The sequence below is a fragment of the Enhydra lutris genome, unplaced genomic scaffold, assembly GCF_002288905.1.
Source record: "Enhydra lutris kenyoni isolate GAN:26980312 unplaced genomic scaffold, ASM228890v2 scaffoldscaffold9, whole genome shotgun sequence".
Classification (NCBI taxonomy): Eukaryota; Metazoa; Chordata; class Mammalia; order Carnivora; family Mustelidae; genus Enhydra; species Enhydra lutris.
In genome coordinates, this window is record NW_019154093.1 from 23,321,667 (window position 1) to 23,464,171 (window position 142,505).

A 142,505-nucleotide genomic window follows, 5' to 3' on the forward strand; every position below is an offset into this window, starting at 1 on the left:
TAAGTTTAGTAAAATCAAAGGCCTCTTTTCTCCCCAGTTATTCCTTTCGTTCTCTCCCCAGAGTCAACCAGTTTCCTAAATATGCCGTGTGTGCTTCAGGAGCTGCTGCTGTCTCTAGACACGCAGACACGCAGACGCACAGACACATGGTAGGGGCACCTCGATTGTAGCACAATTGGCCACGCCGCTCTTCCAGGGGGCCATACGACTCTGCACTCCCATTAGCAGCGTGTGAGAGTTTCCAACTTCCATCTCCCCAGCCTCAAAAACGGTCATTCTCAGACACCTAGTGGGTACAGAATGGTGTCTTCGGGTGCCGGTGGTTTCATTTGTACACCTCTAGTAATTACTATTGCTACGACTAATCACTATTACTGAACACTCACTTTTACCACACACTGTACCAAATGCTGTGTGTATGTGAACTCATTTAGTCCTCCCAGCCACAGGGTATGGGGACCATGATCTCCATTTTACAGATGAAAACACTGAGGCACAGACACATTTAGTTGCCCAAGGTTCACAGCTGAAAAGAGGCAGAGCCGGGATACAGGTCTGGCTCCTGTACCCACACCTTTACTTCTGTAAAGCGTTCCTCAGACCCTCATCTGCATCATCTGAGAGCTGGTTAGAAGTAGGGTCTCACTGCAGCGCTGTCGAAGAAACTGCATCTTAACAAGGTCCTCAGGAGATTCAAACGGAGAGCCTTGCCTGACTCCATGTATTGTGCTGCCCATTTTTGTATATTGGTCATAAGGATTTCCTCCCTGGCATGTTGCTTTTTCGTATCTGTTGTTCATTTTTCTACAGGCGGTTTGTCTTTCTCTTGATTTGTGGATTTCTTTATGCTGGACTGTAGCCTGTCACTTGCTTAGAGTAGCTTCTGAGGGCTCCCTCTGCCTTTCTAAATCCATCTTTTGTGCCCAGAACCAACTAAAAATCTCACTTCATGAAGCCTTCTTTGACTCTTCCTCCTTCCCTGGATTTACCTATCCCTCTATGCCTTCCTGTCTGAGGCTTGTCTTGGCCCGGTGGTGGCTAGGAGGGACTGGACACGAAACCAGCCAACCTCAGCTTGGCAGACAGACCTGGGTCTTCATCCCAACTCTGCCCAACTAATTTAAGGTGTGAAGTCACAGCTTCTTGAAACTCATGTCCTCACCTGGAGAATGAGGACAAGAACACTTGCCTCAGAGCATGGCTGTTAGAATGAAGTCAGTGCACGTATGTGAAAATGTTCTGTTCCCTTTGGGGGCACAGTATTGTTTCTGGAGGCCTCGGTTTGTGGACAATTACGGAGAGCTGCAAGGAACTGCTTTTTAGTCCAGGGCCCATCTCTGGGTTAGAGAATCCTAATGGGCACCACCATTAGATGGACCCAGGGACTTCCTCCCAGACCTGCCTAGAGGTGAGGCCTGTCCCTGGCTCAGCATTTATCACTCCTCCCCAAGGCCTCCTATAACTTGCGGAGCCCTGACTGGTTCCTCTCCTCTCTCAGACTGTCTATTCAACTCTGGAATGGAAATGGTGGGCCCCAGCCTGCTTTCCTAAGAGAATGTGGTCAGCACCCATCGAAGGGGATGGTGAGACTGGTCTAAAGGACTTGGAGGAGGGTGCGGACAAACACCGTCATGACAGAGCTGAGCAGACCCTGTTACAAGACAGCATCACAATATTGTTTAATGCAGATGATCCAGATTTTATTGAAGTTTACAGACATATGTGTCATGAACCGACAGACGCAGGGCCCCAGCAATGACTGTGTGACAGTGTATCTTGAGGTAACATTACCAAGCTTTTTTTGTCTAACCAGTTGCTGAATTCTTTCCACCCAAACCTTTAATTATTGCTGTCCCAAGGCTGTAGAACAATTCAAGTATGAAAAGCACACAAGAAACAGTAAAAAAAAAAAAAAAAAGGAAAAAAAGGCCCAAATAATTTAGAATTGAACAGGCAAACAAACATATTTTGCTCCTAAAATGACAAAGTAAAACTGTGTGTGAACTAACTGCAATTTAAATAAAAACTTAAAAAAAAATGACAAAAGTTAGACAACCTCTAACCCAGCGGTTTTAGTGCACTTGGATGGGAAAAAAAAAATAAATCTTTATTCTCACTAACTTCTAGCTGAAATGTAGCATTTCCTTCAACTATGACTATAGGCCACAATCGACAGTCTACGAGCAGCACCTGCGACTTTGTCACCAACAGAAACCACAGAGATTCAGGTATCACATTACAATGGTTGCAGGTATTTAGAAATAATAACCTGAAATTACTTTGGAATCACAGAGGCTCTAGAACTACCACTAGACCTTAATTTGAGTTAATAAAGAAGTACATATATACACAACCACAAAATTTTAAAAATATCTTAATAACTATAGTTTAACATCCTTTGCAGTCCTTCATATTTAGTGTTTGGCATCTAAAAACACGATTCTGAAGAGTCCACAGGCTTCACCAGATCACTGGAACGGTCCATGGTATGAAAAAGGTTATAAACACCTGCTCTCAACGAGTTAAGCCATCAACATCACAGGAAGAGAACACAATTGGGAAGTACATGGAGCTTCGGCAAGCACAAATATGAGAAAAGGTATATAAACTGTGCTTCGCAATCTAATTATTGCAAGGAGTCGGAAAATCCACAGATTGTACAAGCTAGCTTCTCCCAGAAGGCCACATTTTCCACTATTTCACTCTTTTATCTCTATTACTGTACATACTTCCACCCCCGGACTCAAGTTTAAAACAAGTAGTCAAGGAAAGAAAGGTTAAAAAGGTAGCTCGGATGTTGATGATACACAAATGTAAACACGACAGTCTTAGCAACTGGCCACCTGGTGGGAGGGGCTCAGGATCACACTGGGTTCACAGAGGCTGGGTTAGCAAACCTAGAATTTAAGCGTGGTGGTAAGTTGACCTAGCATTGTGCTTTTTAAAAATTTAGCCCAGCGCTCGTCTGGTAAAAAGCTTGGGCTCCACAGAACAGCCTTCCCAGTCTGCTTGGCAACACTCAGATTGTGATCAGGACCCCGAGACCAGTCCTAGGATTTATCATCCAAAAATAGAGTGGGGGATAGAGAGACTTACAGATAAGGGCTCAAAAATATATGTGAAGTAAAATGAAATAGTATTGGGCATTAAAAAAAAAAGAGAACTCTGGGAAGGGAGCGGAATTTCCCATTTCAGTATGGCTGGGTAAGTATATAATTTAGTAAATCTTATTGGTTACTACAGAAATGATATCTTCGACTTCTGAACTTGCCCATCTATTCTATCCTCCCCATCATTGGCAAGTATATGGTTCTAAAACAATGTAACTCTCCTGCTTAAAACCTTCCTATGGCTCCCACTGTGCTCAGGATCAAGTCCAGGTTTTATAAGGTCCTTTATGATCTTGCCTGCCCAGCTGCATCTATAGCTGTGCTTGTGCACGTTTTATCACAACCTGGGAACCCATTTGCTGTCCCCAGCCTTCAGTGTCTAGGTCTTTGAGTGCACTGCTCCCACTGCCTGGAGTACTTTTTTGTTTGACTTTACCTCCTCCTCCAGATTTAAGCTCGGATACCACTTCCTCCCATAGGCCCTCCTATGTCCTCCTACTATACTCTATGTTTATCTTGTCATAGACCTTCTCACATTGACAGTCTGTGAGCAACCAGTCTTGTTTGTTGTTGAAGTCCTATTGCCCAGCACAGGGCATGACACTCAGGCTCTCACAGGGTTGTTGGATAAACTGGGAATCTGAAACAGGATACCTGCACAAAATCCCCGCTATGGTGTGGTGGTATGGGGACTCAGATCAGACATATTTTATAGTCTGCTCCAAAAGTGGGATGTGGAGCGGGACCTGGTTAATTTTATCAGGAAAGGTCTAAAGCCTCTAGATCAATAATTCCCAATATGCATCCTAAGATGCTTGCGGGCCCATAAAAATCTTAACAGCTAATTTATAAATTTCAAAAATAATGGAAATGACACATATATCTAAGATAAAGCCAGGCCAATAACAAAGGATAAAGTTGTTTTGCTTTTGGCTGGACTATCAAAGTAAAAATAGTAGGTTTCATGGGGTGATCAGCAGCTCAGGTTGGCTGATAACGCATCGCAGAAATCTCTGAGACAAGACTGATAGGCCAAATAACCTAGTAATTTCTGGTTTACTGGGAAAATAGATCATAAATAAAGGGGTCTGTAAAGTTTTGTTAAGAGACTGGCAATCTTGGGCCTAAAACATCCATTATGGTGGTTACTACCGTGTCTGCAACTGCCTGAATTAGTATGTCTCTTAGACCAGGGACCTCAGACAAGGACCTTAGGAATATGGGAGGTTTGAACCAGAGACTCAAGGGTCTTGACAATTTGCCTAGGACCAAGCTAAGATTCTCAAGATGCTGTGTGGCAGGAAAGCAGGGCTGCCTGTCTCATGGAAGCAGGTAAAGAGGGACCCATCCAAGAAGGGCTAAACTTTAAAAAAGGGACTGGTTTTGTTGACTGTGTTGGAATTTCAAGTCAAACATGCTTGTGCGTTTCTAGAGGGGTGGTGAGTTTTTTGTTTAAAGTAAAACTCTTTTCAAAAACGTCAGTCTGATTTAATGCTAAGCTAAAAAAGGCACAACACGAATATTTGAGCGCCTACTAAATAACAGGAATGACTGGGTATTTCCACATATATGGAATTGTTTCTTAAACAAGGGGAAAGTTTATCTAAACTTGAATCAGGACTTTCAAGAGAAATGAGAGTGTTGTAGGGGCACTTCATTCAAGAAGCAAAGAGAAAAAAAAAAAAAAAGAAGAAGAAGCAAAGAGAAACAAGACCAAAGGAAGGGGGGCGAATCTGGGAAAATTACTCACTTGCTCTTTCTTACCTAGGCTTCACTTTGCGCTTCACTTCCCTCGGAGGGAAGGCCTTTCCTAACAGCAACCTCTCAGGCTGCTACACACACGCAGCACTTGGCAGAGCTTCCCCTCCGCTTGCTTCATGCACTGCATTACTAGGAAGCCTGTGCCCAACCAAGGGACATAAGCATGTATCACGGTGGGGGGGTGGTTTTAGCTGACTCCAATCTTTTCCTCATATTTTCAACTGTTTTCTCACAAAAAAATAAGAAAGAGACAACGACCACTTGATGACTGCCTTGTAATTCCTTCCCTCCTCTCCATCTGGATGTGTGCACAGAATTTCAAACCCTCCTGTCTTCCAAATCTAGACCTATCATTTGGTGACCAAAGTGTTAGTTGTGTAGTTAACTGTGTGTCCTCCTGACTCCAAGAGAGCTGGTGGCCTGGCTGGCAGGTAAGGTGTGACTCCCTGCGGTCCAGTGGCCCTACGGCCCGTGCCAGCAATGCCCTGTGTGCCCTGGGCATCGGGAAGGCACTGCTCTGCAAAGTTCTGTAACACTTCGTGCTGAGACTGTGGTGTTCTGTGTCACTCTTCCTTTTAAATCTGCATCACTGTATGTTAAAAGAATTATAATAACAAGTCTTTGCCAAGTAAAACCTATACTTAATACTGCATCGCAAGAGTCTAATTCTCACAGGCAACATGAGAAATTTTCTCTGAAAATATCTTTAACTTACATATGCTATGCTTCCTAACAAAGAAAAATAGTTCTTTGGAAAGACTCATCCAAAAAAAGTCCGATAGCCTACACAAAATAACATACAACGCACTTTTTATAGGGTCATCTTAGCTTCAGTTTGTTCTCTGACCATCCTGTTACATAGCAATAGACAGAACATTTCAAAATTCTTTTCTGGTTGGGTAGGGGTGAAAGGAACGATCTGGAAAATCGGGAGTATATTAACTCAAATTTCAGCACATAATTATTCAAATAAAATTTTAATGATTTCAGTCAATACAACTGAAAGTGTAGTGTCATTAAAGGGCATTTCCTGCTAAATTTCAAAATATACATTGTGGGCCATTTCTGAGCAAAAGCATCAAATCCTACCGAGTATTGAGTTTATTAACTAAGGTGACAGACAGTATTATGGCAGGAGGTGGGGAAGAGCAATGATCAGCTCACAGAATTTGGCTAAGAAAGAAAACAAACAAAAACAATGTAAATAATAAAACAGCTACAGGTATTAGTAAAATAAAAATGCAATCCCAATTATCCGTCTCTTAAATTACTAGAAAAGAAATTACAGATAAAGTTACAGCAAATACAGTCTTCACAGATTTGGGTAACTTTATTTGCATTTTATAGTGATTTTTAAGACCTATCCAATGAAACCGTCTTTAGAAGCTCTAAGAGGAATGAAAATTTAGATGTCTATTACCCTTACTTTAAAAAAGAAAAAAAAAAAAGCTTAAATTTCTGAATGAGCAAGATTCACTTTTGTAGGTAGAGGCCCTGCTTCTTCATGGTCTTCAGCTTTAGATCTAACAACCACAAGAGAAGAAGACGGGTATCTGTTTAGCTTTTGTTCATTCACAAATTCCAAGTCACCATAAATACTCAGCTTCTGCAAAAGAAAATCAATGCACATTAACGATTTGAATAGTTAAGAACCTCTCTGAGTACGTCTTCAAATAACAATTTAATCTACAGGTATTTGGTAAAACAAAAACAAAAACTCTATACAGACATTTCAAGAATGAAGAACACTTTTACTCAGTGTTACTGATACATGATTCAGCTTCCAATGGATGGCCAAAGAAAACTTTTCCACATGTCCCAACTTAAAATACTTAGAAATATAACAACTAAGTATCAAGAAATATTGCTCAGGTTTAAATGGAGTTAGTGTGGGCCAACCAAGAACACTGATGCTGGATGTTTGATGTGTTAGGTGATCAATTCCTTTAAGATCCTTAGCTCTCTGAACACGTGATCAAATGATTTGGGCTAAGTTTTGACTTTACACACTGGAAAAAGATATTTCAAAAGGCTATGAGTAGAACAAAAAATATACATGAAACACTTCAACAACAGATACAAGTCTCTTCATAAATACATAAAAGCTCCTCAAATTATTTCTATTGTATCTAAGAAAATACTACAACAGAAGGATGAAAACATAAAACAGAATCAAGGTAAATAGCATAAAACTTCCTCGAGTATAACAGTAATGTCTAACATCTTTTGAAAGTAAGTCTACTTGGATTAGGTCTATCTCTTAAAGGCCAAAAAGCAAAGTGAAAAGTTTTTACTAGGGAATGGGTAGATTTCATTAACTCATAAAGCAACAAATCTCTGAATCTATCAATTAAAAACTGAAGTGCTGACATGATTGACAGGGGCAAAAACCACCTAGAAGTACTTGATATTGGAAAAGTATTTTTTCAAAGATGCCAAATAAAGAGCACTTTCAAGAGATTAAGTATCTACCAATACCGCTACATGCTACAACACGGATGAACCCTCACCACATCATACGAAGTGCAAAGGGTCATGAGAGACCAAGTTTGGGTGTCTGTGGCTCAGGGTGGTAGTGACTACTAATGAGTAAGTATGAGCTTTCTTTTTGGTGTAATGAAAATGTTCTAAAAGTGCTTGTCGTGGTGGTTGCTGACTCGAACATGTTTCAGATGGGTCTGCAGCCAATTTTTCAAGCCAACAAATATTCTGCAACAAAGAGGCAGCCCAGTACCTTATATTTTCCCAGTAAGGGAATATCTTTCAGACAAATTCAGCAGTTGAAGGATTGGACATAAATCTGATATAACGTGGCCTCCTTAAAACTCAGAATTAGCATGCGATCATTTGCTCTGGAACACCGGGCAAGAAAAACTTTCAGAAATTTACCTAACAGCATTTAAAGACCTTTGAACGGCAACCGGGAACTGTTGTAATGATTTCAAACACTGACATGGAAGAAGCTATCTAGAGCAGGAAGAAAGTGTAAAATGTGTGCAGAGAAATGAATGGGAGCATTTGGATAATCTGTAGTATGTACACCGATTTTGTGTCTATCCTGCATTCTCAAATTACCAATTAAATACAAGGGTACAACAGAGATTTTCAATAATATTAACTTCGTAAGTTACCACCCAAGCATCCTTTATGAAAAAATTACTTAAGAAAGTGCTCCAGCAAAAGTAGTTCAAGAAAGCAAAACACACAGAATACAAGAAACAGAAGCAGCTGAGATGACTTAGAAAATGGGAAGAAGGCTAGAACAAAAGAAAAAAGATTCCATTAAGCAGAGATAGTTGCAAGATTCTCTTGAGAAAATTTTAAGTAATTCAGGATCTATTTGCTTGAATGTGACTCTATTCATCACTGTATCTGGTTCTGTTTTGAATATTTACATAATCATAATGCTGTAAATGCTGGTTATTGGATTTTAATTTTTCAAGTCAACCTGTAGCAAAGCACTGAATTATATATATAGAAGAACTAACATCTGCATTTTATTGTCAAGGGTCATAATATCTAATGAAAATTGAGATCAAGAGTGTGAGAAGAGGGAAGGAAAGGAAGTAATGAGGAGTCGACTGAAATTTATAAAGTGATCACTAAAAGTCTACAAAATTTACATTACAAAAACCAGAATGTGCAGAGATGAAGGTGATGTGAGAAACAGTATGAGCGAACCAGGCTCCTCATCCTTCAGTAGGAAGACCTTAGATAATGTCTAAAGTTGATAAAACAAAAAACAGAAGATAAAATTAAAATGTGGTAATTAGAAAAATTGCTTAAACTACTAACTGGTTTACCTGAGAAGTGAAGAAAAAGAAGACAATTTAGGAACACGTATTACTTTTATTTTTTAAAGATTATTTATTTGACAGAGAGAGAGAGAGAGAGAGAGACAGCAAGAGAGGGAACACAAGCAGGGGGAGTGGGAGAGGGAGAAGCAGGCTTCCCGCTGAGCAGGGAGCCCGATGTGGGGCTTGATCCCAGGATCCTGGGATTGTGGCCTGAGCCGAAGGCAGATGCTTAATGACTGAGCCACCCAGGCACCCCACACGTATTACTTTTAAAAGTTAAAAAATTAGTAAATATGTATTTGGGCTTTAGGCCTAGCTCTGCCACTAACCAGTTAAATGATCTTAGATAAGCTGCTTAAATCTCTAAAACTCAGTTACTTAACAGAATTTGGATTTGAAAACCGTGGAACGTATGCTGTTTTCTGATTTTCTGACGCTTTTAGCAGACTTAACACTTCTGAACAGCAAGGTTCTTGGTCTTTTTTTTTTAAGACAAAGAAAATAATGCTTATTACAATTTAAGACATATTCACCCTACTTCCTGAGTCTTGGGAGCCTTCGTCATTTCACTTTGTTCCACCTTGATCATCATATTCTCAATTGTATCTCTTGTCCCTGAACACAGCCTGGCACATAGTAAGTTATTCCCATATGTGACCATCAGTTATTCAACATATGGGATTTACTAATGTAAATGTTATTAGGAACCTTCCAAAACCCTTCTTCTTTTTTATTTGTATAAAACTGCATCTTCTTTATTTCACATACTTTGAGGTCCGAACAAAATAAATAAAAACCCCACAATACACATCCAAAATCCAATGTCAGATGTTCGAGGCCCTTGTATCCTGACTTAGAAAGACAGGAGGAAAAAGCCCACTTGGAATCAGCAGAGGGAACCAGGTGGGCCAGGGCCACCGAAGGCCACTGGGTAAGCCATGGGGACACTATATAGAGGGCACAAGGTCTGCAGGTAGAAACTCCTAATCTACTTGTTCCACAAGAAAGGCATCCTCATCATCCTCAAGGGGGAGGATCTCATCAGGAAGAGCAGCGCTGGGTTTCTGTGCTGTCACTTCATCTGTATCAATGCCCAAGGCCTAACTTGACTATGAGGCAGATGCCGCTGGAGTGGGTCTGGGGATCCTCAAGTGAGAAGCCAGAAGAGAGAAGTGTAGTTTCAAACACCAGCATCACCAGGTCCTTGACAACCTCATCATTCTTGTTGACCTCTGCCTTCTGCTGCCGTGTCTCCACAATGGGGTGGGCAGGGCTGAGCTCCAGGGGCTTTTTGGCCATCCTGCAGCTCATTGTCGAGTTATTCCAAAGTGCCTGGGCTTTTCCGATCTCCTCTGTGTTAGCTGTCCAGGGTTAGGTGCTAGTCAGTGCGGCAGGGTGAAGACCTAAGTCCACTGGAAACTGTCACCTTTTTTTTTTTTTTTTTAAGATTTATTTATTTAATAGAGACAGAGAGAGAGAGAGAGAGAGAGAGAGAGAGAGAGAGAGAAAATCCTCAAGCAGACTCCCCTGAGTACAGAACCTTATGCAGGCTCAATCCCAGGGCCCTGAGGCCATGACCTGAGCCAAAATCAAGAGTTGGATGCTTAACTGACTGAGCCACCCAGGTGCCCAGAAATTGTCACCTTCTTATCTAAGATTTCCTTCATGAATTTGCAGATGTTTTCATACTTGGCATCACTCTCCTCCATTTTCTTCTTTTCGTCTTTATTCTCAGGCAGCTCCACGCCCTCCTGTGTAACAGAGACCAGACTCTTCACATTGAACTCCTTGAGATGCTACATGCAGTATCCGTCAATAGGCTCGGTCCTCTAAACTACCTTGAAGCCCTGCTTCTGCATCTGGTCGTCAAGAACAGAGGTGACAACGTGCTCCTTGCTCCCACCAGTGACGTTAACATATGGACTTCTGGGTCTCCTTCATGTGAGAGACATATTCTGAAAGAGAAATCCTCTCCTCTCTGACTGGGAGGTGTGACAGTGGAGCAACTCAGAGAGGAGTTGCCAGTTAGTCAAGTCCTCATGGGTTCCAAGCTTTTAAATTTTTAGAGATTGCCTCATATAATTTTTTATATAGTTCTTGTCTTCTGCCAGCTCAAAGAGCTCAAGGCACATGCTCACAGTATTTTTGCAGATGACCTCAGAGATTCTGCTCTGTTGCAGTGTTTCTCAGGCAATGTCCAGGGGCAGATCCTCAGAGTCAACCACAGCCATGGAAGAAGCTGAGATACTTTCATGTCAGCTCATCACAGCTGTCCATGATGAACACACAGCAAACTGAGTTTGATACTGTTTTTATTCTTGTTCTCAGAAATCAAAAGGAGCCCAAGAAGGAATGAATAGCAATGCTCTAAATTCCAACTCACCTTCTAGAGATAAGTGCTTGACTACCAAGTGGTCTTCCCAGTTATTGGTAAGACTCTTATAGAACTCTCCATATTATTCCTGGGTGATGTCATCGGAGTCTCTGGTCCAAATGGGCCTAATCTTGTTCAGTTCTTCCTGATAAATACATTTCTCCTTAATCTTCTTTCTTCTCTTTTTGTTGTCCTTCCTGCTATCATCCTCCTCATCTGAGCCCACATCTGTCTTGGGCTTCTCATTATCTTTATCTTCTTCTTTCTCACCTTTCTCTTGCTCTGCCTTATCAATGATTTCTTTCTCTTATTCCTTCTCCAAATAAAGGGTGATGGGATAACCTATGAACTGTGAGTGCTTCTTGACCACTTCTTTGACCAGCCTCTCCCAAGTACTCTTGAAGATGGAGGACCACTTGGGCAGCCCAGCCAATGGGCTCACCATGGCCCACATGCATAGTGCAGGAGCCCCCAGCAGAAGACTCCCAGGCATACTGCTCATCATCACCATGCTTTGTGATCACAGTCACTTTCTCTGCCACCAGGGAGGTAGAATAACAGCCAACACCAAACTGTCCCGTCACGGAGAGGTCTGCACCAGCCTAAAGAGACTCCATAAATGTTTTAATACCTGACTTGGCAATGGTTCCCAAATTATTTTCATCCCAAATTTGCATCCCAAATTACTTATGAGGTCAGCTTTGGTTATGTAAAGGACTGTGTCTACCAGAGTCAGGGTGTACTCCTAGGGGTTGGGAATGTCAGTGTTCAGTTTTTGACACTGTCCAACTTGGAAGGGTCTGTCAGGCTCTGATAGAGAATCTTATCTAAGACATCAGAAGCATTACTGATCAATTCCCAAAGGAAAACTTCCTTGCTGGAACAGAAGGCATTGGTGACAAGAAACATGAACTGGGCAATTTCTGCCTGGAAGGTAAGTCTCCACTTCCAGCTCTCCATGGTGCACTTGCTCGGGCACTGCGAGGGAGAGGAGCTGCAAGCACTAGAGACCAGGGTGGGCAGGGACTATGTCCGGCTCACGCTGAAACCAGGCTGCACGGGAGTTGCTCAAGAGAACTAAAACCCTTTTTAACTGACCACATAAAATCAGAGGATCACGATCTTGACAAATAAGAAAAAAGGAAGCACAGATGATGAGATAACACTGAGGAAGCATCTATATCATCACCTGTTACAACAGCATATTTCTGCCTCATCTTCAGGAAGAAATATCCAATACAGCTGCATCCTGTTCTCACATGTCAAGTCTGAGCTGCCGGATGAGGACTATTACTAATGACAACTCTATCCTAAATAGATAGCTCAACAAGACCAAGTGTCATCCCATAAAGTTTCAAAAATTACATCTAAAGTCATTTTGATGAAAAAGTACAGAAAAGAGAATAAGCCTTTATAAGTCAAGTCACTCGAAAATGACACTGCTTTAAAATCAGCCAAAGAGGGGCGCCTGGGTGGCTCAGTGGGTTAAAGCTGCCTTCGGCTCGGGTCACGATTCCGGAGTCCTGGGATCGATCCCCGCATAGGGCTCTCTGCTAGGCAGGGAGCCTGCTTCCTCCTCTCTCTCTGCCTGCCTCTCTGCCTACTTGTGATCTCTATCTGTCAGGTGAGTAAATAAAATCTTAAAAAAAAAAAAAAGAAAGAATAAAAGACTATAAAATCAGCCAAAGAGATGAAATTCTTTGCCACCTTTTCCTGGTCATTACAATCAAATGATATTTGATTTGTAGGTGAGTACCTACCATGTGCAAAAAGCAGGCTAAAAGGAATTATTACCGAGCTTTCCTAAATAAGAAAAACAAAGCCGCTCATATGTTTCTAGGATCAAACTCCGGATCTTTATCACCACCATTTTAAACTTTGTAGTGACTAGAAAGGAAACTTATTCTATTTCATGTTTGAGCTCCCAAATACGAGGTCAGTACTGAGGAGACACACATTCTCTCAGCAGGCTCATGATTTCCTACAAACACACAGGATCATATATGTAAGTAATGTAACAAAATATAAATAACATTGCTCACACCTGAATCATACTTGTAAAACTTAAAATGAAGTCTCAATTTACTAAGGAAAGGGGTAAAAAATAATTTATGTTTCAATGATAAAATCAATGAAAATGTTTTATGAAAGTGAAAAATAGGTGGATTTTAGCCAAGAAAACTGCATAACTTTTGTAATGCTAAGTTTTCAGCTATTTTTACAGTAAACAGAGGAAAAAAGTATCAGGGACAGAGTATTTACACTGCAATATATTTTTAAACAAAAAACAAAATATTAGTATGTATTAAAATTATTTATGCTGAAAAAAAATCCACTAAAATGGAAACACTACTCAGTTGGTTAAGCATCCAAGACTCTTGGTTTTGGCTCAGGTCATGATCTCTTGGTTGTGGGATCGAGCCCCATGTCGGGCTCTGCACTCAACATGGAGTCTACCTCAGCTTCTCTCTCCCTCTCTCTCCCTTCATTCTCTCTCTCTCTCAAATAAATAAAATCTTAAAAAAAACAATGGAAATACTATAATAGTTCTGGATGATGAGTGATTTTTTTTCTGCTTCTTTATATGTACTTTATGTGTACTTCTACAGTAAGTACACAGAATTTTTATAATTAAAAAACAACAGCTGAAACAACATTATTACCCAGCAAGAGGGGGTTTCACATAGAAAATAAAGCCTAAAAGTAGTGAATCTAAGGGGCTGTTTTCCATACATTTTCCCAGAAAACATATCTCCTTAGAAAAGTACAGGCCTTTTGAGGGTACAGCCATAATTTTGATTATTAAGGATATATAGTAGAGTTCTAGAGAGGGGCAAGAAACATCCATATGGCAGATATCAAGGGGAAATATAACAGCTGCCATTAGGACACCGTGTGTAATGCTGATGCCTTAAGTTGTATGATCACAGGCTCTAAGCCATATGTGGGAACAGTGAGGTGTTTCCCCAAAGAACTTACAAAATAGGAGATAATTTCTCACAGAAGTAAATCTATACAATCAAAACAAAATTTAGAGCAGTGACAACATCTGAAAGAAAGAGAAGATCAAGAATCATCTGAAAGGGAGGGAAAGATCCCCAGGTCTGTAAGATATAACCAAAACCACAATGAGAAGATGTCATTTCCGGGGCGCCTGGGTGGCTCAGTGGGTTAAGCCTCTGCCTTCAGCTCAGGTCATGATCTTAAGGTTCTGGGATTGAGTCCCGCGTAGGGCTCTCTGCTCAGCGGGGAGCCTGCTTCCTCCTCTCTCTCTTTCTCTCTCTCTCTCTCTGCTTGCCTCTCTGCCTACTTGTGATCTCTCTCTCTCAAATAAATTAAATCTTTAAAAAAAAAAAAAAGAAGATGTCATTTCCATTAAGTCGAGTAAGGAGATAAGAGAGGAGAAACCATGAAATGCCCATCTGAGAACTGTTTGGGTAAGAGAGAATTTGAGGATCCTGGCTCAAAAACATGAACCACGTGGTCCAGCTGGTATCTATCTTTCTAGTGTCAAAGAGGGCACATAAGAGATCAGCTCCTGAATGAAATACATAATCAACTCTCCTATTTAGGATTTCAGGCTAATTAAAGAGATTTCAGCATACTACTGGCTTTGGAGTGAGAATACCTGGGTAAGTGATACTGGGGCAATTGTACACCCTCTTTTGTAGATTTCATATCTGGAAAATGGGGATAATAACAGCAGCCATCTCACAAGTTACCCAAAGGACTGAATATGCTAATTCAGGTAAAACACTTGGAACAGTGCCTGGGAGAAAGTGCTTGACATCAATCAGTTGGCCTGGGGACCAGGATTCAGGTTGTGGTGGATCGAGGTAAATTCCACCTGAGGCCAGCCAGCCAGTCTTTCCTGACAATAACTGGACCAATCTCTATAGAGTCGTTCTTTGACAAGAGGGTACCTGGGGTGTAAGGAAAAGGAACTGTGCTGATACAAAAAGGAAGGAATGAAGTACCACAGGATGGGTGGGGGTCAATAAGGCTTTATTAATATGAGGATATAGAGAGCACAGGGCAGCTCTCTATAAAAGGAAGTAACAGGCAAAGACATTCCCATGTAAGGTAAGTAATTTCAGTTTTATCAGGAACAACAAAAAATATAGATATCAAAACTAAACAAGAACACAAGTAGGTAATGCAGCAAGAGGATGTTATCTGTATATTCATTTCATAAATAGATGAATTCTATAGAAATTTACCTATTCTCTAATACTTGCACAATTCAAAGTTCTTCCCAATCCTGTCTAACTTTATCCATTTGATTTCCTAATGAAGTTCTTCTCATCAATTCATTACAGTCCTTCCTTGATAGCTTCTTCTTTTTTTTTTTTCCAAGAAGAGAGCAAAAGAGAGCACAAGCATGGAGGGGAGTCAGGAAGAACAGAGGGAGAGAATCTTTTTTTTTTTAAATTTGTATTTTTTTAAAAATTTTTTATAAACATATAATGTATTTTTATCCCCAGGGGTACAGGTCTGTGAATCGCCAGGTTTACACACTTCACAGCACTCACCATAGCACATACCCTCCCCAATGTCCATAACCCCATCCCCCTCTCCCAAACCCCCTCCCCCCAGCAACCCTCAGTTTGTTTTGTGAGATTAAGAGTCACTTATGGTTTGTCTCCCTCCCAATCCCATCTTGTTTCATTCATTCTTCTCCTACCCCCTTAACTCCCCATGTTGCATCTCCACTTCCTCATATCAGGGAGATCATATGATAGTTGTCTTTCTCCGATTGACTTATTTAGCTAAGCATGATACTAGAGGGAGAGAATCTTAAGCAGGCTCCACATCCAGCATGGAGTCTGAATTGGGGCTCGATCTCATGACCCCAAGATCATGACCTGAGCTGAAATCAAGAGTTGGAAGCTTAACCGACTGAGCCACCCAGGCGCCCCACCTGATAGCTTATTCTTGTCTGTAATTGGGAAAATTATCCACTCTCCTCTCTCTCTGCTATTCCATGCCTTACTACCCGTTTTTCAAAATTCAGAGCAAGACCCTCATTATCCAAAAGCCCTTCCTGACAGTCTCAGCACACAGACTCTACTTTCCTTAACACTTTATGCATTTATTATTTGTGCCACCTTATCAGCCACAGGAAATAGTATAGAGGAAAAGGACAGGAGTTGCAAGTCAAAAGACAAGAGCTGAATTCCAGTCTCAATACTTTCACAGCTGTGTAAAACCAGGAAAGTTACCTGGATGAAGTAAGCCTATTTACTCATCTCTAAAGTGAATGACAAAACCTGCTCTAGAGTATTGCTGGATATGGAAGATACATGAAAATATCTTATAAAGTTTAAAGAACTCTATAAATGTTAGTGACCAACGTTATCCTGTTCCAGTTTCTAGCTGCTTATATCACATAGCATCTTAATAAAAAACATGAAATATATTATCATAATCATTACCCATATGTAAACCTTATTTTAAAAAGCTATCTTTAAACTCTATGAAGATAAGACTATCATTCAAGCACCATGCTAGGCACATGCTAACTATCTGTTATTAGATTCTATTTTAATTTCTTTCCTTTCTTCTTTTAAATATTTTCCCATTACACTTTGGAGGCACAAGAAAACCAAAGTTTATTTCAGTTGGATTTGATGTCCAGACACATTATTATCCTCTGTTTAGTTACACAAATAACTTTCTTTTCTTGAAAGCTAAGCTGAGTCACCAAATTATATCCTTTTCCCCACATAAAAATCCTTTACATGGTTAGGTTTCTTGGGCCAGTTAAATTTTAATTACCAAAGAAGTCACAAGAGTTTTCCATCTCTCTTGGAGTTAGATATCAGCACATATCAACTCAAAAATCAAATACTCCAGCCTTGCTGCTCCTAAAGCAGCAATTACTCCTTGACATTTGTGGCAATTAATTTAAAATTCCAAGTAGTTTTACAAGTCTTTCTTCTCACAGATCACTTTAGAAACTGGTGTCAACAGGTTCTTTTCAGGCTCAGAAAACCAGGAAGAGAGAAACACCTTACTCAAACCAGCCAACATATTCGGCACTCCGGTAGTTAGTGTCACAGAAAACTTGGGACAGTCATTCTCGTTCTGCAAACCTGCCATTTCCATGTGTGATTAAAACCACCTAATTTTCTCTCATTCCATTAGTAGAGAGGCCTTGTTTTTCCAGTTAACAAATTAGGCATTTAAAATGGCAAATCACATGGTTCAGTGTTCAAATGGCCAAAGGGCTTGGGTTAAATTTACCTCAGAGGGAACATATTGCTCCACAGCCGTAGCGACAGTCGCACAACAGATCCAGAGCAATACCATCACCGAGAGGACGAGAGTCGTGGTTAAAATCCATCCAGAGTTACTGAAAAACAAGGTAGTCATGTTAAAATTTCATAATATAAAACAACAGATTCTTAATAATGAAAGGCATCAACCTTATGCACTTGGCTTAATAACACAAATAAACCTTCACGTGTACTACCTTTAAAGCTATTTTAAAAACTTACCCAGAGAAGGAAATATCATAATAGCTTTTATACTAGGGTCCTCTATTTCTCAAGTTTCTGTAACACGGCTATCATTCTATAATTTAAAAAAATCAGATATACTGGCTTTTTGCTAAATATATAAAAGTAAAGCAAATTATTGTCAAAGTTATTTTTTAATTACTAAATGAGATAATGTAAATCAAAATGTCCTACAAATTGTATGCTGCTATTCATATGTCATACATATTTTGCAAGGCACTATAGTAAAACTTGCTTTAAGAAAACCCAGTATCTCAAAAAAAAAAAAAAAAAGAAAAGAAAAGAAAACCCAGTATCTCAAAAGATTTAAGGTATAGAACAGGTACATTATGAAATGATCATTTATTTTATAAAAGGATTCACAACAGGCTTCTAGAAGTTAGCTTCCCCAGAATACTTCAAATAACTAATTTGCTAAAATTTACTTATATTTCAATTTATAAGAGCACATCTAGTATGAGGCATTCTGTACCCATTCTAGCATATCTTAGTAAAGAGATAGTTATATTTTTCTTACATTTAAAACATCATAAAGTCGGCCAGTTACAAGGATTAGCAACTAGAGTTTTTCCCATAATCTCCCATAAACCTATTTTTTGCCTAACTATAGGTTAAGATTTAAAGAATAGGAAAAAGTCAAGCTATTTTTAAATCTTTAATAGTCCAGTTCTGAAAAACTGTGGCAATTACTGCAGGTAGTCTGATTTTCACATCTACGCTCATCCAATACTACCTCATAGAAGGTCTATACTTACCACCATAACCCACTCACTTGCTGGTTTGCCAACATTTGAACATGCTAAGGAAAAGGTATGCACGGTCATTATTTGTCTCCCAGCAAAAGAGGTGGACATTGGAAAATGCACTGCATCTAAAAGCAGGGAATGCCTATATGATGCTTTAAGTATTCCAATTCAGAAAGATAATAGAGTAAAAAAATATTTTTAATGAAAAAAACACCCACTTTACATATTCCAGCCCTTACCCAAATCCTAAGGAATTTCCTTCCATGAAATGAGAAGGATATATTTGACATTTGGATTCCAGTAACAACTAGTTAAGCCAGAAAACTGGGGCTCACTTTAGAGTCCATCTGCTTCTTCCACTTCCACAACAAAACAATCCTACAATTCTCAACTGTCTCCGTTACCTCTTGTTCCCTTTGTCCCTCACCCTGATTCATGGCTGCTTGCAAGATTCACCAAACTCTCCAACCTGATCTATCCTTCGCATGGTCCCAATAATTAAATATGATTACTTTCCTGCTATCTAGCTCCTGTCCACCCAGTTTGGTCTCTGATTCTCCTGACCCTCCATACACATTACATACCTCATATATTTAGTAGGAAGCCAGCATAGCTGAAAAAAAATTTAAAGAAATCTGCTACAACTGACAAAAATCTCTGGTCATTATTTAAGACTTCCGTCTATGCCCTCTGTCAATCCTCCCTTTGAAGGAATACTCTGTACTATGTGTATGAGAGGAATGTATGATATAGAGCAATCATCTCTGTTTGTTCATGTTTTCCATGTTTATCTCTACCATGCTAGACCTGAGAACTCCAGAGAGGCAGACACTGAACATCTTTCTTCAGGTTCCAAGTCCCTGAAGCAGTTCCTGGCATGTAACAGACTCTCTGAAAAGAAGTGCAAGTGAAAAAATGAGTTGACCTCAAATTCCACTGTGGAAGTTAAGGGTATCTCCGTAACAGCTATGTACACAATAAAAAGCACTGCAGTTAAGAGTCAAAAGACCAGATTCCACTGATTGGCTAGGTGATCTCGCATGTCACCATGAAAAACTCATGACCCTACAGGAAACAGACACCTATGGCAGAACAGGATAAGCAGAAGATGCAGCATTTAAAAAGCTAGGTTTGAACTTTGATGTAGCGGATCTATAATCTTAGGGGTGGGCAATTCACTTCTGACCCACCTACTTATCACAGGGTACTGTTCTAAGAGTCAAATGAGCTCAATGAAGGGAAAAAGCATTTTTTTTTTAGCATTTTTTGCTAAAATGTAAAATACTATTATAATTCCTGTTTGTACATAGAAACTTCTAGGTGTTAAAGCTCTAGTTAAAAAGTTAGCTATTTCCTAAAGTAACCATTTACAAAATTACTTTTAAAATCTTAGATTTAAAAGAACGTAAAATATAATGACAAAATGCTAAAGGATATAAGTCAACAATAAGCTGCCCGGTAGTACAGCACTGAGAATGAGCTGGAACTTAAGATTAAGTGATTACTTAGGTTTCATGAGACCCTCAAACTGCCCAAAATCCTAAATACCACAGAGAGAAAGATTATGCTGCCAAGGTTTAGAAATGAAAGGAAGGGAAGATTTAAAGTTAAACCCTCATTTTCTTACCCAGTCTTTAAAGCCTTTGTTTGGTAAAAAGAATTAATTTTGCCAAAATAATGCTGCTGATACCTGACAAAACCTGTCAAGAAACTCTTCCTTTCTTCCTTCTTTTTTTTTTTAAAGACTTTTAGTTATTTGAGAGAGAGAAGGAGCGCACAAGTAGACGGAGCAGCAGTCAGAGAGAGAGAGGGAGAAGCAGACTCCCCGGAAACTATTTCTAGTGTAAGAACGTACAGGAGGCAGGTGGTCTGGACGACTGCAGCATCACACCTGCGACAATGGGCCACTAGAGCACACACACTGTGAGGGCATTTGTTCACCATCCCTACTCAAACTCTCCGCCTGGTATCTGATGCAGTAGGAAATTATCAGTAAGTACTGTGGGCCACTGTCTTTCTCTTCTTTTTTTTTGGAGGGGTGAGTGGGGGTCTATAGGAGGAGAGCTCATATCAGAACTCTTTGGAGGAGGAGAAGCATACGTATTTTAATAAACCCCCCCACACTCTCAGAAGGCTTGATATTCCTTCCTAGGAGGGTATAACGTACCCATTACCGCTGTCATCTTCAAGGATCCCTGATATAGAGCTGACATTCCTTAGGACAGAACACAAAGCTCTCCTTAATCTATACCCCTTACCTACCCTCCCTACTCTCCCTACCCTCCCACGAAGATTAAAAACAAAAATCCAACCCCAAACTATTCAGACATACTTTAAAGCTTAATTTAAACATCTGAAGAAGCACATTTCTTAACATAAATCAGGGCATCTTAACAAGAATGCTTCTGTACTGTGAAAGAAACTATCTACTTGGGTTTTATTATAGTAGTATGTACTACCTTTTAAGCAAACTAAAATGTCCAAAAGTACAAGTTGGTAGGAAAAACGTAAACAATTTTTTTAATTTTTGAGCAGCTAATATAATTTTAAAACAATAAAAAGGAATGCTTCTGTCTGATACAAGCCAGATTTTATCACCTATACTTATAAATAAACAGGAATACATACAGAGACAGACATCTTAAAAAGCCATCACTTTCTCCATCTTCAAGATAGTTCCTATGTGTTTGTGAACTTCTCATTTGCAGATCTGCTGAAATAACAAGGTACAATTTATGATATCCTGTATCCCAAAAACTGGTCTCAAAACTACCCCTAGATAGACAGGCTCTACAGATACCCAGTTGCTTTTATAAGTGTAATCTGATACCCTGATAAGGAATGCAAGTTCCTCTGGCATGTTAACAACCAAATCGATATTCTACCACATTATGGATTTCCTATTTTATTTTCAAATTCTTGTTGACATTGCTGCTTTCTGCTTAATAATGTTCTGTTTAATTTCAATCTAATCACAAAATAATTAGAAAGTTAATGAAATCAGTATCTAAAATAAGGTATGAACTAGCACATTTTCAAAGGTAAGCTCAGCTTTAGATTGATGTTTTACATTCCTACAAGTTAAAATTTATTTCTAACATGGAAGTAAAAATAGAACAAGAACTCACACTTTTGGGGTAGTTTCACTATTTGGTTAGCATATCGGAAATGTCAGAATACCTCATTAGTTCATAGTGAAATATCCTTCAAAGCAAGCTGCGTGTTTTTAGAATATTGATTCTCAAAGCATTGTCCCCTAACCAGTAGTATCAACAAAATCTGGAAATTGTTAGAAATTCAAATTCTCAGGTCCTATCTCAGATCCAGTAAACTGGAAACTTTGGAAGTATGGATCAGAAATCTGTTTTAACAAGCTCTCCAGATCCTAATGCACTCTAAAGTTTGAGAGCCACTGTTTAGAAATAATTTGTTCGCTTTCTATTAGTGTAAGAACAATCACACAACCAATCCCAGACCACAACCAGATTTGCTCATGTTGTTATCCCAAGCTACTTGAAATAAAACTTACAGGACATTTTGCTTAGCGATGATTCTTTCAAATTTGTAGGCTCCGGCTCCAACTGTGGTGCATACTGGATTTCTGGCTTAGACTAAAATGATAATGAAAGCAATTAAGCCATTTGTACTTCTTATGCTTTTCTCAGTAACAAGTTCTATAACACATCATCTGTATAAACATTCAAATTGAGAAAAAGTAACAGAAGTCTGGTATAAAAAAATAAAACACATTAGCCACAATATATTTTAATTGCACTTCCTAAACATCAGATCCAGTGCCTTGCAAAGAAACAGACAGATTTCTGGCATCGTCAAGTATTTAGTCAGTTTAACTTTCTGACAACATTAAAAAAAAATTAAAAAGCAGGGACAAATTACAACATACTGCATTAAATAGCATACCCTGCAAAAATGAATTCTAATTCTAGCAGACTGCCAAAATCTGGGGCTAAACACCTATTATCTCTATTTTTCTCATCTGAAACATTCCATTCTTCCCTAAGTATGAGTAATTCACACACTATAGCTAAATACTCCGTACTTCACATCCTCCATATAGCACAGACCCTCTGGAGCAGGGGTTTCTCCAGTCTAGTTGCACTCAAGTTAATACAAAGAGAGAAACAAAGCTAATCTCATATCTAATTAGGAATAAATGAGGGGTCCACCCTGAGATCGAACTTAAGCTTTAGGCTAGTTAGCTTTAGGACACAGAAATTATGAATTTAAAGAGAAAATCCTTCTGTGTGTTACTTATTACCAAGGTATGTATAGACGACCTAAGACTCAGGATAGTATTAAGAATCACATACTAGCCTTACAGTGAGCCATTCTATTAGCAATAATAATTAAAAGGTTTACTTTAATTATTACTTGAGAGAAAGTGCCACAACATAGTTTGTGGTACATTTGAGGAATTTAACTACCAAATTAAAAGGAAAATAGCATGATAGGGTGGGATATGAGCCTGGGAATGAAAGTAACCTGAGTCTGAAGTCTAATTCTGTTACTTACTGGCAGGGTGACCTCAAAAAGTTAGACTCTTGGTTTCCTTATCAATTAAAGAGGGATAATACAACCTCACGAAGGTGTTTAAAGATTTGAGACAAGATATGTAAATGCCTAGTGCCTAAGAACCTTTAAGAAAAGAAGTTATTATCATCACATCACATGGTCAATAATGAGGTAGGAAAAAAGTTACTTCTCTAGGGGGGCAATATGCTTTCTCAACAAGCTTTTATAAGTGTTACAAAGAAAAGCACTGCAAAAAACTAAAAATTATGTCATAGAGCTCTTCCATATGTGATTTATATGTTCATGTCATTATTTATAGTCAAAGTACATTCATTACTTTTATCTTTCATATCTAGAGGTTTCATTTTATCAATTCAACCACTATAAAATTTAGAAGACTCAGAGTTCTTATTAGATAAGGAAAAACAGGCTTGAGATAGGCTTCCGATGGGCAGAAGGAAGTCACACTGTGTCTTGATGCCCAATGTTTTAATGTAGGCCAGATCAGTAATTATTATTTGATAATGTATATCACTCTATGCCAAGACATTCATTTAAGACATTTAAGACATTATTGTCAGCATTTACATGAATCTATGAAGTACAGTTATTACCTGGAATATAACTATTTTTCCATCATCAGCCTGAAGATAAAAAGTCCATGAAGAGGTTATGAAGCTCTGAGCAGAGTCCATCATGTCACTCCAGAATGACCTTACCAGAGTTAAAGGGAAGAGTAGATGCATTTTTGGCATCAAGGACATGAGCTTTAAAAAAAAAAAAAAGTTAAGTCATGAGAAATCTATTATTTTTATAGATTTATATTCAAGAGAACAAACTTAATGAGCATTCCCCAAATCTTGGGACAGGGAATAAAAAGTTAAGTGATTCTACCATAATAACTAGCATTAAACTCTTAGTTTCCTATGCAAATAAACTGTGATAAAGCTGAAGATCCAGGCTACTTTAATTTGCCACCAAACACATTTATAAACTACCTGTCACCTCTATCAGAATACCAACTTTTGAATCAGATTTTGAATCTTCAAATTTGTGAAGACTCTTAAGATTTGATTAATTTAGGATTAGTAAGGCCTCAAGAGGTTGAAGGGGGAGGGACAAATTATACTCTCCTCATCTTTAATGCTTTTATGTAAATATATCATGCTATAATGAACATCAGTGGAAAAGGAGAAGGAGAAAAACTCAACCAAAAGAATATATACATCAAATGTGAGACATCTGATAGCAAGGCAGGGTGAGGGGAGTACTTATGGGCTGAATATATATAGTAAGCTACTGATTTTAACATTAATGGGTATCATGTCCCCCCAATTCTGACCTTTTCATTTACTTAGCAGCAGTGGGCCCCTCTAGAGCACAAGTATGGGATACCATTTGCTGCACTCTAGTGATGGCTTTGGTTCTGCTATATTTCAAAAGAGAGGCATTATGGAATAAGAGATCAGACTATAGAATCAAAAGATCTATATTCATGATTCAATTTTCCCACTAACAGCTGTGAGATTTTTCATTGATTAATTCACCAAACAGGTATTCACTGAGATTATAAATTTCAGGAGATCAGGGACCACATGTATTTTATTCATCAACATATACCTGTGTTTAATCGTGTAATCTATATAGGACAGAGGTTAAAAATAGGGTAATACGTGTGTATGAAGAAAGGCACCTAACCCAAACCAGGATGAAAAGGGGTTAAGAAGGCTTCACAAAAGAAATGACACCTGCCCTGAATCAAGGGGATTCAACAGAACGATGGGGAGTAGAAGGAACAAAACCATGAAATAATTCATCATATAAAAATTAAGAACTAAGAACTACCCTATGACCCAGCAATTGCACTACTGGGTATTTACCCTAAAGATACAAACGTAGTGATCTGAAGGGGCACGTGCACCCGAATGTTTATAGCAGCAATGTCTACAATAGCCAAACTATGGAAAGAACCTAGATGTCCATCAACATATGAATGGATAAAGAAGATGTGGTATATATACACAATGGAATACTATGCAGCCATCAAAAGAAATGAAATCTTGCCATTTGCGACGACGTGGATGGAACTAGAGGGTATCATGCTTAGCGAAATAAGTCAATCAGAGAAAGACAACTATCATATGATCTCCCTGATATGAGAAAGTGGAGATGCAACATGGGGAGTTAAGGGGGTAGGAGAAGAATGAATGAAACAAGATGGGATTGGGAGGGAGACAAACCATAAGTGACTCTTAATCTCACAAAACAAACTGAGGGTTGCTGGGGGAGGGGGTTTGGGAGAGGGGGGTGGGGTTATGGACATTGGGGAGGGTATGTGCTATGGTGAGTGCTGTGAAGTGTATAAACCTGGCGATTCACAGACCTGTACCCCTGGGGATAAAAATATATTATATGTTTATAAAAAAAATTTTTTTTAAAAAATTAAGAACTACTCAGTAAGTATACAACTAAGAGAAAAAAATGGTTCTTAAAAATTAGAAAACATGTTTAACATTCCTCATAATAAGAAAACACAAATTTAAAATATATTAAAAGTGGAACATTGTCGGGAGCTGGCGAAGAAGGAAAGTGGGTATGGGTTTCTTTTTGGGGTAATAAAAATGCTTGGAATTAGACAGTGATGATGGTTGCACAGCTTTGTGAACATACTAACAACTACTGAATTGAATACTTCACAAGGATGAATTTTATACAATGTGAATTACATCTCAATTTTAAAAATTGGTACAAATTCCACAGAGGACAATTTTGCTCTACTTCTCAAAATTAAAATACAGATACCTCTTGCTCAGCAATTCTACTGTGATTCTATTCTATAGATATAAATGTGCAAAGTATGCAACATCACTTATAAATGAAAAAGATCAGAAACAACCAACATCTCCAAATAAGAGACTGCTGAAGTAAATTATGATTCATCCACACAATGGATTGTACAATGAAAAACAGAATGGACATTATTTATGTATACTTGTATTTTAAAAAAGAAGGAGTACATACATCCTTGTATATGCATAAAATACGTCTGTCTTGGTAACCCTGGGTACATTAAGAGGAAAACTGAATGGCCAGAAGATACAGGGGTAGGAGATTTTTCACTATATACTCTTTTTATCTTTTGAGTTCTATACCATGTAGCTGTACTTCCTCTGCAAAAGTTAATAAATTAACAAACTTTATCCAGAATGTCTAGAGTATAGAGTATGGGGGGTGGGGAAAAGAGATGGCCTAAGAGAGGTAATCAGGAGCCAGGCCATGATAGGTGGTTTGCACTTAGCCCTGTATGTAATGGCGGGGCGGGGGGGCAACTCCTGAAGTATATAAGAGAGGAGAATGACATGATGAGATTTCCATTTAGAAAATAAATATCTGAACACATACTGAAGGATGGACTAGAAGGGGGTGAAGTGGAAAAATAGTTTGCAAGTTTAGTAATACAGATGAGAAAAGATGATGATCTAGGTTAAGGCAACAGCAGCTGGGATGAAAAAAAATGACTGTCAACTACTGATTCTATGAGCCTGTTTTTTCATATGCAAAATGGGGATAACATCATCACTGGACCGAGAGAAAATATGAAAGAGAGTATGGATATGAACGTAACTTTCAACAGCAAAGCATTATACAAAAGTAATTATGCAACTGACTTTTCTATCTGCAAACATTTAATTTGTTTGCTGAAAACTAATTATGAAATATAACACTAAAACAGTATCTAGTGGGCGATAAACATTTCAATACAAATCAGTGCAATTTAAGCAGGCAATTCTGAAAGGCAGTATTGTTTCGTACTTGTTCTTGTCTCAGTTCAGCGAATGGCAGCTGATTCTGGCAACCAAGATGGCAAGCATATTGCTCATCAGATTGGGAATATGCTTCTGTGCATGCTGTAAGAGAAAAACAGTCAAATTACAAGGAAAAAGAGAGAGAGAGAGACGGAGGAGAAAGAGGGAAGGAAAGAAAAAGGGAAAGGACAGAAAAGAAGGGATTTGGCATTTTGTAAAAAAAAATTTCTTATACTTAAAAAGCATTTCAGAGATATGAATTTTCAAATTCAATAATAGTAGCAAATATATTATTATTGTTTTTTAAAGATTTTATTTATTTATTTGACAGACAGAGATCACAAGAAGGCAGAGAGGCAGGCAGAGAGAGAGGAAGGGAAGCAGGCTCCCTGCTGAGCAGGGAGCCCAATGCGGGGCTCAATCCCAGGACCCTGGGATCATGACCCGAGCCGAAGGCAGAGGCTCAACTCCCTGAGCCACCCAGGCGCCCGCAAATATATTATTTTAATAAGCCTCGCATCTTCTACCTCCCACACGTCAGATGTTTCAGTATAAATCTACTGATTACACACTCAGGCTCAGGCTAGATGATGACAGTCATAATAAGGGGATCCTCATCACTAAGGTTTGCAAAGTGGAAAAAACACTGGTCTGGCATCCTGAAGTTTTGGCTTCATACACATTTGATTGTGTATGTGACCTGGGCTGTGCTGTTTAACCTCTTCAACTGTTTTTTTCTATATGTTTAAAATGGGAATACCATACTTCATGGAGTTGAACAAAACAATATATTTTAGGGATTTACACCGATCTGTGACATTACCGTTAAGATTTGGATGACTTTCCTGAGAATCAAGGGTATTTGCATGGCAAAGAAAAATCCAACAAAGCAATCAGTTTAACACCCTAAATTCTGAGAACCTGAACTTAGAAAATGTCCTACAGCAGGATTCTGAAGTTGAAATGGGTACACACTTTCTTCATTTAGTTCAGCAGAGCCAGTTCCTTCTTATGATATAGAACACTTAACCACTGTAACAATTTTTTCTTTTTTCTTTCCGACCCAGTCACGTATTTGTAATCTACTTCTCCAAGGTGCTAGATAATAAACTGAACAGCATTATGCACATATAAAGATGGCCAGTTACGAGACTGAGCCCTTAAAAAATAACGTCATGATATCAAGGAGACTAGATAGGAGTCATGGCATAGTGGTGGGGAAAAAGGTACCTCCTGCTATACTGAATAAGCAGCATAATGTAATGAATGGAGAAAATTCCACTATAGTTTCTTTAAAAAGTTAAATGTCAATTTTGTCTTGATTACAGGTTTCTTTTATTAAACACATCTTTCACCAAAAGGTAAGAACAGTGTTTTAAGAGATGACAGACTCTGGTTACTTCTTTTATCGGCATGACCCACAAAGAATACACCATTAAATAGTGAGTCAAATGCCTGATTCAGTAAAAAAAAACAACAAAAAAAACACGTTGAGCTAAATCAACTGGCCTATGATTGAAGGGCTTAAGAAAATTATACTATCCACTGAAAAGGTAGTGATGAATTATGAGAAGGGTAATTACTACTGCATTTAAACTGAATGCCTGGTTATACAAAGGTGTCCTACCCACAGTACCAAGTAAACATTGGCTCAACAAATAGAAGCAGCCCCCACTTTTCAGAAGTTCATACCTATTTTTGCTAACCAAAAGAAATCCAAAGAGGATTCATGCTTTTATGAAAAAGAAAGCGAAAACTTTAAAGTTCAGCATTTGCTCTGCAGTGAGCCATTATAGAGGCAGCCCGCGCTCCTCAGCAGCAAAGGCAGCACCGCCAAGCTCCTTCCCTGGGAAGTGAGCTGGGCAGGCAAGCTACCATAGCTTTGACAGTGTCTGTGAGCATGTGTTTTATCTTGATTTACTTTGTGCCTCTTAGCAAGATGTTACCTAAAGTACCAGAAAAGCCTAAGAGAGGTTATTTTTTGGGTCTGAGAACACTCAAAAAATTTTCCATGTAAAGTAATGGTAATTGCTTCTTTATGCTATGCCATTTTGGCTTAGGAAAGGTTTCACAAGAATGCTCTACTTTCATATAGCAGGGAAACCTATAGATGAAATTTAAAGTTCATGAAATTTGGGGTGCCTGGGTGGCTCAGTGGGTTAAAACTTCTGCCTTCAGCTCACATCATGATTTCAGGGTCCTGGGATTGAGCCCCGCATTGGGCTCTCTGCTCAGCAGGGAGTCTGCGTTCCCAGCCCCGTCTCTGCCTGCCTCTTTGCCTAAATGTGATTTGTGTCTGTCAAATAAATAAAATCTTAAAAAAAAAAAAAAAAGTCCATGAAATTTCTAGCAACAGCTGATAAAACTGTAACCTCATAATAACTAGAGATTAGTTTAAACTAGAAATTAGTTTAAACAATATGCTTGTCATCTTATGAGGAAAATACATAAGGAGTGTAACACAACCCAAAAAACTGCAATGCTATATACTGTTAGCATAGGATCTTACCAGATTCACATTCCATTTTGGTCCGATTTAAATCAATTCCATCATCCACAAATTGACAAATTGAAAACAGCCTGCAACCTCTCTGACATGCGTACAACTCCTCTTCCTAGGGAGTTCAAGAAGAAGGAGGATTACCAAAAAAATAATATTTTTCCCTTGGGGGAAAAAGAGGTCAAAAAGAAAACAAAGTTAGTAGGGTTTATTATAAAATGTCCAATAAAAGTTTATAACTGAAAGCAAGAAATACGATAGGAGCCAGGTAATACCCAAGACCTTTGCCATATAAAGAGGTTTTAGTTTCTTATTTTAAAAGTGATACCCAAGAAAGAAGCTTAGTGGGAAAAGACAAAACAAAACAAAAAAGCCCATACCCTTTTCCCATATTCCAAGGTTACATGTTGTGGGAAAAATTTGAAAATAAAAGTAACAGCGACATAATTAGAACTTTAACAGAAGTAGAAATGAGTAAGCAAGGACCTCAGGATGAATGGCATCCCTCTGCCACATAAGTATTTATACAATTCATCTGGCTTCTCAGGAAAAAGTATCCTAACTAGCTTCACATGGCAAATAGTGCCATAAAGGCCCCACAAAGTGAGGCATACATCTATAAAAATGCTTTCATGAAAGGCATTTTTAAACTTGGCTTACTTTAACTGAACACACAAACAAGAGCAACAGTGCGGTGTATGGGAAAGTCCTCTGGAATCAGCCAGACCTGGATTAAAACTGTTCCGGTGAGTGACGCTGCACAAGTGGCTCTACCTATCTAAATCTCAGTTTTCTCATGGTGTAGGAGGTAATAGCTATAAAGTATCTCCAAAGCCCTCAATAATGCTGGAACATAGCTACTCCTCATATAGTGCCTGGGACACAGATGGTGCTCAATAAATGGTAGTAGTGTTAATCACGATAATAGATTTTTTTTAAAAACAGTAAACAACAGTTACAGGCGTCATTGTCTATTTATGGGAGCTCAGGATAGGGTCGATTCTTCATTATGGGAAAATGTTAACTGCTTAATAAGACTAATAACCATGTTTTCAACAGGCTTTTGTTAGATGAAATACACACAGTATTCGACACAAACCAGTACATGCGGGGGAGCCCCCTCAACTTACTGTGTGATCCACTGTGTACAAATTGGCAGGCACCTAATAAGGAGGGAAACAGCATGTGCATACACCAGTTAGCAATCAATGGAAGAGAAAGGTATGCATTTCTTTCCAGCGGAAGGATCAGTGAGATGTATGCAGCAGCAACAACTGATTCAGAAGAGATGGCTGCAGTCTGACATTAAACAAGTGTTATCATGTAATTCTGAATCTAGAGTGTTTTTGGACCTCAGTTCTAGCTGCATTTATTGTATCTGGAGCATCACATATCTCCTTATACTGCACAGAGGAAGCTTGAGCTCATTAGTATGAGCTCTATTGCACGCCATTTCATTTTCAGGTAGGTTTTCTTTTTTTTTCTTTTCTTTTTTTTTTAAGATTTTATTTATTTATTTTGACAGACAGAGATCACAAGTAGGCAGAGAAGCAGAGAGAGAGAGAGAGAGAGGAGGAAGCAGGCTCCCTGATGAGCAGAGAGCCCGCTGCGGGGCTCGATCCCAGGACCCTGGAATCATGACCTGAGCCGAAGGCAGAGGCTTTAACCCACTGAGCCACCCAGGCGCCCCAGGTTTTCTTTTTTTAAACCAAGCCAATAAGCCCTCCAATCCCATTTCCGAAAGACAGTATGGGATGCTGCAAAGAGCCTAGGTCCAGGAATCAGTCCTGCTTTGAAGCTCAGCCGCACAACTTGTCCTGTACAATCTTGGCAAAGTGACAATCTCTCTCAGCCTCAGTTTCCTTGGTTGTAAGATGGGGACAATACTCTCTTATGTCAATCTTGATTATGATAAGGATTATACATTTTACATCCACAAATGAATATTATGCTATACTATCTAATAAATAAGCATAATAATAATGTATTTAATGAGCACCCACAATGTGCCAGACAGCATGGTAACATTTGAGGTATTATACAATGTCCAACCCAGAGTAGGGGCTCAACTGGTAGCTATTAAGAATCATATCCTTGGGGCGCCTGGGTGGCTCAGTGGGTTGGGCCGCTGCCTTCGGCTCGGGTCATGATCTCGGAGTCCTGGGATCCGGCCCCGCATCGGGCTCTCTGCTCTCTCGGGGAGCCTGCTTCCTCCTCTCTCTCTGCCTGCCTCTCTGCCTGCTTGTGATCTCTCTGTCAAATAAATAAATAAAATCTTTAAAAAAAAAAAAAAATCATATCCTTATTCCAACTAAGTGTTTCATGTACTAGATAATATTATTATTTTAAGTATTTCATGCTCTATGTATCTCAAATGATTGGCAAGCTTATCTTAAATGTATCTCCTCTGATTTAGAGCACAAGGAAATGGTGCTCCCCACCAAAATGAATGCCAGCTAAATAATCAGAAGGGACCTCAATGATACCATTTATAGAATATATGCATTTGCTTTCCCAGAACTGGTTTTATGTGCTAAGAGTGCCACATACTTTATCTTTAATACTCACAAAAGCTCTGTAAGGTGTGAGGTGTTGTTGTTGTTGTTTTTTATTATAGTTGACAAAATGAAGTCTTGAGAAGTTAAGTGATCAGCAAAGATATACAGAGAGTAAAAGTGGAGCTGGGAATGGAACCCAGGCTTTTATGGTTCCAGAGCCCACACTCTTTAAAAATGACCAGGTTGGTTCTAATTAGCTTTGTTGTTAAAATAACACACGTTAAAATAACACACGTCTCTTGTATTTGAATCCAGACAAATTATGCAATTGTGCTTTTGAGGAAAGCTAAATGGTAACTATAGTGGAATTTTGAAATAGCTACTTACAAACAGCTATTCTACTTTCTTGCAACAAATAATTCATTCTGAAAAAGAGCCATTAAAATGAGATTTCTATCTTCCAGTTGCAAATACCAGATGAAAGGTTACGTGAGCTTCTAAATTCATCTAATTTCTTATAACACGCACTGCTTTTTCCTGAACTGCAAAGTACAGTAACTTGGAGGGCCAAAAGAAATCAGTGAAATAAGTAAATTAAATCTTTTCAACACAACTTTATTAATAGAAGGCAGCACAGTATAGCCAGTTTTAGGACTGCCATTCCTACCACTCCACTACTTCTTAGTTATGTGACCTTAGGCAAGTCACTTAACCTTTCAGAGTCTCCATTGTAAAATCCTACTTTTCATAGTAGTGACCATAAGGGATAATGGGTATAAATCTCTCATCAAACTGGAGAACAGAGAGTAGACAGTTAATAAATTTTAAGTCCATCTAACATACAGGAAGCCAAATGACTTCCAAGTTCCTGGTGAGAACAGCTTTAATGAATAAGCAAAGATGACTTACAGATAGCATATCAATTGTTAAAAATTGTTAAATAGTGGATGTTTAAAAAGTGCCTGAAGTTTCCAGAAACGTTTATATTATTTAGTTATTCTCCCAGCATTCCGAGTCATACTACAAGTTTGCTAGGAAAATCTCAAAAAAGGAAAAAAAAAAAAAAAACACAACCAAACACTAGAAGGAAACAAAACATGCCTCCACTCAATGCCAGGCCAAATAAATCTTAATGAATTTCCTCATACAATCTTCTTAATGATGACAGATTTATAAGTAGAGAACACAGTAATGTGTTTAGGGCAGTACACATTGATTGAAATCTGGATGTCAGAATCTCTCATTTCTTTCTCCTGTTATAATTTGTGTCTAACTGAAAATTTTAGGATAATCAATATCCCATACTTTTTCCTGAAAATTGATAAACCCCGTGCAATGTAAAATCCTGCAGTAAACAGGCATATGGGAAGTGAGAGCATTTAGAGCTTTTCATTTCAAAGACCTGAAAGCATTTGCCAATAAGGAACATCCTAGAGTTCATTGGCCTTTTCCTCGTGGTTCCATTGTAGTCTGAGAGCACAAAGAGGGCTAGTCACACGGTTAAGCCAACAGCACAGAGGAGATGAAGGGAATACAAGGAGGAAAAGACCAGTAACAACAGCAAAAGCTCTTACAAAAAAAGCCAGTGGGGGGAAGGAAGCATATATCCAAATTACATATGGGAAAGGGTGGGGAGTCACCACACAATTTAGAATGTGGAGTAAACAGAGTTCCTAATCTGGAAAAAAAAAAAAAACAACCCCAAAAACTTGAGAAGCGGAATGGAATTAAAGGAAAGGCATCAACCGCAGGCGAATGAGAAGTGAAAGCAGGGTCACTCCCTTCGGTAAACTGGGACCCCGACCTCCCACGGGCAGTCTCATTTCTATACCCGCGCCACGAATTCCTTCTGTCTTCTGCACTGAACGGTTAAGTTCCTTGAACGCAGAAACCTAACTGCTTCTTCTCTAAGCCACCCCAAGCCCTAGTGGCAGCGTCTCGCACACAGTAATTCAACAAAGGCGGAAAGCCCTTCCTGTGCGTCTCACAACTACTAGGTCTGACTTAATATATTTCATACCACGGTGTAATTGTCTGCTTCTCTGACTCCCACAACAGAGTGTGCGCTCCCGGCCCAGAGAGGCGCTCGGTAAACACGGGTTATAAACTAACCTTTTGTGGGCTTGCATATCCGCTCCTACCCCCCACCATCCCTTACACCCCTCGAACGTGAAGACCCTGCATTAATCATCTATATCCTCTTCCCCATCGGAGTGCTCGTCTTCCCTGCCACCCCGCAAGCTGCCCGAGGAAATGGGTCATGTCTTGCTCATCTCTGCGTCCCCAGTCTATTATAGGGTCGATGCAGCACAAACTTCCGGTAATTACAGCACGAGAGGGGTGCGGGTAGAATTAGGGAGGAAAACAGGAGCTACACAGGTGGGAGACAGCGGTTGAAGGGTGTGGATTCGACACCCAGGTTCCCAAGCCGACACAAGTGCGAGAGAGCGGAGAGATGGGCTGCCAGGGGAGGGTCGTAGCCCGGTTCAGACGGGACCTACCTTGGGGTAGGTATGCAAGGGGAAGGTCAACTGACAGGCCCGGTGACAAGACGCCGTATCACCCAAGATCGAGTCAAACGCTTCAGCCGAAGCGGTCCCCGAGCCTCCGGCCAGGGCCATGGTCAGCAGCAGCAGCGGCGGGAGCCCCAGCTGGGCCCTGACCCAGAGGCTCCCCTTCGCTGCCGCCATTTTGTTTCCCTCTGTCACAGCAGCTCAGCTTGTTGCTGTTTTCTTTTCAGGGTTTCCTCTGCCTTCCGGGGCCAGCCCCTTCCCCGCCCCTCAGGCCGCAGCTTCCGCCTCTGCCGTCTCCTCAGCTCCGCCCCGATCCGCCCAAAACTGCCGCCTCTCGCCCCACCTCCAGGTCTAAGAACCTCTCCTAGGACGGCAGGAAGAGGTGGATCCAATCATCGCGAGTATCAGGGCGAACCGGCCTCCCCGACGCTTCCCTCCGCGGGGCACGCTGGGGCATGTAGTTCTCTGGGGCGGGCGAAACATGGTGGGATGGGGAAAGTCGGCCTCGGAGAACTACAGTCGCCGTGAGCGCGCCTCACCCGCTCCTTTGTAGTGCATTCTGGGGAATGTGGTTTGCGGAGGTTCAGAGGCGCTCTGAGGTCGGAGAAACCACGGTCCAGGAAGGAAGCGTCATTTTAATTCTGATCGCCGAGGTGCCGACAGGAGTGGATCCTCAAAGGGTGCACTCTGGAAGGGTCCAGCTACTGGCAGGGCTGCTTTTCCTGGTGGGTCTCACGTCAGACCTTCGTTAGGTTCCCCTTCCTGGACTCCTGAGTGCTGAGGGTAGAGGAGCATGGTGTTTCCTTTTGCTCAGGGATCTGGGGCACGACAGTCGCGGTTAGGGTCCTTGCACCACCGAGCAGTTCCTGGAGATGGTTGCTGCTTGTTGTGAGGACCCTGCTGAGATCTGGAGGTGGTTAGTGATTGCTCGTTACTAGGCGAACCTTTAGGATTGTGGTGATGGTGGGGTAGCTGTTGATATTGAGCCTCATGGAGTTCAGTGAAACTCTTAACCTTGTCTCAACCTCATCCAAGTTGAAAAAGGCTTTTAGAATCACCGGGTTCAATGCCTGGCCCAGTATTGGAATCCCCTGCACAGCGTGCACTTCTGAAAGCTAGGCACGTCTTAACTCGGGAATTACACCGATCATTGTATACAGTTTCAGTTCTTAGGAAGATAATTCTTTTCCGAGACAAAATTTTCTTTCCTGTAAATTCCACCCAAGAGTCGTCATAATTCAGGAATGCTTCTAGAATAGGAGTCCATTATGTCACTTTAGAGAGAACACGTCATAGCAGTTTTGATGACGTTTTAGAATCTTACCTCTTTCTTGAGCAGAAAGCGCTGCAAGCACGTGAAGGTAGTTGGCAGTCCTCTAGCAATGGATAAATTCGTCATTCGAACGCCTAGAATCCAAAATAGTCCTCAGAAGAAAGCTCCTGGTGGAAAGATTTACAAGCAGGCCACGATTGAATCTCTGAAGGTGAGAGGGGATCTGGGGCTAGAGGAAATGTGGAAAGGACTGTCTAGCAAGGCGGTGTGGAGTTCTATGGAAGACCTGTGAATTCTTTCTTCCTATACTTTCTCCCCAAAGTGTTCCTGATCACTCCTAATTTGTTTCTTCCCTACTCTGTACAGACTCCTATTTACCAATCCCTGCATCCACTTCTATTACTCTTCTGATTACTTTGGCTATATCATATGTTTTGCTGGTTGAGAGAACGAGCCCCTTAAGTGTTTTTGTGTTTTTGCAACATTTTCTTTTCTTTTAGGAATGTGAAACTAGGAATATGATTCTGTGTACTCTGTACAAACTCAGTAAGCCTGGGTGATGATATTCTACTCTCCTGTCTTATTGACCAGAACTGTATCACATGGCCTGCAGCTGTAGCTGAGACTGGGGAACAGACTGTGTTAATGGACTCTTTGCAACTTCTTCATGTCTGAATTCTTTTCGCAAAGAAGAGGCAAGGAATAAGTACAGGATAGGCAACAAGGAATCAATGGACATGGGTACCCAATTAATGATAAAGTAAGAATTATTTCCCTAAAAACAAACATTTGTAATTGGTTCCCTTTGCCTTCTTGACCTCTTATTTTATTTTCTTTCTTTCTTTTTTTTTTTTTAGAATTTTATTTATTTATTTGTCAGAGAAATAGATTGAGAGAGAGAACACAAACAGGGGGAGCAGCAGGCAGAGGGAGAAGCAGGCTCCCCACTGAGCAAGGAGCCTGATGAGGGACTCGATCCCAGGATCCTGGGATCATGACCTGAGCCGAGGCAGATGCTTAGCTGACTGAGCCACTCAGGCATCCCAACTTCTTACATTTTCTTTTCAATTTCCTTTATTGGTTCCTCCTCCTCTACCAGTCTCCTAATATTTATGCTCCCCGAGCTTTGTCACGTTTTATGTATTTGGCCAGGGTAACCTTATTTATTGTGACGCTTCCCATATGGATGACTGCCGGACTTGTACTTCCAGCCTTGGATCTCTGATGGTGAGAGTGGGATCTGGGGCTAGAGAAGATGCGCACAGGGCTGTGATAGCAAGGTGGTGTTCTGAGTACTTGATTTATGTACTCAGTTGGACTCCTCTTCCAGATGTGCCACAGGCTTACCAGACCCATATTAGAAAGCAGTACAGGAGTATATAAACAGATGCCCCGAGTTCTAGGCCTTCTAGTACAACTGGGTGATCTTTGGCAAGTCATTTCCTTACCTAGAATCTCCCTTTGTCCTCATCTGTAAAGTGTGGGGGGTCAAACTTTATCAGTATTTTTTTTAAGATTTTATTTATTTATTTGAGAAAGAGAGAGAGCATGAGCCGGTGTGGATGGGCAGAGGGAGAGAAAAAGTAGACTCCCTGCTGAGCAGGGAGCCTGCCATGGCGTTCCAGTCCAGGACCCTGGGATCACAACCTGAGCCAGAGGCAGACACTTAACCTACTGAGGTCCCCGGGCACCCCTATTGGTAGTTCTTCAAAGGAACATTGTTGTCATGTAGGGCAAGGTAATTCTTCATTATTTGGAGCTGTCCTGCGAGTTATTGGACATTTACCATCCCTGGCCTTCAGACACTAAAGGCCAACAGTACCTCCCACTGTGATAAGCAAAACTGCCCTCACATATTTCCAGGTAGCCCTTGGTTGAGAGCTACTGAATTCTAGATGGTCTTTAAAAATCTCTCCCTGTCTTAGAGTTCTGTGCATAACCAAAATTTTCAACTGTCTCTGTTTTGTCTGAGTACTCACGGAGTTATATACAACAGTGACTCTCAGTGACTGAAGGTGGCAGGCAGGATTGTGATACCAAGCTGGGGGAAAAAGCGAAGGGCATTAATTGAACTACTTGTACACTCATATGCAAACATCTAGATTCTAGTATACTTCCACCTGCCTCTTCTCCCCTCTGTGTCCCTGCTTACGCCCCAGTTGAGAGTCCTTGTGTGAAGATGAGAATATACCATGTAAAGATTATGGAAGCAGAATAAGCATTAGGTGTAGAGAAAATAACATTCCCTTTAAATGCAGTAGCTTTTCTCCCAAACCTATTCTTTATTCTTCTGTATTTATTTTTATTTATTTATTTATTTATTCATTCATTCATTCATTTATTTATTTTGAGAGAGAGCACGTGAGTGTGAGCAGGGGAGGGGCAGAGGGAGAGAGAGAGAGAGAGACTGACTCTTAGGCAGGCTCCTTGCTCAGTGCAGAGATCATGACCTGAGCTGAAATCAAGAGTTGGACACTTAACTGACTGAGCCACCCAGGCGCCTCCTCCTGTGTATTTACTTTTAAATCCATATACCAAGTAACTGGGACTAGAAACTTAGAAACCATCCTTAACTCTTTTCTCTCATATCCAGTTTTCAGTTTTGTTTCCTAAAAATCATTCTTGTCCTTAACATCTCCCACTTTAAATTTAAAAATCTTAGCAGTGCCATGGTCTGGTAAATTGTCTCCCTGCCTTTGGCATCCTGTCTCATTCCCCTTCCACACTTAAGCCAGAGGAATAGAAGAAAAGGAGATCTACTCAGGTCACTTCCCTGCCTAGTCCTGCAGTGGTTTCTCATTACCTACCGATGAAGACATTTCTTTTAATGGCACCCAAGGCCCTCTGTGACCTGGCACCTGCCTGCTTCACCCCTGCTGCTCTTCCTGTTGACATTCCTTTTTTTTTAAGATTTTTTTATTTATTTGAGAGAGAGCGTGAGAGAAGAGAAGGTCAGAGGGAGAAGCAGACTCTGTGGAGCTGGGAGACCGATGCGGGACTTGATCCTGGTACTCCGGGATCGTGACCTGAGCCAAAGGCAGTTGCTTAACCATCCTATCCATTCTATCAGTGGCAGCCGCTCACAATTTCCCCAACATGGTGTGCTGTTTCATATCTCCGTACCCTTTGCATATGCTGTCCTCTTTGCCTGGAATGGCCTTACTCTCTTGTCTTGGTGGCAGTATAGTGTGGTAATTAAGAACACAGACTCTGGAGCCAAACTGCCTATGTTTAAATCCCAGCCGTGCCACTTATTATTTGACCTTGGGCAAGTTATTTAACCTCTCTGTGTCTTTATCTATAAAATGGGATTAATGATAATATCTGTTTTCTAAGGTGGTTATGAAGGATGAGTGAGTCAGTATATGATAAGTGCTTGGAATAGAACTAAGTAATATGCAAGTGTTTGCTGTTATCATCAATTTATCACCTCCTGTTTGTCCCCCATGACCTAGTTCAAGGGTCTCCTCTACTATGTGGCCTTTCCTAATCATCCTTCTGTCTCCCAGATAGAAAGCCAATCTAATCATTCCCTTTTCTAAGCTACCCCTATATCTTTTCTTTTTTTTTTTTTTTTAAGATTTTATTTACTTACTTGTCAGAAAGAGAGAGAGAACATGTACAGGCAGAAGGTGAAGTAGGCTCCTTGCTGACCATGGAGCCTGATGTGGGACTTGATCCCAGGACTCTGGGCTCATGACCTGAGCTGAAGGCAGATGCTTAACCAGCTGAGCCACCCAGGCATCCCATCCATCCCTGTATCTTTTTTTTTTTTTTTAAGATTTTATTTATTTATTTATTTGAGAGCAAGACAGTGAGAGAGAGCATGAGGGAGGAGAAGGTCAGAGGGAGAAGCAGACTCCCCATAGAGCTGGGAGCCCGATGTGGGACTCGATCCCGGGACCCCGGGATCATGACCCGAGCCGAAGGCAGTCGTCCAACCAACTGAGCCACCCAGGCGTCCCCCATCCCTGTATCTTAAACATGCCCCTGTCATTGCCCTTATTTGTGCTATACTGTGTTTTGGTTTTTTTTTTTTTTAATGCTGTACTCCACCATACTCTGAGCTTCTTCTTCTTCTTCTTTTTTTTTTTTTTTTTTTTTTTAAAGATTTTGTTTATTTGACAGACAAAGATCACAAGTAGGCAGAGAGGCAGGCAGAGAGAGAGGAGGAAGCAGACTCCCTGCTGAGGAGAGAGCCCGATGCGGGGCTTGATCCCAGGACCCTGGAATCATGACCTGAGCCGAAGGCAGAGGCTTAACCCACTGAGCCACGCAGGTGCCCCTACTCTGAGCTTTTTGAAAGACTATATCTTACTGATTTTTGTGTCCCCAGTACTTGGCACAGGGCTTGGTATATAGAAGACCACAGTGCATTTTTCTGAATGACCAAATGAACTAAAACCCTAAAAGCCTTGGCATGGCATATGAGTCTCTTCCTTATGCTCCCCAGGGAGCCTTCTCATTCCATGCTTCATAGCTCCCCTTTCCCAGGAATGAATTCCAGCCACACCCCATATTTTGCTGGTCTCTGTATAAACTATTCTCTTTCATGTCTCCAGGAATTTGACTTGATGCTGGTCCTTTTCCTAGAAAACCTTTCTCTTTTCTTTTTGTGAGGACTGCTGTGCTCATTTGTGAACCCACTCAAGTGTGACTTTCCCTGTGAATCCTAGATTGTACATTTTATGAGTATAGGAGCCTTTGGAATTTATTTACTTCTGTATCCTTGGACCTATCACAGTGCTTGGCACATATCAAGTGGTCAATAAGTATTTGTTAAATAAGTGAATGTTGAAATGCTTTCTGGGTCCTTTGGGGGGAATTAATCCTTCCCTCTTCAATACTGTCTTAGTACTTGGTTCAGATATCTTTCATAGCACTTAACCTCACTGTATTTTAATTATCAGATTAACTGTACTTTTCCGCAGTCTACTATAAACTCCTGATGACCGAGTGTCATATTAGGTTCCGATTCTGCTCCAAGGCCTAACCCAGTGCCTGCTACATTGTAGGTAAAAATTTATTGAATAAACAATAATTATTCTTATCTGGGGATGCCCTTGCGGGATCTGGGTAGTAAACTTTAACAGATATTACTGCAAAACAACTTTATGCCCAGCAGTCAGTTAGATACTCCAGGGAACATAAAAGAAATTTAAGATGAAAGTATGAGCCCTCGTGGGACTTCCTATTGGGAGATCATATTATAAGAAATTAGTAAGTAATGGTAGAAAATCGTATGTGGTCCATTACAAAATTGTTGTTTAGGCAGTAAGGGTTAAGAGTTCAGAGGAAAGAGCTCAGTGTCTGTTTAAGTGCTCAGAGCACCTTAAAGGGTTGAAAAGATTTGGCTAGGTGGAGGGAAGTAGTAACACAGAACTGCTCAATAAGCAGTTCTGGCTTTTCTTTGCTATGTGCACGCAAACGTGCTTACTTGATGTGTACACAATGACGACTTAAAAATAAGTTGAGTTAAATGTGAGTTCTAGAGAGTTAGGTCTACTCTACTGAGTAACTTATTCCCACACACCAGCATCATACTTAAATGCCAAGGATCTGCTGAATGTTCAAGCCTCAATTTCCTCGTCAGTAATATCAGAAAGTTGTACATATATATTTATATACACATAAGTTATACATATATATAACATCAGAAATATATCTAACCTGCAGGGTTATCATGAGACCTAAATAGATAAATGCTTATCGAAAGGGCTAAGTATTGGCCTGGCATGCAGTAAAACTGACCAATATTTTCCTCTTTTCATGTGTGGAAAAGGAGAGGCTTGTGTAGGAAAACTAGAGCTGGGACTGGTGATGATGGGAGGGATAGTAGTGATTACTGCCGGTGTTTATTAAGCCCATGTCTATGGGCCAGGAATTGTGCTAAGTGCTTTACATATATTAACTCTTTAAATTCTGATAACAGCTCTGTGAAATGGATGCTTTTATCATTCATATTTTAGAGTTGAAGAATCTAAGGCACAGAGAGATCAAGTAGCTTGCCCAAGGTCATGCAGCTGTAAGTGGCAGAGCTGGGATTTGAACTAGACAGTCTGGTTTCGCTATCTGCCCCCTATAGGGTGAACTAAGAAAGTGGAGGCATCTGAATGTCCAGCAGAGGAGGTATAAAAATCTTGGAATATTAGGAACATTGGACTTCTGTTATCAGTTTGTTAGAAGTAATTTTGCTGTAGCCGTATCACATGGAATAAAAGTGAGACCCAGTAGAGCTCGGTAGTATACATTAGAATCGTAAAGGTTAATTTGGTTAATCTCTTCTTACTCTCTTAAGGGAAAGTGATTTGTTCTCTTAGTTGTAATAGGAGATTTTTTTTTTTTAATTTTTAAAGATTTTATTTATTTATTTGACAGACAGAGATCACAGGTAGGCAGAGAAGCAGGCAGAGAGAGAGAGGAAGGGAAGCAGGCTCCCTGCTGAGCAGAGAGCCCGATGTAGGGCTCGATCCCAGGACCCTGAGATCATGACCTGAGCCGAAGGCAGAGGCTTAACCCACTGAGCCATCCAGGCGCCCTGGAGATTTTTTTTTTTTTTTTTATTAAAAGATTCTAGGATATGCTAATTCTTTTAGATTTAATACTTTAGAGTGCTCTGTAAACCTTTGCTCCTTTTGTAGGATTGATCAGCCAGTAGATTGTCCCCTGCCCCCTCTGGTGGGATGGTTTCCATCTTGTCAAAAATTGATGTTTCAGCCAGCCACAACTGTAAGACCAGATGGTATAGGAGACAGCACATATTCTTTCTGGTGATGAGCTTCCCACTACTCATGTAGCTTCCCCTTTGATACCCTGTGTCCGCTTCCCTTGTCCCTCTAACTAATTCAGAGAACAACTTGAAATACCTATTTTGGGGCCCATATTTGGACAGAAATAAGGAAAGATTCTCAGATATATATGGAATTCTTCTGTTCTGGAATTGACTGTAGATTTTTCTATTTCTGACCTAAAATTTCAGATCTGAAAACTATACTGGACTTCAGTCCTTATGGGTAGAGATGGCTTTCTTCAATTATACCTACTGTGCATTGGGGCTAGCGAGACAGATAAATTGTACCAACCCTCAAATGGCTCCTAGTCAGAGGGGAAGACAGCCTTTAAAAAGTATGTGCATAAAAGGCAGATACGGTAATAGAAGTATGTCCACATTACAGAGGACCCAAAAGGGGGTGTGGTCAAGTTTGGTATGAGAGAGTCAAGAAAGGCCTCAGAAGGGATGTTTGAAAAGAGTCTTCAAATATAAACAGTTGTTTATCATATGGTTGAGGCAAAAAAAGAGCATCCCAGGCAGAGGGTGTGAAATACTGCAGTTCATTTAGGCAGCTTCAAATAGTTTGCTATAGTTGGACCAAATGTAAGGCTGAAAAAGATGTCAGGAGCCAAGTCAGGTAAGGCCTTTTATGCCATGCTAGAGTGTGGGTTTCTATAGTTCCCTATACTGGAATGGTCTGATGTGGAATCCCTAACCTCTTTCCAACCATGTGGAAATGCTGGATAAAAGGTCTCTAATACAGAGCTGAGCTTGAAAGCAAGAAAGAGAAATCCTCAGATGCCAGGAAGAGAGAGGAAATTCAAACCCTGAGCTTTAAGTGGGAGCAGAAGCTAAACAGTTTTATGAAGCCAGATATAATGCTTGGGGTGTGAGATTTAGGGCCAGTATGGGAACTGCTGATAAGGGCTCAGGCTAATAATTTCCACCTGCAGCTGGGAGCTGAAACAGGTCTACCAAGTTTGTGAAAAATGAACTAGAAACATGCCATCCACTAGTCCAAGGAAACAGCATGAGACTGTATTCTGCTCAGGGGTTTTGGAAGGGAAAAGAATTGACTACAATAAATTAGAACCCCACTCTTATGACTATGCATAGTTTTAAATTTACACTCTGGGCAAAACTGAAAAAAAAAAAAAAGCATAAAAACTGGTATAGAAACAGAAATCCAGAGGCTTTGGCCAAGGCAAATGTGAGATTTCCCTGTTAAAACACCTCACAACCTGGGGCACCAGATTCCCATAGAGAACAGTCTCCATTAAAGATGAACTCATGGTGGGGCGCCTGAGTGGCTGTGGATTAAGCCTCTGCCTTCGGCTCAGGTCATGATCTCAGGGTCCTGGGATTGAGCCCCACGTCAGGCTCTCTGCTTAGCGGGGAGCCTACTTGCCCCCCATCTCTCTCTGTCTACCTGTGATCTCTGTCAAATAAATAAATAAACTCTTAAAAAAAAAAAAAAGATAAAAACTTGAAGATTTAAAAAAAAAAAAAAGATGAACTCATGGTCAAAATTACAAACTCTCCAAGAAAACTGATTTCCCGGAGGGAGGATGCGCAGACAGAGATAAATAATAGCATTTCTATGCCAAGAATTGGCGATAAGAGTATAATCTCAAAGAGATCTCTATGTGAATTTTCACAGAGATAAAAGACTAGAAATTAAAAGAACAGGATAGTATGAAAAGGAAGTGGGCAGATTTTTGAGGGAAATGTTAAGCCAGCTGATGAAAAAATTATGTGCTGATGCAGAAACGTTGAATGGATTAAAAGTAGACTAGCTGGAGCTACAGAGAGAAATGGTGGATTGGAAGCTTGATGTGAGGAAATCGCTTAGAATGCATCACAGAGAAATGGAGAAAAATATGAAAGAAAAGGTACACGAAGGACAGACAAGTTGTTTATATTTCTAATAGGGGTTTCCACAGTAGAAGCTTATGAGGAGTACACTAATAGATTTCACTGAGCTTACATCTTAAAACTTGTAAGGGTAAACACTAAAATGATAGCAATAGGATATATCATTTCCAACCCGTAAAGAAAAACAAGACCAAAGAAACCTAAACTTAAAAGCAAAGATAAGAAAGGAAAAGAAAAAGAAGCAAAGAGAATGTGTTTCCAGTTATATCTGTGCCTATAATAAGTGCAAATGGATTACCCTTGCCTGTTAAAAAGATAGAGATGCTCGGATTGGGTGGCAGATGGGTACAAAATAAAGCCACCATAGGCTATTTAAAGCGTAATGACCCAGAAAAGTTGAAAGTCAAGAGATGGAAGACAGTATTGAATACGTCACAGGCGGGAGTTCATCCAAGCAGTGTTTATAACTGGAAAAATATGGGGTAGGGAGACCCTAGATAACCATTAGGGGAATACATTTTAGAATTCTAAGACATGTGTATATAAAAATAATGGAATATTATTCATTACTATTACATGGATCAGCTGGGTTTACGTATATCAGTATGAATGAATCGAGAAAATATAATGAGTGAAAAAGCCTTTTGCAGAATGTTATGTTTATACTTTACACCTTCTTCCTATGGAATATAACCCCTTACCTGGTTTTGTTTATTTATTTTACATACCATTTAGCACTAATGATACTGCTTTATACTGTAGCAAATCATAACAAAGGACTTTTCTCATTTTTGGCTAAAGCACCTAAAGGCTGAGAACAAAGGAGAGTGTGTTCCCAAACGAGATTCTAGACTGTAGACTGTAGAACTTGTGAAGGCAGTACATGAAGACCAGTTTTGGAATCCTGAACGCATCGCCTACTCTAGGCTATGAAGAAGGTTGACGTTAAAGGAAGAGAGGAGGAAAAAAAAAAGCAGGAGAGGAGAGAGAGTTCATTTGGGTAAAGTGGGAGGGCTGTGGTATTTTCCCTTGGAGAACTGGACCTCTATTCCTGGAGCTGGTGCACACAGAGACCAGACCCGTGCCTGGGAAAGTCTAAAAAGAGGGAGTGGCTGTATGGGAAGGCTGTTAACCCTTAGAATTCTTCAGGGCAAAGATGTGGGTACAACAGAGAAAATGCTGGCTGGCCTGGAGTAGAATTAAAGGGGTTAGCTTCAAAAGGATCCTTGGAAGGACAGTGACACCCCTACAGAGAGAGTCTGTAAAGTGGTTTGTCAAAAACCAGGGACGTGTCATCGGCTGGCTGAACGAGGAGGCATGGCCAACATTCCCAGAACTGCAGGTGCCATCTCAAAACAATGGGAGGTCTCCAGGGAACCACAGAAGCATCCCATACGAGAAATACAGTCGGAACAGTCCGCTTTACATGGCTGCCGAGTCTAGAGAGCACACCTGAGGGAGTATCACAAAAGAAGTGAAGGCTTTCCCTTACTGCTCCTTTTCCCAGCTTGTAACTTGGAAGGGTCAGAGGTCAAAGCAAACAAGGAGATGAGGGGAGGAGGGGAAGCGCAGATGGGGCCAGGAGTCCAACATCTCCCTATGCTAGGCTGGAAGCAGACCCTAGCCAGGGAAGGGAATTGACACATTTTTTTTTAGTTGCTTTTTATTGAACTATAGTCTGCATATAGAAAAGTGGACAAATCGTGAGTGGACATTTTGACAGATTTTTCACAAAGTGAGCACATCTGTGTCACCAGTATCCAGAGCCAAGAAACAGAACGTTACCAGAATCCCAGAACCCTCTGTGCCCCCTTCCTTTCCCTAACTGGACCCACCTCCCCCAGCGTAGTAACCATGCAAGATAAGATTTTTTTTTTCTGTAATTATAAAAACAACTTTACTCTTTGGTCTTCCAGTTTAATTTTTCTTTAAATTTGTAGTCAAAATAATTTCACAATTACAGAACAGTTGCAAAGATCACAACCCCATCCCCTTCACCCAGATTCCTTAATTGTTTCTATTCTACACTTAGTGCAAAGATGCATGTCAACTTTAAGGTGGCGATTTCTTTTAGAAACAGGAGAAGATATAAGGAGACAAACTTTAGAATGTTTTGTTATTTTATGCAAAATGGCAAAATGTTAACTTTTTTCAATTACTGTTACTCTTTTTATGCGTTTGAAGTTTTTAAGTTTTTTTTTTTTTTCAAATAAGAGAGTTTGAATTTTATCATGTAGGAAGTGGGGAGCTGTTGAGGCATGCTTTTTATTGTTGAAATAAATATGCCTTTATGACTTCCTCACTCTCCATCCTTGCGTGTGAATTAAGACACTTAAGTGAGCTATAGGGTTGGTTCACCTTAGTATCGTTTTTCTTTTGTTCTCATCCTTATTGCCTCTCTCTGCTAAGTGCCCAGCGGTGTCTGACATGGTTAGATTAAAACTTGCACTTTTCCTAATAGATGTAACTCTCTTCCTGATTTGCAGTAAGCGGGACCTGCTTTTAAGCAATTACCCATCATTTGGGGCCATCATACACACTGTGCTTTGGTTCAGGTCATAATCAATAATTCATATGTCAATAGGAGCCCCATTAGTTCAGGTGAAGGCAGATGTTTTTCTAATGAAAATGTTCCATTTTCCAAATGACTTTTCTTTTTCCCAGAGAGTTGTGGTTATAGAAGACATAAAAAGATGGAAAACTACGTTGGAGCTTCCTGATCAGACCAGAGAGAATCTAGTGGAAGCTTTACGAGAATTAAAGAAGAAAATACCCTCCAGGGAAGTGTTAAAATCAACAAGGATAGGTATGTTCCTTCTGAATTTTAGGAAAAGTGCTCGTATTTTGTCTCCTTCCTTTCCTCCCTCCCTCAAACATTAAGTTATTTATCATATCAGTACTTCCCAAATTATCTGTGGTGAAGGACCATTATTTAAAAAATTCTCCATTGGTTGCAGACCAGTATATTTATAATATATAATAAAAATTGCCAGAAAAAGAAAATATACAAAATACATGCCCTACTTTTTTTTTTTCTTTTTCATTAGATTCAGCAGATACAGAATTACTTGGTTAAATTGCTATTAAAGTTTCTAAATGCTTACATCAGTTTCTGTACTTAACTCATGGACTGGTAACCATCAGTGATCTAAGGATAACTTTTTCTTTTTTTTAATTTATTTATTTGACAGAGAGAGAGATCACAGGTAGGCAGAGAGGCAGGCGGGGGGCGGGGTAGCAGGCTCCCTGCTGAGCAGAGAATCCGATATGAGGCTTGATCACAGGACCCTGAGATCATGACCTGAGCCGAAGGCAGAGGCTTAACCCACTGAGCCACCCAGGCGCCCCTAAGGATAACTTTTTAAGTGTGTTTGATGCTGGTTGTGCAGAGATGTCTGAGACAGGACCTCAAGGAACTTAGGGTTTGGTGGGAGAAACAAGCACGTAGACATCAGGAGCAGAAAATATTGTAGGTTATGAACAGAAACCTATAAATAATATCCTGGCTATCCTTCTGATCTGTGCAAGGCACATGCTGGCACAAAGGACAGAGTAGTCACTTACATCTGGGGAATTCAGAAAAGGCTTCATAGAAGAGATGACATTTCAGCTAAATCTTGATGTTTAATCTCGGCTTTTCTGTCTTGAGTCGAAATAACTCGCAGAGTGTGGTTTGTAAAAACAAAATGATAGCAACATTTGCCACTACATCATTTATTACAGCATTGAGATATTTAAAAGGTAAGTTGGGGACTTGGTTGAATTGCCATTTTAGTAGAGTACACAACTGTGAATAATATGCGAGGGAGGACCACCATGTGTTCCTCAAGCTGCTCCCAACTCCCTAGGGAGTCCAAGGTAGTCATTCACAGCTGCTGTTCTTGCCCTCGCTAGTGCAGCCATTGCCTTCTCTGCCTCCCCTTGACCTCTTGTTCATGAGAAGGAAAAGAGAGAGCAGCTTCAGACTGGCGCTAACAGCTGGCAAGAGCTCTGTGAAATCCCCCAGAGGGCCCCCCAAGAGTCCTGAGAGTTGCACCCCTGTAATATAAACCAGAACCTGAGAAAATTAGATGCTTAAAGAATGTAAAACCCTATCATGATGGCCAAGGAGACTCTCCCATCTGCTGCTAGATTTTCTCTTTATAGGTTGTGGTCACTAGAGGGCAATAAGACCATTCATATGGGCTGATAAGGTGTCTTCACCAGTAGAGGGTACTCGTGATTAATATTTCATGACGTGTGTGTGTGTGTGTGTGTGTGTGTGTGTGTGTGTGTGTATAGGCAGACACCACAAACACCATTTCTGATCAGATCTTAAATATCGATGGAATAGGCTGGAATTGTCCTACAAATACAGAACAGGTGATCATTTAAAAAAATATATATATTTCTGTTTGTGGGGGACCTGGCTGGCTAAGTCAGTAGAGCATATGACTCATAACCTTAGGGTTGTGAGTTCAAGCCCCACTTTGGGCATAGAGATTACTTTTAAAAATATTATTTCCGTTTGTCCTTTGAATACAGTTGTGAGTGTGCTTTTAAGAATGGGTGTGTCTGGGGTGCCTGGATGGCTCACTTGGTTAAACGACTGCTTTTGATTTGTGTCATGATCCTGTGGTCCTGGGATTGAGCCCCACATTGGGCTCCCTGCTCAGCGGGGAGCCCGCTTCTCCCTCTCCCTCTGCTGCTTTGCCTGCTTGTGCTCTCTCGTTCTTTCTGTCAAACAAATTAAAAAAAAAAAAAGAATGGGCATGTCTAATGTTCATAGATTTCAATTCAAGGATCATAATGAAACCATAATACAGGGGCTTAACTTCGGAGGAGCTGGAAAGTATCCAACTTTTGAGTCCTAACCCTTCCCCAAGTCCTCCCTAAACCTGAGGTTATATGGAATATAGGGATTTCTCGGTTCCGCTGTAGTTATTTCAGTTGCTAGGCTGAAAATTGATTTGGATCATTGCCTAAGAATGTTTATATTCTTCTACCTTTAGACTCCTGCCTGTCTCTATCCTGTGGGCTATAAGGGACACATATTTACCGAATACTTTCTTTGTGCTAGGAACTGTGTTGGCGTAATAATGAAGGAGACAGATATTGTCCCCCTTTTTGAATCCTGCAGTCTAATGGAAGGGCAGACAGTTTAAGACTTTATCATAGTGTGATGAGTGTTCTGATGACGGGTAGAAGCTAGCCAACAGAGTATACACGTTGGAAGTAGAGGAGAAGGTGTTGAAGAACATGTTAGGAAGTGGGGAACATCATGTGAGCTGTACAGAGGGCCGGAGGTGGGGGAGAACATGATGCATTCTGGAAACTAAAAGCTTGGTGTGTTTGAAATGTAATAAGCTGGAAAGAGTGTGGCAAGAAGTGAAATGGGAGACAGTCTGGACCAGATGGAGAAGGTTCTTTGTAAGTCTGTTTGGGTTTAGTGTGTGTATTAGTTACCCATCCCTGGGTAAAAGGTCCCCCCAAATTTAGCAGCTTAAGTATTTGTTACCTCATATAGTTTTTTGGAGGGTTGGGAATCTGGAAGCTGCTTATTTGGGTGGTTCTGATTCATGGTCTCTTAAGAGGTTACTGTCAAGCTATTGGCTGGGGCTGTGGTCATCTGAAAGCTTCACCAGGGCATGAGCATCTTAAAATGTCTCATTCAAAGGAATGCCGGGGGTGCCTGGGTGGCTCAGTCATTAAGCATCTGCCTTTGGCTCAGGTCATGATCCCAGGATCCTGGGATCGAGTCCCACATCAGGCTTCCTGCTCAGCTGGAAGCCTGCTTCTCCCTCTCCCTCTCCCCTTGCTTGTGTTCCCTCTCTCACAGTCTCTCTCTCTCTCTGTTAAGTAAATAAATAAAATTAAAAAAAAAAAAAAAAAGGAATGCTGGTGGGAGGCCTCACTTTCTCATCACGTGGGCTTCTCCTTATGGCTGCTCATGACATGGCAGCTGACGTTACCCAGAGCAAGCCATCTGAGAGAGAGCAACCAAGATGGATGCCACAGCGTCTTTCATGGAAATCTTGAAATTGGAAGTGGCATGCTATCACTTCTGTCATATTCTGTTGGTCACACAGACCAACACAGGTAAAATCTCGCCCCAGGGGCAACCGCATACAGGTTATGAATACCAAGAGCTAAGGATCGTTGGAGGTTATTAGTAGACTGGCTACCATAGCACGTATTTCTTATGTATTTTGCTTCCTGGATCTGCAGATTTATGTTCATTTGTAGAAATTTTATAGCCATTATCTCATCAAAAATGCCTCCTTCATTTTTGCTATTCCTTCATTTGGGAATTCAACAGTTAGCTTATCAGTCATCCTATCTCCTTATCTCACAGAATTCCAGGAAATTTCTTCAGATATAGATCTTCCAAGTCATTAATTCCCTCTTCAGCTCACTCTCATCTGCTGTTTAGCCCATTCATGGAGTTCTTTGTTTCAAAGCCATTTTACATTCTTACAAGTTTCCCCCCCCAATCTGTCTCTTTTCAATAGTATTTGTATATCCTTTTCACTGTGCCTTTTATTTCTTTATTTTTTTTTAAGATTTATTTATTTATTTGAGAGAGAATGAGAGCCTGCATGTATAAGTAGCGGGGGAGGGGAGGGAGAAGGAGAGAGAATCCACAAGCAGACGCCCCACTGAGCGTGGAGCCCAACTTGGGTCTTGATCCCTGGCCCTGAGGTCATGACCTGAGCCAAAGTCAGACACTTAACCCTCTGGCCATCCAGGCACCCCTATGCCTTTTGTTTCTTTAAATATTAATGTATGGTTCTTCTGTATTCTTCATCTATTTTAGTACTTGTAGTCCTTGAGGATTTAAATCTTTGTTTCTTCTGACTCCTGTGGTGCTTGCCTTTCCGAGTGCTTGTTGATTTTTAATTGTGAGCTCATTTTTTTCCCCCTTTTAATCCATGGGAATTCTGTGGGGTTAGGTTGGAGCTTCCCTCTAGAGAATTAACTCTTTTTGTTTGTTTGTTTCTGCCAGTAGTCAAAGACCACTTCTGACCTGGAATATTTAGCACATCCTGCAAGGATCCCAGCCCAGTATCAGAGTCCCACAGTTAGCTCTCCCACTTTACCACTGGCCCAAAGTTCAGAGTTTCAGCAGCATTGCTGTTAACATCACTCCTTAGGATAACCCCACTCCTTTAGCCTCTGCTTACTTTCTTGGAGGAGGGAATGAGGTGACTTTTATCCAGAATCTATTGCGGTGGGTAGCTTTAGTCCACCATAAAGCCCGAGATCTTAAGGATAATAAGTGGTTGTTATTGAAGGGTTTTGAGTAGAGGAGTGACATATTCAGATTTGCATCTTAGAAAAATCTGTCCACCACATGGTAAGAGTGTTGGAGAGAAGCAGACCTAGAGGAAAACCAGTTAAAAAGCAATTAAAATGTCTAGGTGAGAAATGAGAGTGGCCTGGATGGGATAGTCATCATGGGGATGGAGCCATGTGCTTGGAATCAAGAGATATAAATGGAATAAAATCCAAAGGACACAGCCTTTGATTGGATGTTGGGAATGAAGATAAAGAAATGAAGGTTGAGGCCCATATTTCTAATATGGGCAAATTGGTGGATGGCAGTACCACTTATTACTATAGAGATGGGGGGAATAAAGTTCAATTTTAGACTTACTGTATTTGACATACTGTGGGACAGCCAAGAGGAAATGTCCAACAAAACGTTGGATGGATGTACAAGACTGCAGCTAAGGAGAGACCATATACATCTATTTGAGAGACGTTATCAGCATATAAACAGACATTGAGGCAATAGAAAGAAGTAACCTTGTCCAGGGAGAATATATAAGAAAAGCTAAGAGCCAAGTCCCAAATCCTACAGCATACCAATATTGAAGAGACTTACAAAAGGAAATTGAGAAGGTGTGACCAGAGAAACAGAAAGGAAAAAGGAGGGCATGCTGTCATAGAGTGGGAAGGAGTCGGGTGTTTGCTGGGGATGGAGGGGTGGTGGCCGAGATCAGCATGCCCATTGTTGTCAAAGGGCCAAATAAATGAGATCTAGAAATTGAATGTTGGATTTTGCAAAGTAGGGTCTTTAATGATTTTGGTAAGGACAGTTTCAAAGGCAAGGTTGGGAGCAGAAGCTTGAAGAGAGAGGAGGAGATAAGGAAATGAAACTGGTAGTAGACAACTCTTTCAGGAAATTTTGTTTTGAGGGGCACCTGGGTGGCTCAGTCAGTTAAGTGTCTGCCTTTGGCTCAGGTCATGATCCTAGGGTCCTGGGATGGAGCCCTGCATCAGGCTCACTGCTCAGCAGAGAGCCTGCTTCTCCCCTTCCCTCTGCCTGACTCTCTGCCTGTGCTCTCTATCTCTGTGTCAAATAAATAAATAAAATCTTTAAAAAAAAAAAAAAAAGTTTGTGTTGAAAGAAAAGAGAGAGGCAGCAGTATCAGAAAGGGAATGTGAGATGGAAGAAAGTTCTGATTTTTGGAACAGAGGAGACACTAACCTGATGAGTGACAGGCTCACAGAGGGACCTTGTCTGGGAGAAGGGACCAGCCTAAGCAAGGTCTGACTGTGGAAGTGAGAGGGAATGAGGACACCAATATGCCTTTCTCTGTGTTGTCCTCTCCTCCGGCTCTTTCTGTCTTTTATAGCCACATTCCTTTAAAAATGATTGATACAACTCCCATTTCTGCCCCTCCTCACTCCTTCATTAGAACCCTTTCTGTCCTGGCTTCTCCCATACCACTGTTCTTTCCTCGCAGGACACAAGTGATTTCTTTCTATCCAAATCCAGTAGTCTTGTCTCATTTCTCATCTTCCCAGAACTGTGAACTTGAGACCATTGATTACTCTCTTTTCTGTTGACGTTAATGGCACTGAACTTCTTCCGAATTCTGTGTCTATTTTTTTATATGTTAATTTCTTTTTTTATATGTTTATTTCTTTCATACCCCCTATCTGAGTTTATAATGACTCATTTATCTGCTTCTTTGTTATTTCATAACTAGCAGCTCTGTGTTCGCAGGACATTGCTCTTTTATTCACCAGCATGTTTCAGCTGTTAGTGCGGCATATAGCAGCAGCTCAGGATATATTGATCAAATCAGTGAAAATGACAAGGACAAAGATGTTCTCCATGGCTCGCTCTAGCTTTATATATCCCACTTCCTGCCATTCTCTGTTTCTTTGTTCTCATCCCTTTCCCTTAACAGACAGTGCTGTTCCCAAATCTCAGACCTCAGTCCACTGCTTTAGAAGTACTTAACCAGAAGGGCCTCTGGGTAGCTCAGTCAGTTGAGCATCTGCCTTCGGCTCAGGTCATGATCTCAGGATCCTGGATTCAAGCCCCTCATTGGGCTCCCTGCTCAGCCGGGAATCTGATTCTCCTTCTCCCTCTGCCTCCTCCCCGCCCAGCTCGTGCTCGTGCTGATGCTCATGTTCTGTCTCTCTCTCTCTCAAATAAAGAAGTAAATCTTTAAAGAAAGAAAGAACTTAACCGGAGAGCTTGTCCACTTCTCCAGTTTAACTGAGGTCACTTAATTCAGGTGACTCTTGGGTATGTATCCCCTGTCCTCACTAATTTTTGAAACTTAAGACTTTTAGAAATGTTCCAATTTATATTCCTGCTGCTTTCTTAAAATCTTACTAATTTAATAGGTAAAAATAGCATCTTGTTTTCATTTGCTGCACAGAATAAATTGTCTGTTTTTTGGCCCTTTGTCCTTTTTTGTGAATTGTTTTTATTATTTGCCTGTTAACTGTTGAGATCTGACCATTTTTGTTTTCTTTTTCTGAATTCTCTAAAGTCAATGTCATAACACTTTCAAATCCATTTAGCTCCTTCAATTTATAAACAAAGAAGCTCAGACCCAGAGAGATGAAGTGACTTATCCAGGGCCACTTAGTGAGGTTGGCAACAGAAATGTAATGAGAGCTCATGTCTCTTGGGGCAGGGTTCTTTCCTGGTTAGCAGACAGACTGCCATCGTGCCCTGGACCCCAGCCATATGGGCCTTTATTTTATCAGAGCATTTCTTTGGGTTCTGCCATCTGCTCAAACATACCTCCTTAAGTCAGAATTTAATACCTTTTCTTATGTACCCCAAATGGGAGTTTTCTCTTGGTATTCCCATTTTAGTCAACATGCCTAGGATTTTGCTGGGACATAAACTCTTTAGGTAGAAAGGTCCAACAGGCAGCTGGAACAGTGGATTGAAATCAGATAAGAGATTTAAGATGGACAATATGTATTTGGAAGTCATCTGCCCAGAAGCATTTGCTTACAATCACCTAAGTGGTTGAATTCTCTGAATAAAAGTAAAAGAAAAGGCTAAAGGATTGAACCTGAGAGAATGTCTGTGGTGGGGAAGTAGGAGGAAGAAGAGGAGCCAGTAAAGAGACAGAGGGAATATAATTAAAAAGGAAGAGGGAGAGAGGCAGGGCAGAAAAATGGCATGCAGACCCTAACACGCAGAAGAAATGTGTGACCTCACTTTTCTCAAGTGGTCTGGAAAGTCAGGGGCTGGCTGGGCAAAAGCCTTTGGACCTGGCACTGAATTAAGGGTTCTGTGACTAGATACCTTGGTTATAGAGGAAATAAGTGGGCAAGGGGTATGGGGTAAATGTCTGGTAAGGCGGTGGGGTCAAGCCTTGCCCTCTTAACTGGGGGAGCAAGCATGGCCCCTTTTGCAATACTGCACATATGACTATTATGGGAAAATTATATGTCTGTCCTATTGATCTGATTTCAGAGATGTCTTATTTTCATTTATGATTGGTCAACAACACCGAAAAACCCTGTACCCACAAAGTACTTTCCCATCTATGATCTCATTTGATCCAGATAACAGTCGTATGAGGGGAATGTTACAATTTTCTGCATTTTACAAATGGGAAAACTGAGGCTTAGAGAGTTTGAAGTAATTTGCCCTTGGTCAGAAAACCAAATAATAAGTGACAAAGCTATGATGTATTTATATCATGTCATGTCATCTCTTGAAACCTAAAAGTACACCTTTGTCCATGGTAAATTCTTGCTTGCCCCTCAAGACCCAGGTGAAACCCAGTCTTCTGTGTGAAGCCAAAAATGTTTGTTGAATGAATAAATGAGTTAGTGAGTGGGTGAATGAATGGGTGTGTGATTTAACTTGCTCAAGGTTATAGAATAAGTTCGTGGCAAGGACCTTTCAGATGGCCTGTTCTTTTCAAGTTGTCCAGTAGATTGTGTCATTGCTTCAGCAATCTTGAACTTCTTATAGATTCTTGTATTCCTTTTCTATTGAATAATGCCCTGACAAATTGCCACAAAATTAGTGGTTTAAACCTTGAAATGCAGATTTATTATCTTACAGTTTCATAGGTCAGAAGACAGTTCTCATTGGACTAAAATCAAGGTGTTGGCAAGGCTACATTCCTTCCTGGATTCTTTAGGGAAGAATCGGTTTCTTTGCCTTTTCCTGTTTCTAGAAGCACCTGCATTCCGTGGTTTATGGTTCCCTCCCTTCATCTGCAGAGCTGGCAATGGTAGAATTCTCATATCTTATCTCTCTGACACAAGCCTTCTGTCTCTTCTACTTTTAAAAAGACCTGTGTGATTAGATTGGGCCCACTTAGATAATTCAGGCTGATCTTCCCATCTCAGGGTCCTTAACCTTAATCTTGTCAAAGTTCAATTTTCCACATAAGGTAACATGTTCACAGGTTCTGAGGATTGGGGCATGGACATCCTTGACGATCATTACTTTGCTTCCCACAGTCCTTAAATTATACCATGCTAGTTCAGGTTCCGTTTTCTCCTTCACTGTGCTCCTTCTCTTCTTGAATCATTATCAAGACTCAAGATAAGAATTGCCTCTTTTCATGGTGTTCCCTGGCCTTTTTGTCAGCTGAATCAACTATCTGTCCTTCTGACCCTCCCTGGAGTTCCCCTTCAATACTGTCTTAGGATCTTGGACCTACCAGTAACACTTTTGTGTATTTTGTTTTGTTTAGGTGTCTTCTCCTATGCTAAGAACTACCTGGGGCTCCTTGGGTACAGGATTGTCTTGTTCAACATTCTGTCCCAGTGTCTAGCACAAAGCCTGGTACATACTTCGTATTTGGTAATGTTTGTCAAATGAGCAAAAGACTGCTTCCTGCAGGGAATTTGTCTTACCAGTGTTCTGGCATGCAGAAACCCCTTGCCCTTAAACCTAGGGGACTTGACTTAGATCATGAGACCAGCCAGTGCACTGCCTGCTTTCAAACATAAACTTCATGGAGCAAATAATGACTTTGCAGATCATTAACTTCCTTGATGTAGCCACTGACCAACTTGTGACCTTGGGGAAAGGTCACAGAGCCTCACATTTTTTCATCTTGATTGGGAAGAGGTAGGACTGTATCATCACCAGGGGCATGAGTATAGGGTTAAAGCATGAGGTCTAGAGCCACACTGCCTACATTTGAAAACTGGTCCCACTTCTTACTTGCCATATCCCACAAGCCACTGAATTTCTAGGTCCTTGGGTTCTTTATCAAGGTAAAGATTCCAAAATGGGGAATCATAACATCACCTACCTGTTCTGAGGCTTAAACGAGGTGAAGTAGGTACAGCATTTAGCACAGTAGCACAATAACTGTTGTTATTGTTACCATGAAATTCCCTCTCTGATCTAAAATTTATTATTTTGTCTTGTTTTGTTTTTTCTTGAGAAAAGGGTTTCCTAGATGCCCTCTCTTCTCTTTTCCTGCCCCAGACTGACGGCCTTTCCTGCTGTCACCCGCTTGCTGGCAAATCTTGCATCCTTCTGGGCTCCCTTATGGTACTGTCCTTTCTGGGAGGGCTTCACTGGTTTGGCAGCACGTCCTGACCAGTCTGGGCGGGGACCCTGTGGGGCATCTGTGAGGTGACCCCATTGCCCTGATTGAGAGGTGAAGCCTTCTGTCCTTCGGCCAGTGCTCTGTGCTCTCAAGGCCTGTGCTCTTTTCTGATTTGGGAACAGCAAGAAGTTGAAGAGCAGTATGTCAACAGAGCTTCGTTGAACACTCCCTATGTGCCAGTCCCTAATGACAGAGAGGTACAAGGAATTCCGGGTTTAGGGTGCAGGCTCTGTCGTCAGGCCATGTGTGTTCAGATCCTGGCTTAACACTTAGTAGATGCGAAACCCTGGGCAGGTTACTTTGCCGAGCTTCATTTTCTCATTGGTAAAAGGTGATATAATACTAGTATTTAATTCATTGTTTAGTTATAAAAATTAAATGGGATAATTCACATACAATCTGGAATGGTAAGCAGGAAGAATTCTTCACAATGGGTAAGAATTAGAAACTTTTCATTTTCCCAGCGCCTTTGGATTCAGTTCTTTGTAGTATAGTTCCATTATTTTGTTTGCAGTTGTGTGATTTTTCCAATCAATTGCATCCATATTCAAATGTGAGTACATAAGCAATTTGAAAGCCAAATGTTAATGGTTTTTATTTAACTGTTTGATTCAGTTCAGCAAACATTTATTGATTGTGCTCTGCTAGGGCCCATGCCAGGAGCTGGGACTATAACTTGAAGTAAGGTATGGCGTTCTGCCCTCAAGATGTTTACAGTTTAGAGGGGAAGGTGGGCATTTAAACATTCTAGGCAGAGGGAACAGTGTGAGCTAAGGCATAGAAATGGAAGAAGGCCAGAAGGCCTGACCTGAAACAAGGACCTGCAAGTTGCTCTCCACAACTGGAACTTACTGCATGAAAGCCAAGGGGCAGAAGGGCTGGGGGTGACCGGAAGGAGGAAGCGGGGTGACAAGGTGAAAGGTAAGGCCAAAGAGCTTCCAGGTCATTGAGAGCTTGAATGTTATACTTAGGAATTAATTTAAGGGCAGTGGAGAGAGCCGTTGAAGGGCTTTTGGTAAGGGCGTAATGAGATCAAATTGTGTTTTGTTTTGTTTTAAAGATTTATTTATTTATTTGACAGTGAGAGGGGAACAGAAAGAGCATAAGCAGGGGGAGCAGCAGGCAGAGGGAGAGAGAGAAGCAGGCTCCCAGCTGAGCAGAGAGCCTGATATGGGACTCTATCCCAGGACCCTGGGATCATGACCTGAGCTGAAGGCAGCCACTTAACGGACTGAGCCTCCCAGGCGCCCCTCAAATTGTGTTTTTAAAAATTTATGTTTTGAGAAAGAGTATGTGTGTGTGCGTGTGTGTGTGTGTGTGTGTGTGTGTGTGTGTGTGTGTGTGTGTGTTGCGGCAGAGGCAGAGGGAGATAATTCAGGCAGTCTCCCCACTGAGCACAGAGCCTGATGCCAGCTCAGTCTCAGGACCCTGGGATCATGACCTGAGCCAAAACCAAGAGGCAGATGCTTAACTGACCGAGCCACCCAGGTGCCCCTCAAATTGTGTTTCTCAAAAGTTATTTTGACTTGAGTAATGAGGATGAGTTGGAGAAGGCCACACTGGTGACAGAGTTTGGTTAGTATGTCTCTGCAGTAAACTTGCAGAAAGGTGGTGAGGACGTGAATTAGGGTAGCAGTGAGGAAGAAGAGGGGGTGAGGAGGAAAGGGAAAGATAAAAAATGTTAAGGAGCCTGAAATGATGGGTGAATGGTGGTGCCAAGTACAGGAAGTACAGGAAGAGGGACTGAGGGGGATAATAATGCATTCCATTCTCTGTTTTAGAAATGTTGAGTTACTTAATCATAGGAAACAAACTGAGGATTGCTTCCGATCAGGGGATGGGGTAACTGGGTGATGGGCATTCAGGAAGGCACTGGGAATTATATACAACTGATGAATCATTGAACTCTACCTCTAAAACGAATAATACACTATATGTTAATTAACTGAATTTAAATAAATTTTTTAAAAGTATCGAGTTGAGGCACTTGTGAAAGAAGCAGATGGAGGTGTCCAGAGACTAGACATTTGGGTCTTGTGCCCAGTGAGAGCCTCTGGGCTAGAGATACATATTTGGGAGTCATCTGCTTGCGGATGGCAGTTGGACCACAGGAGTGGGTAAGATTACTCAGGGAGAGCAGGTGGAGAAAGAAGAGAAGAGACCAAGGACAATTGCCCAGCTCGGGTTCACCAATAATTAAAGGTTAGGTAAGACATACGTAGCCAGCAGAAGAGAGAGAAGGAACAGTCACAGGTGGTGTCTCAAAAAGCAGTGGAAGAGAGTATTTCAGAAGACAGCAGCGTCGGAGGCCACAGCAGGAGCATGTGACATCGGGGTGGAGAAGATCCATCGGATTTGACCAGCAGAAGGACTCTCGGTTTGGGAGACTTGTGCACCTTCATTTCTCACATATAAAGCTGGATCAACAGTGTCTTGGAGAGAGAAAAGGACAAGAAGGGGAACACATGGAAGTGAAGGATCTGTGTTCGGAGAAATCTGAGTGTACCTCTGTTACAGCACAGCCTGTACTGTTAGGATTGCTTATAGGTTGAGCCTGTCCGCGCGACGGAGCTGAACTGTGCAGACGCGTGCAGTCCTACTGCTCAGAGGAGACCCCGGTTAATGATTTTGTTATAAATTCTTTAGACTTATTTCTCTGCCTATAAACAAATCTATGTGCTTATATGTATACACAAATATAATTTTAAAAGTAAATATTGGCTCATACTGTGCGTGCTCTTCAGAGAACCTGAATAAAGTAATCATCTTTCCATGTTACTACATGTAGAGCTCTTCCAGCCCTTTATGGCTGAAAGGTATTCGTGTTCGAATGAACTGTAGTTTATTTAACAGATTGGACCCTTAATGATGGATTTCTAATTGTTTCTTGCTTTTCACTATCACATACAGTATTGTAAGGGTATTTTTGTACACATTTCTGTGCACACTTGGGCAAGGTGAGTTTAGGTCAAATTCCAGGAACTGTGTCTTACTCGTATCTCTTTGAACTAACCTTTCTATCTTATAATATGGTGCATTTTCCCCCTTCATTGCATTTCCTCCTATATTTTAGTAAAAGATGTTATTCTTCATATGGGTCTTTCATTCCACCAACATTTACTTCACACTCACTCTCCCGACCCCTCCCTCCTGTACTATTTTCTGCTGGAGAGACAAAAATGAACAGGTCACAGCTCTTGCCTTCCGGCTCTCTTTGGTGGGCTAGAGAGGTAGCTGATCAGCTAATTACAACTAATTACCACAATTATTGTGAGGAACAGAAGCACAAGGTGCTAAGGAAGCACAGAGGAGGAGAGGTACCGACCCAAGACGGGGGGTATTACAGAGGACTTGCTAGAGGAGGGGACTCCTGAACTGAGTCTTTTTTTTTTTTTTTTTTTTTTTTTAGATTTTATTTATTTGACAGACAGAGATCCCAAGTAGGCAGAGAGGCAGGCAGAGAGAGGGGCGGGAAAGCAGGCTCCCTGCCAAGCAGAGAGCCTGATGTGGGGCTCCATCCCAGGACCTTGAGATCATGACCTGAGCCGAAGGCAGAGGCTTTAACCCACTGAGCCACCCAGGCACCCCTCCTGAACTGAGTCTTAAAGGCAGAATGGAAACTAACCAGATAAAGGGGGAAGCAAGGGTATTCTAGGCAGATAGGATGTTCACTGGAAAGTAGGTGGGAGGGAACAGATTGTGAAGGAACTTGTGTGACAAGATACAAGTTTGTGTGCAGCACTGAAAGATTTATGTGGAGGAGTGAAATGGTCACATTTATGTTTTAGAAAAAATATCTCTTAAACAGGAAATAATGAAGTTTTAAAAAGGCCACCCTGGCTGCATGTGGGAGATGCCATTAAGGGGTTCGAAACTGGGCGCCTGGGTGGCTCAGTGGGTTAAGCCTCTGCCTTCGGCTCAGGTCATGATCTCAGGGTCCTGGGATCAAGCCCCACATGGGGCTCTCTGCTCGGCAGGGAGCCTGCTTCCTCCTCTCTCTCTCTCTCTCTGCCTGCCTCTCTGCCTACTTGTGATCTCTCTGTCAAATAAATAAATAAATTCTTAAAAAAAGGGGGGGTGTTCGAAACTTAGGCAGAGAGGCCTGTCAGGGCTGTTGGGAGTCAACTGGAGGCAACATTTTCCAATGTTAATTAACATTAACATACATGTTAATATATTGTTAAGTGCTTTATCACTTTTACTTATGTAAGCAGGATTTTTCCCTACTGTATTTATACTAGCTATTACAGACGTAAGGAAGCTATTGGTTTTTAAAAAAATATATCTAATATTTCTCTGTAAGTTTTTTTTTTTTTTAAGATTTTATTTATTTGACAGAAAGAGAGATCACAAGTAGGCAGAGAGGCAGGCAGAGAGAGAGGGGGAAGCAGGCTCCCCGCTGAGCAGAGAGCCCGATGTGGGGCTCAATCCCAGGACCCTGAGATCATGACCTGAGCCGAAGGCAGAGGCTTAACCCACTGAGCCACCCAGGTGCCCCTTTCTGTAAGTTTTTAATTCCAAGTGTTTAGTTGATTTCTTTGGCTTTTCTCTGTAATTGTTTTTGTCTTAAGTACTTTTGTAGATCCTTTGCCTCTTTTTCCATTTTTATTATGCAAATCTCAAACACACATAAAAATAAAGAAAATAATAGAACACACCCCCATATGCCTTTCACCCAAATTCAGTAACTTAAGATTTGGTCCCACTTACTTCATCTTTCCCATTTTTGTGTTTTTGTGCTGTTGCTTAAGTATTTTAAAGCAGAATCCCAGAACTCTTTCTTTTTTTTTTTTTTTTTAAGATTTTATTTATTTATTTGTTAGAGAGAGAGAGATAGAGCATGAGCACAGGCAGACAGAGTGGTAGGCAGAGGCAGAGGGAGAAGCAGGCTCCCCACTGAGCAAGGAGCCCGATGTGGGACACGATCCCAGGACGCTGGGATCATGACCTGAGCCGAAGGCAGCCGCCTAACCAACTGAGCCACCCAGGCGTCCCTCTTTCTTTCTTTTTTTTTTTTTTAAAGATTTTATTTATTTTTTTGACAGACAGAGATCACAAATAGGCAGAGAGAGAGGAGGAAGCAGGCTCCCTGCTGAGCAGAGAGCCCAGTGCAGGGCTTGATCCCAGGACCCTGAGATCATGATCTGAGCTGAAGACAGAGGCTTTAACCCACTGAGCTACCCAGGTGCCCCTCCGAGACTTCTTTCAATTTCAGCTCTACATACTTACGTACTCTACATACTCCATCTAAAAATACAGATATTTTCTTACATAACAACAGTGCCATTATCACTCTTAACAAACAGTAATTTCATGGTATAATTTAATATCTAGTGTAAATTCATATTCCTTGTGTATCTCAAAATCTCTTTTTAATAGTTGGTTGATTTGTTGCAGTGAGGACTGGAATCACACATTGAATTTGGTAGTTTGAACTCGAAAGACTCTTTTAATCTATAGCAGTCCATAACCTTACCCCCTTTAAGAAAAAAAAAGCCATCAACAAATGAATAAATAAACAAAAAATAGAATCAGAACCTATAAACACAGGAGTATAAACAGAGCTGCCAAAGGGAAGGGGAGTGGGGACTGGGCAAAAAGGGTGAAGGGAAGGGGGAGATACAAGCTTCCGTTATGGGAGGAATAAGTCATGGAAATAAAAGACTCAGCAGAAGGAGTATAGTCAATGGGATTGTCCTAGTGTTCTATGGTGACAGATGATTGCCGCACTTGTGAGCATAGCATAGTGGAAAAACTTACCGAATCGCTATGTTATACACCTGAAGCTGATGTAACACTGTGCGTCAACTACACTCAAATAAAAAACTTGATTATAATTTTTTTTTTTAAATGCCAGTGACTATTGAAGAAATCAGGTCTGCGGTCCTATGGAGTGTCTCACATTCTGGATGTATCTTTTTCCTCATACTATAATTTAACTCATTCCTCTGTCTCTTATTTTCTGCAAACCAGAGGTTAGCTTTGAAAGACTGGTTGGATTCTGGTTCCTCGTTTTCTTTGGGAGGAAGGTTGCAAGACTATTAATAGGTAGGGCTGTGAAGTGCCACCTCTGTCTGAGAGTCCCACTCTTGGGTGCTAAGATTGATTAGTGGTTCCGGTGCTGACAGCTCATCCCTCCATTATAAATTTCTCCATCAACCTTTCATTGAATGAGTTCATCCACTGATGCTTGTCACCCAAATGAATTACTTCATCACGGGCTATGAAATGTTTAAAAATTCTGTCAATCTTTTCACACTTATTAGCTTAATAAAGAACATTCCCTCAATAAGTAGGGCTATTTGGTTGTTCTGAAATATAATATGTACCAGGAAGACAAGATAAATGCTTAATTCATTTTCTTTTCTTGCAATTTTTGAATGAAGGAGTTGATACTTTTAATTGTTCCATTTTAAGTATCTATTGATCATGCTTCCATTGTTTGACTTATTGCATTGGCTAGTCCAACGATTCTCCCTCTGTGATTATCTGGTTATCTCAGCCTTTGAGAAATGGGTCTTCATTTGCACAAGAGCTTTTACAGCTTTAGGTATGTGAATGACTTTCTACGTGCCGTACATCAGCTCATCTGTTCCTGTCCTTTTTAAAAGACACCAGAGCCACCTTTCCCTTGGTTTCTCCTTTCTTGTTCCAGGTCACACCGTGAATAAGATGCGTCAGCACTCAGATCCAGAAGTGGCTTGTCTTGCCGGAGAAGTTTACACTGAGTGGAGAACTTTCATGGAAAAACATTTAGACAGACCTTCTATTGAAGTGCGTAGCGACCCCAAAACGGAGACATTCAGGAAAAATGCCCAGAAGTTACTCTCAGAAGCCTTGGAATTAGAGGTAATGTCCTGGTTGGAACATGATTCTCATAGTTAAATGAGCCTCACATTTTCATAAATCTTTCGTGGTCTTAGTGCTATAGCTTTATTCTAACTAATTTTTTCTTTAAGGATTCTGGATTTGTAAGTGTTCTGGGAGATAGTATGCTAGAAAGATTGCAGGCTTTGGAGCAAGACCTGGATTAAAATGCTGGCTCTAGTACGTACTGGTTGTGTCATTTTAGGCAAACCCCTGAACATTTCCAAGACTTGATTTTTTTTTATCTGTAAAATGAGTGTTCTAATTCCTACTACCTGTTATTATTGGAAAGATTAAATGAAACATTTATACAACAAAATAGTAGAGTGTATGGTGATTAGAAGTTACTCAATGGATATTGGTTCCTTCCTATTTAAAATTCTTCCCCTTCCCAGCAAAACAAAAATTCTGGTGTGGACTGTGCTGTGGAATTTTGTTGGCAAAATAAATGGTGTCTGTTGGAAAGACTCTACTCCCCCATTTTTTGTCAATGCTCATACTTTTAGTTCCAAGGCATATAATCAGTTGGCTAGACATAATCTCTGTCGTCCTCACAGTTCACAATTCAGACGTTAGTGGTTTGAGGTACAGGTGCTAGAAGAAAGATTTCTGCTCATTAACAGTGATATTAATCATCATAAACAAATTTTACAGGTCAGTTAATATTCCAGAAAAATCAGACATAACATCCATATTTTTTCCTCTTCTTCAGGTATCCCTATTAAAGTGTCCTTGAAGAATAATTTAATATTATTAACAAAAGAAACAGTTTCAAAAGTCTAGGTCTAAATGCTAGAACTGTCACTGCATTCTCTGAAAAAATATTTTAACCTTTCTGTCTCAATTAGGAATCTATAAAAGAAAGGTAAATGGACGTGTGGTATGTTAATTACTTTTTAAAACTGGAGTTTTGGGTCTTATGCTAGAAAATGAGAAAATATAGAAAGGAAAAGCAAGGGGCACCTGGGTGGCTCAGTGGGTTAAAGCCTCTGCTTTTAGCTCAGGTCATGATCCCAGGGTCCTGGGATGGAGTCCCACATCAGGTTCTCCACTTGGCAGGGAGCTTGCTTCCCGCTCTCTCTCCACCTGCCTCTCTGCCTACTTGTGATCTCTGTCTGTCAAATAAATAAATAAAATCTTAAAAAAAAAAAAAAAAGAAAGGAAAAGCAAAATCACCATTGAACCTATTGCCAGACATAATCTTGTTAACATTTTGGTACATTTCCTGTTCGTTAAAACAGGAGTATAGTAATAGCTCTTTAAATGAATATTGGGCAAGTTAATGATTATACCATGTTTATTAAGCGCTACTCATATGCCAAATGTTCCATAAGATGCTTTTATTGGTTATTTAAATAACTGCAGAAAATTGACAATTATTTACATTTGTGTTTTATTTTACATCTCAATCAATATCAGGGTCATTTTGTATATCCTTTTCTATATATATTTATTTTTCGTATTTATAATTTTAATGTCTATTTGATATTTACAGTGAATTAATATTGCTGTAAGTTTGCCTAACTTTTCCTATAGGAAGCTTTAATATGACTATTAAACCCTTGGAAGAAAGAAAAAAAATGTAAAGATTATAAGCCTTATTTTGCAGAGTGTTGATTAGCCAACAAGATTTGCTATTTAATATTTTACATAAAGTTTATTTTTAAAATAAGCCAGAATTATTGCAGAAACATAGATTGTGGGTATATAATATGTAGTTAATGTGGTGGTAAATACCAGCTCCCTGTGGTATCTTTTTAAGTAAATGATAATAACGAAGCTATGCTTGTAAGGATTAATGAGCAGTTTGTCTGCTATATTAAACTCCATAATAATTATCCTTTTAGTTTATCCATTAATTATCCTTTAAATGGCACATCAAGTGGTAAGCACTCAAGTGTTACAAAGCAAAGTTAAAAAAGTGATACATTCGTTAGTGCTTTCCAATGTAATTGGAAAAAATATCAGATTAAGCATAGTTGAATGGTTTTGTTCCCAAAGAATAATTTTTTTAAATTAAAAACTGTGCATCTTACCATCTTCTTTGACAAAAAAAAAAAAAAAAATCAATCTGTTTTCCTTGCATAAACAGCATTTGATAGTACTTTTATCGGTTTGATATGTCAGGGAATATAAATATAAACACTTTTATATAACGTAAACTCCTAGCACCTATCATCATCTGAAACATTTCCATGTTAGGGTAAATCAGTGAACCATCTCATCTGGTATCTGGTCTTTACAGTAACCAATGTTGAGTGTATTCAAGTCAGACATCAGATCTCTAGAAATGTACTTTATCAGGCAGGAGTAAACCACTGGGTAAGTTACTGGCCCAATGACTTAAAAGCCTTTACAATTTAATCCTAGCATGTGTTTTTGCAAAATCACGCGTTATATTTTTGTGGAAAAAAAAATGTTTCCATGGTGTTTGTTTTAGTCATATCCTTTAGTAATAAAAGCCACAGATGAAGAATATACACATACAGCCAAAAGGTACGTCTCTTTATTACTCTGTACAGGTCTTGCTTTCCAGATGTATGGATTGTTTCCTTGTTCTTAGAATAATGGGATAGATGAATAAAAACTCCACTTTTGAGACCCATGCCCCATTCCCCTTTACTTTCTCTCCCTTCCGGATCTTCTTTGTTCTTCCCTGTCTTTTAGATCTTTCCTCATATGAACGTCCCCTGTGGTGTCATTCTCTTACTTCCCCTTCCTCATTATCCACTCTCCTTCCTACCTCACGGCCTGTGATCATTTTCCTATTATGTCATTAAAAAAAATGAACCTGATTCTCAAAGTGAGCCTGTATCATTAAGAGTTATGAAACACTGGCTGGTTGGCCCAGTTGGTTGTCAGATGGTGCTAATGAGATCCAGGTCAGGGGTACGTCCCCATATGGGACTGTTAGTTTTCTCTTTGTTTAATGGCCTCAGACTGCACCTCTGGCTTTGACCAGCTCTCTCAAAAATGTATTCAAGTGGTCAAAGAGGAGTGCGGGTAGATGTGTACAAATCCAATCATGCTGTTGGAAAACTCATACAAAGTTTGCTTCCAGTGGATATTCAATTCAACAGATGTTTAGTACTACTACTGCTGGTGCCGGGAAGAATATAAACATAAATGAGTCTCATTCCCTGGGCTTAAGAAAGCTTACTGTCTCCTGGCTGAGAGTCTGTGAACGACTAACTAAATATAAGGCAGGATGAAAATATGTCTGAAATAGTGGTACTAGCAAATGGTACAGACACACAAAGGACAGAACAGTGAGATCTGATGAGAGAATCTGGGAAGGTTTCATGGAAGAGATGACAGTTGAATTGGCCTTTGTTAATGGGTAGGATTTTCCAAGCCAGAAAATACATATTAAAGTAGAAACATTATATTTCATATCTTATCTGTTGGGTCTAGAATATCACCAAAAGAACAGGAAAGCAGGAAGGTATACGCACGGAAGAAGGATATTTGTTTACTCGCTTAACTCGCTTAACAAATAACTTCCGGAGCACTTGCTGTGTGCCCATACCAGTGCTAGGGATAGAGCAGGAATTCAGAAATGAACCAACATGGTAACAGCTCTCGAGGGAGATCGACAAATAAATAGTCACTGGACAATGTGGGAAGCTCTGCACTTGAGGTAAACACGTGAAGACCACCTCACCTTGCTTTTAAAGAGCTTACCGAGGTGGCAGACATCACTAATCGATTACGGCACCATTTCCCACTGGGTCCAGAATCCTTGAGGAAAGACAGCGCTGGGTGGTCATGTCTTAGATCTTGCCCAGCTAAAGCCAGTTCGTCTGTGACGGGACAACTGAATAACACACAGTTAACTTACAGCTACAAATAGATAAGCTAGCTAGGCACATCAGGTGCTCTGTCTCTGAGAAGTGCGAACTAGGAAATAGCAAGGACAACAATGGTGGGAGCGTTGAAGCAGAACGGATGTTGGGGGAGTTGTGAGGGAGTAGAAGCTGGCTAGAGATGTGTAGCACAGGGGGAGAGAATAAGGCGCTTAAAATTGGTAGTGAGTAGGGGCGCCTGGGTGGCTCAGTGGGCTAAAGCCTCTGCCTTCCGCTCGGGTTGTGATCTCAGGGTCCTGGGATCGAGCCCCGCATTGGGCTCCCTGCTCAACGGGGAGCCTGCCTCCCCCTCTCTCTGCTTGCCTCTCTGCCTACTTGTGATCTCTGTCTGTCAAATAAATAAATAAAATCTTAAAAAAAAAAATTGGTAGTGAGTAAGGCAAAAGGAGAGGGGCAAGAAGATGTGAGAAAGAGACCAGGTAGATCTCGAGACCCACAAGAGAAAGGATGTGATTCCTGACTAAATCCTTAGGTTTCTTGTTCCTATTCCCCTTTGTTCAGATGTATCCCATTCCTGCTCCCATTCCCACTCATATGGATGTATCTCACAGCAAAACCTCTCTTTCTCAAGGTCTCAGTGAGACTCTGGTCCTTTCACCCAAAACTTAACCTGAATCACCAGATTAGGACCCTCTGGGAAGGACTCAAGAACTCTCAATAACTTGGGTAGGCTTGAAATATCCCAAGGCAGTTACAAGATAGACGTTCTTCACTTTGTGCATTGAACTTGTACGGGTGGTTGTGTGATGACTTATCTTCCCTTATGATTTACATTTTAATACCACTGATGTTTTTCCTCATTGTGATTGGCCTTCATTTAACAAGAGGCATGCATGAGAATTGTTAGCTGCTTGCTTGCTTTTCCCATCACAGCGCTGGTACAGAACCCACCCTTTTCCCCCTCCACTATCTGTATCCAGGGCCTCCTCTCTCCACTGTGCATTTCCGGAGGGCAGGGGTCAGGTCTTTCTGCTCAGTGTCTCCAATACCCAGATCTGGCCAGACTCAGAGTGGTGATTCAGTAGCTGTTTGGTGAATAAAGCATGGATGATATCCAGTTATGTGAATTCCAAGGCTTTCTCAAAGTTCTTTTTTTTACATAGACTTTAGTGTAATGGAATGGCCATGATGTATTTTTGCAAATGCACACAAACCCTTCTTCCCCCACAACCACTGTCCTCAAAAAGAAAAAAGAAAAGAAGAAAAAAAGGAAAATGAAGACTTCCTCTTGCCTGTCACATTAAGTGAGTCTGAACAGTGACTGATCATCCTCCCCCCCGGATGAGGGGCTTCTCTGGCAATGTTGCTGGGCGGTGGGCCGACAGCCACCCTTCCTGCCTCCTACTAAAGTAGTCTGGTACCAGGGCTGCCTCAGGCAAGGGGCGACTTTGGTGCCTAACCAGGAGTCCATGAAAAGCCCAAGGAATCTGGGTTCTGGAGAACCGTGGTGCCAAGTGCTCTCACTCCAGCACAAGCCTCGGAGATAGTCATCAGGATCACAGACTTCCCTGAACATCTTTGATCTTTTGTCTGCTACATGTAGGCACATGTCTGGGCCTAGATAGTCCTTTGCCCTGTCTCTGTCTTTCTCTCTCAGTCCTGTTCTACATTCTGCCCAGTCCTTTCTTCCAAGTTCCTTTTTTCTATTTGTTTTGGTCTGTTGGTCTCTCTCTTATGTGAGGACTTTATCAAATATCGGGCGTTCCTTTTTTATTTTTGGTACAATTTTTTCTTAAACTTTTCTTTTAAACAGAAGTATAGGACATACGTAGGAAAGTGCCCAGAGGATATACGCAGAGCTCAGTGATTTCTCATGAGGCAGACGCCCTTCACCTGGCCAGAGAGTTCTCGGATCAAACATCATTCCTCCCGAAGCCAGGTGCTGCCTTCCTGGGATGGGGCCCTGTGTCGTAGCTCTGCAGCCCAGCACTTAACTCCTGTCCCCTTTCCTAGTACTCGGTATACTCAGAATCCTGTTCTCTAACTTTCTCCAACGGGGCTGTGTTCTCCATGGAGTCAAGGACTGTCGTCCTTGTTCACTGCTTTTTCCTCAGCCCATCCATGCACAGTGCCTGGAACATAGTAAGTGCTGACTAAGTATTTGAATGTAGACTGTATATAGTCTACATATAGTCTACATATAGTCTCTTGCTTGCTTTTTTCCCTTCCCTCCTTACCACGCGTGGTAAGGAGGGAAGGGGAAAAAGCAAGAAAGAGAAATTTGTTTCCTCTTATCAAGGAACCAAAAAAATAGATCATTATATTACGAAAATGTCTATTGTGGCCACCCAAGGAAGACTTTCCAGTCCTTTAGGCTCGGATTTGCTTTTCTAGCTTTTTGATTTTTAGCTCGGCTTTGACATGCAAATAGGCATGTTTCCTGGGAAAAGTGGACCTTGCTGAGGGAGCCTATACGTGGGCAGAGGCCCAGCAGTACGTCAGAGCACTTTGCTTGCTCAGGCTGGGCTGTGGTCAGGACTGGCAAGACGAGTAGTGGGAGATGGGCCTGGAAAGGAGGGTAGTGAGGGGAACGCCAGACCAGCACCTCAGTCTGGCCTGGATCCTGACCGTGGACAGAGACCCAGACCTGTGCTGCTCTGATGAGGTTTGTGACTTGAGGAGGGCTTGGGCCAGAGCTGGACCACCCTGGAACTGCTGCAGGTCCCATCCCCCAGGCCTATTCTGCTCAGCTGGCCCCGCAGAGCTCTCTTCAGACTCAGCTGGTCCCTCTGAATGTAAGGAGCCAGTTAGTACGGTGAAAGAAGAGGAACACGAACTTTGGGGTCAGGGCGCCAGGTCAGAGTCCTGGCTCTGCCTCTTAGTTATGAGACCTTGAACCTTTCTTCACCCTTGAACCTATTTCCTTATTGAGAAAATGAGGTAACAAGGAGCTGTGAGCATTAAATGTGAAAAGTGATTTATAAGCTGCTCTACACACATATCAAGACCCAGACCCCGTGTTTCTGAAATGCTGTAAGGGGTTAAAAGGCACTTTAAAAACAAACCAAAAAAAGCATAAACTGTTACAATGATTTATTATCCTTGGTCTTGGTTTCCTGGTTGGTAAAGTACAGGGCCCAGTACCCGTTGCTTCGTGCCGGCCAGTTTCCTGTTATAATGGCAAATATTACCACCCGGCAGGGGCTGTGACTGAGGTCCCTGTCACTAAGCACATGGCCTTGTTCCTTAATTGCTAGGGTGGAATTAATTTGCTCTTCCTGTTTCTCTTGTGACAGGAAGTAGATGTCCTTGAATCTCAGTTGATTAATGGAGGCCTCTGAGCAGAGTGCTCCAGCCTCTCTCGCTTTTAATCCGTATGCAACGCAAGGCCCTAATTTGATAATTTTGCTGTTTTTTAGATGGATCACCTACTGGTTGAAAATATCGAGCAGGAAGCGTTTCATCTCTGCTCCCGCCTCATTAACGGGCCATACCGGCGGACCGTGAGAGCCCTGGTCTTCACATTAAAGCACCAAGCTGAAATCCGGGCTCAGGTGAAGAATGGCTCGCTGCCAGTCGGCACGTTTGTACAGAACCACAAAAAATGACCCGAGGATGGTTCCAGCGCCGGGCTGGGCAGAAAGCAAAATGGGCCCCTCTTGCTGCCATTCAGAGATGTTTTGCCACAACGGCTGCTGCGGGTGGCGCTGAATTTTCCCCTGGTGCCATTCCTCCAGGCAGGCTGCTGAGACCCCCACGGGCCAGGCAGCAGGAGGGGTTTCATTAGCTCTAGTGTGCTTGTGCCGCCTCGAGGGATGTAGCCGGCTGTCACTGGGGAGCTCAGTAGGGTCGCCGTCACCCAGCCCTGTGAGAGGGGGATGGATTTCACTGCGAGTGTGCCACGGACACCTCTAAACTCCCCCGTGTCAGGCAGACGAAGTGACTACTTGATTTCACCACCCTGCAGGTAACTGAAACTCAATTACCACGGCGGCTCGCTCAGTCCCGTCCCCCTGAGTTTAGACAGCTCCCGTGCCTCTCAGAACTCCCCTGTCTGTTCTCTTTGCTCTACCCCAGGGGTGAGCCTGCTGGAGCCAGCCAACTACCCCTTCTCTCCAGAACTCACTTATCTGAACATTGCAGCTCTCCCTGGAAGACCTTCTGCATTGGTCTCCGGAGCCCCCATGCTGAGGCTTCTAATGAGGAGCTGGCCTGAAGCCTCCCCACACCTTGGGGTTTATTTGAATACACGGCCTCTTGGTTTAGGGCTCCGCAGAAGATACATAATGAAATTTCTCTTGAAACGGATACCATAGTAGGAAAAAAAAAATACATCTATATCCTAAAATGAAATGCCGCTGTATAGGGCTGCTTGAACAGTTATGTAAATGGCATTTGCTCTTTTAAAGTAATAATAAACTGGGGCTTTTTTTTTTTTTTTTTTTTTGCCTAAAACAAAAGTTGTATCCTGTTCATTGGAAAGTGTTCGGGGGATGAGAAAGGGGACAGCTGGTGAAAGAAGGGTCCAGCAGAATGGGGGAGATTAAAATAAAAAAAAAAAAAATAGAGGAGCTAAGTTAAAAAGCAAGGACAAAAGGAAGGGGCCTAATGTCATCTGCCTTCTAAGTGCTAGATACCTTTCCTAAGATAATTTATTAGCATTGATGTTGATCTTTATGTCGTGGTTTAATAATCCTGTTTAACCCTCTCATCTGTTGTATTTCCGTTTTTTAGACTTCTTCATTTGTTTAGCACCTACTCACTGACCACCCATTCCTCGGAGCCCCGGGGATCCCTAGCAGTAGCTGCAAGTGGGACCTCGAGGCTCACCAAGCAGAGTATCTTGTTTGGCTCCCCACTGCTCATAACTCTTAGAGCTGGAATAATAACTGAGCACTTAACCATGTGCTCAGCACTGTGGGAGACACTTAGAAAATTAATAATACTAGTACCTAATTAAAGATGAGGAAAGTGAGGCTCAGAAGGTTTAGTAACCTACTCAGGGTGACACAGATGGTGAGTGGCAGATTTACAATTCAAAACTCAAGTCAATTTTGACGTGTACAGTCTTCCTGGTCGATTTCCCCCATTCATGTTCTTAGGCACTGTGTGCATGCCGGGGACGCTCCAGTTTGTATCTTCAGCCCATACCTGTCTCCCGAGTTTTCAGACACTATCTCCCAGATGTCTCGTGGGCATCTCAAATGTGACCTGTCTTCTTTCACTTGGCAGTATGGCACTTCAGCTAGACACCTGGGGGTCAGCCTAGGCTCTTCATTGCTGCCCCCAACCCAGTCAGGTCTTTATGGTTTCACTTCTCACCTCGATCTAGACTCTCTTGTCTCTTCTCTATCTCTAGTACGACTTCAGGGCTTTATCCTCTCTTGTCCAGATGACCACATGGCCTCCTAACTGGTCCTTCTGCCTCCAGTCTTAATGTCTTCCAACTGACTTCTCTGTGCTAGAGACAAAGTGACATATCGAAACGGGAAAGCCCATCGTGTCACCCCCCCACTCCGAGCATTTTCTCACGTTGTTCTCTTTCTCTGGAATGCTACTGTCTACCTAATCCTCTCCCCTGTCCCTACTGTAATACCCTGTATGCTGTTCTATACATACCCAAATGTTCTATGGTTATGCTCTTGATCCTGTCTGCACTCCATTGTAACTTCCTTCAGAAATCCTGCCAGAATTCGGAATTCCTGTTTCTTGTCTGGGTATCTTCAGTCCTTAGATGAGTTCTTGTCCCATAGTAGTACCCAGTACATAACTGTGGAATTAATGGATGTGCAGGTGTCTGTGCCCTTTCTGCCTCCACCCTCGTTCCCTTTATTGTCTAGAATCCACACAGTAGCTAAAATGAACCTTTGAAAATGTAAAACAGATCCTAGCTTTTCAAAACCTTCTAGTGCCTTCTCTCAGAGCAAAATCCCAAGCCCTTACCATGTCCTGCAAGGCTCAACTTAATCTGGCTCCTGGCTGCCTCTTTGACCTCATTTCCTAAAATTCTCTCCCTTTCTCACCCCTGTGTGGTCCCACTGGCTCCCTTACTGTTCCAGATACACACACCAGACACTTTCCTGCTTTGTGGACTTTGCACTTACCTCTTCCCGCGATCACAGTGCTCTTTCCGTGGATATCTGCATGTTCCTGTCTCCGCTCAATTCAGGTCTCTGTTTGCCTTAATACCCTAACCTGTTTTATTTTCTTCAGACTATTTACCCCCCATTTGAAACAGTTATTTCTTCATTGCCCATCACCTACACCTCCTTTAAGAATTTAAGCTTGAGAGCAGAGTCTTTGTTTTGTTCCTGCTGTACGTCCAACACCTAGAACAGAGCCCTGGCACAAACTAGATCTTCATAACCATTTACCGAATAGTTGAATGACTAGTTGTAGGCATACAGAGAAGGCATTTGATCCAGTCAAATGGTCAGGGAATGCTTCCTGGAGGTGTTACCTGTGTGGAGTCTGAAAGGACAGAAATAGGTAATTGGGTGGTTGAGGTATATGGAAAACCTCAGAACTGTGGTACGTGGGAGGTGATTGGGATGGCTAGAGTGGAAGGTAGTTTCCTGCAGGAAAGTACCTGGAGATGAGGCTGGAGAGAAAGGCAAGGACCAGGACACATTTGAAGGGTCTTGAGCACAAAGTGAAGGAGTCTGGACTGATTGCAAGTAGGAATTGGTTAGTTTCTTATTATTGGGCTGTGTGGAAGAGAAGCTGGAGCAGGAAGAGGGACAGGAAGGAGGAAGCTTCATTTATAAACATCCAAAGAGTTCTGCTAACTTAGGAACCCGGAGTAAGTTGAGAACAAATTGCTGTCCTGCTGAAAGGCTTCAGTGGTGATAGTTAGAAAGTGGAATGATTGCAGAGATGTGCTTTGGAGATTTGGAAAGCAGGCTGTGTTATTTGTGGCTGTTTTCTCCTTGATGCATGTGCAGAATTTCCATGAACGTTAATGGAGCTATTCTGAGTGCTTGGCAAAGGGAAGGAGGCTCGCAGACACTCACGTAAGCTTGCCCGGCCACTAAGAAGCGCCTCTTAGCTCCAACCTGTCCACAGTGAAAGGGTCAGATCCTAATCCTGAACTGGGGTCAGAGAGGTTCCTAAGACCTCTGAGTTACCTGTAAGTCTAGGCATCCATATGTCTTCCTGGTGTGTTCAGTTGCTAGAGGAAATTGGGAAATTAAGTGCCATTAAAGTCCACTCCAGTAGCTTTTTGGTCCTTTCCTTGTGGTTAAATTGGAGGTTCTGGGCCTCAGGGTAGGGACTGGGTCTTTTCATTCATTCAATCAGCAAACATGTGTCGCCTGTCGGCTGCGTTTCTGGGACTGGACTGGCCCTGGGGAAACTAATATATGGTATATAATTTCTACCTTTGGGGAGCTCTTAGTCTGGTGGGGAGACAGACACATAGGTAAATAATTATAAGATAGGAGATATTTACTGTAGATTTTAATTTAAAATGTTGAGAGAGTGGGAAAAGGAACAATTAACACCGCTCTAAGGGAAGGAAAGTCTTCACAGAGAGTTAATGTTTGAACTAACTCTCAAAAGGCAGGGGTTCTTCGCAGGGGGAGCAGAGTGTGTGCAAAAGCGCAGGTAGAAAGGGCGTGGCTTGTTTCAGTAGAGGCGAGTAATGTGTGGTGGGAGCGTAAAGTTCTTAGGAATGGTGGAGAGAAATGGGACAAAAAAAAAATGTAGCCAGGACCTCAGAGGTCTTGTGCAGGAGTTGGATGTTGGCCTTCAGATAACAGGAGGCATGAGAAGTTTTTGAGGAGGTGAGGAACCTAATAAGGTGTGTATTTTACAAAGAGAAAAATGTTCCTATGTAAACCTATTTAAGAAAAATTTTTAAAAATTTAAGGCCTAAAACTTAAAGGCAAAGGAAAGACACACTTGAGATTCAGTCGATGAGAGATTTTTTTTTTTTTTTTAACAAATGAAGTTTAGAGTTGACCAAACAGATATCATTAGAGAGTCCCAGGTTTGAAAAATGGCAGGAAGCTCAGATAATGCAGTTACTTTGTTCAGTAGTGAAGAACAGGCAGCTGGCCTTTTTTCATTTATAGAATATCAGGTTCTTAAACTTGTGCTTGTCAACCCTGGTTTTCTTTTGCTGCAGCCTCAGGCCCCAGAGCCTCATTTTGAGATTTGTAATGTGTTTTGGGTGCGTTTATCACAGCCAGATGGGGAGGGGGCTCAGCTTGTTACTGCCCATTATTGCTATCAAAGGGAGTCCATCCAGAAAACAAGGCTTCGGGAGCTCTGATTAGGTCGGTGACACTGCCTTGGTTTCAAAAGAGAGATGGTTTGATTGGATGACATTGTGTTTTCTTTTAAATCAACCAAAATGATAAAATTGCTGTCAGGGACAGCCTTACCCATAAGCTAAGGAGCTTAGTTTCAAGATCAAGGAACCCAGGATGTCCAATCGAATGCTGCTTGTTCATCCTGTTCAAATTGTTCATTCAGTGCATATTTGTTGAGCTCTTACCAGCCAGGTCCAAGGGTCACGGGGATAAATGAGACATCGTCTCTGGCCCCAAGAAGCTCACAGTCTAATGAGAGAAACAGACAAATGATTATGAATTATGGGAATGCAAAGAAAAGGAAATAAGCCGATAAACATATTAGAAGATGCTCAACCTTACTAATAAGCGGGGAAGGGCAAGGATTAATGCCATCCTTGAAGACCTAAAGGATGCGGGGACGGTGATCTCATTATCTCTGTTCCACTCACCCGTCTGGTCCCTGCACAAATGAGGGGGATCCTGGAAGATAACCGTGAACTACAGTGAAATCAATCATCGGTAGTTCTGTTTGCAGCCTCTGTGCCGCACGTGGCATCTTTCCTAGAGCACGTTAACCCATCCTCAGGTACTCGCTGTGTGGCTATCAGCCTGGGGACCATTTTTCATGTCCTTCCCTAATATAAAGAGTTCCTATTCGCTTGCAACAGCCTTGCCCCAGGGCTGCTAACCTTCCTGTCCTCTCTCAACCCAGTCTGAGAAGACCTATCCTGCCTAGACATCTTGCAGAACATCAAACTGGGCCAGATGGGCGATGAACGACACGTATACTGGAAGCCTTCATGGGACACAGCCATTGCAGGGAGCAGAAGACACTATGAAGAGTCAGAGGCCTCACGGCTAAGGGTTCTGGTAGAGGCAGATCATCTGACCGCAGCTCATCACGTCGACCATACAGCGAAAGGTGTTCATCATAAGCTGGATTCGATCAGATCCACCATATCCGAAGGTCACACAAGGCCAACAGCAATTCATCATGATAGACATGGTACAATCAGGATGGGGCACAGCAGGGCCAAAGGGCAAAAGACAGCTGCATGAGCAGGTGGCCCAGCCATTTAGGTCAGCCTCCATCTTTGCACCAGCGCCTCTCCCGGAGGTCCCCTATGGCCGCCTGAGGAGCTGCTTTCCTCTGGCTGGAGGAGGAGGAGAAAAAAAAAAAAGCCAAGCTTTGTTGATGGGTGGGTCAGCTCAGTACGTGTGAACAAGCCAAAAATAGACTGTTGTTAAACTGCAGGGCCCGCTGCCGTGTCCTTGAAAGACGGTGGAGGAGGAAATCCTTCCAGTGGACAAGTTCTGAGTCGTACACTCAGTCATCCACCTTTTGTGAAGGAAAGGGGGCCCACGGTTAGACTAGACATGGATCTGATGGGCAGTGGAGAATGGCTTGGCAGGTTGGTTAGGGGTCTGGAAGGATAAGATCGGAAAATCAGGGACAAAGAGATCTGGGGTACAGGCATGTGGATGGACTATGAGAGCGGACACCAACTGTGAAGTTCACTGTAGTCCATGTTCACACCCACCAGGGAAGAAGCACTAAACAAGTACAAGTGGCCATGCTGTGTGAACCATATGATCGGCAGAACCCATGGCTTTGGACCGTGCAGCCACAGCTGCTCACCGTAAGCTGGAGCCCATCAAATCCACGACATCATAAGGCCGCACAATACCTAACAAACTTCCTGTCTGCTAATCTCCATCTCATGGTCTCCTCTCCGGGGAATTGGACTTGCAGCATAGCCTCCAAATTGCTGGTTAACAACTCTTAGATCAAGTGTGAGCAAACTTTTCTATAAAGGGAGAGTTGGTAAATATTTTAGGCTTGGCAGGCCATATGGCCTCTCACAACTACTCAGCTCCTGTGCTGGAGTGCAAAAGCAGCCATAGACAATATGGAAATGAACGAGTGGGGCTGTGTTCCAGTAAAACTTGATGGAAGCAGGTGGCAGGTGGCATTTGGTCCATGGCTTTGGTTGGCCAGCCCTACTCTAGAGGAAGATTCTTATGAGCACACAAAGTAGGCATTGCAAAGGTTTAATTGCAGCGTGGTCAGTAATAAAATTTTAGGAGTTTTCTCAATTTCCATTAGAAGAGGAATGGTTGAATCAAGTGTGGTACTTACAGATTGGGGGACCCTATGCAGCTGAGAAAAAGAATGAGTTTATCTATATAGCAGGACTGTCCAATAGAAATATAACACGAGCCAGCCACATATGTGGTTTTAAATTTCCCAGGAGCCACGTGAAAAACTGTCAAGGGAAACATGGAATTAGTGATATATTTGAGCTTTATACACTGAAGATGGGATCACTTTAACATGTAATCAGCATAACAATTGAGATATTTTACTCACTTTTTTTGTACTAAGTTTTCACCATCTGATGTGTATTTCACACTGCAAGGCACATCTCAGTTTGGACTAACTGCATTTCCGAACGTTCAATAGTCACTTGCGGCTAGTGGCTACTATATTGGACAGCGTAGATCTGTACCGAAAATCTACTGACACAGACATACCACTGATACATATTGTCCACGGAGAAAGGGAAGTTACTGAACAACAGGGACTGGCTGAACCACTTATATAAGGGGGAGAAACCTGCAGGAACATATGGAAGAAGAAGATGTGTATGTGTGTGTACCCAGTTCAGAAGGAGGCTTTGGGTAAAGTGGTGGAGGAGGGACTCTCCCTCTCCTTACCTGAGTTTTTAAAATAGAGTTTTTATTTGGAGATAATTTTAGACTTAACAGAAGAGTGACAGAGATCACACAGGGAGCTCCTATATGACCCTCACCTGATTTCCCCTGTTGTTACATGGTGCAGTAGTGGGGTACGTTTGTCAAAACAAGAACTCCGCTATTGCTATGTTACTATGAACTACACTCCGGACCTCATTCAGCCTTCACCAGCTTCACCAGAAAATTCACTAACGTTCCTTTTCTGTTCCAGGATTCAATCTGGGATTGAACTGCCTTTACTCGTTTTGCCTATCCAGTCTTCTTTGCTCTGTGACCAGTTTCCCTGTCTTCCTTTTTTCCTCTGACCTTGACAGTCTTGAGCAGTGCTGACCAGGTATTTTGTAGAAGGTACCTAAGTCTGGGGTTGTCTGAAGAAGTCCTGCTGACTGAGCTGGGGTTATGGGTCATAGGGGAGGAGTACCCCAGGAGTGAGCTGCCCTTCCCATCACAGCACGACAGGGGCCCATGGCATCCACCGACGTTATTGCTGGGAATGTTACCTGCCGTGGCTGGGTTAAGGTACTGTCTGCCCAGTTTCTCCACTGTAATGTTACTCTCTTTCCCTTTCCATACTCTGTTCCTTGGGGGAAGTCACCAGACCCTACTCAAAGGTGGTCATGGTTAAACTCCCCTTCCTGGGTGGAGTATCTACTTATATTATTTGGAATTCTTCCTTAAGGAATATTTGTCCATTCTCTCCCATCCGTCCATCTGTCTGTCTGTCTGTCTGTCTACCTATCCTTTCAGTATGGACTCAAATGTATCTATTTTAAACTTTGGGTTATAATCCAATCAGATTGTTGTTTCTCCGTGAGTATAAATTCACGTATTGTAGTGTTTTTGATGCAGAAAATATACAGACATGCTATGTGAGACACACATTCTGTGATTGGCAAAACTTTTTCCTCCACAGCTCTTCACGACTGCCTTTGAGTAGGATCATCATTGGCTCATTGCTATTCAGCTGGCAACCTTAGACAAGCTATTTCAACCCTCCAGGCCTCAATCCCCACATCTGAATAAGAGAGTATCACGAAACGGTCTCGAGGTAAAGAAGGGGAGGATGTTTGTATGTACAGGTATTTTGTTCCCTATTAATAGACCTTAAGTCCTTAATGGCAAGGGTTATCTTCTCTTATTTATGTTGGAAAATGAGCCCAGAGCTAATAGCCCTTGAGGGCATCACGTAAACATAATCAATATTTATATCCCCTATCAAAACCCCAAATAGTTCTCCTGTCCTACTTTTTCACCTCTCTGAGTGGGATCTGGTTTTTGTCTTCTCCATCAGCTTTTTCTCCAGTGGCTGAAATCTGTCTGGAGACCTGATGAGCTCTCTGCGCTCACGCTTATGCCTCTCGTCTATCTCTTCTACGGCCACGCTCCTGCCGTTTTCACCCCCATGAACGAAAATGCTTATTGCATATCTCACTCCTCTATGCCAGACCCTGACATGAGAGGAGCTGACGGGGGCTCTGTATCCTTGCTCATCTTCCAGTGGGGGGACACTGAGGCATCAGTCCATAGCAGTCTGCCCTAGAGAGGAGTGGGGTGGAGGGCTATGGGAGCCTCATGGAGGGACGACCTGACCATGCCTGTGGTGGGGCCTGGTCTGGAGAGAATCAGAAAGGCTTTGCAAAAACGCTAACTCTGGAACTGGGCTTTGCCAGGTATCTCGGAGCTTACCAGGAAGTAAGTGGGACGAGTGGTACTCCAGGTACAAGGAAGGTATATGCATGCCAGAGGAATGCCAGAGACCAGGGATCAATCACATGCATCACATGGCTGGAGCCCACGTGCAGGCAGAGGAGGAATGGCCCGAAGGGAGAGTGGGAGAACCAGGTGCAGGACCGTCTCTGAGGGCCCGAAGTGTGGGCTGGAAATTTCTACTTGGGAAGCTTTTTGCGATTTTTGAGATGAGGAAAAGACTTAAGTAAAAGCAGAGGAACGTTCTCAGGGGCTGACTACTCAGGTCACGGTTACTCAGCAAATCCTGAGCACCTGTGGCATGTCGGGCACTGTTTGTTTCCCCCTCCACCTTCCTGAGTTTCAGGGCAGGGATGTGTCTGATTCAGTCCCGTGTCCCTGGCACAGAGTCTAGTACAGAGCAGGAGCTCAGTGCGCACGCACCGAATGAGGGCATTGGAAGACCAGGCGAGGTCCTGCCTGGGATCTCACCATGCTGGACAGGGACTGAGACTGCCATCGGCCCTGAGTTTCCTGTGGTTCTGGTCAGCGCGTCTCCGTACACGCCCGAGGCCCATCCTCTCCTGTCTGATGCAGACAGCAGAGCTCCCTGAGGAAGCACTCGGGATTGGATTCTCTCAGAGCCAGAAAACGCATGGCCGTTGGGAGGAGGTTCCCTTCAGAGGCAAGCAGCCCCTGTGGCCATGGGGGACATGATTTGAGGACAGCCCATGAGGGGAAATGCATCGAGCATTATCATGGGGCCCCCCGGGCCAGTCCTCGAGCTGATCAGATACTCTTCTGGAGAGGCCGTGTGGTAGAGAATCAAATCATCACAATCCCAGCTACCACACAGCTCACTCCTGTTACCCACCAGAGACTGTGCTGGGCACTCAACATTCCCTCTCTTTCTCTCATTGTTGCCTCCAAAATGGAACCTCCACCCTTACTCTTCTCCATACCCCAGTGCCAGAGCCTCTGTCTTGTCTCCTCGGGTGTGCTCTTGTCCCTCCTGTAATCGGTTCTCCACCCAGCAGCCAGAGCAAGCATCTAGAACAGACTAGGTGACAGGTCCTGTCACTCCTCTGTGTAAAGCCTTCAGTGGCTCCCATCACACACCCCATACAGAGGCCTACGAGGTCCCCGGGTCCTGACCTTTCTGGCCCCGTTGCCATCTTGTCTTCTACCCCTGGCTCCAGCTGCTCTGGCCTTCTGTCCCTCAAACTCATCAACTCCAGCCCTTTGCTGGGGTGTTGGCGTTCACTGTTCCCTCTAGCTGGCACACTCGGACTGCCCTGTGGTGACTTCTTGTCATGCAGGTCTCACCTTAGAGAGCTCTTCCCTCACCAACTTCTCTAATTAGGCCCTCACGCCCAAGCCATTCTCTGACACATCTTCACAGCATTGAACCCCATCTCAACTTATTTGCTTACTATACTCAGTTATTATTTCTTTTTCTGGCGTACTCCCACCACAGCACACACTTCGTGGGATAGGTGAACTTGTCTGTCCCTCCTCTGGGTCTCCAGTGCCTGGCACAGGGCTCGGCCCCTAGCAGGGCTCCGTACATGGGTGCTGAATGAGTGGCTCCCCTCCACACCTTCGAGCTGGCCCATGAGTCCCCACACAGCCAAGCAGCCCTGTCTGTGCTACACAGGAAACCCTAATCCAGAGCGTGTGGGCTGACAGATGGTGTAGAACCCAGAGCTGAGGTCTGAGTTGCTTTTGCTTGGAATAGGATTAGCATGAATACCATCCCAGGCTAGTGGATAAGGTAAAGCTCTGTTAGTTACATTCAGATTTTGTTTCCCTGTTGCAATCCAGAACAATCCTTTTGCTGGGTGAGTTCAATTCATGGCTAAAGGTGTTGTCCAGAGAGGCCAAATGGGGTAGGCATGGGAGGTTCACACACACAGTCCTTCTTAGTCCCCATCTCGCCCTTCCCTTCCGGTCCCCGCTCCACACTGGCCTCGAGAGTGACCTCTCTAACCGCTAAAATCCAAACTTTGCACAGCAGGCAGAAAGCCTTGTCCTGGTCCACATTGTCCCCAATGAAGCCCAGATGCCTTCTAACGATGAAGATGAAGATGTGATCATGGTAGCTTCCACAGAACTCTCTCAGAGCCTCCTGGCAGCCCTACAAGGCCTAAGAGTATCATTGTCCCCATTAGGCAAGTGAAAATCTGATGGCTTGGGAAGGTTTGATGACTGGACCAGGATTGCCCAGCCAGCAAACCACAAAGACAAGTGCCAAGGCCTGGGCTGTGGACGGATAGACGGGCATTCAAGGCCCTTCCTGAGTGGGCCAGCCTTTCTCTCTGCGAAGCTGCCGTGTTCCTCCCGGTCTTCGGGTGTCCGCTTTGCCTGACTCAGTGAGGAGCCAAGCCAAAGGCAGGTGGTGGCCCCATGAAATTCCTGTATTCTGACTAAGAAGCGTCACTTGCTTTAGCCACTTACGTTTCGCTCCATCAAGAAGCATTTTGTTTTGGGGGGTGGGGAAGGAGTCATTTTCCACAAAGAAACAGAGTTCTTAAAAACCAATTTATAATAATATGTGTATAATAACAATAAAAGCTAACATTTACAGAGTATTCTGTCAAGACTGTGCTAAGAGCTTTACATGCATTATTTTGAACAACCTCCCTCCCCCACTGTGGTTGAAAACGAGAGCTTACGAAAAGGTGCCTGGTGTAAGGGAAGGCTCTTGTCTCCCCTTCCCCCTTCCAGAGCCCACGCTCTGACCTGTTCCCCGGGCTTCCTGTAGGGGCCGAGAACCACTGTGAGCTCTTTAATCCTCAACAGCACTTTGAGGCAGGCATTATCATCCTCATGCTACAAATCAGGAAACTGGAGTTCAGACACAGGAGGCCACTTACTCAAGGTCACACAGCTTTGGGTGGCAGAGCTGGGATTGCGCCCCAGAGGGACTGCCTCCTTGTCCCGGACCACCCTGCCTCTCCCAAGGGGAGAAGACCATAGGTTGAGCTGAGATGCAGAGGCCAGGCGGGGCTTTGCCTCCACAGACCAGTCTTGGAACAAAGAATTCAAGTTGGGGCCTCCGTTAAATGACAAGTGATGACCTGTCACAGACCTCCCAAGTTATTGACCAAAAGTCAGGACCTCAAGTAGTCCAATCCCGAATGCCTCTGTCAAGAGTTCTTGCTGTGTCTGGCCGTCTGGCACCTTCGTGCCCTTGGTTTGCCCTCTGGAGGTGTTGGCCTCTGACAGGCAGCTCAGTGTCAGTCAGGTTTTGTGAGACCAAAAAGAAAGAACACGACTGGGCAGGGGCGCCTGTGTGGCTCAGTTGGTTAAGTGTCCGACTCTTGATTTCGGCTCAGGTCGTGATCTCAGGGTCCTGGGATGGGCCCTGCACTGGGCTCCAGGTTCAGTGGGGAGTCTGCTTGGGGGATTTTTCTTCCTCTCCCTCCACCACCCCCAACTCATGGTCTTGCTTTCTCTCAAATAAAAAGATAAGTCTTTTTTATTTTTATTTAAAAATTTTTTTTTTGAAGATTTTTATTTATTTATTTGACAGAGAGAAAGAGAGAGGGCACCATCAGGGGGAGCAGCAGGCAGAGGGAGAGGGAGAAGCAGGCTTCCCGCTGAGCAGGGAACTCCATGCGGGGCTTGATCCTAGGATGCTGGAATCATGACCTGAGCTGAAGGCAGGTGCTTAGTGACTGAGCCACCCAGGTGCCCCTAGGTAAGTCTTTTTTAAAAATTAAAAAAAAGAGAGAGAAAGAACACAACAGCACAGCTGTAAACTTAGACCATGCATCAACTCCCTTCCGGCTTATACAGCTAGTGTGGGTTAGGCCGCCTCTCCATGCCCCGGTGTCTTCCCTTGTAAGGCAGGAATAATTACATCTCACTTCAAGGTTTGAGGATCCTCAAGTGAGGCCATAAAGGCCAAATGGCAAGTAGCAGCACCGTGTGCAAATGGCATTACTTTTCATAACAGGAAGAGCTGGCATAAAGTTACAGGCTCTCTGTGAAAAGCAGCTGACTACATCCACAACTACTGTCCCTTCACTTCTTTCTGTCCCAGCCCCCCAACCTGCATGTGTGAAATCTTTTACAGTCTACAAAATCCTTTCCGTCTGTGGCCTCGTTAATCCTTGCCCAAGCCCTGTGAGGCAGAGTGTGGGATTATCACCCCCAGTTGACAGATGAGAAAGCTGAGGCTCCAGGGGGGGATTTGCCTTGTCCAAGGTCTCAGAACTAGTGGGAGCTGGTGCGGTCCTAACACCTGGCCCGTCACTCCCTGTCCTCGCCCATGTGACTGAGCCTGTGCTCCTTAGCCTGGCACCTCGAGGCTCGTGGGGACCTGGCCCCTGCCTCCCTCCCCAAATTCATCTTTCTCCTTGCCCCTTTACGCTCCCGTCTTTCCAAGTGTCTCCTCATTCCTCAGACAGGCGGTGACCTTTCTCAGCCCTCATCCTTTGCTTCCCTCTGCCAGGCTGCCTGGTGGACGCCTGCCCATCCTTCATCCATTCCTCCCACAGTCGCCGTGACAGATGCCGACACAATGAATTTTCATTGTTGTTGTTGTCACTACTGTATTGATCATTTTGCAGAATGGATCGGGGCCCAGGCTCTGGGGCCAAGCTACCTGGGTTTAACTCCTGGCTCAGTCACTTACTAGCTGAGCGTTCCTGGACAAGTTACTTAACATCTCTGTGTCATGGAGACATGCCTTCTGGGATTACATGCAGAACAGGAGGCCCAGGACCTGGCGCCGACAGGCGTTAGCTATTAGTAGCAATCAGCATTCTCATTAGTGATCATGATTGTTCTCTATTATTTATACTCACTGATGCCTACCCTCTCCCAGTCCTGGTGCTGGGCACACTGAGCTGACTCAGACAGTGTCTGGGCTCAGAGCCCGAGGGACAGGGAGGGCATGTAAATCCTCCGTGTCAGTCCATCTATGACACATCACTGTGTTGCTTAAATCCTTTTGCGTCCATGTTCATGGGCTCCTAGGAACAAAGACCCCTCTACAACCACTCCTTCCCTGCAGGGGTGGCCTGGGTCCTCGTACCCACCCCCACCCCTGTTGAGCGTCTTATCCGTGGGGAATAGCTTTATCTGTTCTCCCTTCTCTCCCCGTTAACCCCAGAGGTGGGCTGCTCCCAGAGTGCAAGGAGAGTCAGCTGCAGAACCATTTATCTCCCTGGGCTGCCTCCCCAGCTGAGATTTACAGGCTGTGCCGGTCATAGGGACCCCACAGGCTCAATTACAGATCTGCTTCCAGGCTAGACTGGGCCAGCAACCTGCCTGCATTTACTAAGTGGCCCTGGGGGAGAGCCACGGGCCCTGCCAGACCTGGGACCTCAGAGCTTGGGGCCCATTCAGCCGCCTCGCTTGGGACACATGAAGAAACTGAGGCCAGAAACGAGGAGACACACTCCAAGCTCCCACCAGGGAAAATGGGCCCAGTGTGAAGTCTACTGCAGGCCGGCGAGTATCATCTAGGGAGCATATTTTACTGTATATGAGCCCATGGGTTTATCATTACCCAAATAGCTGTCTTTTTATATAATAAAAATATTTACTATGGCGCACACTGGCGTTGAACCTTAAGTCTAAAGCAAGACATTGCACTTCCAGGAACAAAGACCATATTCCGTCCACACAAACACTAGGAAGCGTTTCCCAGCTTCACCCACCTGGGATTACAAAATGGAGTCCTGTTTTTGTCCAGAGATAACAGCCCCGAATCCCCTTCTACACAGGCAGGACCTTATCCTTCTCCATGTGTCCTCCAGGTACTCCTGGGGATTTCCAGGAGTGGTCACAAACCAGTCTGTCGATTGCAGTCACCGTAAGGTAGTTGCCTGTTCTTCCTCTCCAGCTGTCTCCTCCTTCATCAATATCCGCAGCTAACGAGGCCCTTAGAAGGAGTCTCACTGCTGCCACCGTGAATAGGGCCTACTGTGCGGACATTGTCAGGGCTTAAAAGTGCCCCAGACTGCCTTTTCTCTGGGCATGACCACCCAGTGGGGGCTGGGCCTCCTGGGAGGGAGCCCAGGTCCCTTGGCACCCTGTCCTACTGAAAGCTTACCAGCCAGCAGGCCTTGACCAGGCCTCTGAACCCGAACCGTCTCAGCAGTTACCTAGAAGTGATAAGAGTCCTGTCATGAGGATCACATGAGGTCATATGTGTGTGTGTACCTGATATATATAGTAGGTGCTCAATAAATGAAAGTTACCATTATTATTATACTGTCTGAGACTGGTTCTCCCAGGAACAGACCCTAAAACAAGCATTTGAAACAAATAGTTTATTTGAGAGGTCTAGCCTCTGTAGAGGTGTTGTTAGAAAGTGAGACAAGGAAGGGAAAGAAGCAAAGCAGGTTATTAGCAAGCAAGTTTCTGCTGTAACCAGCTAGCACTCGATTCCACTGAGGAATCCTGGGTGATGGTGTAGAGTGTGCCTCAACATTGTCCCAATGGAGGGGCGAGGGAGCTGGGGTATGTATCCCCCCATCATTGGCTGAGAGCTGCTCGGGGTAAGTAGGTGTAGAGTCTTTGGCAACTTTCCTGCGTGCATGCAGTCCAGGCGGAGAGGGCTCCGAGGCCAGAGAAAGTCCTCAGGGAGAGTCGCTGGGGCTGGCACTTGGAAGCTATTGGGTTGGCACGTGCAGAAATGGTGGTGACCAAAGAACACAGGTGAGATTCTCAGAGCACCTGCTACAAACACCATGTAGTGTCACATCATCTTAAAGGAAAGAGGCTGGGGCGCCTGGGTGGCTCAGTTGTTAAGCATCTGCCTTCAGCTCAAGTCATGATCCCAGGGTCCTAGGTTTAAGCCCCGCCTTGGGTTCCCTGCTCAGCAGAAGCCTGCTTCTCCCTCTCCCACTGTCCCTGCTTGTATTCCTTCTCTCGCTGTGTCTCTCTTTCTGTCAAATAAATAATATATAAGAAAGAAAGAAAAAGGAAGGTAGGAAGGAAGGAAAGGAAGGTGCATACTAAAACATCTCCTTCAGGCAGGGGGACCCCAGGAGAATGGTGGAGTCTATAGGGGCTCTCATTCCAGCTTTGTCCCCTTCAAATCGACTGTGACCTTGGTCTGTGCCATCTCTGCTCCTCAGTTTCTTCTCTTGTCAAGTTGGGAGTTCAAAGCAGGTGGATCTTGAGGTCCCAGTCAGCTCTGAGAAGTTCCACAATTCACCCGGCTTTCGGACTTGCACCTCACAGCATCCTTCGGCAGGGGTAGACAGGGCTGGTATGATTCTCCCTGTCACTGGCCAAGGAAATTCAGACTCAGACAAGGGGAAAGTCTAGACTGGCAGGTCTCAAAGAGCATTCCCTCCACCTTCAACCTCAGTGTCACCCTCACATTTGTTAGAATTGTAAATTCTGGGGACCCAGGCTAGACCTACTAAACGAGAAACTCAGGGTGTAGGGCCAGCGATCTGTGCTGCTTCCCCATGACTCTCTTTCCGAGCATGGTCGTTTTTGAGGCCGGGCCATCCAGGGAGTTAAAGGCAAAAGTGGGACTAGAACCTGAGTTCCTACCTCCTAGGCTGCACATCTGTCATTAGCACAGCGCCCTGTGCTTAGTAGACCCTCAGTAAACAGCAAGGAAATCTTTGATCCCCACACCCATTTCTGGCCACTCCATCTCTAGGGGATCTTTGATGCTGTTCTGTGTCTGTTGTGGGTCTCTGCATGGCAGCTTGGAGCCCTAGAACATCAGGGCATTAAGGCAGTCAGGTGCCTCCGTGGTTGATGAGAAATTGTCCTGGAGGAGAAGAGCCCTTGGCCTGAGGCCAGCCAGCAAGGAAGTGAGCAAGCTGAGCCCGAAGTCCTGGTGTCCCTCCTCTTACCTCAGAGCCCCCCCACCACTGAGGAGTGTCCCCGCTGGGCTAGCAGTGAGGGAGGGATGGGGGGTCTTCTGAGCCATCTGGATGCAAGGCCAATATTCCCTCTGACGCTAGGTATCTAATGTCTGTCAGTTCTCCCTAGATGCTTCTCCCACCCCATCTGCTGTGCCTGGGGCTTATGGAAAAGCTCAGCTTTGGAGAGAAGAAAGGAGACTCTTTTGGAGTCTTGGAAACTCCGGCGCAGCATCCAGAAACTTCTAGTTATGCCTTCCCAACCTAACTACTTCCCAAGGCCTCTTAGAAAGTTTCCCTAAGGTGGGACGCCTGAGTGGCTTAATCTGTTAAGCGTCTGCCTTCGGCTCAGGTCATGATCCCAGGGTCCTGGGATCGAGCCCCACATTGGGCTCTCTGCTCAATGGGGAGCCTGCTTCTCCCTCTGCCTCTGCCCCTCTCACCCACCCCACTGCGTCTGCGCTCTCTCACTCTCTCAGATAAATAAAAAAATCTTGAAAAAAAAAAAGGAAGAAAGGAAGGAAGGAAGGAAGAAGAAAGGAAAGTTTCCCTGAGGTAAGGAGCCCTTCCCTCTGCAGAACCAAAGGGCCTGGGTCACAGCACCAAGTCGGGGCTGGTCCTGGGGAGGGTCATCGAGGGTAGCAGCTAGTGAAGGAGGCAGCTGAGTCACGGAGACCCCTCAAGAGCAGCCGTTCGAATACCAGAGAGGGGAGGTACTCAGCCAAGGTCACTCAGTTGGCTTCCTGAGGCTGACCAGATGAGGCCTTCTGGTCTCCAGAGCCTGCATCTCTCCTGCAGGGGCTCTCGGGCTTACCCTGATCTGGCACCACTCTGCAAACCTGACCTCGTGCTCACTGGGCACTGTCCCTGGCTTCCCCTTTCACACGTCACTGGCCTGGGCCACCAGGGCTCTCTCCATTCCCACATATAAATCGGGGCTGTCGGTTGTCACCCAGACTGATGGCTGCAAGAGCTGCCATCCACTTCATCCTTGAAACTCATTCCTCTCGGTTTTTCCAGCATCATATTTTTCTGGTTTCTCCTCTTGGGTCCTAGGCTTTTGCGGACTCCTCCCTTCATCCCACCAGATATGAGTGGCTGTTTTTAAAGCGTTGGTCATGGGTCATTGTGGTTGGGTCTGGCAATCGGTGGTGAGCAAGACGGTCAGGACCTGACTTATAGAGTATATAGTGTACAAGGACCCTCGGGGTCCTGTTCTGAGCCCCTCCCATGCCCTTCCTTCCTGCTCTCTCCTGATCATATCAGCTACACGCTGATGACCGCCAAGTCCCATGCTCTGCCCAGAAAGAACTTCCTCTGAAGCTCCAGACCTGCATCTCTAACTGCATGGAGGGCATTTCCATCTGGATGGTCCACAAACACGTCAAGCTTGCAAGGTCCCCACTGAACTCAGGATCGTCTTCTCCAACCTCTCGTTCCTATAGCTTGTCTCATAAAACCTGGGAGACATTTTTCACTCCTCCTTCTAGCACTTCACAACCATCTGCCCCCTGGAGAACGCACTGCTCTGTCCTTCACACGGCCAGTACCCTATGCCCGCATCATGGACACGGTCCCAGCCCTCCTTCCATGTCCAGGCTTGTTCCCTCCAAGCCATTGCACGAACGCATCCAGAGGGATCAAAAGGAAGCCTGAACAGCGCCGTGTGTGTGAACGGATAAATGCATCGGTGATCTGTGGTTTATCCACACAGTGGAATATTATCACTAATCCGTAAAAAGCACTAAAGTCCTGGTACTTGCCACAGCGCTGGTGAACCTTGAAAACACGAAGCCGAGGGAAGGCAGCCAGGCACGAAGGGTCACGTGGTGCACGCTTTCATTTCTGTGAAACGCCCAGAATAGATGGATCCAGAGAGGCAGAAATAGGGGCTGCCAGGAGCTATGGGGAGGGGCCCTGGGGACAAACTACCCCGCGGGGAAGGGGTTTCACTTTGAGCAACAACAATGTTTTGTCACTACATAAAGGTGATGGTTGCCCAGTACTGGGAGGGTACTAAAGCCCACTGAATTGTTCATTTTAAAATGGTTTGTTTTGGGGCATCTGAGTGGCTCAGTCGTTAAGCGTCTGCCTTTGGCTCACGTCATGATCCCAGGGTCCTGGGATCCAGCCCCACATCAGGCTCCCTGCTTAGCAGGGAGTTGCCTTTCCCCCTCCCACTCCCCCTGCTTGTGTTGCCTCTCTCGCTGTCTCTCTCTCTGTATCAAATAAATAAATAAATAAATCTATCTTTTTTTTTTTTTAAAGATTTTATTTATTTATTTCACAGAGAGAGAGATCACAAGTAGGCAGAGAGGCAGGCAGAGAGAGAGGGAGGGAGTAGGCTCCCTGCTGAGCAGACAGCCCAATGTAGGGCTCAATCCCAGGACCCTGAGATCATGACCTGAGCCGAAGGCAGAGGCTTTAACCCAATGAGCCACCCAAGCGTCCCTAAATCTTTTTTAAAAAAAGGTTTGTTTTAGTAATTTCACCTCAGTGGATTAGTTTTTTTTTGTTTTTTTTTTTTTTTTAAATACTACCTCATTCCCATTGGGATAGCTCCTACCAAGAACAAGCAAACACACAAACAAAAGACCAAATGGAGGAAAAGGAGCCCCAGCAAGAATGCAGAGAAACCGGAAGTCTCAGGCCCCTCTGGTGGGAATATTAATGAGGACGGCAACGGGGGTCAACTCCTCAGAAAGTTAAAAATAGAACTATCCCATGACCCAGCAATCCCACTTTTGGGTATACTCCCCCAAAGACTCGAAAAGCAGCATCTCCAAGAGCTACTTGGTTGACCACGTTCCCAGCAGCATTATTCACAAGAGCTAAAACGTGTCCACCGACTGGTGAATGGATAGACGGCAGCGGTGTGAACACACACGCCAGAATATGACTCAGCCTTAAAAAAGAAAGATACTGCGATAGGCTACAACCTGGGTGAACCTTGAGGACACCAGGCCGAGTGAAATCAGCCAGGCCCCCAAAGGACAAATGCTGCGTGATCCCCCTTGAATGAGGTCCTTGGAGGGGTCAGGTTCACAGAGACAGGACTATCGTGGGGGTTGGCAAGGGCTTGGGGGAGGGGAGTCAGTGTTGCCATTTTACAGGGTGAAAAGCGCTCTGGGGGTGGGTGGTGCTGATGGTGCATGACAGTGTGAGGGCATCGAATACCCCAGAACTTGTTTACAAGGGTAAATTTTATTCTAGTGTATTTACTTTCCTTTCTTCAAGATTTTATCTATCTATCTATCTATCTATCTATCTATCTATCTATTTATTGAGAGAGGGAGAGCATGAGCGGGGGATGGGGCCAAATTTATTTACTGTGGGAGAGAGAATCACAAGCAGACTCTGTGCTCAGCATGGAGCCCCACAAAGGACTAGGTCTCACGACCCTGAGGTCACAATCTGAGCCAAAATCGAGTCAGATGCTTAACTGACTGAGCCATCCAGACACCACTCAGGTGTATTTTACCACAAAAAAAAAAAAAAAGGAAAGAAAAAAAGAAAAAAAAAGATTCAGAGTAAATCTGACCTTGTCAGTATCTCTTCAGTTCCCTGTCATGGTTCTGCTCTTAGAATGAGGTTCCAGCTCCACAGGTTGGCACCCACAGCCCCCGGAACCCGACTCCCTCAGCTGTCAGGCTCTCTACACTGCTGCTCCCCCCACACAGTCTTCACTCCGCAGTCTCAGCTACTGACAGTTTGTCACACAACCCAACCACTTTTTGTAATGCTGTGGGCCTTCGCACATGCTGTTCCTTCTGCCCGGGACACTTTTCCCCATCTCCTCTCCAGGTGCACGCTTCCTCTTTAAAACTATGCTTAGGGATTATTTTCTCTAGGAAGCCTCTTTCTGCCTCCCTGCTCCCAGGTCAGGGATCTCTGGGCTCCCCTCCATTATGGCACTGATGTCACAGTGCTGTGTGTCTGTCTTTCCCACCAGCCTGTGCGCTGCCCAAAACTGCTGACAAGGCTTCATTTTCTTCCGTGCATGAATCAGCAGAGAAGGGAAGAGTGTTAGCTTGGTGATTACTGAGTTTACTGAGCTCTTCATCTAGGCATGTAAGACAGGAGCACAGAGGAGGTAGAGATGAAGGGCAGTGGTGTGTAGGGGAGGGGATGGTCCTGTCCATGCCACTAAGCCCCAGAAGCTTCTTGGAGGTGGGGCATTTGAGAGAGCAATGTTTCTCTAGACTGGGATGGCAGTCATTGGGAAAGTACAGAGGTATGGAGTTGCTTGGCATGGAGAAGGAACAAAAAACAACTGGTCATCCTCAAGCAATGACTTTGCAAACCTTCCGAAGCCACACGTGCCTTCTTAGAAGTCACAAGGAACCCCAATCCATAAAACATACACATGTGGAATGGCTCTGGTCGAACAAGATGTGAGGGATCTGAAAGCTCTATTCTGCACCCCCAACACTCACACCATCCCAACCTCACACACCACCCCAGCCTCATACATCATCCCAACCTCATCACATCATCCCAACCTCACACACCATCCCAACCCCCACACACCATCCCAACCCCCCACACCATCCCAACCCCCACACAGCATCCCAACCTCACACACCATCCCAACCTCACACACCATCCCAACCTCATACACCATCCCAACCTCACACACCATCCCAACCTCACACACCATCCCAACCTCACACACCATCCCAACCTCACACACCATCTCAACCACTCACACCATCCCAACCTCACGCACCATCCCAACCTCACGCACCATCCCAACCTCACACACCATCCCAACCACTCACACCATCCCAACCTCACACACCATCCCAACCACTCACACCATCCCACCACTCACACCATCCCAACCACACAGCATCCCAACAACACACACATCATCCCAACCACACACACACCATCTCAACCATCACAGATAGCATTATAACTATTATATACACCATCTCAACCACCACATACACACTATTCTAACCACCACACACCACCACACACCATCACAGTCACACACATACATACTGTCACAACCACCATACACACACCAACCACCACCACATGGTATGTGTACACCATCACAACTGTCACATACACACCAATACACCCACATACACACCATTCACACACACACACACATACACACACCATTCCACACATACCATCATCATTCTCACCAGAACATGGGAAACCAACCGACAGTGGGTACAGGTAGAGCAATGGTTAGAGGTGTAACTCTAAGAGCAGTAGGGACTAGTCACGTGTCTGTTATCCCAAGTCAATGGGAATAGCACTTAAGAAGAGTCAGGGAAGGAGAAGGATGCCAGGAGCAGCTAAGGGACTGGTTTGGAAGGCAGGGGGAAAACCTCAGGGAAGCATTTTGGATCTTTTTCATCCCAGGAAATCGGTGCACCCCAGATTTCATGGCTCAGGATCTGGGAGTGGTGTGGCCTTCCAGGTCCCCTACGCCACTGGTCCCCATCCCCATCCCGCTTTCTTCCACAGAGGCCTTCAGCTTCCTTGAGACACCAAAGATCCCTCCTTGTGGCCCCACAAGGTGGCGCTGCGCCCAACGCCAGCCCCAGGCTCTGCCAGCTGGGCAGAGGGACCCGGTGAGCCTCTGGCCAGCCCTCTGAGCTGGCTCCCACATCCATCTGGGCAGCCTTGGGCGCTCAGGAGCGGTCTGGTGGAAGAAGAAACCAAGATGCACGCACAGCGCACACAGGCTTTCTCACCAGGCACACCTATACTCGGATATGCCCTCCTGCCACACAGACCCCAAATACTCTTGACCCTGACATCCTGCAGGAACATGTTTGGCAGAGCTGAGGAGTCATCGCTTCTGGTCCCTTCTAGACACAGCGCCCACCCAGGCACAAGCAGTAACCTCTGTCCACGAACACACACGCAGAGCTACGTCCTTAAGTCAGACTCCCTTCCTCTCATGCTGAGCAGAGGCCCTCGCCTCCCCCAGCCTCCCTTTCCCTGCCACCTCTGCCGGCCTCCCTCCCTGCCCTACTGTGGGGATCAAATAAGACACTGGAAAAGATGGGGTTTCGTGAGAGTGCAACGAGGGTAACATTAGACACACACACGTATGTTCACAATCACACCTGCATGCGTACGAACACACATCCCCTTTGCACAGGCCCCAGTTCCACGCAAGAGAGGTCACATGCAGCTGTGCCTGTGAACGGTGCACAAGGACACATGGCAGCCGCCCCCACCCTGATGCTCACACCTGCACGCCTCGTCCAGACACCTGACGCCAGCGGGCTCCTCCTTCCCTTTTGCTATTAAACGGAGCTGGTGAAGAGGCTCAGTGTCCAGGCAGGGGTTCCCCAAACCTCCAGGCTGCCCCCAGCCAGCCCCAAGTTCAGCTCTGGCTGGAAATGTGCTCCTGCCTTTCTCCCCCACCCCCTGCCCTGGTTCCAGCTCCTGCTCCCCCAGCTGTGTGACCTCAGGCAAGTCTTCCTGCTCTCTGGTCCCTCCCTGGCTCCCTGAGGCTGTATTGTCCTCTATCAGACCTTAAGGGGTCCTGGGGGTCCTGGGGAGAGACTTGGGCAGTGTAAGACTCGCTGTCCTGCAGGGTCTGGCCCATCTAGATTGTAGCTCCCTTTCTACCTCTGAGTCTGGGGGACCTTAGCCACCATCAACCTTTCTAGGAGTTTGTAAGGAGCCCAGCATGGGGCATGGTACATCAGAGGCATATGGGAAATCTTTGCTTCCTTTATGACAAGGAATCATCACTCTTTCCTTTCCCCAGAAACCACCCCCTCCCAAGATCTGCCTCCTCACCGCTGTGCATTTTTGAAAGACTCAGTTTCAGTGGCTCCTCTGTTCCACTCTCACTGTCTACACTCATCAGAGGCGGGGGCGGGGGCATTTATTGATGTGTGGCGGCACGTGCCGCCTCCGGGCTACTTTTTTCTGATCCTAGAATGCCATTGTTCTGTGACCACCACAACCCTTCACCTCTCGGGCCTTAGTCTCCCCCTATGTAAAATGGGCAGTCCTTTTTTCTCAGGACAGGTGTGAGGATCAAAGACAGAATGGGGAAAGCACTTCGCCAAACTGTAAATTGCTGGGCACCTGTCCAGGAGAGTTTTTATTCAAACAGCTTCCTTTCCTCTCCTGGGTGTGAGCCAAGAAGTGTGCACTGCCCACTGGCTCAACCTGCATTTTCCTGGAGCTCAGGTGTGGGGCAGCTTCTGTTTGGGGTTTGTGTTTGAGTTCAAAGACAGGGAAACTCCCTGGCCCAGGTGTTGGGGGCAGGGCTTGGTCAACAGAATTGCCAGGGGAATCCCAGGGTTTGTGGCCCTGATTGCCCCCACAGTGATCAGGCGGGAACTCAGACCTCAGGAAGGAGGAAGGGCGTGGAGATTGTGGTGCGGGGACAGAGTGTCCCATGGAGTCAGGTGACCCAGGTGTGATTCTGGCTCCTCTAGGGGCCCTTAGGCTAATCACCTGCTCTCCAGGCTTTAGCTATAAAGCCAGTGTACAGGATTTATGATTTGGGGAGCCCCTTATGCACCAGGGGGTCCTGAGGTAACCAAATGGGGACCAAGAGCTGACATAGCCACTGTACGGGAAGTCTCTCAAAGTCAGCCTCTCTCCCCACCTACCTTCCCGGACTTGTCCCCTCCACGTTCTTGTTTACTCTGTGCTGTGCACAACTGGTGAACTTGGGGTTCCCCTGATTCTCCCAAATCTCTCATCTCCAGCCGTTGCCTGACTGACAGGCCCTCCTCTGTGTCCAGAGATTCCCAGCCTCTCTCCTCTGTGTCCTGTTTCACATCTCTTCATCCCCCAGGACCCTGCCTGGGCTTCACCGTCTCCAGGGCCCCTGGCTGCTTCCAGGCAGTGTGGGCTCCTCTTCTACTCACCTGCTCTGTGTTACTGGTGGTTTATGGGCAGGTCTCCCCACGCCGCTTCCACTGACACGGTTTCCCCAACTCCTACCAGTTCAGGGCCAGGCACTCAAAGTCTTGAATAAGTACTCTGAAGGTCCACAGCACAAAGACCAGGGGCCATCTGGAAGAGTCTGTGTGGTTCTGATTTTGCGGAAAGAGCCCCCAGAAAGAACTGGGCTCAAGTCCCCGTTCCACAAGTTCCAGGTTGGGTGGTTTCCGGCAAGCCTGTGAGGGTTCTCATTTGTAAAGTGGGGTGGTCCTGAGGGCGAGAATGTTCAGAGGGCTCAGGGACTGGGAGCCCCTGCTGCTCTATCTCCCTCAGGGCTCTTGGCGGAGGAGCCCCCCACCCCACGGCTACAGCCAGGGGTGCTCTGGGCATGGGTGGGGTGCTAGCCTGGCTTGGGCTGGGGCACGGAGATAACCAGAGCAGCCTTCCGCAAAGTGCCGGCAGCTCCCGGAGTCTGGGTGGGCTTGGACGAAGCCAGCAGAGGGCAGTGAGCCCCACTGATTCTCCAGGAGGGAAGCCAGCCAGGATGGCGTTGACTTTGGAGGGGAATGTGGACCGGCGCTGGGAGGCGGTGAGGCTGGGTGTCCAGAGCAGCTGGGCCTGGCTGGGGCGCCGTGTGCTCTGGCAAACGCGTGAGCAGGACAGGCAGGCCGAGGATGCCACAGGCCCCTGGTACCAACATTGGGAGCAGCCTGGAGCACTGACAAAGCACCTGTGAGGGGCTGCAGTTCGTCAGGGCCTGTCGGACCTTGGGAGCCCGAGGCCCATTTTGCAGCTTCACACTGAGACTGGTCACTACTTAACCAAGCTGCTGTGCATGAGGCATTGTGCCAAGAAGAGTGGGGGCCACTGCTGAAGAGCGGGGACTCTGAAGTCAGGCCACCTCTTCAGAGGCTTGATGGCATCACTAAGCAGCCATAGGACCATGGGTCAGAAACAACTGCTGTGCCTCCCTTGTGAGGTCTAAACAAGCAAACACATCCGAAGGCTCTAAACTAATTCCTGGGGCGCCTGGGTGGTTCAGTGGGTTGAGTCTGCCTTGGGCTCAGGTCATGATCCCAGGGTCCTGGGATCGAGCCCTGTATCAGGTTCCCTGCTCAGCAGAGAGCCTGCTTCTCCCTCTCCCTCTGCATGCCGCTCCCCCTGCTTGTGCTGTCTCTTTCTCTCCCTCAAATAAATAAATAAAATCTTAAAAAAAAAAATAAAGTAATTCCTGGCTCTTGACACTAACCTTCACCTAATGGGACCTATTAGCTGTGATCTCAAGCAAACTATTTAACTTCTCAGTGCCTCAGTTTCCTCATCAGTGAAATGGGACTCATACCCATACTCTTCTCACAGCAATGTTACAAGGACTTACAGAAAATGCTTAGATTCTGAGAATAACAAGTATTCAGCATTATTGTCTAACACACAGCTTGTTATAGCTACAAACGTGAGTGACAGTTGCGACCTATTTCTACAGACTCCCCTCACCTGCTCTACTCTAAGATCTGGGCTTGGCAGCCAGATCTGTGGCCTGGGTTTGAATCCCACCTCGACTTGTTTCTTGGAGGGAATGATAATCACTACTGTTTAGAGAATTAAATGAAAACAGAAACACAAAACCCTTTTTGAACAACGCCTGGCAGAGAGCACATTGCGGCGAATGTTCTAGCTGTTGTCTCAATTGACAGATGAGAAAACCGAGATGTGGAGCTTTTAGGGAAAGCTGGTGGCAGAGCCGGAGCATTGTCTGGGATCCTGGCAGGTACCAGGGAAGTGACTCTTGAAGGAGGCCCAGAGAATTGGTGGATTTGCAGACCAGTGTCACCAGGCCAGGAGGTGAGAGAGACAGACGTGAACCCAGGGCTTGGCTCACTGTGCCAACGTGGTTTACTCCCAGACAGCATGCATGGTGCCCACAGACCCAGAGCCCTTCTGCATGGGGGCTGGGTTCCAAGAGAAGACATCGATGACAAAATAGAGTATTTTCTTGACCTTGCTGGTCCAGTAGGTGTCTTCATTCTGAAGCCAAGGACACAGAGGGCTGCTTCCATTCTTGTTCTGAGACAAGCTGCAGATGCCATCCAGGTGTTCTAAATAGTAACTTCGGGGCGCCTGGCTGGCTCAGTGGGTTAAAGCCTCTGCCTTCGGCTCAGGTCATGATCCCAGGGTCCTGGGATCGAGCCCCGCATCGGGCTCTCTGCTCAGCAGGGAGCCTGCTTCCTCCTCTCTCTCTGCCTGCCTCTCTGCCTACTTGTGATCTCTGTCTGTCAAATAAATAAATAAAATCTTAAAATAAATAAATAAATAAATAAAGAGTAACTTCCCATCCCGCCTTCCACTGTCACCCCAACATACCTCCAAGCCCATCTCCCCAGCCCTCTTCCCATCCTTATCGTGACATACTCCTCCATGCCTCTTTGCATTAGCACATGCTGTTCCCGGTGCCTGGGATGTCATTCCCTCTCCTTTGCCTGATGTGTCTTTCTGGAAGCATGAGTCATCCCTCTGGGCTCCTCTGGCACTTACCCAAGCTGAGTCATCAATTTAAACCTTGTCTTGTTCCCAAAAGTCTTTAAGAGGAAAACACTTGGGGCACCTGGGTGGTTCAGTCAGTTGAGCCACTGCCTTCAGCTCAGGTCATGATCCTGGAGTCCCAGGACCGAGTCCCACGTCGGGCTCCCTGTTCATTGGGGAGTCTGTTTCTCTCTCTGACCCTCCCCACTCTCATGTTCTCTCTCTCTCATTCTCTTTGTCCCTCAAATAAATAAATAAAATCTAAAAAAAAAAAAAAAGGAAAACACTTTGTTTATTTCTGTGCTGGTTCCTCTTTGCCCATCAAGATCTGCTGTCCATCTTCTCCACTCTGCTCCATGTCCTAGGAAGCTGACCACATAGACTGCGTCCTTCCAGGCTCAGCCTGAGGTGCCTCGGGGAAACTGGAGGGCAGGGGGAAAGCGAGGGGTCCCCTGGCTGGCAGTGTCCCTCCAGGGAGCATGTCTCCTGACCCTGAGATGCCTGGTTCCTCCCCGTGGCCAGTGAGCACCTGAGGGGGGACCGTGTCTGTGCAGTGGCAGCGCAGAGCACACACTTGGGAATTGCCCTCGACTTGGACTGCACCAGGGGACCATGATACCACAGATGTGGGACTTGGCGAATGGAGTCTTTGTGTCCCTGCTCCTTAGGTGAGGAAACCGAGTCTGAGACAGGTGAAGCAACTTGCCCAAGGTCACAGAGTCAAGGGAAGAGTGCAAATGAACCCAGGTCTGCCCAACCCACAGGTGAGAAGGCATTTTCCAAGGGCCAGCACATCCTTTTGCCCAGCAAGGATCTCCTCTTCAGTAAACTTGGTCCCACAGGGACAGGCTGGTGAGAGGACCCAAAGCTCCCAGCTGGGAGGAGGCAGTCCCAAGGTCACATAGCCAGTGGGTGCGGTTCAAGTCCCCCACTTTCTGCAAAGGGGACACTGGTCGGTGAACAGGAAAGCTGTGCCATATCTGCCATGCCTAGACACTTTCTGGGGTTGGGCGTGTTGGCTAATGGGTATCATTTCAGCCCTTTCATTTCTAATAGACACTGTACTGTCGTAAAGACTATCATTTCCTACAGCTCAGGCAGGATAATCAACGTGCTGGCCGCCCAGAGGGCTGAGAGTGGCAGGATCTGGACACTCCGTGAAGATAAGCCCCACCTCTCCCTGTTGGCCATTTCAGTCCTTTCCCAATCAGACACAGTCCTTGGATTTTGAGAATCGGGCCTGGGATCCCAAGAAGCCCCCCTTGGTTCACAGTCCCCAGCTCACGGAAGAACTGCTTCCTCTCAGCCTAGCTCCAGCTTTTCATTGTCTAATGACCCTGGGTAAGGCATTTCCCTCCCCAAACCGCAGTTTCCTCATCTGTGAAATGGGGCAATTCTGTCTGCCTCACCAGGAGGTTTAAGTGAGCAGATCTACAACCTAACTTGCCGCATGGTCGGCGCTTGTAGGAAGTCGCTATGACAGTGGAGGCGTCAGAGGTGATAATGACGCTTGTCACATACGAAAAACAGAAACCAAGGCCAGAGAAGGGAGTGGTCTCCCTAAGGTCACACAGCAAGTCAGGGGCAAAGTTGGGCTGAGAGCTTGGCTTTCTAGGCCAGAACTTTTGTGTGAGCTCATAGGGCAAAGATAGTCACTGAGGTGTGTTGAATCCTTCTCAGGAGCTGCGCACGGTCATGCAGGATCTCATGTAGTATCCCTCCCCCAGAACTGACGGAGCAGGTGTTATTCACATCACCCCAATTTGCGGGCAAGAAGGCGGACCCGGTGGGATGCCCTCAAAGAGGATTTGGTATGTGACAAGTCCTGTCCAAAGAAACTGATACCCAGGTGGTTAGTAAGCTGGCAAAGTTAGCTTAGCATCTGGATAGTCTGAAAAGGAGAAGGTGGGTGGGAGAAAAAGTGGAAGGGGCCCCTCCTCCAGGGGCCTCCACCCTGACAGGCCAGTCACTCCCCTGTCAGTCACTCCCCTGCTGGCACAGTACCCTGCCAGACTTCCCTTGCTCATCGTGTTGCTACGTTCTCACAGCACACTATGAACAGTGGTCCCATTTTGCAGATGGGTATATAGAGGCTTATGCAATCTAAGTGGCCTAAGTGCCCAGGTTCACATAACTAATAAGAAGAACTTGGACTTGAGCCCAGTTCTCCTAATGTCCAGACAACTCTTTTCCCCTTGCTTAATTCATTTTTTACTTTGTTAGCTCTTTTCTCTCTTGTTTTCTCTGCAAGTTACCAACTGTCTCCTCCCTCTCCCTGACACCGCTACACCAGATGTAATTAAGCATCCTGAAAGCAGGAATCTCATTTGACTTCTTCGCTGCTGTGTGCTTGGAACCCATTACAACAGCGGGGACAAAGCTGGAAACAAGCAGATGTTGGCTGGGTTGTTGAAGGAACTGTAACCGGGCTACAATATGTTTAATTGATACCCGTGGTCAGCAGGGTCCATGTGGAGATTTCTATTGATTGTGAGGGATTCATTATGCAAATATACAGGTGGGCAGGGGAAAGCAGTGTTATTGTAACTGCGTTTTTTTGTTCATTTTTCATTAACAAGTTTGTTCCACTTCTTGATCCGTAGAGCTCTGGGGACGGTTGGAACAATTTTCAGGAGGATGCCAGAGCCCCTCTCAGAGGAAAGCACCGGAAACCCAACCCCCGCCCCCTCACAGGGTAAACGTAGAGAAACACGGGGTTGCTGGAGTAGGTCTGAGTGAGGTCCAATGGCAGGAGAAGTCCCTCAGTCTCCAAAGAGAACTCATCTGAAGGGGAACATCAGGGGAGTCAAGGACCCCCATCGATGTAAGGAAAACACCAGCGTGAAAGAGACACCAGTCCTCTGCTTGCAGCCTCCCTGCGGTGCACAGTGTGGGCCTGCCAGTGTTTGACACAGGGATCCCACCCCGCAGCCTCGCTGCCCCCTCCCCAAATAGGATCCACTGGGGGGCGCACAACCAGGCGCCAACAGCGACACCACCTGGCGGAGGCTGGGATGACGGCGTCAGCTCCCTTATCTGTTCCTGGAGTTTGGAGGCGGTTGGGGTCTGCTGGGGACAAAGTCCTCAAGGTTCCTGAGTCAGTTCCGGAGAGTGGAGGGCCCTGGACGGTTATGAGCTTCCTGCCAATGAAGGCTTGCGAATAGCGATGAGTTGGAAAAATAAGAGATGCCCTTATTTTTATCCCGAGTTGGTGAAGCTCTATGTATTTATGGAAGGTCAGTTTTACCCTCTGTCCCCAGCTCTCCACATTGGCAAGTAACACACACCGGAGACTTCTTTCGATAGCAGACTATCTTTGAAATCGGTAACAATCACACACACACAACATGCCGTAGTTTACAAAGTTTGGATCCGTTCAGGCTCTTCTCTGAGCCTCATGCCAACTCTGTGAGGTAGTGGGCACATGGATCCTCCTTAGGAAAGTGAGACTCAGAGAGGGACGGTGACTTGCCAGTAGCCACCAACAAGTCGATGACACCCGGCCCTGCCCCTGTTGTGGGACCCCAAGCTGCCCCCCAGGGAAGACCGCACCCAGCTTCCTGCCCACTCACAGCAGCATCAGGACCACGATGGCAATGACCATGAGGACTCCGGCTAGGATGCAAAGGCCCAGGAAGACAATGTCACTGGTGTCCTGAGCTACCATGGCCACAGGGCCCTCTGGGGCCTCCACCTCATCCCTGGGGGGTGCTTCCTGAAGGTGCTCGGCTGTGGCAGCATAGGGCCCAAGCCAGTCGGAGCCAGACAGCAGGTGGACAGAAGCCTCCTTGCGCCGTGGCTCACAGCGGACCTCATACTCATGGATGTCCTCCTGCTCACCAGCCGAGAAGTCGATGTACAGCACACTGACGATCACTGAGGTGTTGTTCCTCCTCTGTGGGGGTCAAGGGACAGTCACTCACACCTGAAGGGGCCAGGCCTGACCCTGCGCCTCTAGAGAGTTGGGGATTCTAGGGGATTCTAGTGCCAAGGGAGAAGAACTCTAGGAGCCTAGGTTCTAGGCCCAGCTTGGCCACCGACTCCCTCCCCACTTGTAAAAGGGACACTATGGGGTGTCTGGAAGGATATCAGATCTGATGGGTCCATGCTTGCTCTGGCTTCAAGGAGACGGGGTCTATGAAAGATAGTAACAGCAAGAACATCTGCCTTGTTCCAGGCTGGTTTTTTTTTTTTAAAGATTTTATTAATTTGACAGAGATCACAAGTAGGCAGAGAGGCAGGCAGAGAGAGAGAGAGAGAGAGAGAAAGAGAGAGGAGGAAGCAGGCTCCCTGCCGAGTAGAGAGCCTGATGTGGGGCTCGATTCCAGGACCCTGGAATCATGACCCGAGCCGAAGGCGAGGCTTTAACTGACTGAGCCACCCAGGCGCCCCTCCAGGCTCTGTTTTAAGAATGTTATCTCATTTCATTCTCACTACGACCCTCCCTTATTGGTACCATTTAATCCCCATTTCACAGATGAGGAAACTGAGGCCCGGAAGTTAAATCCCTTGTCTGAGGTCACATGACAAAGTGACAGGGAACGTGTGCTCACCTGGATCTGCCCAGCTCTTAGCTGCAGGGCCTCACTCGAATCAAAGAAGGTAGAACCAAAGTGGGCTTTAAAGCATCTAGTTCAATCTCCCTTTTTGGCAATTTACTGATGTGACTACTGAGGCCCCCCAAAGGCAGTACTTTGCCCAGAGCTGGGTCCTGAAGCCAAGTCTCCTGCCTCCCAGTCGGAAGCTCTATCCCTTGGCTATGGGACCTTCCTCCTGGAATCCTTCCCCTCAATGACGCCTGCAGCCATGGTGTGTCCCTCCTGTTGAGTCCCTGGCCATCCCAGTGGCACCACCCAGGGTTAGGAAGAGCCATCGAGGAGTGAAATGAGGGGCGCACATCCCAGTGACCTTCCCTACTCCTGTAGATGAGGGAGGCAGGAATCAAGTTGCTAAGAAGACCATGGGGTGTTCGGGCCAGGATCCGAGGGACAGCATTGTGATGGGCAGTCTGGTGGGGTCCGGGGCAGGGGGCTGTACTGGGCTACTCTCCCCACCCACCCCATGTCCACAGCAGCCGTTAGACCCCTCAGGCTGCCTGGCCTCCCACGTCCAGTGGTGGCACTTCTGAGATGAATCTTCTAGATGAGTAAGATCTCTCACATGGAGCAGGCAGGCAGGAGCAGTAGGTACCTGGCGTCCCTGGACACTGGGCCACCCCTCTAAGTTACAAAGCAGCTTCCAAAAGGCTCTGATTCCACAACCACAAAGGAGGCTTCTGCATCTGTGCCCTCGACCTGTCTGTCCCCACACCCTCTGAGAAGGACCGGTGTCCTGGATTTTTGTGGTATAGAACTGGGACACTGGGTGAAGGAAGACAGGGCCTGTAAGTGGAAGGGGACCCAGTAAAGTCAGTCCATGTGATAAAGAAAGGAGGGGAAAAAATCACATAAAGTGGAAGTTCTAGGGGTTTTTGGTGAGCGAGAGACTTGAAGGGAAAAAGCCAGCCACACAAGATGCACTGTTACGGTTATGAAATCAAGTCTCCGGTGTTTTTTAAGAGATGCATTGCCTTGGCATTGCCTTGGGCTGTTCAAGCTGTGCCTCTCTGAGAGCAACTCAGGGCAGAGATGGGTGTTTGTGCATGTAGGACATATAAGGGCGACACTAGGAATCCAGGAGTCTAAGGTGCTCAGCCTTTATGTTTCTATGGTATTAGCCCCAAGATTCTGTGATTCTGTGGCTCCAAGTTATGGTGGTGGTTCCAGCCTCGGAGCCACTGAGAGTCCGTCATATTTCCTGGTTCTCCGCTTCATGGTTCCCTGCCTTTGGGATTCTCTGTCCCGGTCATTTCATGACTCTGTGGAATGCCCACTGAACACCCCTGGGGGATTTAGGGCACAGAGTCAGGGTGAGGGGAGATCTTCTTCCAAGACTGCCCCCACTTCTCTCCTCAGGTCAAAAGGACAGAGGAGGCTGGGAGAGTGGACGGGTGGGCTAGAGGGGACATTTGGCTAATGTGGGGGGCAGGGTGGCACAGTTTGCTGGAAAGTGCATGGCTTCTGCCAAGCCAGTCTGGCACATCCCCAGATACCAAGGCGTGGCGGTGGGGGTGGGCTCTCCATGGAAGGGGGGCGTCTCTCCTTTCCCCTTTCACTTGTGCCTAAGAATGCAGACATCTGAGATACTTGGGCCACGGCCCAGGGACTCTGAGGGCCCCAGATCTGGGGTCAAGGCCTTGAAAATATACGGAGAGTGGAAAAAATTCATCTGTAAGCCATGCTGCCTTTGGAGGGAAGTGGATCCCGTTACGTGAAAGGCCCTTTTGTTCTGTGGAGCACAGGGGCCATTTGGATCACAGGTTGGGGAAGGGGCAGCTGGAGGCAGCCGGGCTCCTGCAGCTCTGAGTCTTGAAGCGGTGAGGCCTGGGTGATGGGGAGTTCCTGGGAGAAGGGAAGGAACATCAGGAAGGCCTCCAGGGATGGTCAGGGTCAGGGCCTTGCAGGAGGAATCTTCAATAGGGTTGTCGCTGGGTTACACAGCAGGGCTCCCTTCTCTGTCTCTCCTCTGAGTTCTTTGTTGTGTCTACACTGATCCAGTTTGGTGGTGGGGTCACTGAGCCAGGAAGAGAAGCTGAATTCTCAGGAATGGCAGGTGCCTCTCAGCAGGGGTCAGACCCACTCCCTCCTGCCTGCCCTCCCCACCCTCCCCCCCAGCCCCTACCTGAGACTCAGTGCCGCAGGTGTCAAAGCGGGCCTGGATCCGGAAGGTGCCGCCGGCTTCCTGGGCAGCACAGTTGCGGCTGCCCAGGTAGACCTTGGTCCGCTCCAGGGGCGCCAGCGCCTGTGCGGAGATCAGGATCTGGAAGTCCGTGCGGGAGCAGCTCACGTTCATGGGCACGACTGGGGACGGAGGGAAGGAGCCGCTGGAGGCCTTAGGGGCAGGAATTCGGCCCCCACCGCCCTGAGACCCCATCCAAGGGGTGATGTGTGGGAAAACCAGGGCCCAGAATCGGAAGACATCTATGCAGCCTAATGGGGATGTTTTATGTGTGTTACTCCATTTCACTCCATCAGACTAGGAGCTCCCCAGGCAGGCACCTGGCCTTCTTGTGTCCTCACAGCCCAGCACTGAACTTGGCAGGTGCTGCGAATTCTGTGTGAATAAATGAGTGAATGAGTGAGTAAGTGAGTGAATGAATGAATGAATATTCTTAATCACAAGAAGAGCTACGATGTGCTGATCTCCTTACCATGTGCCAAGCAATTCATTCAACCATTTAACAAACATTTCTTGATGGCCTACTACGTGCAGAACACTATTCTAAGCACCACAGAAAAAGAAATGGAAAAAAAAAAAAACCCAACAGCCAAAACTTCCTGCCTTCTTGGAGCTGACATTCTAGTTGGGCAAGGGGGCCATATGTATGTAAAATGAAAGATGTGTCAGAGCGGGATGAAGGAAAATCAAGCAGAGAAGCAGGACAGGGAAAGGCAGAGTATGTATGACGGTGGGGCAGAATGGCAGCTTTGCAAAGGGCGGAGAAGGAAGCCCCACTCTCTCCCCACGAGGACCCCATGCGGTGGGCACAATGAAACCCAATTTACACTTCTGGAAACTGAAGCTCTGAGAGGTGAAGTTGTGTGCAGGGGTTGAGCCGAGATTTTATCGATGATCCCCCCCCATCCTACCTGGGGGGTTCCTGCAGCCCTCCAGGGCCAGACGGTGCAGCTTTTCGTGTCTGGGTGTATTGGAGTATGCGTGTGTGTACGGGGGCAGTGCGGGCTAGAGAGGGGACAGTGGAGGGGGAGGGAGGGTTGGCCAGCGGGCGGGCAAGGGAGAGCCGGCAGGCAGAGGCCCGGAACTCTCAGGCCCTCTCCGGGAAATGCCTCAGACATATTTCAGCCTCTGGTGTCTGGGCAGCTAGCGATTTATGGGCCCGCTGTCTCCCACAATGATCTTGGTAGCGCTGAACGGCGCAGCACTCTGATGGATGCTGAGGTTGTCCTCTAGCCGGGAGGCCACTGGCAGCCTGGGCCACCTCTGGAGCCTCGCCCCAGCATGAGTGCCCCTGTCCGGCCCTGGGGTCCCACAGGAATCTGGGCAGGGGGGTGGGGCGGGTGGGAGTGGGGGCTCCTGCCCCTGGAACAGAGTCGGGTTCAGAGTTGCCCCACCCTCGGGCTCTGTAGGCTCCAGAAGAAGAAGGGGCTTGTTCAAGATCCCTCATTGCTGGGAGAGGGAGGACCCAGGCCTGGAAATAAGACTATCAGAACCAAAGGGGACCTTAAAGGTCCTTCACCCAGTCTCCTCATTTTACAAGTGGGATAACTGAGACCCGCAGAGAAGAAAAACCACCTGTCGGCTAGCTGTGACAGACCCTGTGTCCCCGGCTTTCTGGAGTGAAACCCTAGGAGGGGTCGCTCTCCCAGGGGATAGCTCTCCTCCCCTAGGTTATGGATGGAGCCACCTGGGGCCCTGGAGGGTGGGTCTGCCCAGGCCACTCACTGCCACTAGCTCGCTGGGGCGCAGCCCTGTCCTTCCCCATCACCACTTGTGTAGGGGCTAAGGACAGAGGGAAGATGTTTGAAAGCAGACCAGGCTTTAGACCCGTGCGTGAGGGAGAGAAATCCACCCTCAGCAAGGATATCTCCTGTTCCCTCTTTTCATCCAAATGACCGCCTGCAGAGGGCATTCATCGACCCCTTGCACGGAGGAGGCCACTGGATGGTCGGTAATAGCAGCATTTGGATGTGTCCCTGGTCTGTCTGAGCTCAGCCCTGGCTCCCTCCCCCTGGGCCCTGCTGGGCCACAAAGAAGGCAGGCAGGGGTTCTAGTCTTGGCTGTCCCCCCACCCCCCCCATCACCCCCAGCCCATGGGACTACAGTGAAGTGTTTCCTCTCCTTGCACCTCCCTTTCCATACCAAGCACAATAAGAAGCTTTCGCCTCCTCAGGTAGAGGGCAAAATGGGTCCAGAGCAGGGGTTTTTCTGGGCCCATGGGCCAGGGAAGGGTGGCGGGAAGAGGGGAGAAGATGGGGGAGGCTGCTGGCAGGCAAATCTAACAGGCACTATGGAAGCTGGAAAAACCCAATGCCAACGTCCTCAGCTGCCTCTGCAGCTGAGCATGACACCTGGCCAAATTCAAGTATCAAGACCAAAAAGTCTTTTAAGGACTTCTGAGAATGCCTTCATTTTCCTGAGGACGGGACATTTGTAGCTGCCATCTCCTCTACGGTCTTCCAGCCTGGAATGTGGACATGATGTCTGGAGTTGTGGCAGCCATCTTGCAGTCATGAGGTCAAGAGAATCCCAGAGATACCAGCTGAGACTGTGTTAAGTCCCTAACCCAACAAAGCAGCTCCCTAGCTCCAGAATTCTTGTTATGTGAGGAAATCAAAAGCCATGTCTAAGCCACTGCCAGTCAGGATTTATGACCGATACAAGCAAAGCCTGTCCACATCTCCATGGTTATACCAACTGTTTATCATAAGGAATATGGCCATATTTTGTGTACTAACCCTGGATACACAGGACAAACCACGCATGAGAGATGCCAGGGGCCCAAGGGGGAAGGAGGGAAAAGGGGGGACCTAGAGAGCGTGGAGTTGGAAGCTGGAGAGACAGGGCTCTGTGGGGTGGAAATAAGCAAGGGCCATATCAATGTGGTCTCAGGGGTCCCAGGGCAGCAGTCGGTGATGCTGTAGCCTCCCGAGAAGAGATTGGTGGGATGGAGGGAGGAAGCTGTGACGGACCCCAGACTCGGCCCCCATCCCCGCCATCAGCACACCCACACCCTCCACCCCAGCTGACCTCCAATGTAGGCCACGGAGAAGCCCCTTCGGGTGGTGCTGCGGTCTGTGTGCAGCAGAAGCAAGAGCTGGTTGTGGCCCGAGGTGACTGGTGCTGGCAGGTGGTGGCCACACCAATTTCCCAGCAGGGGGGCCTCCTCACTGGCCCCATCAAAGGCTGCCAGATGGTCGAAGTCACAGGTCCTGGTCAGGCTGTTGGGACCCTCTAGGTCCAGGTCCAGGAAGAACAGCCTGACCCGGTAGCCCGGAGGCAGGCGGATGGTCCAATGGCAGTGGATGTTGTTAGGGTAGGCGCTGGGGTACTGGGGACTGGAGAAGTTGCCCCGCATGGCTGTGTACACCTCCTGGCATTCTCCTGGGTTGGGGAGAGTGGGACAGAAGGGATAACAATAAGAAAAGTTGGAGACTGTCACCCTCTTGGGCAGTGGGCTCCATAAAGGTCCTAAATCCAGCCTGGTGGGTGGTGGGCACCATGGTTGGCAAACCAGACAACTGATCCCAAAGCCTGCTTTAAACGGAAACAGCTGAAGGCCAGGACTCTCATTCCAATTGGCAGTCCACTTCACAAGGGCTGGTCCTGTTAGGAATTCAATCACCAGACCTAATACTTGTCCTTGGAGTTGAGTCCAAACTTGGACTTGACAGACAGGTGGCTCATGACATGACTTTGTTCATTTTCTCACTGCTCTACATCCAGCCTTACCTTTTAGCCTCCCCAAACAACACCTAGCAGACAAGCACACTAAACCCTCTTTGTCCTTCCTGCCTTCAGGCATGCTGATATCTCTGCCCAGAATACCCTTCCCTTCCTTCTGCCTCCGGCTAACTCCTTCAAAGCACTAGTCAACTGTCTCCTCCTCCAGGAAGTCATCCGTGATTCTTACTGTTAACACAGATCACAGTGTGTTGTCATCGTCTATTTCCTTCTCCATCTCCTCCACTGTCTAGTTCATTTCACTGTCAAGGGTTCATTCATTCATTTGTACACACACTGAATCCCTTTTATGTGGCAGGTACAGAGACAAACCCATAGGAGCTCATAGTCGGGGAGATCAACATGCCAACCACAAACATAAATGATAAATGTTAGATTAACGCTGCAGAAACAAAAACAAAACCAAACAACCTCCAGAAGTTGAAAGATTGGACTAATTCTGAGCCATTTGGGAAGATGTCACAGAGGAGGTGACATGCTTCTACCTTGGCACTGGCTGGGCAGGGACACACACAACATGCACAGAGACTCGAGGTACAGCCCCAGCCCCTTCTACCTGAGAAGTAGTAGGCCTTGAAGCCCCGGCCTCCAATGTTAAAGTCAGACTTGAAGATCACCTGCAGCTCGTGGCCCAGGGACACAAGAGTGGGGGGCTGTGTGCTGCCACAGTAGTGATGCCCGTGGGCGGGGCCAGGCCCCCCAAGCACGGCCACGTAGTCATAGGTGCATTCTTCATTGCCTTCCACCTGGAAGTCCATGAACACCAGCTTGACGGTGGCGGGGCCGGAGGCCCGGATCACCCAGTGGCACTCCACGTTGTTGGGGTAGTTGTCCGGGTACTCGGGGCTGGTGAGGACCCCTGAAAGGCCCGTCAGGACGCCACCACACACATCTGCAAAGAAGCCCTCCTGAGCTGAACTTTCTTCCTCCCCGTGGCCCCCCAAACCCCTCCCTTGGGAACCGGATATCCCCCAACGTGCCTCCCCCATGGGGGGGACGTCACCCATGGGAACCTTGGGAACCTTGTCACCATCACTGAGCGCTTGCTAAGGGGCAGGCACAGACCTGGCACTTGGCAATGACGCTGTCTTTGACACCAATACCATCACCCTAGGGGAATGCACCGTGGTTCTTCCCATTTTACGGTTGTGACAGTGGAGGCGCGGAGAAGGTAAGTAACTTACCTGGGGGAGTCTGGGTTCACCCAGACCAGCCCTGAGACAAGGGTGTGAGCGCAAGGACTCTATGCGGGAGATAGAAGGGCCAGTAAAGGGCATTGTCAAGCCAGCTGCCAGCCCTGTTGGGGGAACTCTGGGAATGGCGTCAGGCGCACACTCAGAGTTATGTGACCTGAGAGAAAGGGAGCTGGGATATTCATACACCAGCTCCGGAGAGCCCAGGCCGAGGGCTGGGAAGATGGAGGTAACCTGCCGAGACTTCAGAAGAAGCCTTCACATAGAGATGCGGAGGTTGGCAGGAGCCACTGAAGCGACGAGGCCCCAGGAATCTGGGTGGGGCCCTGATGGCAGGCGCCACCCCCCTGCCCCACCCACCCCAGCTGGAAACAGGACGGCAGGACCTGCCTGGCTGCAGAGCCTGGACACTTGACCTTGTGATTCTCACTGTCCCCTCCTACCAGGCCCGCTGCGCACAAAGGCTGAGATGCCCGAGTTCAGGAATGTTCCCAATGCTCCCTAACAGAGGAAACAGAGGCTTGCAGAGAGGATCTGGTGAAGTGGAGATGGGCTTGAAGTCTGAAGACAGGTGTCCGTCTAGGAGGGGCGCGACCCTGGGCAAGTGACAGCCTCCCTGAGCTGCGTGGGAATACGAGAGGTCAGAAGACCTGCCCAGCCTGAACCAGCAAGCACAGGCTCGTGCAGAGTCTCTCAGGCTGATGAAAGAAAGCTTTCTGGAGCCCAGCACTGCCCATCCAGCTAAGAGGTGGGTGGTGATGAATGTCCCCACCAGCTGGAGGCCGGGGAGGTGGACGGGGGGGTGGGGTGGGGGGGCAACCTGGTTTCCCAAGACTCCAGAATCTCGCCCCAGGGCTTGGCTTTGTGAACCGGGCATTGCTCTGGGTGGGGTGGCTAATACTTCCTTTGTCCTGATGTTCCCACTCTCAGCTGTGTCACCTTGGGAAATCACACCCCCTCTCTGCTCTTAACTTCATTGTTTGTGAAACGAGACAGCAGGTTTTGACAGTCTGTGAGATCATTTTCCATGTAACACCCTTAGCAGAAGCTTTTGAGCTGTGTTCTGGAGCTTCGCAGCTGCCCCCCGGGGCATCTATCTGCCTGCATGTGAGGTGAATTTCACTCCTATGCTGTCTTCAAGCTCTCTTTAATGAGCTGGACGACAGTATCCGCAGTCACAGGTTATATGCAAAAATTTCACTTATTGGGGGCCATTGTATTGACTTCTGTTTTCAGTGATTGGCTTATAATAAGCAAATGTTAAAAACGTGAACTTACAAAATACAGTAAATGCATACCAAGAAAATACTCCCTTTACCTCTTTTCTATATAAGGGATTAACGTAAGCTTCCATTTGGTCTAATGGTACTCCTGTTTTTAAAAATTTGGAAAACATTGCTTATGGTATTATAACTTTGATACCCTAACATTTTAAAAACTGAAGAGTCCAGGGCGCCTGGGTGGTACAGTGGGTTAAGCCTCTGCCTTCGGCTCAGGTCATGATCCCAGGGTCCTGGGATCGAGCCCTGCATTGGGCTCTCTGCTCCGCAAGCAGGGAGCCTGCTTCTCCATCTCTCTCTGCCTGTCTCTCTGCCTACCGATCTCTCTTTATCAAATAAATAAATAAAATCTTAAAAAAAAAAAAAAACTGAAGAGTCCAAAACTCCAAAACCATATTGAGATTGGTCTGTGATTCTTGTGTTTTAGCATTCTGAAGTTTTGTGCCTCTAAAGCCAGGTCAGGGAGGGGTGTCCCACCAGAGCCTCCCGATCGTTGTTTGGGGAACCCTGTGCCCCAGGAGCATCTGTGGGTGTCTGTGGCTTGAGCTGACATGAGTAAGGCCTTGGGAGAAGGGAAGAGGTTTGAGTGTATGCAGAGAGGGTAGGAGACTGGTGGAAAGGGGAGGAGAGCAAAGCCTCTGCTCCCCTCACTAGACCAAGGGGCGGGTTTCTAGGCTGAGGGAGGGAGGGGTAGGGCTCCGCAAGGTAAGGGGCATTAGGTAAGGCTTGGGGAGGGAGAGTGTCACCAGCTCCACACAGATGGCCCTCGTGCAACTTCTACTCCAGAGGACTTGGGGGAGGTGCGGGTGTCCCTGTGCCTTTAAGTGACAGGGCACCGCAGAGGGACGGGCAGCAGGGGCAGCATGGTGTCCTCCCCTTCACCCTGATGCCATGCATGGGATAAAAAGGACGACGGCGAGCCCAAGAGGCCTTGCCCTGGGTACGGTGAGACCCTCCCAGTGTTCCCAGGACTGCTGCCGTGAAGGTGGGGACCCACAACCCCCCCGACCACCGCTGGAAGCTGTCCTGCCCCCCGAGCTGCTGCAGCAGGGTCACCCAGGCTCCGGAGCAGCCAGCAAGCCCTGCCTCAGCCCCTGGCTCTCTTCCCCTCCCCTGATCCCCGCAGGGCCCACCCCTCCTTGCCTTTCTGGTAGCCTGCAGAAAAGCCACGGCTGGCCACGTGCTTGTCTGAGTGGAAGACGACAGACATGACATGCCAGGAAGAGGTGAAGGGTGGTGGGGGCACCTGGCCGCAGAACCTCCCCAGCAGGCTGCCCTTGTCCCCCGAGGCCCCGTTGTACACCTCCAGGTAGTCGAAGCCGCAGGAGTCGTGGTACTCCAGGTCGAAGGCATGGAAGGTGAGTAACACCGACGAGCCCTCGGCCACCACGATCAGCCAGCTGCACTCTGTGTTGTAGGGGTAGAGCCTGGGGAAGTTGGGGCTGGAGAAGTTTCCGGAAGGTGCTGAGAGCACACCCCCACATTTGACACCTGGAGCAAGAGGGAAGAAAGGCTCAGTCAGCACTGGGGCCCTGGGTGGTGGACCTGGCCACAAAGCTGGGTCTTTGGGATGGGGTGAGGGAGCATGAGGCCATGACCTAAATCAATCTATGGATGTGTACGTTTGCTCATTCATCTGCTGAATCCTCAAATACTTATCAAGCACATTTTTACTCATTCAGCAAATACCGTCTGAGGGCTAGGCAATGTTCTAGGTGCTGGGGTTTCAGCAGGGACAGAACAGACAAAAAAGTTCTTGCCTTCGTGGAATCTCCTGTGGGCTTCTGATGGGAGCACAGATGATAAACACAGCGAGTAAAACAGAACATCATGAAGAGTGATTAGTGCGACGGAGAAAAACAAAGCAGAGAGAGGAGATGGAAGCGTCCGGGCGGACCTATAATTTTAGATACTACAGTACTATATGCCGGATCCTAGGCGTGTGCCGTAGGGAATTTGAAAATTACAAATGCTAATACCCCCACCCTCAGTGAAGAGGAGCACAGCCTGTTTCACTGTAGTCACGAGTGCATTCTTACATGCACGTGTTTGCTTATATTTAAAAAAAGAGGGACTCCAAAGTGGCTCAGTGGGTTAAGCCTCTGCCTTCGGCTCAGGTTATGATCCCAGGGTCCTGGGATCGAGGTCCGCATCGGGCTCCCTGATCAGTAGAGAGCCTGCTTCTCCCACTCCCTTTCCCTCTGCTTGTGATCTCTCTCTCTCTGTGAAACAAACAAACAAAATCTTTTTTTAAAAAAAGAAAACAATGGAAGGAAACAAATAAAAATGATTTTCTGTCAAGGGAAGGAGTAAACACACAGGAGGGAAACAGGCATGAAGCTAGACCTCTTTCAAAGCGACTTGTGTTATAATTTTGACTTTATAATTATGAATGACTTTAGTACAATTTTTAAATGAGTGAAAATCCATTTTTAAGTAACCCCTAAAAAATCCCAAACTGAAACGAAAGAACTTAACTACATATCAGGTTGGAAACACATTCACATAGGGGAAAATGATCTCAGGTGACTTGGAAATATACTTTTTGGACTGTGCCTTCCTAGTGAGATATGTCCCCGGGACAGAACGCAGCACAAAGAAATCTGAAAATTGACTCAGGAGACTTACTGTTTGTAGTAACAGTCAGAACTGCTCTCTTACAGTATTTTATAAATTGGAATAAAGCACGTCTGTTAATGTCAATAGAAGCTAAGATGTTCCACGTAAGAGGAGAGCAATACAACCATAAAATTAAAAAATTAAATAGAATGCTTGTGATCTTCAGTGTGAATTAAAGACAGTATGAATTTAAGATTTATTTTTATTCAAAAAAAATTAATTTCCTAGCTCTGTTCACTGAAAAGGCCAAAAAGCATGTACTGGGCCTGGGCTGACTCAGCACGCACCCCCCACCCCCAGGGGGAGCACACTGTGGAATGGGGGCAGCTGTCAGCAATGCCGTAGGGGGCCCGAGGGAAGGGGGGCTAATCTTGCTGGGCCAGCACTGTTAGGGGAGGGACAAGATTCACAGGGAAGGTGATGTTTGAGTTTGACCAGGAGGGACAAGAAGGTCGTTAGTTGGGGACAATTTGGAGGGAGGAAATGGTGCAAACTCACAGTCACCTAGCCTCCCCGAGCCTCAGTCACGCATCTGTGAAATGGGGTGTCTGTGAGCACCGATGAGACAGAGCTACTCCCTCAACAGCCGCAGATGTACACTCAGCTCAGGCTGACCAGGCTCCAGGCCTGACCCCTGTGGCAGGCTGGGCAGGAACCCTGTCTGATTTGTGCCTTTACGGCAAGAGGACAGAGAGACAGCCTGTCCAGTGTCTGTCCTTGTCCTTCCCCCAGCCCTGCTGGGACAGGAAAAGCCCTGAGAGTGTTGGAGCAGAATTCCTGTGGCCAAGGAAGCCCCAGGTGCTGGCACAAGGGGAGGCCTTGTTCTCCGGGACTCAGACTCCCTGAACCCCAGGGTCACCTATAGCCCCAAAGGCTGGGGCCGCTATAGCCCCAGAGGCTGGAAAATAGGAACATCTAGCTTCTCCCACTACAGGAAGGAGAAAGACGCCTGGGTACCCAGCCCACCTCTGCCACCAATGAAGTGACTGGCCCGTTCTCTTTCCTCCTCCTCCTCCTCCTTCTTCTTTTTTAAAGATTTTATTTATATTATTTGACATAGAGAGAGATCACAAGTAGGCAAAGAGGCAAGCGGGGTGGGGGCGGGGAGAAGCAGGCTCCCTGCTGAGCAGAGGCTCTATCCCAGGACCCTAGGATCATGACCTGAGCCAAAGGCAGAGGCTTAACTCACTGAGCCACCCAGGCACCCCTTCCCTTTCCTTTAAGTCCCACTTGAGCCTGTAGGAAAACTAGGTACTGAGGGCTGCTTGCCCAGCCCCTCCAACACGCACAGCCCTTGAAGACCAGTGAAATGATACTGTTCACAGATAGGCACACGACACAACAGGGCTGGAGCAGCACAAGGCAACCCGGGGCCAGGGTCAGGCACAGGTTTTGGGAGCTCCCAGGTGGGAGCCTCTGAGGCCGATGGAAGGATGTGGAAGGCTTCCTGGAGGAGGTGGTATTTGATCTGAGTTTGTAGATGAGTCCCATGTTCTCAGAAGGCAAAAGAAAACAGGGACCTTCCAGACAGAGGGCGAAGCATTTCTAGAAGGGGTATGATCCTCTGCCAGAGCATGGGGTGCCCAAGGGACACAGGGGACCGAGGCTAGATGTTTTATAGAGATTGGGGTCAAACATGGGAGATGCCGAATGCCATCAGGAGGAACTCTGATTTCACTGGCTCATGGTGGGGAAGTGCAATAAACCTCCCACTGTTCTCAGAGCCATTCCCTTAGCCCTTGGTAACTATGCCTCCTTGGACAGGTTACTTAACCTCTCTCTGCCTCAGTTTCTTCATCTGTGAAATGGAGGACTCATGCCCACCTTGATATTTGTGGTGAAGATTAAATGCAATCATATTTACAGGCACTCTGCAAATACTGTCTTTCACCGTCTCAGAAGCAAAGACATCCTCAACTCAGTCAACTCCCCCCCAGAAAGGCATCCTGCTTTCTGGCCTCCCACATGGAAACCTCCTGAGACCCTGGCAGCCACCCTCCACCCCTTCACAGAGCCTGCCTGTCCTCGTGAGCACCTACCTTTCATGGCATGGGCCGTGGGGCCTGGGCCCAGCAGCGCCACCGCCAGCAGCAGACAGGACCCCAGCTCTGCCAGCATCTCCTCACTGGGGGGCCCCCACAGGTCTGCCGAGCTTGGAGCAGGCCAGGATCTGAGGGTCTGGAGCAGGGGAAAGAGAGGTGAGTCTGAGAGGGACTCCAAGTTAATGGTGGCCTGAATAATTCATCGGCCCCTCGAATTAGTAAGCTGATCCCCAGGTGCTCCCTTCATTCCACCCTAAGGTGACGGATCTGGTGTCACTGTCTTGACACATTCTGAGATCTGCATTGGCTGCACTGTATCGGGAAGGGAAGCATCTCAGCGCGGGAAGGGAATTTGGTGGTGGAGGAAGGGCGTGAGTTTTGGGGCTGGGCAGATCTGGAAACCACCCTAAGTCGGCCTCTAGGCTGCCGGGTGGCCTTGAACAAGTCATCTAGCTCCTCTGGGTCTCAGTCTTATTCATCTGTCCAGTGGGGCCATTCAGCCCTGCCTGTAGGAAATGGAAGGCTGTGGCTTGTGCTGCAGCCCAATGGCTGTCCCATCCCCATCCACGGGGGAACTGAAGGGACCTTCTAATTAGTGGGACGAGGGGGAAAGGCATCTTTCAGACATGCTTAGATTAGCTCAGAGGGAGAGCGAAGGAGGCTGGAGTGGGCAGCTGATGAGGGAAACGATTATTTTCATGGAAGAAAGCAGCCAGAGTAACAGAATGGGAAAATTGTATCGTGCATCTCCTACAGCAGATCTGGACCACAGCGTAAATTCCACAGGAATATTAGCTATTACCTCCTTGACGGGTCCACAAACCTTGCCTAAGCATCATCCTGTGCCAGGCTGGGTGCTAGGAGTGGGGCCACAGGAACGCCTCCAAGGGCTCTGCGTCCCATAGGAAACAGGATCTAGTTCCCCCGGGAGCCATATTTGGTTCTGTTCGGCCCAGAGCTCGTTCCTCAGCTCCTTCTCTGTGCAGAGGCTGCACAGGGCATCTGAGGGAAAGGTGGCACCTTCCTGCCTCCCGAGGAGCCTGGGCTTTGGTTGGGCCGACAAGGCCTGATTCCTGTCCCTGCCACTCCTGCCAGGCGGGGCAGCCTGGGAAAGTGGCCCACCCTCTCTGAGGCCTCGGCTCCTGAGCACGAAGAGGAGGAAGCTAGTAGCTTATGGTCTGCTAAGGATGAGAGGAGACGGTGTGTGGGAAGTCTTAGCCGGTGCCTGGCTCCGTGCTTGGGAGCAAGCACGATTTTTATTTACCTCGGAGGAACTCAGAGGGCCAGACCACGTGTTGCTTCTGGCCCATCCTTGCATCACGAGGTCCCCAGGGAGCCCTCTGCGGCCAGCACGGGAGGCCCCCTGGCAGGTGTTCAGCAAAGAGCATTGGGGATGGTCGGGCCTGAGGGATTGGCTTACCTGTGGGGCTTGATTGGCAGCAACAGAAAAGTTCTGCTGTCCTGGGCCATCTGAGGGGACAGGAGCTTTTGTCTCTCACACACACACACCCCATGTGCATGAGAGAGGGCACAGAACTGGTACCTGCTGAACACTAGGCCTGGTGCAGGGAGCCTCACCCCAATGTGCGGGTGCCCGGCCAACGTCCCAGGCGCACGTCAGCCTCCCCGTCTCACAGAGCAGGAAACAAACACCCAAAGGGTTTGAGCCCCCTGTCTTGGGTCGAGTTGCTCCACAGGAAGACCCTGTGACAAGGATTCAAGGGCCAGTAGCTGATTTGGAAGGTGTTCCCAGGAAGCAGGGGCAGGGGTGTGGGGAAGCGAGCCAGGGGTGAGAAGAAGTCAGTTGAGGGCATGCCAGAGAGCAGGTGCCATTGTGGACGATTGAGGCGCCACCCCCATGAGCACCTCCAGGAGGCAGTTCAGACCATGGCCCCACGGTGTTCCAGTGAGGGGTGAGGAAGGGCCCCCGAAGTGCAGGGGTTGCAGCCAGAAGCCCAGGAATGGTGGAAACCAGGGATGTGGGCAGGGCCACAGGGGCACCAACGGAGTCGTCCAGGACAGAAGACTGTCGCCCTTAGCGTGGCTTCACCCTTGACCTGCTCTCCCTGGAATCACTCACCCCTGAAATATTCATTCCAGCCCTGAAATAGCTTCTCTTCCCACACTCCACGGAACCTCTGGTCTCCTTCCCTGCCTTTCTCCCCTTTGCCCCATCTTCTCTCTTGGGCTTAGATTCCAGGGTCAGGGCCATCCTGCTCTTTCACAACAGTTGCTGGACCAGCCCAGATGGCTGCATCCTCCCCTATAGGTCTGGGCCTCTGAGCACTGCAGGGCAGCACGCCATCACCACAAGGCGGCACTAGCACCTGTTTAGTGCTCCAGCCGTTTGTGGGTCTCAGTTCCACCCCTCAGCCTTTCTCTGTTTCCCTAGGTGGCTCTCTCTGACCCTCCATAGACATTATCCCAGATAGTCACCAGTCTCCCCTGCGGATGACCCCAAGCCCTCCTGACAAGCCAAAAAGACATAAAGCAGAAACTCCTTCATCTCACAGCCCTTACCCTGCCTCCAACTGTTCACGCGTCCCTTCCCTCCAGCCTAAGGGTCGGTTGTTCCACATCCTGTCCGAGGCCAATTTCCCATCCTGTGCCTGGAAGCCCACCCTTCTCACTGCCGCAGGGACCAAATCCTGCGTTAGATCCCCTCTCTCCAGGTCCCCAGCCTCGCCTGCCTGGTTGCCCTTCTCCCATCCCCATTTAGGCATCACAGGGGTGGCTGGGATACAAACACTTTCCATGAGCCTGTGTTTCCCTCCACCTCCCACCCTACCCAACAGCTGGCTCTCAGAGCCCAGCTTCTTGAAGGCTGTGTCTACACTTCTTATCTTCACTTTCTCCCCTCCTCTCCCTCTTCTAGGGTCCACAGGGTTGTGGGGATATTGCTACCACAAAAAAAAACGACCAGGATTTGGTCAGCAAAGCGCAAGGCACGGATGGCTGCTGTGCTGGTAACCGAGGTAACCACCAAAGTGCCCCTCGGGCTGCTCAGCCCACCGCCAACTCATCGCCACCCCCCCCCCAAAATCGCTTCTTCTCTGAGGTTTCTGATTCTAGGCGGTGGCACAACCAACCCACCGAGCCTGAAATGTCGTAGCTGCCTCGGCCTCCCTTCCCTCCCATTCTGCACTTGAGCTTGGCGAGCACTTTAGGCTCTGGAACAATTTCTCAAACCACCGCTCCCCACACTCAGCACCCGGCTCCTGCCTAACTACCTCCCTGGCTGGCGTCCCTCAGCTCTGGCCTGCTTCCTTCCCCCGCCAAACTGCTCTCTGCCCTCATCTCCGAAATATGGACCTGACCAAGTCACCCCTCTGCTCAGAATAAAATCCCAAGTCCTCTGCTTGGCATTCCTGATTCTCCAGGACAGCTCAGACTTCCTTCCTTCCTTCTCCACATGCCAGCCGCCGGCATCTCCCTCCCTCCTCACGTGCTGTGCCCTGAGCCTCAACTGCCCCTCCTTCTGTCCCATCATCCCTTGACAGACTCTTATTTACCCTTCAGAACGTTGCCACCTCCTCCAGAGAGCTGTCCTGCTGCACCCCAAGCTGGGGGAGTGCCCACGCCTGGGGCCCACCTATAGCCCAGAGAGGGCCACCTGGCTTTTGTGCAAACATCCTGTCCTCTTGGGCTTTCACTCCAGCGCCCCGCACAGGGCTTGGCCCAGAGCATGTCATGTCACTGTCTCCGTCCCTGCAGCACACCGTCCCCGAGCACGCACTAATGCTCAGCAGCCGCTGGTGGATGGCGCTAATCGGGAACACACAGCTAGGAAGTGTCCCTGTCAATCTGAGCCCATGCTCACCTGTGTCCAAAGCGTGTGCTTTTACCCCTGCCCAGGGGAATGGCAGGGGGTCTGGTCGTGTGATTTTGCCTGAAGTTCCTAGAACCAAGACCACCTGGGTTCAGATAACAACTTGGGAAGCTACTAGCTGTGTGACCTTGGACAAGTCACTTTGCCTCTCTGGCCCTCGTTTCCTCAGCTGTGAGATGAGAATGGTGGGCATCTGTCAGGCGTTGCGAGGACCAGACAGGGGAAGGCGCATGGAGTGTGGAGAAGAGGGCCAGCACTGAGCGCAGGGATTTGCTCTCTCTCCTCCCGCCTTCTGTTTGTGCAGACTCCCACGGCTCCACAGACCTCAGGCCCGCTCACACTGGTCTTTTCCACTCTCCTGGAAGTCTCCTCTGGGTGGGGTGTCCCCAGCTGGCTGCCCCTCCCTGCCATCAGCAGTCTGTCCCCAGGGGAGGTGGTGGAGAAGGAGGGAAGCAGCCTGCCCACTAGAGTCCTTAGGGAGTACCTGAGCCCCGCAGGACAGCCACACTGGGGGTCTGGCAGCCTTCTGGTTCTAGGCTGTGCAGACTCCCACAGCCAAGCCTGAGGTCATGCTCTCAAACTTCCAGGGGGTGTCTTGGCGCAGAGATGCCTCTTGTCCCCGTGATGGGCTCTGCGGTGCCACAGACACCTAGCGGCCGTGAGGGCTGTCCCTGGGGAGCGCTGTCAGCACGTCTGGGGTGGGGGTGGGGGGCTGCCTCCGTACATGCCTATCTCTGTCACTGTGTGGATTTGTCTGTCCCGGGGTGCCCCTGTGTCATTCCTCAGGCACATGAGCCCTTCTTACCGTCTATGCATCAGGCACCAGGTACACTAATCTCTCTGGGGATGACTGTCTGTTTCTGCGTGTCCCTGTGCCCTTTGCACCTGCACCCAACACCGTGTACATAGAACTGATTCTTTGCACACGTGCCCTTCTCTGTGCACGCACAGGGATCTCACCTACTGCTGTCCCTGCGCAGACACGTGTCTCGATGTCTATGGATACGCATCTAGGCCTGCATGTACCCAGTGCTCTCTCTGGATATATATGAGCATTTCCGAGGGGCGGTCCCTCCCTGGGGGTCCATCTGCGTCCAAATGAAAATGTCATAGCTGTGTGCGCACGTGGCCGTGGTGGGGGATCAGCACTGCTCCACACGTCCGTGTTTATCGTTATAAACTCATGTCTATTTCCGTGGGTACACGGCTTATAAGTCTGTGTCCCAGTTGTCGCCTCTGGCTGGCACGTCTACCTCTGAGGCTCCTCTCCAAGCCAATTTTGTTTTCCCGTCTTCATTCTGTTACTCCACCTGGGTACGGGGAGGGTACCGTGGGACAGCAAGGGTGCTGCTTCAAGCCTCCCTTTCCCGGTCTGAGCTGACAAAAGAGGTGTGGCCGAGCGCAGGGAGCAGGGAGGCCGTGCCACCCCAGGGGATTCCCGGTTGGGCCTCAGGGAGTCACATCTCTCCATGAACCAGGGCCCTGGGGACTTAGGAGGGCTTCCAGAGAGGATGGACCTGGTGGCAGAGGCCAGGACAGAGGGACACCTGGGGAGCACCCACACCCTCTCCTCCAGATGTCTGGATGCCTGCGGGGACTGGCCCTGTAGGGTGGGGCATGGGCATGTCACCTCCCAGACCTCTGCTGGGGCCTGCCAGAAAGCCAAAGGGGGGCCTGGGGTGATGGGAGGAGCAGAAGGGGAAAGGAGGTGGGAGAGAATAGGGCAGCCAACAACCAGGAGGCCAGATGAAGGGAAGGGAGGCAGGTTCTGACAGAGACAAGGCTGATGGTGGGCTGGACTAGAGTCCCTGGGGGCGGGGCGACAGCAGAAAGGGGCTGTCCCTCACAAACCAGGAGCCACAAACCAACCCCAGGGCTGGGACTCTGTGAAGAGGACACAGCCTCCCTCCCCCATCTCTCCTCTCTCTGTGTCTCTGTTTTTCTCTCCGTTGCTCTGCCCCGTCCTTTCCCAAGGTTATGCTGCAAAAGCTACATACCAGGAATGATGTCCCAGAAGAACAGATGGGCCAAGGACCAGGTATTCCGGGAGGGCCCAGACAAGGGTATGACCTTCAAGCCTCTGGCTCCTGGGCCATGGGAAGAAAGTGAGAAGGGGGCCAGAATTGCCCCCATTTGTGGGGCCTGCCAGGCCCTGGGTCCTCTATACCGTATCTCACTGAATCTCCCAACCACACAGGGAGGGGACAGTGCTCCTCACAGCACAACCAAGGATCTGGACTTGGCCAGGGTGGGTGCCCTCAGTCCTGGGACAGGGAGAGAACTGGGGGCCAGGCAGAGGACAGGCCCCTTCATGGGCCCTGCTCCCCATCAGCAGTGCTAGGCCACTGCCATTAGCCAGGGTTTAATGGAAAGGGTGATGGGTCTGGGTTCAGATCGTCCTGGGTTTGGACCCATGTTTCACACCTCATAGGCAATGTAACTTTGGGCAAGTCACTCACTTGCCCCTGGAGCCCCAGTTTCCTCTTGTGTGAAGAGGCTTACGAATCCTGCTCTCCATCTCCCTGGGCTGCTGTGCAAGTTAAATGCAAGGTCCGAGAGGCAAAAGGGCTTTGCAAACTGTGAAGAGCTATGCACTGTCAATGTCTGGGTGTGCTACACTAACAATTAGGTTGGGCATGAAGTTGGTGGGCGAAGCCCTTTGCATAGGTCAGGTCGTTTCCTGTAATCCACACATCCCCTTCGAGTAGGCCCCGCCATCGCGCAGTGCACAGACTGGGGCACAGCGATGACCAAGGATCACAGTCCTCTAAGTGGCAGGAGTGGGATTCCAACCCAGGACTGCAGAGCTGCAAGGTTGGGGCCGGTACTGACTGAGGGGGTCCTGGAAGAGGATTTGCAGGGCCAGGAGTAGAGGGGTCGGGGAGGCTCAGGAAGGAAGCCGCCTGCTGTCCCAGCTTCTTCCCTCCCTTCCCTTTGATGGCCCATTAGTCCTGCTTCTTTGGCAAGCCTGGACATTTAACAAGGTTCGAGTTTACATACAGGGAGGGAAACTGCTCTGGTGACCTTCCCTGCCTCAGGAGACATGGTTGTGTTGACTGTCCCAGGATTACAACTTCCAGGACGGTGTCTGGAGTATTCTACTGCCTCTTCTTACCGCTCTGGGCCCTCCCGTCCTTCTCACCCACCCACCACATTCCACCTCTTCTACTTCCACCCATCCCCACCCAGAGCTCCCGCTCATGGGAGTCCTCCAGAGCCTCCTGCCTCGCACTGGATCCCAAGCCTAAAACCTCCCTGCCTCTCAGCCAACTGCTGAGCTCCTACTGTTTGCCAGGCACATTCATGTCCAGCTATATCCAAGCTGTGTGACCATGGGCAGGTTCCTTAACCTCCCTCTCTGTGCCTCAGTTTCCTTATCTGTGAAATGAGAATAATGAGTTAATATTTGCAAAGGGTTTAGAAGAACAGTACTGGGGCGCTTGGGTGGCTCAGTGGGTTAAAGCCTCTGCCTTCGGCTCAGGTCATGATCTCAGGGTCCTGGGATCGAACCCCACATTAGGATCTCTGTTTGGCAAGGAGCCTGCTTCCCCCTCTCTCTGCCTGCCTCTCTGCCTCCTTGTGACCTCTCTCTGCCAAATAAATAAATAAAATCTTCAGAGGAACAGTACTTGGCAAGTAGTACATTCTATTTACTGATTTAAATTTATTATTTTAAGCAAAGTTCAATATCTTCACAACAACTTTGTAAGTTTAAGGATTACCAAGCTCCATTTTATGGTCTGGTAATCAGAGCTCAGAGAGAGTTGCTTTTATCAGTGCCTTTATTCAACAAGCATTATGAAGCGCCTACTGTGTGCCAGGCCAGTGCTCAATGTTTTGTGTACTTTATGTCACTTCACCCTCACAGCTCTGTGAGGAGGTGTTAGTATCCCCCAAGGTTTCCAAACCCTTCCTGGGAGGGATGACTACCCTGGGGGAGACCCCTGGCTTCTGACTGTCTCCCCGAGCCCCTGAGCACTGGGAGAGCAGAGACCTGTATTTCATTGTGGCTGTATTTCAGCCCATGGCAGAGAGTAAGTGCTTGATAAATATCTGTTGAGAGAAGCAGTAAAAGTATCCCCAGCTTCCAGAAGAGGAAAGTCAGTTCAGAGTAATGAAGTGATTTGCCCAAGATCACACAGCTGCTTGCTGGTGGAGCTGGGATTTGAACCAAAGTATAACCAGCTCGAAAGCCCATGTGTGTTCTTCCCACGACACCAATTCTACCCACACGGAGGAAGATGAGGTCTGAGCTGGTGTGCAGACTTGCGACAGAGGGCTGGAGATGCCTGGAGAGGCTGAGCTGGGTGCAAGACCCCTGCAGCCTTTTTCATTGAGAGCCCTGGTCCCTTCTGCCTCCAACCTGTCCACCCGGCTTTCCCCTCAGGCCACTAGCTATCCCAGTCAGGGAAGCAGCGCTCCCTCATCAGGTCCCCTATCAAGAAGGGGGGCCCCTGGGGCACCTGGGTGGCTCAGTGGGTTAAGCCTCTGCCTGAGGCTGAGGTCATGATCTCAGCGTCCTAGGATGGAGCCCCGCATTGGGCTCTCTGCTCAGCGGGGAGCCTTCATCCTGTCCCCTCTTCTGTCTACCTCTCTGGCTACTTGTGATCTCTCTCTCTCACTCAAATAAATAAATAAAATCTTAAAAAAAAAAGAAGAAGAAGAAGGGGGTCCCCCCAAGCTTCACAAATTCCAAACACAGAAGCTGCCACACTCAGGTTCTAGGACCTCATTGCTGTTCCCTGCTGGAGGGTTTACCTGGAGTCAAGGTGAGAGGGAGGGAAGGGCACAGAAAGGAGGAGGGGTGGGGCAGCCCAAGGAAGAGGGTGGGCTGGGACCTTGGGCCATCTGGGCTTGGAGGAGACTTCAGAGAGCAAGTCCAAGCCCCTTTCCCTCCCATTTTTTAGCTGTGGAAACTGAGGGCCAGGGAAGGCAGAAAAATGAGACAGAGCCCACCTTCATAGGGTGTCCCCACAGCGTGTAGACAGAATGCCAGGCTCTTCCACATTTATTCTAATAGTTTCCGTGACCCCGGGGAAATCGCAGACACCTCCAAAGTCAGTGTCTTGAAGAACCCGGCAGAAAGCCTGCATACAAGCAGGTGTTCAAAAATGCTTGCTGAATACACGGAGGAAGGGGTCACTTAGTTCTCAGAATAATCTGGAGAGGTAGGACTTACTACGCCATTGAGGAAACAGGCTCAGAAAGGAGGGAATTGACAATAGCATCGCAGGCTGCTGGAAAACGATCTCCAGATTCCAGGGACACATGTGGGGTGGGCACCAGAGTGTAGGGGGTTGGGAGTGAAGGGAGGTGAGAAAGGAGGTCCCACAAGTTACAGATAGCCCTTCAAGGTGAGGCAGAAAATATGGGAGGGAGGGAGGACAGAGAGGCTGGAAGACCAAAGGCACGTTCTTCCCTGGAATAACATGGAGGAAAGGCAGGCTAGGGCTGGGTTTTGTTGAGTTGTCATCGGGGAAGCTTGGACAGGCTTCAGGGTTGTTTGGATGGAGCCTGTAGAGCTTGCTGGAGATCCCCTGGAGCCCTCTCTCTGGAGCATGGGGGACAGCTCCCCGAAAGCGGTCATGGGCCTGGGCATGAAGGTTCCCTTCTGAGCAGAGAGCACTGCTGCCCAGTGGGGTAAATAAATACTCAAATAAATAAATAAAATCTTAAAAAAAAAAGAAGAAGAAGAAGGGGGTCCCTGCTCACGGGGACCCCATTGCGGGCCAGGCACAGCGCCGCACACGTTCCTTACACCCTCTCAACCCCAACCCATGGTCATGGACTCCCACCAGCTCATTCATTTATTCCACAGATGCCACGTCCACATTCACTGGCCAGACAGAGACAAGGCTGATGGTGGGCTGGACTAGAGTCCCTGGGGGCGGGGGGAGTGGTGGGGAGGGAGAGGGCAAGCTACAGACCCCTCCCCTCATGCAAGACCACTACTTTCTCCAGCTGGTGCTTTACCTCTTGAGTATCTGTCAGTTTCTTTGCCTACAAAACGGGGAAGCTACTGCTCTCTAAAGATCGTGAGCACTGAGACATCTTAGCAGACGATGATCACTGGCCACCTCTCCCACTCACGCACCCAGAGGAAGGTGCAGAAAGTCCTTATAAGCACCAGGCTCCTGCATCTCTCTGCGTGAGGGCTCCCCTGGTGGCCAGGCACTGAGCCCATCCCTGGGAGGCCACAAGTGTAGGGGTTTGGTGCCCTAGAGCAAGCCTCAACCCCCCGTGGCACTTACTGTAGGCTGAGCCGCTTAGAAGCCAGGGGGGTCTCTAAGCTGAGCGCTGCGACCGGGGCCTGGTTAAGGCTGTCACCCCGCCCTGTTACAAGCCAGAGTGCTTCGTCAGCATTGGGAGCAGGGGGCAGGGTGACACAGGGTCTCCAGCCAGAGCTTGTGGGATCCACGTGCAGGACAGCTCTGCCACCTCCCCCTCTGTGAACCTCACGCTCTTCTGTGTGGCCCTGGTCCATGCCATCTATTTAGAATGAGCCCTGTGGCATGAAAGCTCCCAGAACCATGGGGGCCCTGTGCCAGCTGGAGACCTGTGCAAATAGTACCCAGGCAGGCGACGCCCGCGGCTCCTACAATTCATGGTCAATGCGAAAGAGGAAATGAAAATGCTGCGTCTGCACTGCCCCTCCTCAGGCCACTCGGACCACCCTGGCTGTTGCCCTCCTTCGCCTCTGGCGGGAATGATGTCAACCACGTGCAGCCCCCAGCTGGTTGTGCAGATCAGAAGCTCTAAGGGCCAGAGCTTAGTCTTTGATTAATAAAAAATGCGAGATAAATTAATAATGACTTAAAACAATTTGGGATCAAAATCTTTCCAAAGCATGGAGAAAATAGTAAAAAGGGGAGTTCTTGAGAGTGGAAAGTTTGAGAATGAGTGCTGTCCTCAGAGGCCAGCCATGAGCCAGGCACGGCTGGGAGACACCAGGGAGACAGGAGAAAGGACGGGGCTGGGTTCTCACACCTGCTCTGGGCGAGGCGCAGCACTTGCCCACCACACAGGTTCCCTTCATCCTCACACAAGCCTGGGCAACGCTGCAACTGTCCTTGCTTTGTAGATGAGTAAACTGAGGCTCAGAGAGGCCAAATTATTTGCTCTGGATACTTACACAACTGGCAGAGATTTGAATCTCGGCCTGCCTCTCTTGAAAAGGAAAAAATGAAACAAACGAGCCCCAAACTCTGGAGTCTAGAAAGTCGCTCTGGTTTGCATTTACAACAGAAAGCAGAGGGACAAGCAGAGGGAAGAGCTAAAAGCTGAGTGCCAAGGGTGCATCTCCTACTTGCTGTGGCACCCGGACCAGGGCACATAGCAGGCACTCACAACGGTTTCAAATGGAAGCCGGACAAGCCTGGGGGCATAAACGGGCACAGCCCAACTTGAGGGGGCGGGTATGACTGTGTTTAAGCCTCTAGTTTCTGAAGAAGTGTGACTAGGTGCATTTCGTCTTCTTTTTTAAATCTTTCATTATGGAATGATTTCAAATACAGAAAAAGCAGACATCAGGGACCACATCACCCAGAGTCACTCGATGTTCATATCTGGCCATATTCATTGCAGATGTTTTTATAGTGAAGCGATGCAGAGGCAGATTAAAAAAAAAAAGCCCTTACCCCATGCCATCCCCTGAGGTCACCACTGGCCTTGCAGTTGGTGTACCCCCTCGGTGAACATTTGACATTATTTTGTGTTTTTAAACTTTCATAATATTGGTATCTCACTGTCTTGCCTTCTACAATTTGATTTTCACTCAATTACTGTGTTTAATTGAGTCTGTGTCGATACACGTAGATCTCATTCATTCATTTTAACTGCTGTGCGTTATTTTACTGGATGAATATAGTTTATTTCCCTATTCTCTTATTGATGGACGTATGGGCAGTTTTTACTTGCTATTTCAAATGGTGCAGCAAAGAACATCTTTATACACATCTCCTGGTGCACTCACGTGTCCCATATAACCTTTATGACAACTGCAGCATGTTGGAATTTGTGCATTCTGACGTGACCTTGTAGGACTGCTTCATGTCTTGGAAGCTTGGTTTTCTTCATCAGTAGACAGGGTAATAAAATCGCGGACATTTTGGGGACAATCCGGGGGTTCAACATAGAGAGATGCATTCTGCAACTTGTAAAGTACTCCACGTATATTTCCTGTTTACTTCGAGGGTATTCGACATCCGGGATATGTGCCGGGCACACTCCCATGCTGGGGACATGATACACAGGCCCCGGGACAGGCCTGTAACGTGCTCACCTGTCAATGAGGCAGTCGGAGAGACGCCACCGCAGCAGGACTCACAGGAACCTGCTGGCTAGCCTGGCCGGCAGTGTCGAGGCAGGCGCGGCTTCAGAGAGGAAGGGGTAGTGAGCTGTGTAAGTCCTTGGAGGACGAGGAGGCCAACGCGAGTGGAAGAGGGGAGGGCGGAAGGATGGCCTAGACCCAGAGAGCTGCAAACAGGAAGGGCCGTACTGATGAGAGAGCAAGAGTGCTCGGACAGAACCTGAGAGCTGGGGGTAAGGGGCCAAGGACAGAAAGCCATCTAGAGAGGCAGACAGAGCTGTGACGCTGTATCCTAGGGCAACAGGGAGCCACTGAAGGATTTTCAGCAAGGGAGTGACAAGCTCGGATCTGCTCAAGATCTGCTGTTCAATATGGGACCTTGGGTCAACAATAATGCACTGTGCACAAAATCTGTTGGGGGGAAGCTCTCCTGCTAAGTGTTACCGGAGTTGCAAAACCAGGTCTGGCTGCAGCATGGAGGGCATGAGGGGAGAAGCTGGGAAAACCGCCAGGGGAATGTGGAAGTGCTGCAGGCCAAACACTGAGGGGGCCAAACTCAAGTGGGAGTCCTTTGGCTGCCGTCACCCCGACGGCATGCCCCCGACACCATGCGGTGGGTGTGGCTTCATCAGGACGGATGGGCAGAACCGTCCACCCTTGTATTGAGAGAGGCCATCCTCATACACCCCAGCCAATCCCCTTCTTAGGCTCTTACCATCTTGCAAGGCAGGAGGTTTCCAGTCTCTGGATGATACGAGCTCTTTTGGCATATTGGTACCACGGGCATGGCTAGATATTCACCATCATCCCACGGTAAGAGACCCCACTCTATCCAGACGGTACAGATGCCATGTGGGGTTAGGGGAAGGGGAGGGCAACACATTCTAGGACAAGAGGGGCTAATGGCTATTGCTGAGTAGCTGTGTCTAATGTCTAAAACACCCAATACATAAAATGGGACAAAGACACAAAAGAACTACTCCAGGCCTCCATTTCTAATGTGGGACTTCCTACCACCCCTAGCTCTGAGTGACAGTATTGCCTTTGAAGCATCTACCCTTGGGGCAGTGGCATGTCCCTGGCCCCCCCAGAACTAGGTGAAAAGCCCTTGCCATCCACTCGCCTGGTATCTATACTTCCCTTTCTAGAACATTCATCCCTTTTAGAATTACAAGTTTAATTTCTGTGCTCCTTGTTGGGTTATAAGCTCTGTGGCGGAGTGACCAGAACTGCTGGTAGTTCCCCTGGTGCTGGAACAGAGTCTGGCTCATGACGGGCCCTCCAGGAATATCTGTGAGGAGCATCAACAGAAAGCCCCAGGGGAGGGGAAAGGGGGGAAGGAAGACACCCACATTTGAGGGGCCCGGAGGGAGAAGTGTCTTGCCCAAGTCACAGGAGAGGCAGGAAGAGATCACGGCTCCCGCTGGGACCTCTGAGGCTTAGCGCAGGCCTCATAGCTCACCACACTCAGGGGTGCGCAAGGGGGCCGTGCCACGGACCAGTGTGTCCCAAAGTACAGCCCATAGAATGCTGCTCTCAAAAGATTCTAGTGGACAGGACTGTCCTATAGTTAAATAAGCTTGGGAAACTCTGAGTTAAACAAAATGAAAACGATTTGATGACCACTAGACCTTTCTGATATGCTCAGGTGCCTAGGATTTTTGGGGAAGGTCCCAGGCAGTCTTCCTGTCCTCTAAGGACTGTCAAATTCTGCCCAGAAAGCACAGCGTAAAACCTCGGGCACCGCCTCCAGATGCCTCTGCTGGGTTGTTTCCCGAACAACGGCCCAGGATGGAGATGTGCCTGCGACTTTTTGGGCCACGCAGGAAAACCCCCTTTCACAAATGGAGGTGACCACACACCCTGATATATCAGTGGGATGACCACAGAACTGTTCTGGTTGTGGGGGGCCTGGAGATCTCATGGGGCTGTCCCTTCACTGCTGCCATGCATGGAACCCTAGTGTCCTACGGAGCCCAGTCTGAAAACCGCCGGTTACCCAACTCTCCATACAGGTGACATCAGGGGACCTGGCTTCTCATGCCAGCTCTGCCGTGAACTGCTTTACCTTGGGTCCATCTCTTCGCCACATGGGGCCTTGCTTTCCCTGTTCACACAACGAGTCTATTCGACGGGATGCTTCCTGGAGTCTTGAACTTTAATCTCTGGTGTGAGGAGGGCTGTGATTCCACGACTATAACGTTCTGATTCCATGGTCCTCTGGCTCTGAGATTTCATGGCTTAGTATTCCGATTCTGGGAGCGCCCGTGGCTGGCCTGAGCTGGGGCAGCACGGTGGAGGCCAGGCGGTGGAAAGTAGGATTCATTGCCTGCAGTGTGCCGCCCGCCGCCCGAGAGGACCAGGTCCCTGGGGAGGTCTTGCCCCATGTAAGATGGAGGGGCTCAGTGGGGAGGGCAGTGGGGGTGGAGCGGAATCAGCAGCGGCTCAGTGGGCAGAGCAGGGAGAGGGACCCAGGTCTCCTGACTCCTGCTCTATCTTTAGATCTCCATAGCAACCGTCACCAGGGCTCCGGAGCTAAAGGAGGGCTGAGCTGGCTGCCTGCAGGAGGAAGGGGTGTTTGTTTCTGTACCTCTTTTGCTCAGGAGAGGACTCTGGGCTGGGCTCTTGAGCCAGGGAAGGGAGACTTCGAGTGGAGCTGTTTGCAGCAGGAAAGGCCTGGGCCCTGTACAAATAAAGGTAATCCAGGACCCACCTTGCTGGGAGAATGTGACCAGGTCATAGAACCCGAGAGCGTTGTGTCAGGCTTGAGGCACAGGAGGTACATAAGGCAAGTCCCTCCTCCAAAGAGCTCTTAGCTACCCCTATGGTCATTCCCTAAACACTCAGCAAGCAACACATCAGAGCCAACCCTGAGACCACAGCAAGGACACGCAGTTTCCAGGGAAAGCAGGTTTTAGAACAGGCATTTCTAGGGCAGGGTGTGACGGGAGGCCCCAAGCCCTCTAATCTGAGATACCTGGGAAGCTCTTCCTGCACCTTCTCCTGCCAGCTCCTACTCATCCCTGGGCCTGGCATGGACCTGGCTTTCCCCCGGGAGTCCTCCAGGATGCCCACGCCTCCTGCAGCCCCATCTTCCCTCCACTGAGCAGAATGTCGGCCTGAGGGAGTCAGCAACCTCGTGAGGTAGATAAGAGCTGGAGGAGCAGGGAGGCAGACGTTCACCTACAGTCACCAGGCCAGTGAGCGGTGGGCCAGGCCTGCACTCCAGTCTGTGCTTCTCCCAGTGTTCCAGTGGCAGGACCCTGGCCAGGGCTTCGGAAGGGAGGCCCGGCTAGAAGAGGAAGTAGGAGTCCTCGGCCAGGCCTGCGCACAGCAGGCACTTGGCCATGTCCTTGGTAAACTCGGCTGAGCCACAGACCAACGCAAACGGCTTTCTGCGACAGGAACCAACCAGCTCTTTGATCAGGCCCTGGGCCAGGCGGCCAAAGCGGGTCTTCTCTCGGTAACTCTGGGGAAGCTTCTCCGGGGAGTTCTCCTGAGACAATGAGAAATCATGCAGGTGACTACTGGGAAGTCTTCAGAGTTCCCCCAGTTCGTTGTCGAACCAGGAAACTGAGGTGGGGGGCGGGGTAAAGGCAACCTTTAGCTAGCATTACTGCAGGCCAGAGACTTCTTGGCATGGGGGCTCTGATTACCCTCGTAACAAGCCCGGGGATGGGGGGGTGCTTTTCCTCCCAGGTGAGGCACAGGGAGGAAGAGGCACACCCCAGGGCACACAGGGAGGCAGGCCCCACCAATTCTCGCTGCCTCCAGGGGCTGCTGCACCCGTCACTCCAGGGGGATGTTTGCTCCCCGAGATTGGGGACCTCCCCGTATCTTTGTAAGGCTGTCCACCACCGTCATCATGGGAGCATGACATGTGTTCATTGGTTTCATCAGGCTTTAATGACCTTGTTGATGGAACCCATTTTTACTGAGTGGGCACTCTGTGCCCTGCACCGTGCTAGGCACCGGGATGTGGCAGCTGCTCAAAACAGACGAGCTTCCTGGTCTCGCTCTGGCTTTGTGTCCTGGGGATCCGAGGCAGCAGTGCCTTAACCAAGGCGGGGTGGGTAACTATTTCTCACATAAAAAGGCTGGAAGAAGGATTCCAGGGTGCACGGTGCCCTGGTGACCCAGGCTTCTCTCTTTCTGCTCCTCCTCCTAGCCTTAGCTGGTGGCTTTCATCTTCAGGATCACAAAACAAAAGCCCACCTCCAGCTTACCCGGAGGAACTTCTCTCTTTTAAGTGGATGTTCCCCCGAAGTACAATCGCACAGAGAAAGCGCATAAGTCAGTAAGTGTGTGTAATCTGACGATCTCTAATGGAGGCAAGACACCATGTGCCCAGCATCAGAACAAACAAAACCAGAACGGGACCATCCCCTCTGCAGACCCTATAAAGGCAGGCTTCTAGCTTCTGGGGCTAAGCAGAGAGACGCGAAGGAGAGAGAGGAGGCTGGAGTCTAAGCTCTGCCACCACGTCCCGGCTGAGTGACCACGACCTCTGTGAACCACTGTGATGAATGCAGGCCTTTTCTCACAGCGCCTCAGAGGCCCACCCCACAGAGCTCATCTGACCCCACTGCGGTGCTCACGGGGGATCCTCTCTGGAGATCTGGACCTTCCATGCCCCCTCCATGCTCTGACCCACCCAAAGGGCTCTTGTGGGCCGGGACCACAGGGCCCACCGGCCTCACCTCTTCCTCCCGCTGCCCAATTCCCCCAGTTTAGTTAGGTTTGGCATAGTCCCCCTCCCCCAACTGCACACCCAGAGATGCAGTGGGTCTGGTTGCTGACCAGGTGGGGTGGGGAGCCCACAATCAGTGATGGCACCGCAGGGTAGCTGCTGTCAAGGAGGAGAGCCCCGGCTATGACAGCAGAAACACCTATGCCAGTCTAGGGGATCTAGAGAACTTTCGGGATAGAGTCACACCCCAGCAGAGAGATACGTGGGGTGAGCAGGCTGGGCAGGCGCTAGGTGAGGAGGTGGGGGAAAGTGCTTCTGGAAGGGGGATTTGGCACCAGCACAGGCAGGCCCAGCAGCCAGCTAGAAGAGCACGGTGCCCTCACAGCCAGGAGCAGGCCAGTGACCAGTGACACTGGGACATACAGGGAGGGTGTGCCAGGAGACAAGGCCACACGGGTTGGTGCAGCTGTGTGGGCTGGGCCATCATCTTGAGAGCAGTGGGGAGCCAGGGAAGGGCTGGAAGCAGGGTGGTGGAGGGGTCAGGGCTGCCCTTTTGGCTGCAAGAGGAAGGGCCAATTGGCAGGGAGTGTCTGGAGAGGGAGCCCCGTGGGGCTGCCGTGGCTACAGCCTGGCCAGGCCAGGGAGCATCCCAGGTCAAGGGGGCACCTCCCACTCCACTGCCCTTCACCTGTCCCTGCCTTTGACAGCCAGCCCGCTCATCTGACCAGGCCCAGGCCATTGGCATCATCAAAGCCCTGGCCCAGGGCTGAAGACCCTTAATTGCTGGTCGACTTTAACTCTGCTCTCAAGCCCAGGCTCAATGCCAGCTCCTCTGTGAAGCCCTCCGTGCTTGCTGCCAGCATCCTCAGCGCCCTCCCCATGTGCTGTCTTACACCAACACGTGGTAAAAGCAGGCTTCTAGACCAAGACCTCCTGGGCTCACACCTAACTCTCTACCAACTCAGTCAAGGTTCTTAGTATTTCTGTGCCATCTCTACAACACGGGCATGATGGCAACACAAGCCTCCTAAAATTGTGGTGGGATTAAATGATTTCACACCCACAGATGGCCTAGAACAGTGCCAGGCACGGAGAAAGTGCTCGGTGAAGCCCCATCCCTGGGGCTGTCTCTCCACAGCAAGGTGAGTGCCTGAAGGACGGGGCAGGCCATCTTCATTTCCCTATCCTGGGCACTGGCATGCGGTCAGGGGACAGGAAGGCCGGCCAACAGCCTGGTGGTGTCTGCCACTCCTCCCACCTTCCCTGAGCTGGGCCCCAAGCAGAGGGGACAGGCCCATCCTGGGCACATGGTCGGGCTGCACACTAGCCTTTGCTTCATTCCCCGGCCTTCAGCTCTCCTGTCACTGCAAACACTCACCAAGCATGGCCCTCCTCATGTTCACGCCACCGGGCCTTCTGTCCCATGGACAAGCCCATAGAACCTGGTCCCTGAGGATTCCAGAGCACTGGTACTGGGGAGGGAAAGCCGTTTTCCTGACAGCACCCCACCCAGTCACACTGGGGAAGATCATGCCAGTCTTTGGGGACACTCTAAGGCTGCCTCAAGTAGGAAGCTGATGAGAAGGGTGCTCTGAAGTCCTGGGCAGTGAGGCCGACCCTGAGCAACACAGAACGGGTAGGGGCCCCAGCAGGGACCCAGGTCTGGGGGGCGCATGGAAGAGAAATAAAGCTGCAGACCAAGAGGAAGGGAGCTCAGGGCCTGGCTTGGGTTAAGGAACAAGACCCCCCACCCCCCAACCTATGGGCCAGAGGGGAGGGAGAGGGCAAGGTGGCCTGAGTGCATGAAGGGAGGAGGAATCCGAGGGGCAGAGGTCAGGAGGCAGAGTTGCTTCTAGTTCAAGTTTCTGCAGGCTGGAGAGTCTGGAAGCAGCTTTCCTCCCATGTAAGGGCAAAGTGCTGTGGGAGGGGCCCGAATAAATGCGGTGACCCCAGATCCGCTTGCTCCACCAATCCTTGATGGCGAGCAAGCCTACTCTGTGCCTGGCACCCTGCTGAGCACCGAAGGGAGCCTGGTGATCCAGACACGTGATCCCTGCCCCGAAGGAGCTTATCCCAGCCTTGGGGACATCTACGGCTTGGCCCACTGACTCCACACACAGGTCCCCCGCCCATATATCGCCCATATATCTGGTGAGGCCAGGGGGCAGCTGACAGGCAGCGCAGCACGGTGGGGAGGGCCAGAGCTCAGCCTGGGCTCCAGTCTTGGCTTCCCCCCAGCACGGACAGGCCAGCGCCCCCACCTCTCAAGCATCAGTTCCCACATCCACACACACCAAATAGAACCAGACCTGCCTTCCTTGCCGGGCACAGGGTGGCAGTCCCCCCCTGGAGCAAGGATCTCTACTGCAGCCCCGGAGCAGGGAGGCCATAGCGGATCCTCAGGACGGGTGCAAGGGGCCGGCACAGTCTCAATCAGGGAAGGAAGTCATGATGCTGGGCTCACCTGGCTGAGGACAAAGAAGGTTCGGACGTTCCAGAAACGGGCCTGCTCCTGGAGGAAGGTCTTCAGGTAGATGCCCTCAAAGGTCTTAAAGCAGCCGACCAGGGTGACAAAGGTCTCATCCTCTGCGTTGTCTGTTATGGTCTGCAGGATGGGCACCATGGGGGCCAGGCCAGTGCCCGAAGCCAGCATGAGGAGCTCACCATACTGGGGAACAGAACGGGGAGAGGGCAGGTCTCAGCCCACCCACCCACCACATGGCCTATTCCTGGGCTTGCTTGAACTGCACAGCACAGCACAGCCCTTCCTGGGGTTCCCACCTGTGTGAGGTCCCCTCTCCACGTCCTTCAGGAAGCCATCCTTGCTTGTGAAAGCCTACAGCTTATGAGGTCTGTGTCACAGAAATCATGGAATCTGGAGGTTGAAATGGAACGTAAAAAGGTGTAGCCCATCCTACAAGTGGTTCAGCTGCTCTCCTACCCATCTCCACAGGACTTGGCTTACATACTTCTCTTGACAGGGAGCCCACTACCTCCCAAAGCAGATCGCTCTGTCATAGGCTGACTTCCCCTGCCAGGGAGGTCTTTCCACCTCACACTGAGCTGAAACCTGCTCCTGCCAAAGCCTAGTCTGCCACCCCTATCGCAGCCCTGCCCTCTGCGCTGCCTTCTCTGCCCCAGGGCAGCCCTGTAGAGATCTGAGGGCCCTGACATGGATTCCTGAGCCTGCTCTAGACTGAGATATTTACTACACATAAGCGCCCAGCACAGCCCTGGCACAGAAGAGCCACACAATAAAAGTGAATTTCTTCCCCAGGAGGGCCCAATTCCATCAACCCATTACTGAATTCACGAATTCATCTCCTGGCTCTAGGTCTCTTTAGGAGATGTGATCTTCTTTAAGGTCAGTGCTTTAAAGGTTAGTGTCTGACCTATGCAGCAAGCTAGTCACCTCCTTCATTTTAGAGATTACGCCTCTGAGAATGCAGCCCAAGTTTCCACCAGCTTTACCGACGGCTAATGTCTCTCACACCCCAGCATGAAATACTTCCTCGAGTATCAGTCATGCAGACCTGTAAATCATCAGCCAAATGATCTGGCCAAGTGCTTTCACTTCTCTGAGCCTTGGTTTCCTCACAGGTAAAAAAGAGTAACAGCTCCTTCCCCACAGTAACATGTGTCTCAGAACTGTCGTGGGGATTAAACAAGATGCCATCAAGTGCCTGGTGCAGATCCTGGCGCTCCCACACAGTTCGACCCCTTCCCTCACTGAGCCCTGATGCTGTCTGCACCATCCTGTCCTGTGTGCATGTCCCCAGCCTCCTGGTCCCCTGCCCGCCTGCTCCTCCTCCTCCTCCCACCACCCCTCGGGGTCTCTTCCGGAAAGTCTTCCCCGGGCCAGGAGCATATGAGGGGTCCTTCCTTTGCATCCCCACAGTCCTCTGTACCCCCTCCTCACGACATCAGTCATGCTGTACCGCCACCATTTGTGTGGGTGTCTGTTCCCCCATCACACAGTGAGCTTCTGGAGGACGGGGCCTCATCTGTTTGCCCCATGTATGGCCCCATGTGGAGACCTGTGAATGTCTGGCGGGAACGCACAGAGATATGCTCACGCGCCAGCCTCAGGGCGGTCACGATGTCCCATCTACAATGAAGGTGACTGCAGAGCGGCAAGACAGGGCCAGGGAGAGGGCCAGAGCAGCCCGGCATCCCCACAGGCGCAGAACCACGCCTTTGAGCATCCCCGAGGCCAAGTTTGTGTGTGAGACGCCATGTCTCTGTCTGGCCCTACAACACCCCTGGATGGGAAGGGCCGGGGCTCTGCAGGGGTGTTCTGTGGGTGCAGGGAGGCTCCCCCCGGAAGGGATGGTCAAGACAGTGTGCATCAGGAGTCCCCTCTAGGTCAGGGGGAAACAGGGACAATTCGGGTCCCTTGACAAGGGCCTGGGGGACACGGGGACACTCTCAGCTAAAATGCAAGGCTGAGCAACGCTGACACAGGGAGCACGCTGCTGAGGGCTACTGCCACCCAGACACCGGCCACGTCTGTAAAGTGGGGGTAGCAGTACCCCAGAGCTGTGGTGGGGTAAACTAAACCCTTAGCACGGACATGAGGGCCTGGCCCATAGGCAGTGCCACACACGTGTCTCATGGTGTTGTACACATGTATGTGGGTGCACGCACTTGTTACACACACAAACATGGATGTGTGCATGGGCCTTCCACCATGTGTGGAAGAGGAGCTGCAAAGTTATCTGCTAAGGTAGTGAGGCTGGTGTGTCCGGGTAGATGGTCTACAGGTGTGCCTTCCTTTCTTCTTTTTGCCTGTCTACATTTGATTTCTTTTTTTCTTTCTTTCTCTTTTTTTTTTTTTGGTAATGAACACGCATCGTATGTGTAATAAGGAAAAAAAACCAATAAAAGCTCTTTTTATATTAAATAAAAACAATGGAGAGAAAGGAATGATTCGTTCTTTTTCATTTGCTTTTGTTTTGCATTGTTTCCTAATTATAAAGGTAGTAGGGGCTCACTGCGGATGATCTGGAAAGTATAACGAAGCAAACAAAAACCACCCATAATTCTACCACCCAGAGCCGCTACCCCTGCGTTGCATTTTCTTTTTCGCATATTTTCTATGCGTTTAAACTTTGTTTCCCAAACCTGTTGCACATTCAGTTTCATACATAGCGTTTGTCACCTGATCTTACAGCATAAGCATATAGCATCATTTATAAACATTATTTTAAAATCCAGGATAATATTCTATCAAGTACCTGTAACCCCGTGCACTTAGCTGTCCCCCTATGGCTGCATATTCAGTTTCCTGCTATTATAAATAAAGCCTCCATGAACATGTGCACAAGAGGCAGCACTGGGATCCTTTCCACAAGACAGACTTCTAGGAGCGGAATCCCTGGGTCAAAGGATTTGAAGATTCTTAAGGCTCTTGGTACCCACTGCCAAGCTGCCTTCCAGATATGCACCAACTGATGAGAAATGACTAATTCTTCCCGGGCCCATCAGGGAAGGAGATGCACATGCCAGGAAGATGAGGGGAAGAGCCTTCAGGCTGGGATGCAGTGGGTTCCCGAGTGGAGAGCTATGAGGCATATTTAAAGGAGTGGTCTCCATGGTTTTGTAGCTGGAATGTGACAGTGGACAGATATTGCAGGGTCTGGCAGCATAGGATTCCTGAGTACCAAGTATGTGAGTGTGGATATGCTAGGCAATGGGCAGCTCTGGAGAGTTCTAGAGCATGTGCGGAGGCCCGTTCCGTCTCCTCCCACGTCCAACCCCAAGGATGCTCTTGGGATTGGGCTTGGACTCAGGAAGAATGGCACAGTGTGACTCTACAGCCTGACATGTGGAAACCGTGGTCCTGGAGGCTCAGGAGGGAGGCATCTCCTGAGGGCCTAGCGTGCTGGCACTGACCTGGTTGGCTTTATAGAAGAAGTCGCCGAAAGGTCCTCGCCAGAAAGCTGTGTCTCCTGTGCTCCAGGACCTGACGTACCGGGACATCAGCCCAGTCGGGTAGCACTGGGAGCAAACACAAGGAGACCTCACTGAGACATGTACATGCTTCCCGTACCAAATATGTCAGCTACTAACGTGCAGATGAACCCAGAAGCTTATCCAGAAGGGAAATGGTGAGGCTGGGATAAGAACCACAGGGCTGACAGCCTTACCTTCAGAGGTCTCTGACCCACGGGACCACAGGTGCCCTACATGTCACAGCACGGAGTACAGAACTGGGTAAGAGATGAGTAACGTCAACTGACACTCACTCTCAGTATCAGGGAGGCAACAGGGGGTGGTGGGGACTGTGGTAAACTGGTGAGTGCAGGAATGCTCCTTCTAAAGGAGGAAGTCACTTTGCAGATCCTGGGATGTAGTCTGTGGGGCTGATGATGCTCTATCTTCTGATTTTCTAAGGGCAAAAGATCCACATTTCCATGTAAAATTACCCATCTCTGAAATGTCAGAAACTAATGCTAAATTTTAAAACGCTGTGTAGGCCCAAACCAAATACATCTATGTGCTGCAATCAGTTCTTAGGCCACTCGTTTGCAGCCTCTGTGTTACCTGTCACTGTCTCCTGCTGGCTGATAAAAGTAAAGGTTGTGCAGGGGATCCCTCATGGGAGCGGGCAGTCCACATTTCCTGTGGGCCTGCCCACTGGGGGCCAGGCACCATGCTGGGGCTATAGACCTTAAGCTAGACCTTAAGCTCCATGAAGACAGCCAGTGTCTGAACCTTGGGAAAGACTTCATAAATAGCTCAATGAATGAATGAATCAATCAATCAATTAATCCAGATTCAGGACCCCTCCTGAAGGAGATCACAAACTAGGAGGGACCAAAGTCTGATACATTCAAGGTAGACACTACCCAACACCCCATGAAAAGGACAGAATGCTGAGAGAGCCCTGAGGAGGTACAGTCACTTCTAATGGAGTAAGATCAAGGATGGCTTCCTGGAGGAAGAGGTGTTTGAGCTGGACCTTGCAGGTTAGGTAAGACTGCATTTACTAGGGACACCTGGGTGGCTTAGTTGGTTAAACGTCTGCCTTTAGCTCAGGTTATGATCTCAAGGTCCTGGGATCAAGTCCCTCATCAGGCTCCCTGCTGCTTCTCCCTCTGCCTGCCACTTCCCCTGCCCGTGCTCTCTCTGACATATAAATAAAATCTTAAAAAAAGGGACGCCTGGGTGGCTCAGTTGGTTAAGCAGCTGCCTTTGGCTCAGGTCGTGATCCCAGCGTCCTGGGATCGAGTCCCACATCCGGCTCCTTGCTCGGCGGGGAGCCTGCTTCTCCCTCTGCCTCTGCCTGCCATTCGGTCTGCCTGTGCTCGCTCTGTCTCCCTCTCTCTCTGACAAATAAATAAAATCTTAAAAAAAAAAAAATTTTTTTAAAAATCTTAAAAAAAAAAAAAGATTGCATTCACCAGGGATGGGAGCAGTAACACAGAGAGGGTTCTGGGCATCAGGTATGGTCAAGGTAGCACAGCCCAAGACACAGGAATGTGAGGGGGAGGGGGAAGCTCTAATAGGACTGGAAGGGTGTTTGAAGTGAGAATACAACTCAGTTTGAAGGAGACTGGGCTTAGGTTACCAGTCATGCTTTTAAGCAACCACAGCTACCTCTGGTAGCATCTCTGACTTCGCTGGGTACCATATGTATAAAGCAAGGGAAGGCCTCAGCCCTCCTGCCAGAAGTCTGCGAGGGAGGCTACAGTTCTCTTAACTTTCTGGAGGCAAGCACACCGGTTTTCTGACCCCAGTCTTGGGGAAGGCACAGGCCCAGCTGTGGCTTGAGTGGCCCTATGGCACAGACAGCGCTCAAGGAGAGAGGAAGGATTCTTCTGTGCCTCCAGCACCCACACGGAGCCTGCTCAATACACACTTGTCCAACAGAACCGACCCTGAATTTCTATTCTTCCATGTGGGGTCACATTACCCAAGGGGCCTTGGGACAGTGACATCACCACTCTGAGCTTCAGTTTCTTTATCTGTAAAGTGGGATAATACGATCTACTCTGCAGGACAGTTATAAGGCTGAAAGGAGATGGAAACAGTTGGAAAGCTGGAAAGAGTGCATGGTGCCAAGAAGGTGCCCGAGCGATGAGAGTTCCTCCCTCCCATCCACACGGGAGGTGACCCTAAAAAACCCAAGTGCCTTCCCAATTTGCAAAGACATTTCCAGCTCTTCCCAGCCAGCGGCTTAGGGATAATTAAGCATCTCTCTAAAGAGAGGCTTTCCGGTAAATGAGGAGAAAATCAGCCTTGCAGCTGGGAGAGATCCAGCTGCCCTGAAGAACTGTCTCCAGGCTTATCCTTTCAACAGAAACACACCCAGACGAGCAGCTTGGGGAAGCAGGCCATTTGGAGAGGATTTGTGGAATCTCCCAGACAAACAGTTGCGTGGAGAAGGGATCCCATCCAAGCTTCTGTGTGAGGGAATAAACACTCGGGCTTTGAGTGCAGTCAGGGAAGGCAGGAACCAAGACAGTGCTCGGGTCCTGGAGGCAGGAGGCCAGGCTCACTCACCGGCCACACTTCCTACTCCCTGTGGAGCCTCAGGTCCTCCTGGGGTCTCAGTTTGCTTATCAATGAAAGGGGAATAATAATTCCCATGCTACAAGGATGATAAAGGATGTGAAAGCTATTCTTAAATACCACTGTTCCCTAGGGTTCTGTGTGGGAAATGACAATGTCGACTATGTAGTAGGTTGACCTGTATGAAACCACTGTTTCTGTAAGTCAAAAATGTTAGAGTATCAGAAGTTTCATGTACTTCAACCTAATTATTTTTTCCACATAATTGGATCTTCAGGATCTCTTATATATCTGGTGCCGACACCTTGGGTCCTGGGGGGATGGGGGCGGTTTGTACCCAGACTATTTTGTTCATCTCATCTCTGCCAAGTGCCATACCCACCTCGGCTGCCCCACGAGCACCCCTCCTGCCAATCAGACTGGGTACAGTTCCCACAGACCCTGTCTCACACCTCCTTCCCTTTGGTCATCTGCCCAGGCTGAGGCCTGGAATGCCACTTCCTACCACTGCCAATTTGTATCCCTTGGTCAAGGCCCAACTCCAACGCCCCGGCACTGTCTCCACCCTGAGAATGGTCTCAGGTTAGTCCCATTCACGAGGTGCTGCGTGCCCCAACTTCTGCCTGCTCGCCCCCTTCTAGGCCGGGACAGGTCACTAACGGCTCCCCCCAGCTGTGCCTCCTTTGCCCTTGCGCACGCTGGGAACACAGCACCGAGAGCTTCCTTCTCACCCTTCCCTGCCGGTTCTCCATTCCTTCACTTCAACTTGCAGCTCTAACTCAGCTTCTGCTGGGAAGGCCCGCTGCCTTCCCTGCACCCCAGCTGCCCTGAACTGGGTTAGGGCCTCCTGTCACGGCGTCCATCCCATCATCCTGCCCTGGTCTGGCCCTCTGTCCCGGGGTGGGCACTCTCTCTGACTCCTCTCTGGAGCCC

At 46.9% G+C, this 142,505-nt stretch overlaps 4 protein-coding genes and 1 pseudogene across 13 annotated transcripts in view; 1 reads left to right on the top strand and 4 right to left on the bottom strand.

Annotated features, from left to right (window-relative positions):
- Positions 1 to 5,832: 5,832 nt before the first annotated feature.
- On the bottom strand, positions 5,833 to 34,610 carry LOC111142801 (transmembrane protein 59). Of its 8 annotated transcripts, none has more exons than XM_022496115.1 (9): positions 34,148 to 34,610; positions 29,158 to 29,263; positions 26,656 to 26,750; positions 23,457 to 23,609; positions 21,839 to 21,920; positions 20,938 to 21,019; positions 17,289 to 17,397; positions 6,349 to 6,477; positions 5,833 to 6,044 (listed from the first exon to the last, which is right to left on the bottom strand). In XM_022496115.1, the coding sequence occupies exons 1-9, from the start codon at positions 34,334 to 34,336 to the stop codon at positions 6,027 to 6,029; spliced, it is 963 nt and encodes a 320-aa protein (XP_022351823.1). In that variant the 5' UTR covers positions 34,337 to 34,610; the 3' UTR covers positions 5,833 to 6,026. The 8 variants fall into 8 exon arrangements, with proteins under 8 accessions (XP_022351823.1, XP_022351820.1, XP_022351822.1 ...); XM_022496112.1 differs by having other exon boundaries at positions 6,298 to 6,477; positions 20,938 to 21,022; XM_022496114.1 differs by having other exon boundaries at positions 20,938 to 21,022; positions 34,148 to 34,506.
- On the bottom strand, positions 9,448 to 11,721 carry LOC111142800 (annotated as a pseudogene).
- Positions 34,611 to 34,635: 25 nt separating the features above from the next.
- On the top strand, positions 34,636 to 72,021 carry LOC111143596 (transcription elongation factor A N-terminal and central domain containing 2). The gene is made up of 5 exons (XM_022497423.1): positions 34,636 to 34,884; positions 35,499 to 35,643; positions 46,744 to 46,885; positions 63,565 to 63,758; positions 71,002 to 72,021. Exons 2-5 carry the CDS (start codon positions 35,542 to 35,544, stop codon positions 71,188 to 71,190), a joined length of 627 nt encoding a protein of 208 aa, XP_022353131.1. The 5' UTR covers positions 34,636 to 34,884; positions 35,499 to 35,541; the 3' UTR covers positions 71,191 to 72,021.
- A 30,120-nt stretch (positions 72,022 to 102,141) lies between these two features.
- On the bottom strand, positions 102,142 to 116,304 carry LOC111142817 (CUB domain containing protein 2). The gene is made up of 6 exons (XM_022496140.1): positions 116,226 to 116,304; positions 112,711 to 113,058; positions 109,651 to 109,986; positions 108,381 to 108,734; positions 105,294 to 105,472; positions 102,142 to 102,468 (listed from the first exon to the last, which is right to left on the bottom strand). The coding sequence occupies exons 1-6, from the start codon at positions 116,302 to 116,304 to the stop codon at positions 102,142 to 102,144; spliced, it is 1,623 nt and encodes a 540-aa protein (XP_022351848.1).
- A 14,855-nt stretch (positions 116,305 to 131,159) lies between these two features.
- The window catches only part of LOC111143393 (NADH-cytochrome b5 reductase-like), a 16,898-nt gene continuing 5,552 nt past the window's right edge, over positions 131,160 to 142,505 (bottom strand). For all 3 annotated transcript variants that reach the window (XM_022497098.1, XM_022497097.1, XM_022497099.1), the window contains 3 exons: positions 138,951 to 139,055; positions 135,520 to 135,723; positions 131,160 to 131,861 (listed from right to left, as the gene is read on the bottom strand). In XM_022497098.1, the coding sequence (XP_022352806.1) occupies positions 131,658 to 131,861; positions 135,520 to 135,723; positions 138,951 to 139,055 (513 nt within the window). In that variant the 3' untranslated portion in view covers positions 131,160 to 131,657. The remainder of the gene's footprint in view (positions 131,862 to 135,519; positions 135,724 to 138,950; positions 139,056 to 142,505) is intronic.

Excerpts from the sequence above, each read along its gene's own strand:
- LOC111142817 (XM_022496140.1), bottom strand. The coding sequence starts at position 116,304 with ATGCTGGCAGAGCTGGGGTCCTGTCTGCTGCTGGCGGTGGCGCTGCTG. Across the intron at positions 109,987-112,710 it reads TTCTGCAGGCTACCAGAAAG|ATGTGTGTGGTGGCGTCCTG; the intron begins GCAAGGAGGGGT and ends GCTTCTTTGCAG. Across the intron at positions 105,473-108,380 it reads CTCCGTGGCCTACATTGGAG|TCGTGCCCATGAACGTGAGC; the intron begins GTCAGCTGGGGT and ends CTCCGTCCCCAG.
- LOC111142801 (XM_022496110.1), bottom strand. The coding sequence starts at position 34,336 with ATGGCGGCAGCGAAGGGGAGCCTCTGGGTCAGGGCCCAGCTGGGGCTC. Across the intron at positions 30,312-34,147 it reads CCTTGCATACCTACCCCAAG|GTGCCTGCCAATTTGTACAC; the intron begins GTAGGTCCCGTC and ends CCTCCTTATTAG. Across the intron at positions 23,610-26,655 it reads CTGAACTGAGACAAGAACAA|CTCATGTCCTTGATGCCAAA; the intron begins GTACGAAACAAT and ends TTTTTTTTAAAG.
- LOC111143596 (XM_022497423.1), top strand. The coding sequence starts at position 35,542 with ATGGATAAATTCGTCATTCGAACGCCTAGAATCCAAAATAGTCCTCAG. Across the intron at positions 46,886-63,564 it reads GTTAAAATCAACAAGGATAG|GTCACACCGTGAATAAGATG; the intron begins GTATGTTCCTTC and ends TTCTTGTTCCAG. Across the intron at positions 63,759-71,001 it reads CAGAAGCCTTGGAATTAGAG|ATGGATCACCTACTGGTTGA; the intron begins GTAATGTCCTGG and ends GCTGTTTTTTAG.